The sequence below is a fragment of the Budorcas taxicolor genome, chromosome 9 (assembly GCF_023091745.1).
Source record: "Budorcas taxicolor isolate Tak-1 chromosome 9, Takin1.1, whole genome shotgun sequence".
Classification (NCBI taxonomy): Eukaryota; Metazoa; Chordata; class Mammalia; order Artiodactyla; family Bovidae; genus Budorcas; species Budorcas taxicolor.
Genome location: NC_068918.1, coordinates 54,118,838 through 54,263,016, shown reverse-complemented (window position 1 = coordinate 54,263,016; position 144,179 = coordinate 54,118,838). Strand labels below are relative to the sequence as shown.

General features: G+C 38.5%; 2 protein-coding genes across 2 annotated transcripts; one reads left to right on the top strand and one right to left on the bottom strand.

The window, feature by feature from the left end:
- Positions 1-23,588: 23,588 nt before the first annotated feature.
- On the bottom strand, positions 23,589-24,233 carry LOC128053401 (60S ribosomal protein L10-like). The gene has a single exon (XM_052645921.1). The coding sequence runs from the start codon at positions 24,231-24,233 to the stop codon at positions 23,589-23,591; it is 645 nt and encodes a 214-aa protein (XP_052501881.1).
- Positions 24,234-30,547: 6,314 nt separating this feature from the next.
- On the top strand, positions 30,548-122,674 carry ZNF292 (zinc finger protein 292). Its single transcript, XM_052645988.1, is given in 9 exon segments — positions 30,548-30,791; positions 30,794-31,236; positions 84,302-84,456; positions 84,644-84,722; positions 87,012-87,147; positions 102,935-103,137; positions 109,034-109,170; positions 110,992-111,133; positions 115,529-122,674. Coding segments are annotated over 9 exon segments (8,685 nt in total).
- The last annotated feature ends 21,505 nt before the right edge of the window (positions 122,675-144,179 follow it).

The following is a 144,179-nucleotide window of genomic DNA, read 5'->3' as shown; positions in this document are numbered from 1 at the left end:
TTTCTATTACATGACTTCCCTCAAAAAAACTAGAGACCAAGTATTCTTGAATCAAAGTCTTTATTTTTGTTCAATATCATCCAACCTTAAATGAGTTCATAATTTAAAACACTATAAATCCATTTATCAATATCTTACAACCAGTTTAACTTAATATTTCCATCAGAATATCATATTTCTTAAAGGTATACAATTTTCCAAGTCCTTTACTGAAATAGTTTTATGGCCAAGGTGAATGATTAATTATAGCTCCTCTAAAGTCTTTCCGGAATGAAATGATTGTGTATGTGGTCAGGTTAAAGAACTTTGACCTCTGAGAGCTCATTTGTCTGTGTTTTCGCCCTCAGCAAATATTGCTTCTTGAGAAGAATCTTGCCGTGCCTAAAGATGCTGCCATAGCCATCTCTGTGCCAAAGTGAGATGCCTACTTTATGAGACCCCTGCATTGTGATCCCAGCCAGTTTGGTGTGAAAAGCCAACGTTTGCGGCTCTGCACACTGAATACTCATTTGAGAACTTTGAGTGAAGCCCCTCTGGGAGATTCGCAGAAATGAGAGAACTCTAATGACAGTAACAAATACTTTGCCGGTTAGGAGGTTTCTAATTCTGTGCTTTCAACAAAATTGAAGCAGCACCTAATCAAGCTGTCAGTTGCCCTATTTTTAGCACAAAACTTGAAAGAAGTTTTAAAAATTGGGTAATATTGCCACAATAAAGCTTTTTCCATTCCCATTACTTACAGGAATAAAGATTTCTCACAGGTTACATCATTAAATTTTTTTTAATTGAATAGAATTGAGGCTGCAAATTCCATCTTCTTCTAATGATAAGTAATAGCTATCTATGAAAGTGAAACTGATGGTTGCTCAGTCATATCCAACTCTTTGAGACCCATGGACTGTAGCCTGCTGGGCTCCTCTGTCCATGGAATTCTCCAAGCAAGAATACTGATGTGGGTTGCCATTCCCCTCTCCAGGAGTCTTCCTGACTCAAGGATCAAGTCTAGGTCTCCTGCACTGCAGGCAGATTCTTTACCCTCTGAGCTACCAGGGAATTATCCATAGATGCATGTAAAATGTAAGTAGTAAGAGTCACATCATAGTACTGCTGTGAACAGTAAATAAACTAACACAAAAATGCCATAGACCATGAGTCACAAAAAATCAACACTAATACACATTAACTATTATTATTCTTATCATTATGACCCTTGTACTTGGCATAGAAGTAACAATCATATGAATTACAGCTGTTTCCCCATGCATTTCTAAAATGTTTAGAAATGCGTTAGTCTCTTCATCCATAAAATATGGGTAATAAGAGTACCCTCTTCATGAAGTTGCTGTGACAAGTAATTAACCCAGTTCACATAAAACAAACAATGCCAAGCACCTAAAGACTATTCTATCCATATTAGCTACTAATGTTTTTCTCCCTACACTTGGCATGCATGCTAAGTCACTTGAGTTGTGTCCCACTCTTTGTGACTACATGGACTATAAACCACCAGGCTCCTCTGTCCGTGGGATTCTCCAGGCAAGAATACTGAAGTGGGTTGTCATGCCCTCCTCCAGGGGATCTTCCCAAGCCAGGGATTGAACCCGTGTCTCCTACAGCTTCTGCATTGCAGGTTGATTCTTAACCACTGAGCCACTGGGGAAAATCAATAATGCAGACATCTTAGCACAAGCCTATCAGTTCCTGCCTTGTCCCATACTGCTTTTTCAGCTTTTTTTCTGTTAGGATCCAGCATGAAGTTATTCTGGGAGACTCTTACCTACATTTCCTCACATTCCCTGCATTTCCTATTTTCTGTTTCTCCGTTTTGTTCGGTTTATTATTTTCCTAAAACGCTCCTGCTTTGTATGTCTGGGCTTACCATGGTGCTGGCGTTTGTTTCTGTTGCTTTGTTATAGCTGCATGTTAAAATAATTGCAGACTGGTTTCCTGCAACCTCATTAAGACAAGGAAATTTGATAAAAATGGTGGAAAATTTGAACAGGTCCTACTGACTAGAGTCACAAGACAAGATTATGCCAATAGCTCTGTGCATGCCTGGTCACTATGAGAAAACCCTTCCTAGGCAACTTCCCTGGGAGATGTCCTAGGAACCCATGTACACCTTATGTTTTGTCTACCCCAAATTCTATGACCTCGGCTATTATGGAAAAAGTGTAATTTGGCACAACTCCATAGTTCTTGGCCAAAATTAAGTCTTAGGTTTTTTTAAAAGTAGTATAATTTTATAATCCCACAGCCCTACCTCCCAAATCTAAAAATCTCTTAAAACGGAAATTTTATTCATTACCCTGTTGGCAGTAAAACCTGCCCCAACTCAGACTCATTTGACAATAAATCCTGGCCCAAACTGAGAAGATCATTTTCAATCTTTATTCTACTTTGTGAGAATATGTATGTATTCCTGAGAAATATTAGAGTGCTAGATTACTTGATTATGAGTTGCTTTCCTAAACTTTATATATATGTGTATATATATATATAACTATAATATATATATAGAATATATATTATATGTAATTATTATATTCTTTTTATATCTATCTATCTGGCCTCTAGTGGAGTTTGGAAAAATAGCTTATAATAGAGTAATCAAGCACTTCAGTGTTTCTCAGCAAAACATGTATATGTGTATATATACATAGATATAATTTTTCTAAAATAATACTTCAAAAAAAATCTCTGAATTCTGAAAGAGATTTGTGTCCAAGGGTTGCAGATGTGGGTTTGTAAAGTTGAACAGATGTAAAAACACCTGTCATATATAGTCTTCCTTCCGCCATGCATTTGGCCAGGGTTGAAGCTGGGTGCAGAAACATTGTAAAATGAGTAATAATGGGCACTATACCGTTAATTTCCATGTACCATTTCCTGTTTACTAGCAACTTCTTAGAATCTCCTTCACTTACAGTCTCAAGGAAATTCTGGTAAGCTTGTTTAATTTTTCTGGAAATAATACACATTCTAAGTTGTGTATAATCACATGAAAAGCGTAACTTTTCATGTGTCTGCTTCTTCACCCAGATGTTAAAGCTGTACTCCTTTTATTATCCAAGACTTTTACTGGTGCCCCCATAATTGGACTTAAGCGGGTTTCTGAGTCACCCCTTTAAGGGCATCTCAGTGTCCTTTCTTCTAGCAGACATAACAGGCTGATTCCATTTTTTTTTCACCCTTGTTCCTCTAGTTCAAAATTTCTAGAACCCTGTTCTCATAATTTGCCATCAATGCTACTGTCATTTTCTTCTTTCTTATTTCCAGTTCTCTCCTTTCCTAAATTACTCCAAAAATAATCATTCACCTATTTTGGAAATAAACTTTTCATGATTACTAAAATGCATACAAAAATAAAAGTATATTACTATTTCATATAAAGAGAACTTGTGTTTAGGGAAAGACTTCTGGCTTTACAATCTTTGAATACAATTTCTAGCCATTACTTTCTGTGCGGACAACCCAGGATTCTCTACATACGCACCATGTGCATGTTTGTGCACGCGTCCTCAGTCGTGTCCAACTCTTTGCGGCCCTATGGACTATAATGTAGCCCGCTAGGCTCCTCTGTCCATGGGGTGTACCAGGCAAGAGTAATAGAGTGGATTGCCATTTTCTTCTCCAGGGGATCTTCCCCACCCAGGGATCGAACCCATGCCTCTTGCATCTCCTGCATTGCAGGCAGATACTTCATCACTAGAGCCACCTGGGAAACCCCCCAGACATGCATTATAGTCACAGTAATTTAAGGGATAATGTGACTTTTCCCAAAAGATGAGAGAGATCATTTGTGTTTCCAGCTAATAAATAGTTTAATAACTTAAGCAGTTTCTCTCCTGCACCTGCCCTCACACCCAGTTTAAACTGTTGACTGGGAATTCCCTGGCCTTCCAATGGTTAGGGCAGGGTGCTTTCACTGGTAGGGCCCAGGTTCGATCCCTGGTTAGGGAACTAAGATCTCGCAAGTCACGCTGCATGGTCAGGGTGAGGGGTGGGGAGGACAAAAAAACCTGGAATTAATTTAATCATTCAGTCTGATCATCCAGAAATTTCTTTCCATTGCACTTTTGAAGAAACCATTGCTGCAGATTCTGGTCTTTGCTGTGGTGAGTGAAGTCGCTCAGTCATGTCCGACTCTTTGCGACCCCATGGACTGTAGCCTACCAGGCTCCTCCCTCCATGGGATTCTCCAGGCAAGAGTACTGGAGTGGGTTGCCATTTCCTTCTCCAGGGGATCTTCCTGACCCAGGGATCGAACCCAGGTCTCCAGCATTCCAGGCAGATGCTTTAACCTCTGAGTCACCAGGGAAGCCCCTGGTGTGGTAGATGGTTCCAATCATAAGCATCAGAGTCTGCTTGTTGAAGTTTATACTTGTTCACCTAGACACACACCAAGTAAAAAATCTCTAGTTCTGTGCATGTGACAGTAATTAGGGATACAAGATGATTTTTGCACAAGACTTGCAGAGCAAGTTGGTGATCTGTACAAATTATAAAAGCATGGCCCAGCAGAGGAAGATGTGAGACCCTTAACCCCTGAGGTAACATCAAGGGCTTCTCTGTCATTTGTGAATAGTTCTGTTCTCTCAGCAATACTCTCTCAAGTAAGTAACAATTGGGGTCTCTTTGTCACTGGCATTTTATGATCAGACCCAGCTCCAGCCCTGACATCATGATGCATAAGAGGTAAGAAGCTGTAGTTTATGTTCATCATAATACATCCCTGTAGACTAAAAGTCAATATCCCTCTTGACATTCAGAAAATGTCCTCATGAGCCTGCCATGGACAAATACCATAGACTGTGGGGCTTACACAGCAGAAATTTATTTCCTCAGTTCGGAGGCTGGAAGTCTCAGATCAGGGTGCTATCATGGTCGGATCCTGGTGAGGATTCCATTCCTGGCTTGCAGATGGTCACCTTCTTGCTATATCCCAACATGGTGACAAGAAAGAGAGAGCAAACTCTGGCATCTCTTCCTAAAGGTCACTAACCCCTTCTTGAGGGTCCCATCCTGATGACCTCATCTAAACTATAAAGAAGACTGAGTACTGAAGAATTAATGCTATTGAACAGTGGTGCTGGAGAAGACTTTTGAAAGTTCCTTGGACTGCAAGGAGATCAAACCAGTCAATCCTAACAGAAACAGAAGATATTAAGAAAAGGTGGCAAGAATACACAGAAGAACTATACAAAAAAGATCTTCATAACCCAGATAACCACAATGGTGTGATCACTCACCTAGAGCCAGACATCCTGGAGTGCGAAGTCAAGTGGGGCTTAGGAAGCATCACTACAAACAAAGCTCATGGAGCTAGTGGAGGAATTCCAGTTGAGCTATTTCAAATCCTGAAAGATGATGCTGTGAAAATTCTGCCCTCAACATGCCAGCAAATTTGGAAAACTCAGCAGTGGCCACAGGACTGGAAAAAATCAGTTTTCATTCCAATCCCAAAGAAAGGCAATGCCAAAGAATGTTCAGACTACCATACAATTGTACTCATCTCACATGATAATAAAGTAGTGAAGCCAGGCTTCAATAGTACGTGAACTGTGAACTTCCAGATGCTCAAGCTGGATTTAGAAAAGGCAGAGGAACCAGAGATCAAATTGCCAACACCTGTTGTATCATCAAAAAAGCAAGAGAGTCCCAGAAAAATATCTATTTTTGCCTTATTGACTATGCCGAAGTTTTTGACTGTGGATCACAACAAACTGAGAAAAATTTTTCAAGAGATGGGAATACCAGACCACCTTACCTGCCTCCTGAGAAATCTGTATGCAGTTCGAGGAGCAACAATTAGAACTGGACATGGAACAATGGACTGGTTCCAAATCAGGAAAGGAGTACGTCAAGGCTGTATATTCTCACCCTGCTTATTTATCTATATGCAAAGTACATCATGTAAAATGCCACACTGGATGAAGCACAAGCTGGAACAAAAATTGCCAGGAGAAATATCAATAGCCTCAGATACGCAGATGACACCACCCTTCTGGCAGAAAGCGAAGAACTAAAAAAAAGAGCCTCTTGATAAAAGTGAAAGAGTGAAAAAGTTGGCTTAACACTCAATATTCGGAAAACTAAGATCATGGCATCCAGTTCCATCACTTCATCCCAAATAGATGGGGAAACAATGGAAATAGTGAGATACTTTATTTTGGGGGGCTCCAAAAATCACTGCAGATGGTGACTGCTGCTGCTGCTGCTGCTAAGTCGCTTCAGTCATGTCCGACTCTGCGTGACCCTATAGACGGCAGCCCACTAGGCTGCCCCGTCCCTGGGATTCTCCAGGCAAGAACACTGGAGTGGGTTGCCATTTCCTTTTCCAATGCAGCCATGAAATTAAAAGATGCTTGCTCCTTGGAAGGAAAGTTATGACCAACCTAGATAGCATATTAAAAAGCAAAGACATTACTTTACAACAAAGGTCTGTCTAGTCAAAGCTATGGTTTTTCCAGTAGTCATGTATGGATGTGAGAGTTGGACTATAAAGAAAGCTGAGGGCTAAAGAATTGATGCTTTTGAACTGTGGTGTTGGAGAAGACTCTTGAGAGTCCCTTGGACTACAAAGAGATCCAACCAGTCTATCCTAAAGGAAATCAGTCCTGAATATTCATTGAAAAGACTGATGCTGAAGCTGAAACTCCAATACTTTGGCTACCTGATGCGAAGAACTGACTCATGGGAAAAGACCCTGATGCTGGGAAAGATTGAAGGCGGGAGGAGAAAGGGATGACAGAGGATGAGATGGTTGGATGGTGTCACCGACGAGATGGACATGAGTTTAAGTAAACTCTGGGAGTAGGTGATGGACAGGGAAGCCTGGCATGCTGCAGTCCATGGGGTCACAAAGAGTCGGACAAGCCTAAACAACTGAACTAACTAATCCTAAAGGAAGTCAACCCTGAATATTCATTGGAAGGATTGATATTGAAACTGAAGCTCCATACTTGGACCACCTGATGAGAAGAGACCCTGATGATGGGAAAGATTGAGGGCAAGAGGAGAAGGGGATGACAGAGGATGAGATGGTTGGATGGCATCACTGATTCAACATGAGATTGAGCAAACTTTGGGAGATAGCAAAGGACTGGGAAGCCTGGCGTGCTGCCGTCCATGAGCTCACAGATTTAGAAAGATGGTAACGATAACCCTGTTTGCGAGACAGCAAAAGAGACACAGATGTACAGAACAGTCTTTTGGACTCTGTGGGAGAGGGAGAGGGTGGGATGATTTGGGAGAATGGCATTGTAACATGTATAATATCATATATGAAATAAGTCGCCAGTCCAGGTTCAATGCATGATACTGGATGCTTGGGGCTGGTGCACTGAGACGACCCAGAGGGATGGTGCGGGGAGGAAGGAGTTGAGGGGGGTTCAGGATGGGGAACACGTGTATACCTGTGGCAGATACATGTTGATGTATGGCAAAACCAATACAATATTGTAAACTAATTAACCTCCAATTAAAATAAATAAATTTATATTTTAAATAAATTAATTAATTAAAAAAAAAGAATCAGACTTGACTGAGTGACTGAACAAAAACAACAAAAGCTAATTACCTCCCAAGGATTCTATCTCCGAATACCATGACAATAGAAGTTAGGGCTTAAATGTATTAATTTCTGGTGGTGGGGGAGGGGACACAATTCAGTCCATGACAGTTTCATAATGTTTTTTTCTAAGCAAATAATAGAATAGTTATGCAGAAGTTAAGCTCCATGGGAAAAGCATGTGAAAGGGGTGATGTGGGAATAGAGATTTAAGTGCAAGATCTTTATCATGAATTTCATACACACACACACTAACACACACATACACATGATTTCACAAGATGGCATCTGGGAAATTTCCCCAAACAGTAGTGCATGGTCTTAACATAAGCAGCAATTTGCTCTCCTATTTGTTTCTAGAGGGGAAATTTATGGGCTTCCCTGGTAGCTCAGATGGTAAAGAATCCACCTGCAATGCAGGAAACCCTGGTTCAATTCCTGGGTTGGGATGTTCCCCTGGAGAAAGGATAGACCACCCACTCCAGTATTCTTGGGCTTCTCTGGTGGCTCAGATGATAAAGAATCCATCTGCAATGCAGGAGACCTGGGTTCAATTCTTGTGTTGGGAAGATCCCCTGAAGGAGGGCATGGAAACCCACTTCAGTATCCTTGCCTGGAGAATCACCATGGACTGAGGAGCCTGGTGGGCTACAGATCATGGGATCACAAAAAGTCAGACACAACTGAGTGACAAAGCACAGCACAGGGAAATTTATATTTCAGAGTAATTTTTGGTGGTTTTTTTTTTTGGAGAATTCCACCTGAAGACTGGCCAGAGAAAGAAAAGTAAAGAACAATCATTCTCCCCTGGCCATTTTGCCTGCTGAAGGCAAGTTTCTTCATATGTCTACATCCGCAACTGAACCTTCATAAAGAGCACTTCTTTGCCCATTATGGGATTGAACCAGTTAAGGGGAAAAGGAATTGTTGTCATTTATTATTAGTTCTTAATTCTTTTTCAGTTTTTGCATGTATCCAGGCTATAGTGATTCTTTACTTTAGAGGGAATTCCAGAAATAAAATATTATCCTTTTGAAGACTTGTTCTTTCCTTGCTTGGTTTGTTTAATTTTTCCTAATAACCAATATGTCTCTGGAGAAGGAAATGGCAACCCACTCCAGTATTTTTGCTGGGAAATCCTATGGACAGAAGAGCCTGGCGGGCTACAGTCCATGGGGTCACAAAAGAGTTGGAGATGACTTAGCGATAAAAGCAACCGCAATATGTCTTTGCCTTCCACCCAAGTGCTCTCTCCCCGATGAATCATATTTCATTCCATTCTGAATTTTTCCTTTTTCTGGTTCTTAAAACATGCATTGTATGGGCTGCACAATCACTTCCTCAGTAGTTCTTTAAGGTGATCACATATAACAGTCAGTAAATATTTGATATTCTATATAAATATTTCTAGTCTATTAATTGGGCTTCCCTGCTGGCTCAGGTGGTGGGGCTTCCCAGGTGGTGCTAGTGATAAAGAACCTGCCTGCCAATGCGGAAGACATAAGAAATGCAGGGTTCGATCCCTGGGTCAGGAAGATTCCCTGGAGGAGGGCACAGCAACCCATACCACTATTCTTGCCTAGACAAAGGACAGAGGAGCCTGGTGGGCTACAGTCCACAGGGTCACAAAGAGTTGGACACAATTGAGGCAACATCATGCACACATGGTGGCTCAGTGGTAAAGAATCCACCTGCTAATGCAGGAGATGTGGGTCCAAACCCTGGTGCAGGAAGATCCCGTAGAAAAGGAAATGGCAACCCACTCTAGAACTCTTGCCTGGAAAATCTCTTAGAGGAGCCTGGCAAAGGCTACAGTCCATGGAGTCACAAACAGCAGCACATGACTTAGTGACTGAGCACAAGCACACAAGAGTCTATTCATTATCTGTTTCCTTAAAGAGAGAGGACTAACAGGAGAGACAGCAAGCTGTGTGCCATTGAGCTTCTTCTGGAAACCTCTTCACGGTTTATGCCACCAGGCAATGGTTTTCATTCACAGCTCTCAGGCAGGAATGAAGGGAGTTCAGGAAGTATTCTTTCCAATTTCTCTGCCTTCTACTTGATCCTGGAGATTCAAATTTAAAAGCGAGGAAACAATTGATCAAAAACAAGAGGTTGCTGCCTTAAGAATTCCTCAATTCTGATTAGGACTCTGTACTTTCGCAGCTGAGGGCCTGAGTTCAATCCCTGATCAGAGAAATACGGTCTTACGTGGCACCAAAGAGAAAAAGGAAAAAGGAAATTGCTACCTTCTTTGGTTCCACTGTCCTTGGGACATTTGGGGGCACTGGCAGCCTGACATCCACCCCATAGTACAACTGGGAAAGGGTTAAGGAAACAGAAGAACAGAGAGGGGACCACATCCATAACTGTTTAGTATTTTAAAACCCCATTTGGGTGCAGATCATGGTGATTTGATTCAGTACCAAAGGCAGTTTAATAATTATTGAAGGACATGTTAAAAAGAATACATTTGAGAGGCATGATTTAGTGATCAATTTAAATAATTATTTTTAAATGAATCATAAAATTATGTCTGTCCTAGATTCCTACAGTTTTCTCCAATTCTTGGCTCACACAACAACTTACCCTATCAATGACATTTTTTTCCTACAGAAATCTATTAACAATTTATAACTGTAAAGCGCAATTTTGATCATTTGATTGCTGTGAAAAGCAGTGGTTTGCTTTCAGCAAAGGTGACATTTTGCCCCTGATCAAGTAAGAGAATAACTGTGTGTGGAGCTGTTATCTTGGTGCTAAACAATGGAGTCTGTGCATCCCGAACAAAGAATGTATTTGCAAGTTGTTGATTTCAGGAGAGATTTAGAGGAGAAAGTTAATACTTTCTTGCTAAATTCTATATCACCATAACACTTTGAATTAATTACAAATTAATGCAAAGGTTTGTATGAGTGAAAATTATATACAAAGAGCTACAGGAAAATAAATTTAGCTGCTGAAGATATATGCGTTATAAAGCTTTTTATTAAGAAATAGTTAATATTACATTCTTCTTCCAATATTTTCTACATTCTTAGTTCTGCTACTCAACTATGTTACAAGAGGAATTTATTACATTCATTGTATTCCCATTAATCTTTTAAAAAATAAATACTGTATTGCTTTTCATTTTATTTCTCTGCTATTGTTTTTCCACTAGGCAATGATTTTTACCAGGAGGCTGAAATCAATAAACATTTAACAAGTACTATACATAGGTTTTTCATCAATCAAAAACCCCAAGGACCTAACACAGCACTTATTAAAACTGAGTTGGATTTCATCCTTGCTATTGTATTTTGTGAAACCTCTTTTACAGCTTCTGGTGTATTTTACTTAGAAAATGATGGAATTCTCAATAATAGTTGACAAAAGATTTAAGGAAATGTAATTCAGAAAAAAATAATTTACTGCACATAGCTGGAACATGAAAATTTGGAACCCTTTTCTTCCACTCTCATTCTGCTTTGGTAATATAGTAGAGAAGGATATTTTGAGACTACTTTGGCTTTATGTAGTTTTTACATAGAAAACCTTTACTTAAAAGGAGATCGGACATAAGAGTGCTTTCCCGGAAGGCAAAAACAAACTCATATTTTTGAGGAAAAGCTGCTTAAAATAACATGAAGTTGTCTTTGTTTATTTGATTATACTGTCTACCCCTAAGCCAAGAAACTAAAATGGGACGAGCCAAAAACTTAAACATCAAATTATTAAAATGATGGCAGAACTTTAGAATTACAGTGTGGCACTGATTATTATTAGGAGTAGAAGGGGAAATACATAGTTAATACTAAGGAAATCTGAAAATATGGGTACAGATGGACCTACAGAAAAAAGAGTCTAGCTACCAATGAGAGGTTCTGGTATTGAAAACCAGACAACTCCAGATGTAACAACGCAGAGATGACAGAAATGAGCTGTCAGGCCAGGACCTCAGACTTTTCATGCATTTTTCTCCTTGTATAATCCTCCATCATTGGGTTACTTCTTCCTTTATTGCAGCCCATCACAGTCCAACCTGCAGTATTTCTTTGGGTTCTGGAACCCATTTGCTGGTTTTTCCCACCTACCAGGAAGAATTTATGGCTGAATGTTTACCAAAGAATAATTCTCACTTATATTAACACAGCACAGCATCAACCGTGCTAGGAGCACACTCTTCCACTTCAAGAAACTCACAGCCATTATTTTTACACATTATCCTCACCAAATGGAACTCAATATTGTTTGAAATGGCTGTGTTATCTGTACATGCATGTATATGGTTATAAAGGAAACTTCTTGGGGAATGTTTTGATAGTTAAGAAAAGGAAAAGAAAGGAAAGGTGCGAAGGTGTAAATACTTTGTGGAGAATAAAGTTTAGTAATTAGAAATAAGTCTCTGCAAGAAACTGGGAATTTTGTAAGGCTAACCATAAAATCTCTGGGCTTACAAACCCTTCTGTAATAAATCTATCCTCCAAAAAAAGTTCTCAGAGGGCTGTAAGTCCCTTTTCTCCCACCATTTGATTTATAAATTAAAGTCAGGGGTATTTTGTTGAAAATGTCCAACAAGTGAAAAGAGGATAAGGCCCATTTAAAATCTGTATACTACCAGGTGTAAAATAGATAGCAGGAGCCTGCTACAAAACACAAGAATCTCAGCTTTGTGCTCGGTGATGACCTAGATGGGTGGGATGAAGGGGATGTGGGAGGGAAGGGAAATATGTATACATAGCTGACTCACTTCACTGTACTGCAGAAAGTAACACAACATTGTAAAGCAACTATATTCCGATTAAAAAAGGAATATTTTCAGTTTATGAAAATGCAGGAACTCATTAGAAAAGACTCTGATGCTGGGAAAGATTGAAGGCAGAGGAGAAAGGGATGACAGAGGACAGATGGCATCACCAACTCAATGGACTTGAGTTTGAGCAGGCTCCAGTAGATGCTGAAGGACAGGGAAGCCTGGCATGCTGCAGTCCCCAGGGTTGCAAAGAGTTGGACATGACTGAGTGACTGAACAACTGGTCAGTTCAGAGACTTCTCAGCTTCTCAAAGGCTAATATTACTTTTGCAGAATATGTTACAACTTGAATGCATGGTAATCTATAAAATAGGAGAAGAAAAATCAGGGCAACAACCGTCACTCCAAGCTTTAGTTAATATTCCTTTAGAATTAGGTGATTTTTCAGAGCCTTAAATGCTTGCGACTGAAAACAGCTTTATGAATAAGAATAAGGTAAATTCTTAGCAGATCAATACCTTGTTTTCAAGGAGCCGGATTCTCATTCTATGTAACTATGGAAATCAGATTACACAGGAAGACAATCTTCCCCAGAGAGCTGGTTACAGGTGAACCTTCTCATACTGCTAGTGAAATTAAAATTCCAAATCCAGCTATGTTGATTGAATTCAACACACTCTACTGGGCATATGCCTCCTTTTATTAAGCTTTATTTTAGTAAACGGAAACAAAGTACAAATACTCTGATTGAAAGGCTTATTTGACTTCTGAGTGTAATGCTGCTGAACAATGTGAAAACATCCTCTGCATCAAGAATCTGGTATTAACATCTTTTACAACCAACAGTAACACTTAGCAATTGGTTTTGATAAATTGTTTTCTAAGCCAAATCACTGTTATATTTTCTGTCTCCAGGCTCCTCTCTCCATGGGGTTCTCCAGGCAAGAATACTGAAGTGGGTTGCCATTTCCTTCTCGGAGGGGATCTTCCAGACTCAAGTGTCGTACAGGGATCTCCTGCAACTCCTGCCTTGGTAGGTGAATTCTTTCACCATTGAGCCACATGGGAAGTCCATTTTGTCTTAGGTATCTCTGTTTTACAAATTTCAAGGTTTTGATGCTCTACTAAAATTAATCAGTTTAAAGACTATCTTCCATCATTTTAGGACATTAGCACTTGTTACATTTGCACTTGTGACTACTGTAATAAATGACCACAGACTAAGTAGCTTAGAACAATTCAGATTTGTTGTCTCACAATCTGGGAAGTCAGAAGTCCTAAAGAAGTCTCACTGCTAGAGTCAAGGTTTTGGCAGGGCTGCATTCCTTCTAGAGGCTCTAGAAGAGAATCCATTTTCTTGCCTTTTCCAGTTTCTAGAGGCTGTTGCTCCTTTTCATCTTCAAAGCCAGCAGTGGCTAATCAAGTCTTTCTCACAGTGAATCATTCTGACCTCCATATGTTATGACCAATCTAGACAGCATACTAAAAAGCAGAGACATTACTTTACCAACAAAGGTCCGTCTAGTCAAAGCTATAGTTTTTCCAGTAGCCAGGTATGGATAAGAGAGTTGGAAAGCTGAGCACCGAAGAATTGATGCTTTTGAACTGTGGTATTGAAGAAGACTCTAGAGTCCCTTGGACTACAAGGAGATCCAACCAGTCCATCCTAAAGGAAATCAGTCCTGAATATTCATTTGAAGAACTGATGCTGAAGCGGAAACTCCAATACTTTGGCCACCTGATTCGAAGAACTGACTCATTGGAAAAGACCCTGATGCTGGGAATGATTGAAGCGAGGAGGAGAAGGGGACAACAGAGAATGAGATGGTTGGATGGTATCACTGACTCGATGAACATGAGTTTGAGTAGGCTCTGGGAGTTGGTGATGGACAGGGAAGGCTGGCGTGCTGCAATCCATGGAGCTGCAAAGAGTCAGACATGACTGAGCGACTGAACTGAACTGAAATATCCATATTCATTTGTATAATTTTTTCAGATTCCACATTTATGTGATATCACATGATATTTGTTTCTGACACTTCACTTAGCATGTTAATCTCTAGGTCCATCCATGTTGCTGCAAATTCTTCTTTATGGCTGAGTACTGTTCCCTATACATGTATATGTATATATGGATAGATATAGCTATACACATATGATGTATGTATGAGAAGCGGAAGTTGCTCAGTGATGTCCGACCCTTTGCAACCCCATGGACTATAAAGTCCACGGAATATCTAGGCCAGAATACTGGAGTGTGTAGCCATTCCCTTCTCCACGGGATCTTCCCAACCCAGGGATCAAAGCCAGGTCTCCCACATTGCAGGCAGATTCTTTACCAGCTGAGCCACAAAGGAAGCTCAATATATATGTATGGAGTTTCCACACATATGTGAAAACTATGTTCTCCATAGTGGCTACACCAATTTACAGTCCTACCAACAGTGTAGGAGGGTCCCTTTTCTCCACACCCTCTCCAGCATTTATTGTTTACTATTATTATCTTCAAGTTTTTGGAATAGTTTGAGAAGTATAGTATAAGTTCTTCTTTATATATTTGGTAGAATTCCACAGTGAAGCCATCTACTCTTGGAGTTTTGTGTGTGACGATTTTTTAAAATTATAGATTCTGTTTCACTTCTAGCGATTGGTCTGTTCAATGTGTCTGTTTCTTCTTCTTTTTTAAAAAATTTGAGTAGAGTTGATTTATAATGTCATGTTAGTTTCAGCTATAAGCAGCATGATTCAGTTATATGTATAAATGTATTAATTCTGTTTCAGATTCTTTTCCCATTTAGGTTATTACAGAATATTGAGTAGAGTTTCCTGTGCTATACAGCAGGTCCTTGTTGATTATCTGTATTATATAGAGTAGTGTGAAGGTGAAGGTGAAGGTGAAGTCGCTCAGTTGTGTCCGACTCTTTGTGACCCCATGGACTGTAGCCTACCATCCTTCTCCGTCCATGGGATTCTCCAGACAAGAATACTGGAGTGGGTTACCATTTCCTTCTCCAGGGGATCTTCCTGACCCAGGGATCGAACTCAGGTCTCCAAGCATTGAAGGCAGACGCGTTAACCTCTGAGCCACCAGGTAAAGTGTAGTGCGCATATGTTAATTCCAAGCTCCTAATTTATCCTTCTCCCCCACTTCCCCTTTGGTAACTATAAGCTTGTTTTCAAAATCTATGAGTCTGTTTCTGTTTTTTAATGAGTTCATTTGTATCATTTTTTTAAAAAAATTAGATTCCACATGTAAGTGATATTATTGTGTGTTTCTTCTTGACTCAGTCTTAGCAAGCTGCATCTTTCTAGAAATTTGCCCATTTCTTATAGGCTGTCCAATTTATTGGCATATAACTGTTCCTCTTATGATTTTTTTATATTTTGTAGTATTGGTTTTTATTTCTCCTCTTTCATTTCTTATTTTGTTTATCCAATTAAATGAGACTCAGTTTTAAGCAACTATTATGCTGTGTAATATTAGTAAGAAATTCCATGAATATACCATGCTTGAAATTGTTTATTAACTTAGATGTTAAAATATCCCCTTAAGGGGAAAACTTATTCTCTAACATCAGTAAAGGGATATTAAGAGTGAGCTAATGTTTCTTTCTCATTTGATATTTCTGATAGCATGGCTTTCTGGTATATTATTTCTGTTTTGTATTAGTGACAGGTCGCAAATGGCTTGATTTCTAGTAAGAATTACTTATTTTATATAAAATACTCAGTGAACCAAGGAGGCAACTTCTTTTGACTTTGCTTCAGGAAGCCCAAGTCTTGCTGCTACTTTCATTCCACTATAGGATTTCCTTCTTTAGTGCTCTGCCCTATTTCAAGTATAGAAAGAAACAGAACACTTACACTCAACTGTCTACAGCTTTGGTGCATCATTTAGAAAGTAAGAATCGTTTTTTACTGAGTGCTGACTGGCACAACACAGCAGGGGAGTAAAGCCGAAAAGAGAAACCAGGAGAAACTTATGTGTTCTCTGTGCTTGAGTTTCCTGTCAAACGAGTAAGAGCAGGAATTAAAAAATGAATCGAATGTGCTTCAAATAAACTTTTGAAAGATTAAAGATTAAAGTCAAAACGTCAGGTTTTAACTTCCAAGTGATCGATATGTATCGCTCCTCACAGAGGAATTAGAAATTACTGTGTACATATTTATTTGAGGTTGTAGGTCTATAACTATCAAAACTAGTTTTATGACAAACAAGATGTTGCAGTATTTTGTATTTTTCATTTACTCAAGCCATATATATATATATATATACATATATATATATATATATGACTCAAAAGATTACTTTTAAAAGGGTAACCGATCACCATTACTATCCTGTATAAAGTTTTTGCACTGAGAATTTTCCATTACTCAAAATACTTTCCCTTTAAAACACAGTAACACCCAAAAGTCTCTAGTTGTGTTAAAGATGACTGCATACATGTGACTTGCAGTGTGTCATGCAGGGTGTCCAGAATATCTGTAGTGATGATCTTTGTGAATTGAAGCCTAAGCCCTCCATTTCCACCTCTGAATTCATAAAGCCATTTTTTGCTACAGTTATTTTGGAAAATAACTTCCTTTGACACACTTGCCACTGTTAATTTTTGGGGGGGGTGGGGGCCATATCTTCTCAGATCCTTAAAATTTGAACTTGTTTCTTAGTTGCTCTTGATGTTGAGTGATTACTATTTTTTTGTTTTGTTTTGTTTTGTTTTGCTTCCAGTGACATAACATGCTTATATTATATTGGATCTTTGATCCCTTTAGAAACCCCCTTCGGGCCACTAAATATTTTTCTAAGTTTTGCCATCAGCCTTCTCATTGTATCCTCTACTTTGGCCATCTCATCCATTCTCATGGCTTCAATTTTTATTTTAGTTATTATAAACCTGACTCCCAAGTAAATATCTCCAGACTGAACGTTTCCCTTCACTCCTCCACCTGCCTGAGAGACAGCATGACCTAGATGTTGTGCTGGCATGTCCATCCCAAAATGAACCCATCGAGATCCCCTTCCACCCTTGCTCTCACCCAGGTTAAGCTTTCTTGCTTTCTTATTTCTGTTCAGGGTATTACTGCTCCTCCAAGTTTTGGCTTCCAAACCTTGAGTTCAGCTTTGACCTTTTGCTTCCCCTCTCCTGTCTGTCCCACAGCTGTTCAAACTTGCCTATGAAATCTTTCCATCACTTCTCTTCTCCCTTCCCAATGTTGTATCCCAGCAGCTCTCATAAATGTCTCCCAGGAAGAAGTTTCTTAATCAGCCTTTTTGCCTTCTGTTTCTTCTATTTTGTCCTAAGGATTTCCAGCTAGAGCTGCTCTTGTAAAAGACAACTCCGATTTTAAGGCAACGCAAGGTGGCTCAGTGGTAAAGAATCTGATACAATGCAGGAGACACGTGGAAGATGTGGGTTCGATCCCTGGGTCAGGAAGATCTTCTAGATGTCAGTGGCAACCTGCTCCAGTATTCCTGACTGGGAAATTTCCATGGACAGAGAAGCTTGGCAGGCTAGAGTCCAAGGGGTTGCAAAAGGATCAGACAAGACTTAGCAACTAAACAACATCAGATTTGAGCCCCTAAATCTGGAGTAAGCTAAAGGTGGAGGATTAGTTAAGCCACTTCATCTTCAATTCACTAGTTCTTATTTGTATTGTGGATAATAGTAACTTCTATAAGCTATCATTATAGTTGCAATTACATGAAAATATGCACATAAGATGATTTTCCCTGGCATTTTTGGTCTTCTCAGGTGGTGCAGTGATAAAGAATCCACCTAACAATGCGAAAGATGTAGGAGACAGAGCTTTGATCCTTGGATTGGGAAGATCCCCTGGAGAAGAAAATGGCAACTCACTCCAGGAATTCTTGCCTGGCATTTTATTATTAATAGCACTCAGTAGATGGTAAGTTATTATTATCATGTCACTTTGCTGCTCAGAATTGTCAGTAGGCTGGCAGTCCAGTGGTTAGGACTCCATGCTGTCACTGCCAGTGGAGGTCGGATCCCTGGTCAGAGAAGTAAGATTCCTCGAGCCATGAGGTGTAGTCAAACAAAACATTGTCGGTGGTGCTGTAATAGTCACAGCTCTAATCTACCTTTCTAGTGCTGAATCCCACTTACTGGACCTTCACAAACTATTTTCAGTTGTATGTGCTGAACTGTTCTCTACATATTTCATTTACCTAATATGTTTCTGAGTTTCTCATTTGTCTCATGGTTGTTTATTTAATTTTCCCTATCTGAGTCAACATTCTGTTAATTACAACTGACATATACTTTTCACAATGAAGTTAAGTAAAATGGGATATTATTAACTCAACCATGGGAGTCAATCAGGAACTACAAGGATGTCAAGCCTCATGGAAAGCATTCCCTTGGTCACTGGCTTTTTGGGACCCTACGGGCTCCACTTCTTTCTACACATCAGCTTCATTTCCTGCCCAGCAAGTTGGCTTTCTCTGCCTCTTCTTCTACCTGCAACAACTCACTTCACAGATGTATGCTTCACTATTTCCATCCACTCAATTTCATACACAGATCAAGTGACTCCACAGTCCAGCTGCAAATTTCTGGGTCAAAGAGTCATTACAATCCAATCAGTTTCAGCATGAGGGCAGATTGCCTCAAACAATCTGAGTGTCCAGGGCCCACCCTGTGTATTCCAGGCAGTTCTCAGAGAAAATCCATTCAGGGTAATATGTTCCAAAGACAGTTAATATCTCAGAAAATAAGATCATTATGGTATGAGTCCCTTGGACTGCAAGGAGATCCAACCAGTCTATTCTAAAGGAGATCAGTCCTGGGTGTTCTTTGGAAGGAATGATGCTAAAGTTGAAACTCCAGTACTTTGGCCACCTCATGCAAAGAGTTGGCTCATTGGAAAAGACTCTGATGCTGGGAGGGATTGGGGGCAGGAAGAGAAGGGGACAACAGAGGATGAGATGGCTGGATGGCATCACCAACTCGACGGAAGTAAGTTTGAGTGAACCCTGGGAGTTGGTGATGGACAGGGAGGCCTGGCATGCTACAATTCATGGGGTCGCAAAGAGTCGGGCACAACTGAGCAACTGAACTGAACTGAACTGAGGGTATGAGTAGTGTCTTCTTATCTTTACATTTTCTCATCATTCTTACAAATTGTGACATCCATAGACCCTTTCAATAAATGTTTGTAGAAAGATCTGAAATTTTCTATTGTAAGTTTGCTAAAAGCAATACCAATATTAAAAGTGAAGTTAAATTTATAATTTACTTAGTCTGCAGAGAAAGATATAGACTTGAATGGGAGCTCCAAGACCTCATAATGCAATGGAAATTTTTGCCAAAAAGTGAAAGCTACATGGAAAGAGGCTCAGTGTCACCAATTCTTAGAGAAGGCAAATCAAAACCACGATGAAGTATCACATCACACTTGTCAGAATAGTCATGATCAAAAAGTCAACAAATAAGATACTGGAGAAGATGTTGGGAAAAGGGAACTCTCCTACACTTTGGTGGCGATGTAAATTGGTACAGCCACTGTGGAAAACAATGGAACTTCCTTCAAAAAATATAAAGTAGAAGTATCATATGACCCAACAATTCCATTCCTGAGTATATATCTTGACAAGGGAGAAAATTCTAATTTGAAAAGATACATGTATCCCTATGTTCATAGCAGCACTATTTACCATAGCCAAGACACAGAGCAACCCAAATGCTCATTAATAGATGACTGACTTAAGATGTGGTATGAATACACATACACAGGCACACGCACACAAAGGAATGTTACTCAACCATAAAAAAGAATGAAATATTGCCATTTGCAGCAACGTAGATGGACCTAGAGAATATTATATTTAGTGAAGTAAGTCAGACAGAGAAAGACAAATACTATATGATATCTCTAACACGTGGAATCTAAAAAATAATACAAATGAATGTATATACAAACCAGAAACAGATTCACAGACTTATGGTCACCAAAGGTGGGGAGAACAGCTGAGAGGCACAAAATTAACATATACAAACTACCATAAGTAGAACAAATAAGTAACAAGGGTTCATTGTATAACACAGGGAAGTATACCCCAAATCTTGTTACAACCTATAATGGAATATAATTTGAAAAATACTGAATGCCTGTGCTGTACAAGTGAAACTAGCACAATAATGTCAATCGACTACACTTCAGCTTAAAAAAAGATGCTCAATTAGACTCAAAATGTGAGAAATGCTCAGCAAAATATGGTACTATTTTTAAATGAGATTGTTTTAAAGACTTGACAAAACATAGTTCTACTAAGCAGTCCTTGAAAATGGGTTCTTTTCAACACCTTTCTAAAGTGTTGATGGGACTGTAGCTGGTCCAACATTTAGGAAACACAATTTAGCAACATCTGAGTAAATTAAAATCACAAATTAGTTTGATTTAACAATTCTTCATTGGGGAAATTATCCCACTCATATTTACCTATTCAAATAATCAAATATATGCACAAGGAAGGTCATTGCAGCATTTTTATATTTAAAAAAAAAGAAAAAATAACCTAATTGCCCATCAGATAAATGGTTAATTAAATTACCTTCATTTATACCATGGACTATCATATGCCCATTAAAAAGAATCCTGATATGGAAAACTTGTAAATAAATTACTGAGAGAAAAAAGCAAAATGGAAAACTGTCCAACTAAGTGGCATGAATAGATTTATTAAAAAATAAGAGTAGTAATAAGCATACATTGCTTATATATACAGAAGAAATGTGTTCTTTTTTTTTTTTTGGCCACTGCATGGCTTGCAGGATCTTAGTTCCCCAACCAGGGATTGAACCTCAGTTCCTGGCAGTGAGAGTGTGGAGTTCTAACCACTGGATCACCAGGGAAAATAAAATGTTATGACTAAGTAAACCATTGCTGAGCCAAGTAACACAGTGGAACTTGATCTTGGAGGTCAGAAATGGAGGAAGATGTTTATTTTTATTTTATATCTTTATTTTCTTTTTGAAAATTTTACACAAATGCAAATTATAATTTTAAAATTAATGGCACCTAATTAGCAATTATAGGAAGTCTCAGAACCATGGATATTTGGAATTTACAAATCAAATTTAAATATTTCTTCCCTGTCCACTTACCCTTATATGTATAAAAAGATGCATTTTAATAAGACTGATAAATATAGGGAAATTTTTGAACTCTCTTCTATCCCTTCACACCACTTCTCATAGGGCTGTTAAGAAGTAATCATGTTCTTCTCCTTAACAAGAAGCTTTTCTGGGGATGCATGAGGAAGAGGTTCACAAATTCTTATTTATTAAAAGCACACCTCCCACAAGCTTCACATTGAACTAGGAGCTTAAGAGTTAAATGATTCACAAAACAAAGGCTTTGAATAATAGGATGATTAGAGCAAATTTAGAGGAGTTGGCTACAACTTTTTTGAAAATACGATTTGTGCGCACTGGTGGGTGGGGCAAGAAAGAGGTTATTTAGGCTTTTTTTCTTCCTCTTTTAAAAAATAGGTACAATGGCCATGAGTAAGAGGGAAGGAGGGGAAAGTAGAAATTCGGTAACTCTACGTCTGGAACCATATTATTTGAAGGATCCTGAAGTGATGGTTAGAAATGCAGATTTCTAGAGCCCAACTTCAATCTACTTAATCAGACTTTCTAGAGGTGTGGCCTGAGAATTTGCATTTAAGTCAAAATTTTCAAGTGAATTTATGTGCACTAAAGTTTTAGAGTTTCTCCTGTAAGATAATTCAGATACTGAAGAATAAAGCCTATCTGGAGTCAGAGGTAATTTTCTTACATTGATTTTTCTCTTTAGAATTCTAGGAAGGTGGTGAGATCCCATATCAAGCATTGCACTAGATGACAGTGAGTAAACTCATGGTGAAGAAACTGAGAAAAGACTTGATTATGTTAAAAAACAATTGGACTGGAAATTTAGAATCTCTTGAGCAGATGATTAAAAAAAAACAATATTGTGACAAAATGTAAGCGCAAAGACAAAATTAAGTTAGATCTAAAGCACAGTTTGTTTGTGAACGAGAAAGCTAGAGCCTGCGTTTCTGCAGTTCATCTGATATAGTGTAACAACTGAACATCTATCTTGCCATCTTTTGATTCTACTTGCCATAACTTTTGATTATAGATAATTTGGTTGATAAAACACGGATTCCCCAAAATATTTGAAAGGCAGCTGCAAATAGGTTCTTGGAGGTATGCTGTGCTAAGTTGCTCAGTTGTGCCTGACTCTGCGACCCCATTGACTGTACCCTCCCAGGCTCCTCTGTCCATGGAGATTCTCCAGGCAAGTATACTGGAATGGGTTGCCATACCCTCTTTGAGGGGATCTTCCCAACCCAGTTTTCAAACCCAGGTCTTCCGCATTGCAGGCAGATTCTTTACCATCTGGAGAAGAGCATGGCAACCCATTCCAATATTCTTACTTCAGTTCAGTTTGGTCACTCAGTCGTGTCTGACTCTTTGCGACTCCATGGGCTGCAGCATGCCAGGACTCCCTGTCCTTCACTAACACCCAGAGCTTGCTCAAACTCATATCCATCGAGTCAGTGATGCCATCCAACCATCTCATCCTCTGTCATCCCCTTCTCCTCCCTGCTTCAATCATTCCCAGCATCAGGGTCTTTTCCAATGAGTCAGTCCTTCACATCAAGTGGCCAAAGTATTGGAGTTTCAGCTTCAGCATCAGTCCTTTCAATGAATATTCAGGACTGATTTCCTTTAGGATGGACTGGTTGGATCTCCTTGTAGTCCAAAGGACTCTCAAGAGTCTTCTCCAACACCACAGTTCAAAAGCATCAATTCTTCAGTGCTCAGCTTTCGTTATAGTCCAACTCTCTCATCCATACATGACCACTGGAAAAACCATAGCTTTGACTAGACGGACCTTTGTTGGTAAAGTAATGTCTCTGCTTTTTAATATGCTGTCTAGGTTGGTCATAACTTTTCTTCCAAGGAGTAAGTGTCTTTTAATTTCATGGCTTCAGTGACCATCTGCAGTGATTTTGGAGACCTCCAAAATAAAGTGTCTCACTGTTTCCCCATCTATTTGGCATGAAGTGATGGAACTGGATGCCATGATCTTAGTTTACTGAATATTGAGTTTTAAGCTAACTTTTTCACTCTTCTCTTTCACTTTCATCAGGAGGCTCTTTAGCTCTTCTTCACTTTCTTTTTTTTTGTTTTATTTTTTTGTGTTTTTTTGACAGGAAATAGCATTTATTGGTGAGCATGATTAAGGAAGGGACAGCGCTGATGCTCATGAGTGCAGGGCCCGCCATTTGTCCAGGGGACCACTATTAGAGATGTAATTGACCCCACAGCCATCCGGGATGAGTCGCTTTTCTGCCACAAGGTTTTCAAATTCATTCGTGTTGAACTTGGTAAATCCCCACTTCTTGGAGATGTGGATGTTCTGGCAGCCAGGGAACTTGAACTTTGCCCGGCAGAGGGCTTCAATCACATGGTCCTTGTTCTGCAGCTTGGTGTGGATGGACATTATGACCTGGCCAATGTGGACCCCGGCCACTGTACCCTGGGGCTTTCCAAAGGCACCACGCATGCCTGTTTGGAGTCTATGAGCTCCAGCGCAAGACAACATCTTGTTGATGTGGATGACATGAAAGGGGTCAAGCCACACTTGGATGTGAAAACCATCTTTGCCACAGCTTTTCACCATGTACTTGTTGGCACAAATATGGGCAGCCTCCAGAGCTTCAGAGGAGAGCTGCTCATACTCATATGACACCATGTGGCCAGAGAGTGGGAACTCATCCACTTTGGCCTTCTTATGCCCCAAGTCAAAGATGTGGATCCTAGCATCAGGGACACCTCGGCAGAAGCAGGACTTTGAGTACAGCTTGTTCTTACAATACCCATAACACCAGGCAGGGCAGCGGCCCATGGTGACACCAGGATCTTCAGTGGCATGCCGAAGTGAAAGCGCTCTTCACTTTCTGCCATAAGGGTGGTGTCATCTCCGTATCTGAGATTATTGATATTTCTCCTGGCAATCTTAATTCCAGCTAATACCTCATCCAGCCCAGCATTTCTCATAATGTATCCTGCATATAATTGAAATAAGCATGGGGACAATATACAGCCTTGACGTACTCCTTTCCCTATTTAGAACCAGTGTGTTGTTACATGTCCACTTCTATTTCTTCTTAATCTGCATAAACATTTCTCAGGAGGCAGGTTAGGTGGTCTGGTATTTCCATCTCTTTAAGAATTTCCACAGTTTGTTGTGATCCACACAGTCAAAGGCTTTGGCATAGTCAATAAAGCAGAAATACATGTTTTTCTGGAACTCTCGTGCTTTTTCAATGGTCCAACAGATGTTGGCAATTTGATTTCTGGCTCCTCTGCCTTTTCTAAAGCCAGCTCGAACATCTGGATATTCACGATTCATGTACTGTTGAAGCCTGGCTTGGAGAATTTTGAGCATTACTTTATTAGCATGTGAGATGAGTGCAATTGTGCAGTAGTTTGAATATTCTTTGGCATTGCCTTTCTTTGGGATTGGAATGAAAACTGACCTTTTCTAGTCCTGTGGCCACGGCTGAGTTTTCCAGTATGCCAGTTTGCTGGCATATTGAGTGCAGCATTTTCACAGCATCACCTTTTAGGATTTGAAACAGCTCAACTGGAATTTCATCACCTCCACTAGCTTTGTTCATAGTGATGCTTCCTAAGGTCCACTTGACTTTGCATTCCAGGATATCTGGCTCTAGGTAAGTGATCACACCATCACAATGTGGTTATCTGGGTCATGAAGATTTTTTTGGTATAGTTCTTCTGTGTATTCTTGCCACCTCTTCTTAACATCTTCTGCTTCGGTTAGGTCCATACCATTTCTGTCCTTTATCGAGCCCATCTTTGCATGAAATGTTCCCTTGGTATATCTAATTTTCTTGACGAGATCTCTAGTCTTTCCCATTCTATTATTTTCCTCTATTTTTTTGCATTGATCACTGAGGAAGGCTTTTCTCTCTCTCCTTGCTATTCTTTGGAACTCTGCATTAAAATGGGTATATCTTTCCTTTTCTCCTTTGCCTTTCACTTCTCTTCTCTCAGCTATTTGTAAGGCCTCCTCAGACAACCATTTTGCCTTTTTGCCTTTCTTTTTCTTGGGAATGGTCATGATCACTGCCTCTAGTACAATGCCATGAACCCCCATCCAAAGTTTTTCAGGGACTCAGTCTATCAGATCTAATCCCTTGAATATATTTGTCACTTCCACTGTATAATCATAAGGGATTTTGTTTAGGTCATATCTAAATGCCTAGATAATCCTATTCTTGCCTAGAGAATGGACATAGGAGCCTGGAGGGCTACAGTCCACAAGGTTGCAAAGAGCCGGACACAACTGAAGCAACTTAGCCATGTACACAGTGTTCAGAGAGGATCATTACTCACTCTGTAAAGTCTAGAATATTTTTGATAATATGAGGATAAGTATAAATCCATTATGTATGACTGCCCCAAATAAACTGAATTTAGTTCAATGGGCATTTATTGACTACTTATTTTTACCTTGAAATGTGTCAAGGAATATTAGAGAAGGGAGCCTGGATATAAGATGCAATCTCTACCCTCAAAGGGCTTACAGGCTCATGAGCATACACTGTAATAAAAAGCAAGATAAGGGATTTCAAATCAAAATGCAGTAAATAATAGATTGAAGCTATAGGAGTTTTGAAGGGTGGTTATTTCTGTATGGAAAGTGGGGAGGTGGGGCGCATGTGAGCTAAGAGAAAGCAGAACAAATCAGTAAAATCTACTTTGAAGTGAAGTGAAGTTGCTCAGTCGTGTCCTACTCTTTGCGATCCCATGGACTGTAGCCTGCCAGGCTTCTCTGTCTATGGGATCCTCCAGGCAAGAATACTGGAGTGGGTTGCCATTTCCTTCTCCAGGAGATCTTCCCGACCCAGGGATTGAACCCAGGTCTCCCACATTGTAGGCAGACGCTTTACCGTCTGAGCCACCTACTTTGGTGACAGATATATCCAGACTTTACTCCACTACCAAGATAAAGGAATACTTATCAAGGAGCCCCGATTACAGAGGGTGTGGTCAAGAGAGTGGGGATGTGGAGAGAGGAATCATGAGTAAATGAACATTTTTGTAAAGGTGTGATAGAGGGTAAGCACCTAGTGGGACTGATCTGGTCCAGTGTATGAACAGAATATTAAACACTCAAACTGACATTATTATTATTGTTTTTGTTGTTATATTGAAGAATATACCTGTACGAATCACAGAAATCAGCAAAACTCCTAAGAAGTCGATGTCCTAAAATAGTAAAAGAAACCTGTGCATTTCCAAGTTCATCACACTTTGACAGATCTGTTTTTAAAAATCCAGATACCACAAAAGTGATATTCTTTGATGGATTTCGAAAGAGGTAAAGGAAATGCAATGATTAATACTTAGAAATAAGAAAAAGGCACTTTTTTATGTTGCCTTTCTAAAGGCAATTTCTATATTTCTTCTCCGGACAGATGCTGTGAATCAACACAAGCATTCCCTGAGACAGCACAGACCACACTTATGATTTCAAGATTTTATTTTGCTTTATCTTGCAATTTTTTTCACCTAGGTTAATATGTTTGAATAATTGAGGCTCTTATTAAAAGTATTTTTCCTTAGAACGCTATTACTCTTTCTCACCTGCACTGTGCTTTTCCTCGTGGAAAGAAAGACAAATCCAAATAGGCAATACAAATATCCCTCTTCATTAACTACTTTTTCATTAAAATATATATCCCCTGGAGAGGGAATGGCTATCCACTCCAGTATTCTCGCCCGGAGAATCCCATGGACAGAGGAGCCTGGTGGGATATAGTTCAGGGGGTGGCAAAGAATCTGACAGGACTGAGCACTAACACTTTCACTTTCATTTAAATATACATGCTTTCTTCTTTCTGGGAAGAATTCAAGGACTCGAAGTCCTCCTTTTAAATGCGGGCCCAGCGTTCCCAGTGCCTTTGGCATCATTTCAGTGTGTGGCACAGCACCTGCCTCTTGTTTTCAACTTTGGACTCCATTCTCTGCTCGTCTCATGAAAAATGTTTTCCTCGGCCAAGTGTGGTGTGTTTTTAACCGATGCCAATAGATCTTCAACCCATGCTCTTTCTTTGTGTCTGCACACAATGAGTGATTCCCAGACTCCGGGCGGCGTGGGGTGGGGAGCGGGGGGGATACTTTCTACCGGACCGATCCCCAGACAGACTCCGGCCCTCACCTCAGATTCAGAGGGCGGCCTGTCTGCGGCCTGGCGGCCCAGCCCCTCGGAGAAGAGCAGGTAGAGCCCGCCGGAGACCCAGCAGCCGTGCCCGCGTCCGGGCCTCCGCACGACAGACACTAGCATCCCCGCCGCTCCCTTGTGAGGCTCCAGCATCCCTCGGCCTGGAAGTTCCGGGCGGCCTCGACTCCTGAGCCAGGATCCACACTGGTTCCGCAGCCTCGATCCGCAGGGCTGGGTCGAAGAGCCGCGCCGCCAGATGTCAGGGCTGCGGCTGCTAAGCGCCGGCCTCCGGGCAGCGAGCTCCCGGCCGCGCCCGGGGAGCCCAGCCCCGCCCGAATGGGGACCGGAGGACACGGCTAGCCGAGCGGATCTGAGGCAACCTCTGCCCGGCTCCAGCCCCATGCACCTTCCCGGTCGCCCCAGGAGAAAGCCGGGGATGGGAGAAAGGGCGGCGGGAGGGCGGCGTGCCCTCCGCCCTCTGCTGCCCGCGGGCTCTCCCTGCGTGCAGGGGTTGTTCTGCGCCCTGGGGGCCTCAGCCCTAAGCCATCCGCCGCGCCCGCCGCAGCCCGGGTGCGGCCTTCTGGCTCTGTTAGCAGGCACAGCCCCGCGCCCTTCCGGCTCCCAGGCTCTGCTATTTCAAGAATTTTAGGGGGGAAAATGTGCACTGGCGAGGTGGGGGCCCACGCAGCCTGGGAAACTCGTGAAGCAGGCTGGCAGGCGCGGCCTGGATGCAGTGACCTCTGTCCCCTAACGGTCTCCCCAGCTTTGCTGATCGCAGAGGGGGAGTGGGGGGCTTTTTCTGTCTCCCAAATTTACTCTGAAATCGAGCCTCTGGTGAGTGAAGGTCCACATGATTATATCGCGTCCATAGCAGTCGCGCTGTGTCCTATATGGGTACGGGGTACCCGCGACGCAGACACTGAGGTCCCCAGAGACGGAGAGTCTCTTGGCCCCAGGGCTTATGCTTGTTTTCTGTATGGAACAGGCCTCCGAATTCCTCCAGGAACGTCTCAGTAAGTAGGGGTGTGTGTGCGTGTGTGTGCAATGATTCCCATGACCGGACAGATGTGTTATAAGACCAAATAGACTTAAGTGCAATAATAGATCGTGTACTTGTAGATACCTTTTAAAATAGATAATGAAATTTCTGCAATCTTGAAGATCAACTTGTCAAAGCATAGTATTTCCAGTCCTCGTTTAATTAAAAAACTTGCACTTCTGTAGAGATTCGATGGACATTTCTAGCTAGCACCTTTGGAGTTCCAAATTGAATCTCCATTCATTTTCACAATGGAACACTTGTCAGAGGAACTGCCATTGCAGGTCACTCTTCCTCAAAACTGTAAGCTGCCTCCAGGCAGGGAGAGTAAGTACTCAATAAATGATTGTTAAATGATTACACCACCCCCTCCAATACTTACATTTTCTATAAATTCTAAAGGAGGAATGTAGGAAGGGGGCGGTGGGGATGAAAGATACCAAATAAAAGTGAACGACTTAGTAGTCCAAGCTGGGGCATATTTGCAAGACAGTGATAATGCTTAGAATCAATTTGTTAATCAAATCTTTTTGGTTTTAGGACTATCATGGGCAGGAAGTGGAACTGATCCACATTCTCTGGCTTTTTTTTTTAGCCAATAAGTGGATACAATTATTTCTTTGGGATATATTTTGCATTCTTCTCTTTCTTTTTTTTCTTTCTATATATTAGGTGTGGTGTAAGCCATTATACTTGAAAATATACCTTTGCTGGCCTTTGAAACCTTAGATGTTTTGGATTTACTGATAGCTAATCTCATATTTCTCTTTTTATATTTTCACTGGCATCCTACAATAACATACATTGGAGAAATCTGGTTTAGATACCTAAAATACTTCACTTGGGCACATGACCTACAAATACTAAAATCTATTAGCTGACTTAATTGTTGCCTTTTAGCTCTCAATGATACTTTTGTATCTTTGTTCCTTAGCCTTTGAGTGTACTTCACAGACTCTTCTGTTCCTAAATATTTGAAGAACCTGTGTTGTTAATAGGTAATATCAGCACACACATGCTGTATTTAGCTGTTAATCGTTTTCATAAAGGGTTCATTTTGTGCCCACTCATATAATGGCAGTTAAACATTGCCATCACTGATGCATTAGAAAACATTCATTCTGGACAACATACTGTCTAGAATGTTTTCTACTAATACTAGAAATCTCTAAACACCTCATCACTATCATTGTTTCTGAAGCCTTTTGTCTAATTTTAGACTACTAAAAAATATTTGTTTTAGTCTGAACTTTAGGCTTACGCACTTGAATTTTTGTACTGCTTTTACTGTTTTGTTCAAGTGCCAAGTATCCATTCTTTTCAGGTTGTAAATAAAATATGGTTCAGAATACCATCTCTATTTACAGCTCCAGGAAAAAAATGCTGTTAAACTTATAACTCTAGATAACCTTATTCTTTTATTTTAGCAATTTTACCTCCGTTGTGATTTTTAATGAAGTCTTTATTGCTTTTTTTTTCTTGACCTACTTTCAAGAGCTTTCATAGACAACGTGTTTTCAGTGGTGGTGATTTCTGTAGTGTGTAGGAGTCTTAAATCGCGGTGGAACAGATTAGTTGGCTATCATTTATTCCAGAAATGTCTTCGTGGTTTCAAATCACCTGGTTCCAACGTCCACAATTTCACGGTCTGAAATCTTTTAAGCTCTGCTTTTCATGGGTTTGCTCCGTTCTCTAGACTGAGGACTGACTGGACCTCATTCTGCTGTGATCCAATTGTTATTTTTCTTTGTTGCCTCCACCCCCTAGAGATTGTGTTTCCAAGGGAGAGGCGTTCTTGGGGCTGCAGAAGAGAGTGGGACGAGATCGGGTACCTCAGGCAATAGGAGGAGATCCCTCCTCCGCATCCCGGTGAGAAGTTGGGGACAATTTTGACAGTTCAGCCTCGCTTAGGCTCTCGGGCTTGTGGTCCATGGGTCGGTTTTACCTGCTCCCACTTCCCCTGCCTCTGGCCTGCCTTCGGGCCAATCGCAAATGCAGCCCTCACCCCACCCCACCCAGAGCGCTCCCTCACCCGTTCTCTTGGGGAACTGGGGCATGTGTCCATAGAAGACTTCGGGGACTGGGGAAAGCCACGCCGGGATCCGGACGCTCGAAAGGGCAGCCCCTCCCTAGGCTTTTCCCCGCGTCGCGGCGCCCACGTGACCGAGAACAGGCCTTACCGGCCCGCCCCTTTCGTCCGCTGCTGCCCACTTCCCGCTCGCGGTAAGTAAACCGCGGTTTTCCGCACCGCCCAACCCCGCCCTCCTCCTTTCCCCTTCCCTTCACCTCCCTCCGGCTCCCTCGCACCACTCTACCCGCCCCCCATCTTCCCCACCGGGCCCTTTGTACGTGCTCGGCGGCGTGCGAGCGCGCCCGGCACGTGACCCCGCCGAACGTGGCATTGTGTTATCACGTGACCCAGGTGCGTACGCGACGGAGCGGGGTGTGAAGATGGCGGACGAAGAGGCCGAGCAGGAGAGGTTGAGTCGCGGCGGAGGCGGCTGCGCCGCGGAGCTGCAGCACCTAGGCGAGCGGCTCCAGGAGCTGGAGCGGCAGCTGCGGGAGAGCCGGGTGCCGGCCGTGGAGGCGGCTACGGAGTACTGTCAGCAGCTGTGCCAGGTGAGGGCGCCTGGGGTCCCCTCCCCCTTTCCCCCTGCTAGAGGGGGAAGAGGGCGAGCGAGCGCCTGGCGGCCGAGCGGTGGTCGGCGCTGCCTTGGCATCGTCGGCGCCGCCGCCCGGGCGGGAGCGGCGAGTACCAGGAAGGCGCCTTTGTGTGGCTGCCGTTGTGGCGGTTGTTGTCGGCTGGGGGAAGGGAGTTGTGGTCAGGATGGAAAATCCCCCCTCCTCTTTCCTTCCCCGAACTCGGGACTGCGCGGTCCCCGAGACCAAGAGATGCGGACGGGGAGGTCTGGAGCCCTCCCCGCTGTGGGAGAGGGTAAGCGGGGAATGGAGGCCAGGTTCGCTTCCTCCTCTTATTGTGCACTGGGGATTACCGCGCCCCGCGCCTCTGCGCCCCTGCTTCCCACTCCGACGGGCCTGCGCCCCCACTGGTTTGATTCCTTTGCCTCCGCTAGCTTGCTTTCATCCGTCCCGCCCCCCGGTCCCGTTCTTGCTGTCTCCCGGCCTTTGTTGTTCGAGTTTCGCTTTAGGACTGAAGGGGCCTTTGTTGATGTTCGGAGGAGCAGTCCCCGCCGACCCCTTCTAGCCGGCGAGACGTTCGAGGGTAGGGGGGCGGAGGTTGTCCCCTCCTGCCTTTACTTGCTAGGAGCCCCGCTTCCATGGTAAAGGTTGCTCTCCTCGGCGGAGAGAAGCTGTGTGTGTATCCTAGGGTCGAATGTCCCTATGGGGTGGCTTCTCCAGAGTCCGCTTCTCTTTTGCTTTCACCCTTGGAGGAGTGTGCTTTCCTCTCTGCCCTTCCTTCCCCCGTCTACCCACCTCCCTATCACTTGGAGCCTTCTCTGTTTAGTCTCCCGGTGGAACGGAGACGGTTATGTGGACCCGTGCTCAGGTCAGTTTCAGGCCTTACCCTCCTTTATTTTGCAACAAGGACACTGCTTTCCAGTAACTGCGTTCTAACCAGGATTTGGAATGTTAATAGCACTGTTTGCTTGATAGAAATCGAGGAGTTTGTGTCTACATTTGGACTTGATTACATACCCTCCAGTTAAGTTTGAAATTTCAAGGTGCTGCTGCTGGCTATGGTGAAGATGTTGGTTAGATTATTTTCTTGAGGAAGCAAAGGAATTTATACGGGTCGCATTTCGAGTTAGTTTGTGAACACATTATAGAGAAGTTGTTTCGGAAAGATACTGAACTTAAGGTGGAACAATGGTGGGCCGTTTTAGCATATCAGAGCCGATCACATTTTCACTTAATTTTTAGCCTCCACGTTCTGAAATCTTTACAAGATCAGGGATACTTGATCCCATACTCAAAATTCTTCATTGTTGTTTGCACCTTATTGTCACAGATTATTTGATAGTGGTTCATTTTCTTGAAACAAGCAAACTAAAAACGAATTTGTGAGACCGCAAGGTGACTTTCTGGGAATAAATGCAAGGTGAAAGCCACCCACTTAAGGTAATATAGGTCTGGTGAATACCTATGGCATAATCAGAGATTATGTCATTCCTTTAAATCCTAGGTTTAAAGAGCTGTTGAAATTTACTAATCTCACTATCCTGACTGTAACCACTTATTCCTAATTGGCCTTGTAGATATTAAAGTTTATCTTAGATTTTTTGTTTTAAAAAGCCACAAAACTTTAGTAAGATATGCATAAAAGGAGCTCTTTCATTTGTAAGTGAAGTTAGCTTTTTAGTCCGTGAAAAGTGTATCTTTGCTGAAAGACATTTTTCAGGTAACAGTTTCCACTGATGGATTTAAGGCTGATTACTGTAAATACTCTCGACCAGCTGTAATTATAAGCAGAGTTAATATTTCTGGGAAAGTGAAGTCTCATGCAAGTTGTGTTCATCTGGAGGATGTGCAACATAGATAGTTGTCACTTTAAAATGATTTTTATTGTATGAAGCAGTCTTCCTTTTTTGTCAACATGAAAGTAATTTCTTGTAGCAGTTTTAAGTGTTCAGTCTTAGAACATGTACATTGTTTTTACTGACCAGTGCTACTTGAAATAGTAATAAAACAAATGCTGGGTTGGTGAATTTCAAAAATAATGAAGTATTGCAAGCACTAAAATCCCACAATAATGTAACTGCATTTAAAAGTGATCTCCATTATTTGAATATGAGGGTGTATCTGATGTTTCAGATCCGCTATAGAACGTTTTCTATATGTATGTGTGTGTATATATTTGGTTACCTATTTGGTCTTGCCAGATGGGAGGTAACTGGAAACAATTGTTTCTTTAAAATTGTATCATAGCCATTGTTACTTAACATTTCAGAGAGGAATTGCCAGCAATGGTTAACAAACAATTACAGAATTTATTAGAGCGGTCTAAAAACAGTGCTAGAAATACTAAGAGCTAGAAATTGCATCTACCTTTATTATTTAGCTCTTTCTATCTGAGGTTTCCTTGTAAAACTGGGATATTCACATGCTTCAGGAAGGCAGAGATGAATAAATATTTCTCAGAGTTAGGGTACTTCAGAGTTAACATTCTGTAAGTGTGGATGCTTAGTGCTTGTGTAATCCTCATTGTTGAATTTATTTTAAAATATGACTTAGTTTATATCCCGGATTTTTTTTTACCTCAACAAAAGGTGAATTCTGGAGAATGAAATGAAACCAACAGAAATAAAGTTGCTTACTCTTTTCTGTTATAGATTTTTCTTTCTTTTTGAATGAGGTATAGGAGAGTAACAGATTTCTTGAGTTCTGAGAAGAACTCTTTCATTTCTAAAATAGAAATGAAAAAATGTTTACATTTTTCTTATTGTTAACAGTATTGTTTGCTCTTTATATTGGTTTGCTTCCTGGAAGCACTCACTTTTTCATGAGCATTTGCTTTAAGCTTAAAAGGAAAAGGAGGGGAAGGTGGTAGAGGATGGGCACATGGGAGTGTCTGTAAAGAAAAATCTTAGATTTCTTTATATCTATATAAGCTAGTTGTAATCTGGATAATGCTTACTTTATAAAAAACCAAATTAGAATAAAAATATCTGTATCATTATTATATATAAAAACTGATTGTAGTTGGGACTTGGGACTCTCTATTGTATTAGACTAGACCAGCATTCACTCACACATTCAGCATTCTTATTGAATACCTGCACCGTGGACCAGGCAACCATGAGTGTGGTCCTTGGTCACAAGGATTCTCCAGTCTCTGGAGAAAGACAGACAAATGATTGCAGCAAAGTGTGATTTATATCTTTTATACGGAACACTGTTTATTTGGAAGTTTCAGCAGAAGCATTCCAGTAGAAGAATTGTTCTGAAAGGATTTTAAAATGACTGTTTATTTAAAAAGTTATACCCTTGTAATAGTTGAAGAATGAGTTGTTGGAGCATGGTGTTTGTTGACAGCATTATATGCTGGACTGGATGACTGCTTGATGAATAATGACTTTTTTGGTTATTATCAAAACTGATTACCGTTTTTAAAATTTTTTTAAAAAATTTTTATTTATTTGGCTGTGCCGGGTTCAGTTGTGATACGAGATCTTCAATCTTCATTGCTACATGTGGGATACTTAGTTGTGGCATGCAAGATCTAGTTCTTGAATTGGGAGAGTGGAATCTTAGCCAGCGGACCACCAGGGAAGTCCCTAATAATTATTTTAAAAGGTGGAATTGCTGTTGTGGAAATTCAGTTGCATATCATACACACACACACACACACACATATCTCATACCTTTGTTCATACCATAATTCATATAAGCAGTGCTTCTCAACTAGGCATTGTGCTTTTTCCCACTACATTTCTCTCTCCAAGGACATTTGGAAATACGTGGGGTCAGTTGTTTGGTTGCTCCAGTGACTGGGGTTGTGATAACTGGCATTTAGTGCTCATGGGCCATGGATGCTATGTTTTCTGAAGTCACCAGGACAGCTGCACACCATTGAAATGTACCGCTTTGCCTAAAGACCCACAGTGCCCTTCTGAGAAACAGTGGCAAGAAAGAAAAGGAATATATTAATGTTTTTGGTTGTTATGTTCTTTTTACATTAATATATAGGTATATTGGGCTTCCCTCCTGGCTCAGACAATAAAGAAACCACTTGCAATGCTGGAGACCTGGGTTTGATCCCTGGATTGGGACGATCTCCTGAAGGAGGGCATGGCAACCCACTCCAGTATTCTTGCCTGGACAGTCCCCCATGGACAGAGGAGCCTGGCAGGCTACAGTCCACAGGGTTGCAGAGTCAGATATGATGGAGCAACTAGGCACATAGGTATATTAAGAGATGTAGTTAATCTGGAACAGATCCAGGCCAGTGCTTTTTGACCATTGTGTAAATGCACACTGAGCTTCAGTGCACGTTGAACGTGAGCATTTCTACTTTCTTAGCAGAAATTACAAGCAATTACTTAATTACTCAAACAATTCACTTTTACTAGGTTAAAAAGGGTGGCAAATTCAGCATACTTAGTTGACCTGATTAAAACAGAGATTTGACCTTTTGATATCACTGAAATTCTGTGCTTATAAGAAGATACAAGAGACTAATAAGACGAAGACAAATAAGAAGATTTAAATATCACTTTAGGTACATCCTTGGCGGTCCAGTGCTTAGATTTCTGCTTCTACTGCAGGGGGCATGAGAGTCAATCCTTGGTCTCACAGGTGAGCTAGGATCTCACATGCCAAGTGGCAAAGCATTGTTCCCTCCTCACCCCAGCCCCCTGGAAAAGAAAAGATTTAAATGTCACTTCAAGATGACAGTTGAAAAGAGTCAAAAGGCTGTGTATCACTAACATACCTGCTTTATTTTTTATTCTCTTTTTAAATTGAAAATGTGGTATGTTAAAATGATTTTTTTAAAAGACAAACGCTGAAAACTTGATCTCCTTCCCACCCTAGGTGTCCAGTCACCTTCCACAAAGACAGTCCCTTAATAGTATTTTAAAGATCTTTCCAGAAATGCCGTTTACTCTTTTAAGAAAAAATTTAAAAATGAGGGCATAGTGTACAGAGCCTCTTTGTTTCACCCGCCCCCCCCCCCCCCAAAAAAACCAAAGATATCTGAGAGCATTTTGTAGCTGCACGTGTAAACCTGTGGCTTTCTGTTTTAAAGTGTATGTTGATTCTAGTCTGTGTCTTATTCAGTTAATTGTTGGTGATTATTTAAAAGAATAATTCAATTTCATGTGCAGTAGTTTCAGTAGAATTCAAAATAGGTAGTAAGCACATCAGCCTGGGGTATCAGAAGGCTTTATTGAAGAGATGGGATTTGACTAGACCTTAATGCCTTTATTAACTATGTTTAGTGCCTTATTGGTGTAAGAAACAAAAATGAAATTAAAACCATTGAGAGCTACTAAGTTAAAATTGTGCAGTTACAGTATATCTTTGTATATGTCTCTTTCATCTATTTGATACAAGTTGATTCTTTTGTCTGCATGTTATGCTTCTTTTTAATTGTAGTGGCAAGAATTTTGAAAATTCTTAAACTTCTTGAGAAACCAGACTTGACTGTTAGAGACTATCTTAAGTTAATTTGTAGGTCACTTCAAATCAGAAGAAAAGATGGCTTGCTTGTTAATTAGTGATAATTACTTTAGGTATTGAGGGAGTAATAAGTCATTTAAACTTCAAAAGTTTAGGTAATGCTCAGGGGAAATAATTTAAGTGTTCATAATTAGAATGATTGCATGCTAGAGACATTAAATTCCGCTTTCCAGAATATACTTTTACCAGGTTTAGCAAAGGAAAGCTTTACCAAATTTTGCTTGTCTCCTTCTTAACACTTCTTGGTCCTAACTTAAAATGGGGGAAGGGAAGATGTATTCTGCAATTGCCATTCATAATATTTTATATTACTAACCTGCAAAACCAAGGATTTTTGAAAATATATGGTCTTAACTATGAAACTGCTGCTGTACTTATTTTCCTTGAGATTCTGTCAAAGTTGAGAAATTACCTTATTTTTCTCAACTCCAACACAAATTCAGTTCATAAAATTAACCAACCAATATGTGAGTAGCCTTGCTTCTAAAATGGAAAGTTACTTATTATTAATGTGTTTGTCAGATACCCTGTGTAACTTTTATCTATGTATTTTCCAGGAGAATCTCTTGATTCATTGTTTCTCTTTTAGCATTTAGAGTTGCACAGTGTACCTCATTAGAAAAAATGTTACCTTTCCCACCTTACCTATATTTAGCCAAGATTTTTTAAAATTCAATCAAATACGTATATATTTTAAAATTTATTTTAAACAAATATTTAAATTCCTCTTATATAGGAGCACTAAGAGAGCTATGGAGACTTGTAACATAGAGTTTATAAAATCTGGCACATATATTCATAGTTAAGCAAGTAATACTATTAGTAAAGTACCTGGTGATAAAGTAAATAGAGTGTGAATTAAGAAAAACTAGAGCATTTTGAAATTACTTAAATTAGCTAAAAATTGAACAGGAAAGGAAAGCACTGTTTACATTGGGGCTTAAATGTGGGTAACTAATGTTAGAAGGATGAGAATAAACCTCAGAAAACTGGAACAACTTTGGCATCTTGGAGAAAACGTCAGGGGCTGAGATGAAAAATAGGATAGAAAAGGTAGATTAGAACCAGCTTAAGGGTGTAAGATCCAAACCAAGGAATTTTAACTGATCTTGTAAGTGTAGATGATATATGGTTACCATTTCCTGAAGACTTGTGCTTCCAAGTTTGTGGTCCTGGCGTATTTAGAAGTTCAGAATCTTATAGCCTTTGTTTTTTCTTGAAATACCCTGTATCAGTTAATGCCAGGTAACTACTCAAATACAGTGGCTCTAAAAGAGTAGCCTTTTTTTTTATTACTGTTATCAAGTTTATGGGTCTGATGGATAGTTCTGCAGTCAGCTGGTTGGTTGTCTGAACTGAATGATCCCAGATGATCCCACTCATGTCTTGTGGTTGGTGGTTTGGTTGAGGAGTCCCAGTTAAGTTGGCTCGTCTCTGCTTCACTCTTACCCTCTGCCCTCTAGTGAGGTAGCCTGAATTTCTTCACTTTGCAGCAGGAATGCCAGTTCCCTCGAACAGCTGTTTTCCAAGCTTCTGATTGTATCATGACCCACTGGTTCAACAAGTAGTCAAAATCAGCCTCTTTGTGGGTATAGGGAGATGTGGTTTTTCAGGGACCAGTTTTATAACAATCTGTGACATATCCTGATGGTGTAATCACTCACCTAGAGCCAGACATCCTGGAATGTGAAGTCAAGTGGGCCTTAGGAAGCATCACTACAAACAAAGCTAGTGAGGTGATGGAATTCCAGTTGAGCTATTTCACATCCTAAAAGATGACGCTGTGAAAGTGCTGCACTCAATGTGCCGGCAGATTTGGCAAGCTCAGCAGTGGCCATAGGACTGGAAAAGGTCAGTTTTCTTTCTAATCCCAAAGAAAGACAGTGCCAAAGAATGTTCAAACTACCACACAGTTGCACTCATCTCACATGCTAGCAAAATGATGCTCAAAATTCTCCAAGCCAGACTTCAACAGTACATGAACTGTGAACTTCCAGATGTTCAAGCTGGTTTTAGAAGAGGCAGAGGAACCAGAGATCAAATTGCCAACATCTGTTGGATCATCGAAAAAGCAAGAAAGTTCCAGGAAAAAAAAATCTCTTTCTGCTTTATTGACTATACCAAAGCCTTTGACTGTGTGGATCACAACAAACTGTGGAAAACTCTTCAAGAGATGGGAATACCAGATCACCTGACCTGCCTCCTGAGAAATCCTTATGCAGGTCAAGAAGCAACAGAGCTAGACTTGGAACAACAGACTGGTTCCAAATCGGGAAAGGAGTACATCAAGGCTGTATATTGTCACCCTGCTTATTTAACATATATGCAGAGCACATCATGAGAAACACTGGACTGGATAAAGCACAAGCTGGAATCAAGACTGTCAGGGTCAATAATCTCAGATATGCAGATGACATCACGCTTATAGCAGAAAGCAAAGAAAAACTAAAGAGCCTCCTGATGAAAGTGAAAGAGAGAGTGAAAAAGTTGGCTTAAAATTCAACATTCAGAAAACTAAGATCATGGCATCTGGTCCTATCACTTCATGGCAAGTAGATGGGGAAACAGTGGAAACAGTGACAGATTTTATTTTGTGGGGCTCCCAAATCACTGCAGCTAGTGACTGCAGCCGTAAAATTAAAAGATGCTTGCTCCTTGGAATAAAAGTTATGACCAACCTAGACAGCTTATTAAAAAACAGAAACATTACTTCGCCAACAAAGGTCCATCTAGTCAAAGCTATGGTTTTTCCAGTAGTCATCTATGTATGTGAGAGTTGGACCCTAAAGAAAGCTGATTGCCAAAGAATTGATGCTTTTGAACTGTGGTGTTGGAGATGACTCTTGAGAGTCCCTTGGACAGCAAGGAGATCAGGCAGTCCATCCAACAGGAAATCAGTCTTGAATATTCATTGGAAGGACTGATGCTGAAGCTGAAACTCCAATACTTTGGCCATTTGATGCGAAGGACTGACTAATTAGAGAAGACCCTGATGCTAGGAAAGATTGAAGGCAGGAGGAGAAGGGGATGATAGAGGATGAGATGGTTGGATGGCATTGCTGACACAATGGACATGAGTTTTAGTAAGCTCTGGGAGTTGGTGATGGACAGGGAGGCCTGGCACTCTGCAGTCCATGGGGTCGCAAAGAGTTGGACATGACTGAGCAACTGAATTGAACTGAACGACATATCCCACTTGCGTTTATTCTTCTTTGCAATTCCGGGCACTTTTATGGGTCAGAATTTTATTCTGTATAGCTTCACCTCTGCTTTCTTCTCACATATATTCTGTGATATTCAAAGATATTCAAAGATTATTAGATTTTCAAATCATATCTAATTGCCCCTTTTCTCTCTGGTTGGCAAAAAGCATTTCATTCCTGCTTTCTAATCTCAGTCTCCAAATACAAAGGCGTCCCACCCCATCATTGTACCTTTGGAAAATTTATGGAACAACCTCTCATTTCCCATGGTTCTTTACCCTAACGTTAAACCTAGTCTGTATTTGGTGTCTTGTGTTGTCTCTCTGCCTTACACAATTTAATAATAGCAGTATAGTTCTTGTCCTAATGTTTGAACTTATTTTTTCTTAACTGATAAACTTCTTTTAACCTGTCATTCAGTTTGTGAAATTCTCCCAACATCCTGCTTTTAACCTTCTACCTCAGTGACAGTCCAGTACTCGTGACAGTTTTTTTCAAGTTGGTGTTTGCAGGAACTCAAGAGTGTAGATTTTAGAGTTACTCAGCTCAGAGTAAGATGTAACTTTTTTTTACTTCACCACTTAGTTGTCCACTGAAACAAGATTGGCAGACAGAAATACTTACCTTTATTATGTGTGATGCATTCTGTATTCATTTATTATTTTTTTAAAGCTGCTGTTGATTTTGTTATCCACTAATTCATCATAACCAACAAATTGGAAAACACTACTTTCAGGAAATTACTGGGCACAATTCACTAATAAGCACAAACCCAGGTAGCCCTTTGTTGTAAGGTGGCCTTCTAGTCTAGTTGATTCAGAACATGCATATATTTTTATTTTTGAGGAGCATCAAAAGTAAAGTATAATTTAGAATTTCTTGTAATGAATGCTAAAAACCCAGCATATGTCCAGGGAATCAATTTGAGAAATGTTGGTACATAGGCTCAAATCCACATTGAAGCTTGAGCCCAGTGATCTCCATGCTTTGTTACTACTTTTTTTTCACACTTTCACTATTCACCAGGAATTTTCTGCTCCATCTAAATTGTTCATTCTTCATTTTACTGCTTTTGTGACTTTGTTCAAAGGAGCAGTGTTATGCAGTGAAAAGTCAGATGTCTTTGAGTTCAGATAGGAGGTCTACAACAATCCACACAAGGTTTTAGCTCATACTTTGGGGTGAGGATGAAGCTTGGCATTAGAGACTAGACTGAACAGATTGAAGAGGAAAAAAATTAATGTTCAAAGCAGGCACTATTAGATGCTTTACTAACAGTGAATTGTTTAATCTGAAGACCTATGAGGTCATAGGATTAAGAACTGTTTACTTTGTTTAAATGTTTGTTTACCCAAATTGCCTCTTAAGATCTCATCTTTGCCATATAATGCTTGTTTATTATGACATTGATTTATCAGAAAATGTTCAGTGTTGTCAGGCATTTATTTAGGAAGACTGAACTATGTGGATAAATGGTCAAAATGAAGCAGTTCTTTACAACACGATTTTCAAATATATGGATAATGTATTCGTGTGGAAGATTTGGCATCCTTATTGATGCCTGACATATAGGCAGTGTTACAGTGTGTGTTCAGTTACCTAGTCATGTCCAACTGTTTGCAACCCCATGGACTGCAGCATACCAGGCCTCCCTGTCCCCTCACCACCTCCAGAGGTTTGGTAGGCAATGTTATTTATGTTCTAAGTTTATCACTGCTAGATACAAGCTTTATTTACTTTTTTTTTTTAACTATTATTTATTTATTTGGCCGGATCGGGTCTTAGTTTTAGCATGTGGGATCTTAGGGCATTGGGGCCCAGTAGCTGTCATGTGGCCTTCGTTGCTCTGCGGTATGTAGGCTCCTAGATCAAATCTGAGTCCCCTGCATTGGAAGCGAAGAGTCTTAACCACGGGGCTGCTAGGGAAGTCCCAGATTTTACATTTAGAGAGAGGTAATCTAAATTAAAAAATAATAATCAATTAATTTGGTTGTCATTCCGATTAGTTTGGGGGTGTTTGTTTGGCGTCTTAGCTGCTGACCAGGGATTGAACCCACATGCCCCAGTCAGTATCCCCCCCACCCCTGCTATGAAAGTGCTGAACCCTAACCACTGGACTGCCAGGGAACTCCCCTAATCAGTTCTGTAGAGATACTGGAAAGCTAGCATAACAAATATTTAAATTAAGTCCTGTAGTAATTTTGACTTACCAAAGTTAATGAAGCAGATATTTGTGATTTTGAGAGAAATTTATTTCCAGTAAATCAGGATGGTTGTGTTTGCTTCTTCTTTTAGATTAGCCATTATTGTCACAAGCAGGCATTTAGCATTTTTACTTGTATAAAATAAATAGCTTACATTTTGTGTTTTCTAGATAAACATTTGTACATATTCTTGATCATTTCCTAATTTCTGTAAATATAAGAAGTCCCATTTAACATAAACTTGAAAACATCATTATACACTTAATTGAAAAGCATGAGTATTTTTGTCAGTTTATAGTCTGAAAAGTGTAGATTTTTATTTTCTGAACAAAACTTGCACTAGATTATATTTCAAAAGAATAAAACATGAAGCTTAATAGAACACCTATTAAAAATTAATGGGCTTTCCAGGTGGCTCAGTGGTAAAGAATCCACTGGTCAGTGCTGGAGACGCAGGTTCAGTCCCTGGGTTGGGAAGATCCCCTGAGTTGTTGTTCAGTTGGTCATTCATGTCTGACTCTTTGCAACCCCATGAACTGCAGCATGGCAGGCTTCCCTGTTCTTCACCGGCTCCCAGAGGTTGCTGAAACTAATGTCCATTGAGTCACTGATGCCATTCAACCATCTCATCCTCTGTTGTTCCCTTCTCCTCCTGCCTTCAATCTTTCCCAGCATCAGGGTCTTTTCCAGTGAATTGAGTCTTCGCATCAGGTGCCCAAAGTATTGGAGGTTCAGCCTCAGCATCCCTCCCTCCAATGGATGGATATTCAGGGTTGATTTTCTTTAGGATTGACTGGTTTGATCCCTTACAGTCTAAGGGACTCTAAAGTGTTTTCTCCAACACCACAGTTCAAAAGTACCAATTCTTCGGCACTGAGCCTTCTTTATGGTCCAACTCTAACCATCCATACATGACTACTGGAAAAACCATATCTTTGAGTAGACAGACCTTTGTCAGTTCCCTGAGTAGGAGGTGACAATTCATTACAGTTGCCTGGAGAATCCCTATGGACAGAGGAGCCTGGCAGGCTACAATCCATGGGATTGCAAAGCGTTGGACACAAGTGAGCACAAGCATGACTTAAAATTGATGCTTAAGTAGTTTGTATCTGTAACTTGCCGTGACTTATCCACTGCATAGTTATATAACTGTATTTTGAATCTTTTTAGGGAAAATTTTTTTAAAAACTGCCGGACTAAAATGGGATATTGCAGATAGCATAACAGATAGTGTGAGTAAAATTTATATCCTCAAACAAATTGATCATGAAGTTCATCATCACCATGAAGATATTTTATAGGGAGAATATCTGAGTGCCTGTAGGAAGAGTATCTGAATGCTTGTCATAAACTACTGCTTCTTAGTAATTCAGGATTAACCGTAGTAGTATGTAAAGTTGAATATGTTGGCAAGAAATGAGTCAGACTTAGTATATTTAGTATTGTGACCTATTTAGTATTTCTGAAAAGGCAACCTGATGTTGTACATGCTACCTAAAGAGAAATTACTAACACCCAAAAAGACCTTTGAGGATTTACCTGTCTTGAATGAAAACATTTATAGTGTTTGGTACCCCCCTCTCCTTAGAATCATCTTTTGTTTTACTTGATAGGAAAACCTACCCTCTAGATTCTTTCACATATACTTTGCTTGACAGCCCATTAGATACTGTGAATTAAAGTATTGGAATTCTAAGGATGTTGATTTTCACTTTCATAAAAATTGTTTATTGTGACCCTTGAGATGCTACCTATGACTTTCCTGTTTCTTTATCCTTGAAATTGAAATGCTACAGACTTTTGTTGGTTGTTACAAGAATTGATCAAAGGCATGATTATGTAAGGTGATTGTTGTCATATAAAGTAACATTTTAATTTACACTTTGGAAACACCTTTGATGTTTTATATATGATAATGATCTAGCATAATTTTTTGCATTAATACTATCATTTTTCAAGTCATCTATTATCACTCTGAAAATAGCATTAGATTACTGATTTACCAACTTGGTTGAAGCCTACGTTTTAGAGAACGCAGGATTAGATTTTATAATAACTCATGAAAGATCTTTTTGTCTTTGGAGAAGGGATACGTATTACTCAATGTGTGTGAATATGCCAGGAGAAGATTATTGACTTTGCAATTAATATCTTTCCTTTGTCCAAAATTGTAAAACTGGGGTTTGAGAGGCTGGGATGAGAGAATCTAGTATTACCTAATAACCAAAAGTATAGATTTTAAACTGTGATTTGAATTCCAGCTCTCTTACTTCTGTGGGACTTCAAGCTTGGTTTTGTGCCTGTGTCCTCATCTCTAGACTAGAAGTAAGAATAACATCTACCTTAAAGATGCGGTGATTAAGATACAATATATGTTGGGCTTTGCATATCATGATGCTAGAAGCACACAGCAAACGTTAGCTGTTATTAACAATACATTTACAAGGATGAGATCTGAAACTTTCCCTCATAAAAGAATATTTTTCTGTCGCCAAGTCAGGTCTGACTCTTTGTGACCCCATAAGAGAATATTAATCTTAGTAAAATACTCATTAGCTTCTTCTCTAGTGGTTTTCAAACTTAAGAAATGAGGGAACTCCCTTTTCCTTCTAAAGTCTGACTTGAAATCTAGATGAGTAAAACAGAAAAGCTACAGCTGCAGAACAGTTTGGTAAGTGTAAGAATAATGTAGAAAATTAATAACACTGTTGCCAGAGATTGTAAAGGGAGTTCAAGCATTGTTCTCTTCAGATGTTAGTTTCTTCTCCGATGGTTCTTTTTTCTTTTCCTTTATTCTACTGCTGCTCTACACTCTCCCAAAAGAGAATGAATGATCTTGTCTTAGAGGTATTAACAAAGCCATCAATGAAGTAATATGTTGTATTTAATTTTTCCACACTAAATAAACTCATTTTTTGGCACTTCAGATTATTTACTTCTCTGGAAGCAGGGCACTGATGTAAATATGTCTAAGTAGAGAAACTGTATTTTATCAGAGAAACAGTAAATGTTAAATAATTGTGAAACTTACACATGGAACAGTCCCACAGGTATACTCAGTGTTTATGTTTAATTCTTTCTGAAAATTTATATTTATATTCCCTCAAATTTCATATTTTTCTCTAAATCATTTATTTTCTTCCTTGGATTTGTGAAGAAGTGACTGTTACCTGGCAAGTGGATCTTTTTTATCTGTGGCCTTCTCAGATAACCTTTCTACTAACCCTAATCCTTGCTCCAGACTGTTTGGTCTTTTCACCTGTGCATCTTCTCAGAGAACCTTTCCACTTTCCTATTTCTTTACATTTTTCTTTCCATCATTTCTCTCCTTTAGCTTATAGAGGTGTGTGTGTGTCTTTCTTGTCTTGTTGCTTTGTTGATCATGTCTTCGGATTGTCTTCCTTTTTTCTAACCCCTTCTCTCCACATATGAGGTGTCTCCTATTCTAAAATTTATTTTCTTTTTAATTTTTAACTGGAGGGTAATTGCTTTATAATGTTGCATTGGTTTCTGCCATACAACAGTACCTATTAGCCGAAAGTATCCATGAAATTAAAAGACACTTAATCCTTGGAAGGAAAGTTACAACCAACCTAGATAACATTAAAAAGCTGAGACATTACTTTGCCAACAAAGGTCCGTCTAGTCAAGGCTATGGTTTTTCCAGTGGTCATGTACGAATGTGAGAGTTGGACTGTGAAGAAGGCTGAGCGCCAAAGAATTGATGGTTTTGAACTGTGGTGTTGGAGAAGACTCTTGAGAGTCCCTTGAACTGCAAGGAGATCCAACCAGTCCATTCTAAAGGAGATCAGCCCTGGGTGTTCATTGGAAGGACTGATGCTGAAGCTGAAACTCCAATACTTTGGCCACCTTATGCGAAGAGTTGACTCATTGGAAAAGACCCTGATGCTGGGAGGGATTGGGGGCAGGAGGAGAAGGGGACGACAGAGGATGAGAAGACTGGATGGCATCACCGACTCGATGGACATGAGTTTGAGTGAACTCTGGGAGTTGTTGATGGACAGGGAGGCCTGGCGTGCTGAGATTCATGGAGTTGCAAAGAGTCGGACATGACTGAGCGACTGAACTGAACTGATAAATATATAAAACCTGTCCCTCTTGAGCCTCCCCCTGCACCTACCACCAACCCATCCCTCTAGGCCATCACAGAGTGGCCGGGCGGGGCTCCCTCTGTTAAGATCCCCACTAGCTATCTGTTTTGCACATTGTAATGTGTTTATGTCAATGCCACTTGATTCGTCTCACCCTCTCATTCCCCTGCTGTGTCCACAAGTCCATTCTCCTTGTTTGTGTCACTATTCCTGCCCTGCAAATAGGTTCATCAGTACCATTTTTAAATGTATTTAACTCTTGTTTTCTAGTCTTTCTTGCCAGGCTTCTTGGGAAAAGTACCCCATATGTTGTCTTTTGAAAATTCTCTTTTGAAGGTCATTTGCTTGGCATATTTGTAATACTTTATTAATTTTAGACCCAAGTAGCAATCCAGCAACTTAGACTATTTCATATGCCTGCACGTTGTGTTTAATAAAATTTAATTGTCAACATTTTAAAAATCATAAGCTTTCATGTTGACATGAGAGTGTTTGATTTCTCCTGGAAAATCAGAAAATTGGGTAATATTGGACCCATTCGTGGCTACAAGCTGAAGTGATGCTTGCTCAGCCTCTGTTAACATTTTAAAATGTTTGACCCCATCTTGAGTTGCTCTCCCTTCAATTTATTTACACTGTTCTTCCTTTCATCTGCTAGAAATGCATGGTCATTGTTAGCTAATATTAATATATTAGTATTTAAGAGGACTAGACCCAGCATTTCTGAACATTTTTGTGGCATTTCTTCAGTGTTCTTTTCTTCCTTTCACTCTTCATTGGTGACCCTCAACCATTTTTCCCACCTCATCATCATGCCTAAGACAGGACACTAGTCAGAAGGTGGCTTATGTGCCCTAGTTGATAATCCATGCTTTACATACTCATCTTCAGCAGGTATCCACTCTGACAGCATCCCCTGTTGTTCTGGATGCGATTTTCTCTTAGGCCTTGCCACTCTTCTTAGCTCTTGCTTTCTGTTCCCAGCCCCCTGTGGACCCCTTCCTCACGGGAGTTCAGTAGGTACTCTTTTTGTGTTTTTTTCCTTTTTATTTGTTTACTTATTTATTTCTGGCAGTGCTCTGTCTTTGCTGCTGCACTGGCTTTTCTCTAGTTTGCACAGATCGGGGGCTACTCTCTGGGTGCGGTGCTTGGGCTTCTCATTGTGGTGGCTTCTCGTTGCAGAGCACAGTCTCTAGGGTGCCTGAGCTTCAGCAGTTCTGGCTCCCACCCTTTGGAGCACAGGCTCAGTAATTGTGGCGCATGGGCTTAGTTGCTCCTTGGCATGTGGGATCCTTCCTGATCAGGGATTGACCCATGTCTCCCGTATTGGCAGGTGGATTCTTTACCACCAAGCCATCAGGGTGGTCCCAAGTTGGTATTTCTAGTTAAACAAGTCTGAAATTGAACCCATTCATGCTCCTCTCCACTCCCCCACCCCCTACCAAAAGAAAGACTGATGGTATTGGTGTCACTACTCCCCTCCCCCTCAAACTTAGGTTTTGAAACCTTGAGTCATTTTGAGCTCCTCCTTTCACCTCGGCAGCCCAGTCACTGAGTTCTGTTAATTTTATACACACACTGTTTCTTGTATCCTTTTCTGGTTATGTCTGATATACTATTAGTAACCACTTAGTTTCTTATAACAGAAAAAACCCAACAGAGGTTTTTTCCATGAAGGTACTTTTCTGTCCATTCACTTCGCTAATCTGTTTTCTACATTGTCATTATGTTACCCTTTCAAAACATGGATATCATATTTTTAAAGACTTTTAGAAGGGTAACACAGCGTGGAAGAGTTCAGACACCATGAATTGAAATCCCAGCTCTGCTGTTCACTGGCTATGGGCTCAGTTGCTTAACCTGTTAAATGAGGATAGTTGGATTGTGAGGCATCAGCACAGGACCCATCTCATTAACAAGCATCACATAAACTGCTCTTCCATGAAAAATAAAATTCAAGCTCATTAGCCTTGCATTCAAGGACTGTCATGACCTGGCATCTAGCATGCCAGCCTGACTGGCAGCCATATCTTATTTCTTTTTTAGGTAAAGCCTTAAGAGTTTATAGTCTGTTCTTTTACTACAGTTTACATAACTTCCCTCACCTCTGTGCTTTGGCTTTAGCTTTCCCCTTTAGTGTTTCCTTCTTTTATCAGCTCCATTTCTCCGTATTTTTTCTCTTCAATCTTACCAGACTGTTAGTTATTATTATAGTTTTCACGGGGCTTTCCTGTACTTATAAATGGATTTAATGATATATTCCCTATCCTTTTTTAATGAACTGTGTGTGCTTTTCTGACTTTTTATCATAGGTTTTCCATATTAACATTGTGGTTGTTGCTTCATCCTCTCCCCAAATTGGAGCTCCTTAAAAGCAGGGGCTATGCCTTATTTTACTGAAGCAGAAGTGGTTAAATCTGTTGAATGATTGTCTCCTCTTTTGTTTTCTTGAATAGGTTGGTTTAAATTGTGGGTTGAATTTTGTGCTCCATTACCTACTGAAATTAGGTTTCTTCTGACCACTCTTATTTCATCTCAATTCCGACGTTAGTTTTCTGTGTTCAAGCCAAGGGTTCAAATTGATCAAACGTTTTTATAAAGCAAACTTGAGTGTATGTTGAGTAGTAGCTGTCTTAATATCTTGCATTTATTAAGTGCTGGAAGGAAAGTTAAAACCAACCTAGACAGCATATTAAAAAGCAGAGACATTACTTTGCTGACAAAGGTCCGTCTAGTCAAGGCTGTGGTTTTTCCAGTGGTAATGTATGGATGTGAGAATTGGACTATAAAGAAAGCTGAGCACTGAAGAATTGATGCTTTTGAAATATGGTGTTGGAGAAACTCGAGAGTCTCTTGGACTGCAAGGAGACCCAACCCGTCCATCCTAAAGGAAATCAGTCCTGAGTGTTCATTGGAAGGACTGATGTTGAAGCTGAAACTCCAATACTTTGGCCACCTGATGCGAAGAGCTGACTCATTTGAAAAGACCCTGATGCTGGGAGACAATGAAGACAGGAAGAGAAGGGGACAACAGAGGATGAGATGGTTGGGTGGCATCGCCAACTGGATGGACATGAGTTTGAGTAATCTCTGGGAGTTGGTGATGGACAGGGAAGCCTGGCATACTGCAGTCCATGGGGTCACAAAGAGTCGGACACGACTGAACAACTGAACTGAACTGATTGTATGCAAGCCACTGGTGTATGTGTGTGTGTGTATGTGTCTGTGTGTGTGAGAGAGAGAGACAAAGATGGCATGAAGGACTGAGAGATGAGCTCATTGTAATCTTCAGTCATCCTCTTAGGTGGGTGGCTACTATCCCTATTTATATATGAGACTGCTGAGGCACAGATAAGTAACTTGCCCAAGTCAATAAACTCGTTTAATTGAAAAGCAAAACCCAAACTAAGTTAAACATTTTTTTTTTCTTTTTGGGTATTAAAATTTGTTATATATACAAAGAGAACTTAAAATAATAATCTTGAAGCAGAGCAATGAATATAGGCAGTTATTGTGATCACACTTGAGTAATAGTCTTATTTAAGAATGACTTGGTTTCTTTGTTTAGCAGTTGTGGGAATTTCATTAATTTTGAATTGCTTTGAGTAATGTTGCAAATTGGGAAAGAAGTACGTCAAGGCTGTATATCGTCACCCTGCTTATTTAACTTATATGCAGAGTACATCATACGAAATGCTGGGCTGGATGAAGCACGAGCTGGAGTCAAGATTGACGGGAGAAATATCAGTAACCTCAGATATACAGATGACACCACCTTAATGGCAGAAATTGAAGAGGAACTAAAGAGCCTCTTGTTGAAGGTGAAAGAGGAGAGTGAAAAAGCTGGCTTAAAACTCAGCATTCAAAAAATGAAGATCATGGCATCCGGTCCCACTACTTCGTGGCAAATAGATGGGGAAACAATGGAAACAGTAAGAGACTTTATTTTCTTGGGCTCCAAAATCACTGCAGATGGTGACTGCAGCCATGAAATTAAAAGACGCTTGCTCCTTGAAAGAAAAGCTGTGACCAACCTAGACAGCATATTAAAAAGCAGAGACATTATGTTGCCAACAAAGGTCTGTCTACTCAAAGCTGTGGTTTTTCCAGTAGTCCTGTATGGATGTGAGAGTTGGACCATACAGAAGGCTGAGTGCCAAAGAATTGGTCCTTTTGAACTGTGGTGTTGGAGGAGACTTGAGAATCCTTTGGACTGCAAGGAGATCAAACCAGTCAGTCCTAAAGGAAATCAATCCTGAGTATTCATTGGAAGGACTGTCGCTGAAGCTGAGGTTCCAATACTTCGGGTACCTGCATGAAGAGCTGACTCATTGGAAAAGACCCTCATGCTGGGAAAGATTGAAGGCAGGAAGAGAAGGGGATGACAGAGCACAAGATGGTTGAATGGCATCACCGACTCAGTGGACACAAGTTTGAGCAACCTCTGGAAGACTGAAGGACAGGGAAGCCTGGTATGCTGCAGTCCTTGGGGTCTCTCAACAACAATTTATAGGTCTTTTAAGGTTATAATCAATAGATATTTATAAATTACAATGAGAGCAACTTGTTGAAGAAATGTTTCTAATGTCCTAATATAACTAAGATCAATTCTTTATCAGATTAGAAAAAAAAAACTGTATTTGTGTTTGGCCTTTTTATATGGTGCAAAAAGTACCTGAAGTCCATGGGGAAAAGTAGGCCATCAGTGGTCTTTAAGGCTGCTTTTAGTTGGGTATCCTGTAAACATTTGAGTATGACCTCAGTATTGGGATGTCTCATTATAAACTTCACACGTGTGCATGCATATTGCTTGAGCTTATATTGCTATTTGAATGTTTATTAAGTAATAAAGTCTGTGTTTTAGATAGATTTCATAGGAAAAGTTTTTTCCCTCTTCCTGTACTGTATTTTATACCCTGTTTGGAAACCGCTGGTTTATAGGACTACAAATAGCTGATGTTTCTGAGATATGTTGTTAAATAACTGCTGGGTTCATTTTCCCCATTTTCATAGTGTACTGGAGAAGTGACAGTAGTGACCCAATCAGATTTTGTTTTTCATCTTGCCTTTTAGTCACATTTAATATAATGTGTATTTCCAGTTTACTGTTTCTGTCATGTTTTACCCCTTTATGAAGATCCCTGAGCACTGAGTGCCTGTTACATCAGATTCCCTCTCAGCTCTGAATCAACTTGCTGTGATATTGGAGCTTGGTCCTTTAAGCACTTCTCCATTGATTGATATTAAGTTTGTCAGTAGAGGATCTGAAGGGACTTTACCCAAAGAGGGGTTTCTTGTTTCTTGCTGCTACTGCATGACCATGAGTGGCACAGATACAGGGACATCCAGTGGTTCTTTGCCCCAGGTGAGGGCCCAGAGTGGACAGAGTCTTGTTGAGCTCACAGCCCCAGCCCCTAATTTGTGGCCACCTCTCCATGTCCTGACACGGACGTTGCAGTCCCCAGCTCCAGCACCCCACCTTTCCCTGTGCGGCTGCTTGCTCCATAGGTTGTTTCCCGTGGCCCTCTCCGTGCAGATGCTGCTGGCAAGCAGCTTCTCAGCTCCTTTTGTGGGCTCACCTCCCAGCCACTTAGGCCCAGGGAGCCCAACCTGACAGACTTCTTTACTATCCAGTAGGCTGCAACCTAGTATCTTCAACAAAGTTCAAGCCCTAGCTTTGGGGAAGGGCTCTCTACCTGGTTTGTTTTTTTGCTTCTGGTACTGTCTCAGCTCTTGAGTATTTTTTTAGAGTGCTCTTTACTTGTTTGTGTTTCTCCCTGTTATGATCATTCTTTATGTGAAACTTTCCCTGTTCAAATCCACAGTTTCTTGGTTTGACCCTGATGCAGTGGGCTAAAATGAGATAAATTACATACTAAACATAAAAACTGTATGCAGATTAGTTATCATACTTTCAGCCTCATACACTTTGCATATTTGGCTCATCAACTAGTTCATGGAAACTGGCTTTGTTATTAAAGGAATATATATGTACACCATGGTTGTAAATTCAGTTTATTGCTCCCCAAAGTTGTTTAGATGAGGGAATGGAGCAATTGTGTGTGTTTTCATAGTTTAATATCTCTCATACTTGAAACAGTCAGGAAGTGTCAAATGAGAACTTTCCAGTCTTATAAAGTTATTAGCATACTTATTGCTCAAAAAATTTCCACCTGGTCAGTTTTTGGAATAAATTAGCAAATGACAGGCAGGAGTTATCTTTTAAAAAATTCCCCAGGTAGGAGTTTGGGTTAAGAAAAAAAAACACCCACACTCCCAGAGGATGTGGGGCTGGTGAGGCAAGGAGACAGAAATGTTATCTTGAGTAACGTAGTAGTAGTAATAACTTCTTAAATGGTTTATTTGTAGACCTCTAAATTTGATTCTGTTTAACATTTTCATATTTGAGGTTTCTTGTGGACGTTTAAAATCACCTTTGCTAATGTTAAGATTCATATCTTTAGTAACACCACATACCTGCAGTTATTGCTATACAGTAGACTAAAATACCCTATTAATACTACATTCATTCCCAGGAATTTTTCTCAATTCACTGGTTACTGGATTTCTGACTTCCACTATGGTTTGTGTTCCAGCTAGTTCCTAGTTCCAGCTTTTTCTTTGAAGCTTAAAATGGATGAAGATAATGTTTCCAGAAGTTAAAGAAAATAATAAAAATAATCAGATTATTGATTCTGTAGCCAATAATTTTGCGGTATCCAATAGCCTTTACACTGGCATGAAAGTAATGAATCTACATAGTGTATTAAATAAATAGTGTATTTTAAATTAATAAAAGGACACCAAAGTCTGACTTGTGTTTAACTTTACTATTTGTGACAACTTTGGTAGAAAGATTATTGAAGATAAAACTGATAATCCTGACTTTGTAGATTATTATTTTCCCAGTGGAACGTTTATCCAGTTAGTATTTTAAGTAAAATTTTAAAAGCAAATGACATTTCTTGTGAAGGAGCCCATTAAAAAAAATAAACCTAGCTTATAATTACTGTGTACACCATGAGTGCTTTTGAAAAGGAAAAATGTATTTTTTAATAAAGTTACAAGTAGAAATTTTTCTCCCTGCAGTGGAGAGAATGGTATCTTACATTTCTTTAAGTCTTTGACATATGAGATTGATTCAGTAAGGGTGTGATGTACTTGAGAAAGACTGTAATTACAAAGAGATGAACCTAATCATCTTAAAGAAACACAGAATTCTTTGCAATAGTAAAAGTAGTTGGGAAGAAAATAATTTGTTGTGTGTGTGTGTGTGTATATTAGTCACTCAGTCGTGTCCAACTCTTTGAGACCCCCTGAGAAGGAGCCCGCCAGGCTTCTCTATCCATGGATTTTTCCAGGCAAGACTACTGGAGTGGGTTGCCATTTCCTTCTCCAGGGGATCTTCCAACCCAGGGATCGAACCCAGGTCTCCTGCATTGCAGGCGGATTGTTTACTGTCTGAGCCACCAGGGAAACCCAATTTATAGTGTGTATTACTATCAAATACCTTTTTTTCCTGCTGGTTGTCTTCTGCAAGAAAATATAACATGAAATTGATGTGGCATATGTTGTATCTTACTAAAATAAAACTCAAGTATATTATACAGTGTTGTAACTTAAGAGTTACATTTTTTAAAAGCCTCCTTTGGTTGACAGTATGGCAGTTAACACAGTAATTTTAATTTTCTTGGTGTACGGTTTGTATTCTTTTTAAGCATACTTTTCTGTGTTATTAACGGAGGTGAATTCCCAGGCTAATCACAAGTCTTTTTATTCACACAGTAAGCCTTAAATATTGTATTCTAGTAACATGATGCCATGGAGGAAAGAAGGGTTTCCTACTATTTTTTTTTTAATATTAGGCAAGCTTACTCTGCAGTTTAGAAATAATAGTTGTGGGTGGTGGTTGTTTGTTTGTTGTTGTTGTTTTTTGAGGAGGTGCAGAGGTTCCTTAAAACTTCATTTCATTCCTTCTCTTTTCCCCTGCACTTTTTCCCAAATAGTCACTGTTTTCTTATTTCTGAGTCCCACTTTGCATCCTCACTCACATCCCCTATTGCAGGTGCTGGAGAATTCAGCTATGTGTTAAGGAAGATCTAAACTAATTTGTGATGTCTTAATTAGATGAAATACTGAATAGATAATTTAAAAAATGGATAATTTGGGGAAGGGTAAGTTAGAATAGAAGAGTCTTCAAAGAGAAAAACCACTCTATTGCTGTTACCTGAGTGCAACCTTTTATTATTTTTTTAAATTGTTTCTGTACTCAAGTCATAGTTTCTCTGAAAACTTGAACTCAAAACATTTCCCTAACTACTCTTGTTACATTACAGCAAGTGTTCACGGGGTAGATGAATAGGAAGATGGGAGCCTTAGGTATAGTATGGATCTGTATGCTCAGGATTCCAGTAATGTCATCATCACTCTAATCTTTTCCAGTTATGTGGGCAAATTACCTTTTTTTCCCCTTTTTTACTTAAGTGACTTTGTGTTGAATTTCTAATCCTAATAAGAATCCTGATTTTAAGGGGAAATTAAGTACAAAAATGTAACAAGTTGTCAGTCCTCTCTGACATAAAACATACAGATAATCATGGGTTCAGATAAATTATGATATGTGTCAGTGAACTTTAAAGAAAAAATCATCTTGTCCAATAACTCACTTGACTACACCTCTGGATTCCAAGGTCTTGTCACTTAATACTGGAAAATATACATGTCCTCAGCCAAATCTTTAGTTGATGGCCTGTTGAATGAACCTATTTTGTGGACAAATGTTTGATATTTACTGATGACCTAATGTAGTTTAGTGCTTCTGTGTTAAAACTGCTTTTACTACTTAACTGTGCTGGCAGTGAGAACACTGAATGCCTGTAAATACCAGGAATGTGAAATAAATCGCTTGGGTAGGGAAAGAGCAGCGAAGAGCCAGAAAGCTCCTCCATGATTCCTTAGGTGCTCCCTTCTTGCTTGTTACTGCCATGGGGAGTTCTGGATCCATTATTGCTAGATCTTCTGGTTTTTCCAAGAACTAGAAATCATATGTGCATTGTCCCAATTTTTAAATATTGGCACTTAACTCGGAATGTCTGGGAGGATCCCCAAAACACATTGTGTCAGCCAAACAAAACATGTCTGGGAAATTTAAATTTATTCCTGGATATTTTGAGCAGTCTACAGTTTGCCAGAAACAGTACATGGAAAAACTCCTCCCCCAGAGTGAGATTTGGTTATGATTCCATCACTGTTAATGTGGTTCCCTTCTTCATTTGCATCTCTGAAAATAGTACCCTCCTGAAGGCATCTGGAAAGAGGTGAGTACAAATGGCTAATATGGTGGGAGGAGGGAAACAAGTCAGTCAGCTTTGGCACCTTCTTTAGAATAGAGAGCTCCCTGAGGTAACAAGTCCTGTTGGCAGATACCTAAGAAATCTCTTACCATCCTCCAGGTCTTGTATTTCTGCTATAGGACTCTATGCATTGTTTAATTTATCCTGAGGCCTGACAGATTTTTAACCAGTATTCTAAGTTTCAGGAACTGTTTCAACGTTATATATATCCAAGGGTGATTGTATATCAATGGAAAGACAGAGGAGAGCACATCAGATAATATTAGCTTGCAACCCTGTTAATTTGGTTTGGGTGATTATTTGAAAGAGTTAAAAATATACTTCTGTTAAAATTAGGTTTAAGAATGTCAGTATTCTTATTTAATTTTGTTGCATTATCTAAGAAGAATTCTTAAGTTTAGAATTAATTAGCTGTATTAGGTTTTGTAACAAATAGCAAATACTAAGTTTAAAAATTAATGAAAGATTTTAACAAGTAAATAACCTTTTAAAAATAAGTTTTTTAAAAAATATTTATTTGTTTGGCTGCATTGTGCTCATGCTCAGTAGTTGCAGTGTGGGTTTAGTTGCTCCAAGGCGTGTGGGAACTTAGTTCCTCAACCAGGGATTGAACTTGCATTCCCTGCACTGCAATGCAGATTCCTAACCACAGGACCACCAGGGAAGGCCCTAAAAATAAATTTCTTGTTAGGATAGTTTTAGATTTACAGAAGTATTGTGAAGACAGGACAGTGAATTCCCATTTACCCTATGATCAGTTTGTCATAGTTAATGAACCTATATTGATACAGTATCGCTAACTGAAGTCATACTTTATTTGCATTTTTTTAGTTTTTTATCTTAATGTTTTTTCTTCTTTCAGAATCCCATCTAGAACACTTTACACTTAGTTGTCATATCTCCTTAGGTTTCTTTGTGCTGTAATGAACTTCTCAGACTTTTTGTATTTGATGACCTTAAGTTTTGAGCAGTTCAGTTCAGTTCAGTTACTCAGTCGTGTCAAGACTCTCTGTGACCCCATGGACTGCAGCACACCAGGACTCCCTGTCCATCACCAACTCCCAGGGTTTACCCAGACTCATGTCCATTGAGTCACTGATGCCATCCAACCATCCATCACATCCTCCGTTGTCCCCTTCTTCCACCTTCAATCTGTCCCAGCATCAGGGTCTTTTCCAGTGAGTCAGTTCATTGCATCAGGTGGCCACAGTATTGGAGTTTCCAGTGAACACTCAGGACTGATCTCCTTTGGGATGGACTGGTTGGATCTGCTTGCAGTCCAAGGGACTCTCAAGAGTCTTCTCCAGCACCACAGTTCAGAAGCATCAGTTCTTCAGCGCTGAGCTTTCTTTATAGTCCAACTCATATCCATACATGACTACTGGGAAAACCATAGCTTTGACTAGACGGACCTTTGTTGGCAAAGTAATGTCTCTCCTTTTTAATATGCTGTCAAGGTTGGTCATAATTTTCCTTCCAAGGAGTAAGCATCTTTTAATTTCATGGCTGCAGTCACCATCTGCAGTGATTTTAGAGTCCCCCAAAATAAAGTCTGTCACTGTTCCATTGTTCCCCATCTATGTGCCATGAAGTGATGGGACTGGATGTCATGATCTTCGTTTTCTGAATGTTGAGTTTTAAGCCAACTTCTTCACTCTCCTCTTTCACTTTCATCAAGAGGCTCTTTAGTTCTTCTTCACTTTCTGCCATAAGGGTGGTGTCATTTGCATATCTGAAGTTATTGATATTTCTCCTGGCAATCTTGATTCCAGCTTGTTCTTCATCTAGCCTGGTATTTCTCATGATGTACTCTGCATATAAGTTAAATAAGCAGGGTGACAATATACAGCCTTGACATAGTCCTTTCCCAATTTGGAACCTGTCTGATGTTGCACGTCCAGTTCTAACTGTTGATTCCTGACCTGCATACAGATTTCTCAAGAGGCAAGGTTAGGTGGTCTGGTATTCCCATCTCTTTCATAAATTTTCCACCGTTTGTTGTGATCCACACAGTCAAAGGCTTTGGCATAGTCAGTAAAGCAGAAATAAATGTTTTTCTGGAACTCTCTTGCTCTTTTGATGATCCAGCACATGTTGGCAATTTGACCTCTGGTTCCTCTGCCTTTTCTAAAACCAGCTTGAACATGTGGAAGTTCACGGCTCACGTACTGTTGAAGCCTGGCTTGGAGAATTTTGAGCATTACTTTACTAGTGTGTGAGATGAGTGCAATTGTGCAATGGTTTGAGCATTCTTTGGCATTGCCTTTCTTTGGGGCTGGAATGAAAACTGACCTTTTCCAGTCCTGTGGCCACTGCTGAGTTTTCCAAATTTGTTGGCATATTGAGTGCAACACTTTCACAGCATCATCTTTTAGGATTTGAAATAGCTCAACTGGAATTCCATCACTTCCACTAGCTTTGTAGTGATGCTTTCTAAGGCCCACTTGACTTCACATTCCAGGATGTCTGGCTCTAGGTGAATGTGAGTGATCCCACCATCGTGATTATCTGAGTTGTGAAGATCTTTTTTGTACAGTTCTTCTGTGTATTCTTGCCACCTCTTCTTAATATCTCCTGCTTCTGTTTTGAGAAGTACTGGTGAGGTATTGTAAAAATCTCTCAATTGAAATTTGTCTGATGATTTTTTTTCTTGATTAGACTGAAGTTATAGTTTTTTGGCAGGAAGACCAAGCATGTAAAGTGCTGTTGTCATAACAGTCATGTTACAGGTACATATTAACGATGTGATCTAACACTGTTGATGTTGACCTTGCTTACCTGGCTCAGTAGTGTTTGTAGGTTGCTCCAATGTAATGTCACTCTTTTTTTCACCCTTCCCATGATGTACTCTTTGGAAGGAAATCACTACACTTAAGATGTGGGAAGGTAGGTTCTGCCTGCTTGATTATGGTGTCTGGATAAATTAATTGTAATTCTCTTTATTTTTGGTTACTCTGGATCTTTGTTGCTGTGTGCAGGCTTTCTCTAGTTGCAGCAGGCAGGGCCTGCTCTTGGTTGCGATGCTTGGGCTTCTCACTGCAGTAGCTTCTCTAATTGCAGAGCATGGGCTCTTAAGTCCATGGGCTGCCGTAGTTGTGGCTTGAGGACTCTAGAGGGAGGGCTTAGTAGTTGTGGCACATGGGGTTAGTTGCTTCACAGCATCTGGGATCTTCCCTGACCAGGGATTGAATCTGTGTTCCCTGCATTGGCAGGCAGATTCTTACCCACTGTACCACCAGGGAAGTCCTTGTAATTTTTTTATAATGGGAAGTTTGTCTCTTTTGCCACATTTATTTACATCAATATGGATTCATGCCTATGTTTTATGCCTTGGGTTATAATTTAATACTATTGTACTTTGTTGCTCAAATTGTTCCAGTTTGGGGCATTGGCAGCTCTTTGATTTGACTCATGTGTCCTTTTGGATTACTTCCTCTGCCTACCATTTCTCTGTGTGTGTGTGTGTGTGTGTTAGCACAATAAGTCTTTCTATCTAGGAATAAAAAATTGTTTTTAATAGAGGTTAAGTTTTAAACACAAGTAATCTTTCTATTTTTATTCTCTTGCTAACCCTAAAACTCCATAATAACTAGCAAAATTCCACTATTATGGTTATGCCCTATTCTTGGCTTTCTTTATTCTCTGGTACTTTCACAGGCATTGGTGAATATTACCTTGGAAGTGAATATTGTCAAGACAGAAAATCCCAGAAGATTTTGAAGTTCTTGAAGCAGTGAAAAATGCCTATGCTTGCTACGGGAAAAGTTAGCAGAAAAAGGAGTTCTTAGGCTCATGGATATATTTTTTAAGAATACTGCAGAAAAATTCCTTCAAAGGAATATTTAAGTATTTTAAAAAAATCTTTGAAACATACATTTATTTTACTTTTGATCAACTTTAATACTTTTTGGTTATATAAAACTTATTTCCAGGGATTGGACCCTAATATATAATCTGTCTGTAGAGTTTGATTTATTAGGAGCCAATGAAGTCATTGTTTGGAGTGAGGTTACTCACTGATGGTAATTATTCATAGAAATGTAATAGTCGTTAGCATCCTCTGAAAGTCAGTTCTAACAGGGTTATCTGTGTAGTTGAAACATTCTTTGAGTCAGATAAGATGCTTCTGTGTTACTAGTTTTTCTTAACTCTCTAGTACATAATATTAATAGTCTCTTTCCATTTTGTAACTATTCCCTTTAAGTTAAAAATTACATTCTTGTTATTTAAAAATCCGAGCAATACAAAAGTGTCATCCTCCCTATCCTGTTCTACTCTTCACTCCAGAGATAACTAGTTGCAAAATTGTATCTTTGTAGACATTTTCCATGCATTCACTTAAATGTAATTCTTTATATGTTTGTATTTAAATAGTGAGATAATACAAATATTGTTCTGTGCTGTACTTTTTTTCATCTAATAATATATACTGATCATTTTATGTCAGTAAATTCAAAACTACTTCATTCTTTTTAAATAAAACATTTAATAATGAGCACATACCATAATTTAGGGCTTCCCTGGTGATTCAGGTGGTAAAGTGTCTGGCTGCAATGCAGGAAGACCTGGGTCGATCCCTGAGTCGGGAAGATCCCCTGGAAAAGGAAACGGCAACCCACTCCAGTTTTCTTGCCTGGAGAATCCCATGGACAGAGGAGCCTGGTGGGCTACAGTCCATGGGGTCACAAAGAGTTGGACATGACTGAGTGACTTTACTATACCTATACCATAATTTATTAAACAATCTATTACTGACATTTAAGTTTTATAATTTTTGTCATTTTGCAGAGCGAAATGGTAGCTCCTTGCTGCTCTTAGTCTTACATTCCTGACAGCTGGGGCGGTATGAAAATTTCTTTTTCATAGACTATGCTTTGCGATGGAGAAGCCTTTCAGAAGGTTTTATTTTCCATCTCTGATTCAAGGTTGTAAAGGAGCTACAGCTGAAATGGTTTTCAGATAGTTTCTGTTTTAGGAGTATTTTGTTAAATCTTTATATCAGGTGCCTCTGAATTGATAGTTAATATTTTCTGGAAAAAATATGATTTCAAACCATTAATGTTTTAAGCAGTGTTAAATATATTGATCAGTATTTTCCATTAGTTTCAAATTGATTCTATGAATATGATGCGTTAAAATCAGGAAATTCAGACAGCTACAGATCTGTGTGTTATATGACGCTGATCTGTTTAAAATTTAAATTCTAAAATAATTGAGTCATATTACATAATACACATTGTCTTTGTGCTTCATGTTCAGTCATTAAAAAATACTAAAATAAGGACTAATTTGTAGTTGGGAAATGGATGATGCTTAATATAGGTTATTATACGATACAGAATACTTGAACGTGTTAGAAAGGCTTGAGAAAGTTATTAATTCTCTCTGAATTCAGCAATCCTTATTTGAAATCATTGAAGCCAGATGTGATTCAGAATTCAAAATTTTATGACTTTTCAAAAAGTTATATGGTGCATGTCCTATGTTGTACACAATACCTTCAGAGAGGGGCTTTGGGTTGCCCATAGACACATAGCAGGATATATGAATATTCTCAGTAAGTGGGTAAAAGCTGTGAAGTATTTCTTTTTTTTTTTTATTGGATAATATTCAACTATATGGATATAATACATTCTATTTGCCCATCTACTCCATCTAATGGACATTTGACTTGTTGCCAGTTAGTGTTGCTGTGAACATTCATATACGTTTCTTTTTATCAACATGTTTATATTTGTTGGGGTGCTTTGCCAGTAGAATTGCTGGTTTAGATAGTGAATTTATGTTTACCGTTTTATGAAACTGCCAGATTATTTGTCACAAGTGGTTGTTGGTACCATTTTACATTCTTCCCAGCACTGCATGAGGGTTCTAGTATCTCTAGATTCTCATCAAAACTAGGTATTATCTGTCTTTAATTACAGCTATTCTAGTGGATTTGTAGTGCTATCTTGTGGTTTAATTTGCATTTCCCTAGTAACTAATGCGGAGAAGGCGATGGCAACCCACTCTAGTACTCTCGCCTGGCAAATCCCATGGATGGAGGAACCTGATAGGCTGCAGTCCATGGGGTCGCTAGGAGTTGGACACGACTGAGCGACTTCACTTTCACTCTTCACTTTCATGCATTGGAGAAGAACATGGCAACCCACTCCAGTGTGCTTGCCTGGAGAATCCTAGGGACGGGGGAGCCTGGTGGGCTGCCGTCTATGGGGTCGCACAGAGTCGGACATGACTGAAGCGACTTGGCAGCAGCAGCAGCAGCGACTAATGATATTAAATATCTTTTCATGTGCTTTCTAAGTCATTTGTTAATCTTTGGTGGACTGTCCATGTAAAACTTTTGCCCATTTATTTTAGGAGAGGGTGGTCATTTTTTTTTATTATAGCATTATAATAGTTCTTTATGTATTCTGGATACAAGTCCTGTATCAGGTATGTTATTTGCAAAAATTTTCTCCCAGCCTAAGCCTTTCTCCAGGTCTCTTGAGGTGCAGTTAATAAATAAAAGTGTATTTATTTGGGGTGTGCATGATGATGATTTGATATACATACACATTATAGAATTATTACAGTGGAAGTAATTTAGCCTATCCGTCACCTCTCATAGTTATCATATTTATGTGTGTGTGTGTGTGGTGAGAACACTAGGATTTACTGTCACAGCAAATTTGAAACTAATTCTAGTCACTGCACTGTACATTAGCTTCCTAAAGCCTGTTTACCTTATAACTGAATGTACCCTTGGGCCAGCATTTCTACATTCCTCCCATACCCCAGTCTCTGGCAGTCACCATTCTACTCTCTGCTTCTATGATTTTGACTTAATTTCTTTTTTTTTTTAATTCTATGTATGAGTGAGAGCATATAGTGTCTGGTTTTCTGTCTGGCTTATTTCACTTTGCATAACGTCCTCTAGGTTCATCCAAGATGTAGCAAATAACAGGATTTTTTTTTTTCTTTTTTTGTGACTGAATTTATATATATAACATTTTCCTTGTTTGTCAGTAGACAGTTCAGCTGTTTCCATATTTTGGCAATTGTGAAAAATGCTGCATGAACATGGGGTTCCAAATATCTTTTCAAGATACTAATTTGGTTTCTTTGGGTATATATTCAAGAAGTAGAATTGCTGGATCATACAGTAGTTCCATTTTTCATTTTTTGAGGATCCTCCATGCTATTTTCCATAATGGTTGTACACTTGACACTCCCACCAGCAGTTCACAAGGGTTTCCTTTCCTCCACATCTTCTCCAGCACTAATTTGGTCTTTCTGATGACAGATATCCTAAGAGATCTGAGTTGATACCTTGTCATGGTTTTGATCTGCCTTTCCGTGATGATTAGCAAAAATAGATAAGAAGGACCACATCAAACTAAAAGGCTTCTGTACAGCAAAGGAGGTTTTTTTCCTACGTTTTATTCTAGAAGATCTACAGTCTCCAGTCTTCCTTACTTTTACCTCTGCAATCTATTTTGAGTTAATTTTTCTGAGTGGTTTAAGATAGAGGTTTAGATTTGAAGAATTGATCACTTTTTAAGCTGGGCTTTCTGCTGTAATATTTCATGTTCTAAAGTAGGTGTATTAGTTCATTTGAGATGCTGTAACCTAAATAACATAAACTTGAATGGCTTAAAAGCAATAAAAGTTCATTTCTCACAGGTCTGGGGATTGGGGAATCCAAGATAAGGCATGAACAGAATCTGGTCTGGTGACAGCCAACTTTCTAGTTCATAGACAACACCTTTTCACTTTGTCCCACATAATAGAAGAGGCAAGGGAGCTTTCTAGGACCTCTTCTATAACAGCACTAACCAGATGTATTTTGTGTTCTTAGAATATAATTCTAAAAGTTAGAAATACTGTGGAGACGAAACTGCAGTCCCAGTTGTCATTTTTAGGGTATATTTCCTGTATGCAGAAAGAGTTATACAGTGTTGTAAGAGTTAATTGGATGGAATCTTAAAAACACTTCCTTTCTAGGTTATGTGCTAGACATTGTTACTTTTTAATCTCTGTTACATCAAGTTTCTTAAGAAATTAAAGAGTCAATTATGGGCATTGTGGTTCAGCTGGTAAAGAATCCACCTGCAATGCGGGAGACCTGGGTTCAGTCCCTGGGTTGGGAAGATCCCCTGGAGAAGGGAAAGGCTACTCCAGTACCCACTCCAGTATTCTGGCTTGGAGAATTCCAAGGACTGTATAGTCCATGGGGTTGCAAAGAGTGAGACATGTCTGGGCCACTTTTCACTTTCATGGGCATTGTGAACAGGTTAGTGTCAAACACGTTTATATTAGTCTAAAAGTGAGCCCCTCTACACCAAGGAACTCATTTGACTGCTTTTGTAAACCTTGCTTATGTTATTTGTTCATTTGCTAAGTCTTGTGGCCAACTTGGCAACCCTGTGAACTTTAGCAAGGCAGGCTTCTCTGTCCTCTGCCATCTCTGAGTTTGCTCCAGTTCATGTCCATTGAGTTGGTGATGCTATCTAATCATCTCATCCTCTGCCACCCCCTTCTCCTTTTGCCTTCAGTCATTCCCACCAACAGGGTCTTTTCCAGTGAGTCAGCTCTTTACATCAGGTGGCCGAAGTATTGGAGCTTCAGCTTTGGCATCAGTCCTTCCAGTGAATATTCAGGATTGATTTCCTTTAGGATTGACTGGTTTGATCTCTTGCAGTCCAAGGGACTCTCAAGAGTCTTCTCCAGCCCCATGATTCAAAAGCATGAATTCTTATCAAGCTTCATTATGGTCCCTCTCTTACATCCCTGCATGACTACTGGAAAAACCATAGCTTTGGCTGTATGGATCTTTATTGGCAAAGTGATGTCTCTGCTTTTTGATCTGCTGTCTAGGTTTGTCATAGCTTTCCTCCCAAGGAGCCAAGTGTCTTTTAATGTCATGGCTGCTTTCACTGTCCACAGTGGTTTTGGAGCCCAAGAAAATAAAGTCTGTCACTGCTTCCACTTTCTCCACTTCTATTTGCCATGAAGTGATGGGACCAGATGCTGTGATCTTTGGCTTTTGAATGTTGAGTTTCAATTCAGCTTTTACACACTCCTCTTTGACCATCAAGAGGCTCTTTTATTCCTCTTTGCTTTTTGTCATTAGAGTGGTATCTGCGTGTCTGTTGTTGTTCAGTCCCTCAGTTGTGTGCAACTCTGTGACCCCAGGGACTGAAGCACACCAGGCTTCCCTGTCCTTCACCATTTCCCAGAGCTTGCTCAAACTCCTATCAGTTGAGTCAGTGATGCCATCCAACCATCTCGTCCTATGTCATCCCCTTCTCCTTCTGCCTTCAGTCTTTCCCAGCATCAGGATCTTTTCCAGTGAGTCAGCTCTTCCCATCAGGTGGCCAAAGTATTTGTGGAGTTTCAGCTTCAGCATCAATCCTTGCAGTGAATATTCAGGGTTGATTTCCTTTAGGGTGGACTGGTTTGATCTCCTTGCAGTCCAAGGGACTCTCAAGAGTCTTCCCCAACACCACAGTTGAAAAGCATCAATTCTTCGATGCTCAGTGCTCTTTATGATCCAACTCTCATATCTGTACATGACTACTGGAGAAACCATAGCTTTGACTGGATGGATCTTTGTTGGTAAAGTGATGTCTCTGCATTTTGATAATGCTATCTCAGTTGGTCATAGCTTTTCTTCCAAGGAGCATCTTTTAATTTTGTGGCTGCAGTCACCATCTGCAGTGATTTTGGAGCCCAAAAAACTAAACCTGCATATCTGAGGTTGATATTTCTCCTGGCAATCTTGATTCCAGCGTGTGATTGATCCAGCCTGGCATTTTGTATGATGTACTCTGCATATAAGTTAAATAAGCAGGGTGACAATATACAGCCTTGTCATACTCCTTTCCCACTTTTGATCAGTGATTTGTTCCATGTCTGGTTCTAACTGTTGATTCTTGACCTGCATGCTGGTTTCTCAGGAGACAGGTAAGGTGGTCTGGTATTCTCATCTCTTTGATTTTTCACAGTTTGTGTGATCCACACAGTCAGTTTAGTGTAGTCAGTGAAACAGGAGTAGTGTTTTTCTAGAATTCTCTTGCTTTTTCTATGTTCTAGCAATTGTTGGCAATTTGATCCCTGCCTCTTCAAAACCCAGCTTGTACATCTGGAAGTTCCCTGTTCACATATTTCTTTAAGCCTTGCTTGAAGGATTTTGAGCATTATCTTGCCAGCATGTGAAGTGAGTGCATTTATTTGGTAGTTTGAACATTCTCTGGCATTGCCTTTCTTTAGGATTGGAAGGATATATTGGGTTGGCTAAAAAGTTCATTTGAGTTTTCCATAAGATGGTATGGTAAAACCAAACTTTTTGGTCAAGCCAGTATTATTAGAACTAGGGGAATTAATGGGCCACACCATGGCAAGGTAGGGAATAGAAAATTTGGGGGTTGTGATGTTCATGCCACCAAAATGCTGCAAGGAATTAGGCCTTGGATTCTTGGAAATTCTGAAAGTGAGTGTTTATAGCATCCATATTAGAAATTATTTAGGATTTAAAGCTGTCAGAAGCTCAGGTTCTGAATGGTCACTTCACATCCTAGAATGAGTGTATGGGCATGTGAATTATGTCAAGTTCATAATTGATTTTCTTTGAAAATGGTGAAGTGCTACTGAAATAGCTACAAGAGTGAGCCATTTGTCAAGGACAGTAGACTGTGGTATTGGGAAACAAGTATCTGCACCAGAATAATATGGAAGTAAGATTATGAAATAATCTTGGATTTCATCACAAGTAAGAGTGACTCATTCAGTTCTCACTGTTTAGGAGAAAGATGATACAAAAATAGCACCAGCACTAAGGGACAAGCTCCAACCTGAGATGCTGAGGAAGACTTGGGAGTTGCCAAGTGATACAGATAAGTGTCCGTTGATTCTTTGAAGTCAGACTTCTGGCTAGCTTGGTAGTTGGGAATAACTTCCTTTACCAGTTCTATTCAGAGGAACTTTTTATTATGGATCTGTTAATATGTTTTCCTGGGAATATGGGTTTCAAATACTTCTTGCCAGTTCTAGCTTTTCATTTTATGTGGGGTTTTGGTGACCAAACACTAAGTTCTAGTGGAACCATAGCTGTCAGCATCTTCCTTTATGGTTGTGTGTTTTGGCGTCCTGTGTAAGAAATCCTTCATTGTCCTTTGAAATACTCTCAAGATCTTGAGATCTTCTCCTTCTGTATTCTTAAAGTATTGCTTTTCACATTTAGATTTTTTGATATATAATCCATTTGGAATATAATTCTGTTATGTACTGGGAACTGTAATTTTTTTCTCCTGAGGAGCTGGTTGCTTCAGCATTATCTATGGAATGGTCTGTATATTTCTCACTGATCACTAATGGCACATCTGTTGTATACCCAAATTTCCATATATACTTAACTCTGTTAAAGCCCTCTAGTTCTCCTTTGTCATCTGTACCTCTACAGATACCATGCACTCTCAATTTCCATCTCTTTAAGATGTCTTTCTATCTGATTAGGGTATATAAGCCCACCTGGCTTTTTCAGAATTGGTTTGGCGTTTTGTGTGAATTTTAGGCTGAACTTGTCAGGTTATATGAAAAATCCTTATGGGGAATTTTTTCAACATTCCTTTCACTTTTTATGTTAAATTTGGGACATATTGCCATTTAACAATTTTGTCTTCAAATATTCATGAATGCAGTATCTCCATTTATGCAGGCCTTCTTTTATGTCTTTAAATGAAGTTTCATAATTTTTCCTGGAAAGATCTTATATATATATTTTGTTAGATTTATTCTTAAGTACCTCATGGGTTTAGTTACTGTGAATGGTGTCTTTTAAACTGATATTTCTACTTGCTTGCTTGTGAATAGAGTTGATATTTTTTTATCAGTTTTATATCCTCCAACTAATCTGAATGCTCCTGGACTTCTCATGTATGCATTTTCTGCAGTAATGACATTGTTATTTTTCCTTTTCAGTCTTTATTGTGTTTGTTTCTTTTTCTCATTGCTCTGATGAGGCCTACAGCATTGAGTAGAAGCAGTGATAGCAGGCACTTGTTTTGTTTTCTGACTTTAAAGAGAAATGCTGTTAACATTTCACCGTTAAGTATGAGGTTTGCCCTGGCTTTTACTAAATACATTTTATCGAGTTAAAGAGCTCTCCTTTCTATTCTTCGTTTCAGAAAGGTTTTGTATTATTCTTTATCTTGAATGGGTTGTATTTTTATCCTGTCCTTTTTTGGTAGTTACTGAGATAATCATATAGCTTCCCTTTAAATCTGTTACTATGATAAATTAGTTTATTGGTAAGATAAATCCTCCTGAGTCCAAAATACATTTAAAGAATACATTGCAGTCCTTCTCGTTTCCTTTCTTGAACAATTCAGTTCTTGATTCCTTATGGAGAGGAGAGCAAAGTGGGTGTCTGTGGTGGGAGCAGGGTGTTGCATTGCCCCAGGGTGAGCGTCACAGCCCAGGTTGGGTGAGTAACAGCTCTGTGGGGCAGGAGTCACAGCCCAATTAGTGTGAGGAGGACTCCACAGGGAGTTTGCAGGGGTGGCTGCATTTGGGGGTTTAGAGCTCAAGTAAGGTTCCAGATAGGAAAAGGAGTACGTCAAGGCTGTATATTGTCACCCTGCTTATTTAACTTAATATGCAGAGTACATCATGAGAAACACTGGACTGGAAGAAACACAAGCTGGAATCAAGATTGCCGGGAAAAATGTCAATAACCTCAGATATGCAGATGACACCACCCTGATGGCAGAAAGTGAAGAGGAACTAAAAAAACCTCTTGATGAAAGTGAAAGAGGAGAGTGAAAAAGTTGGCTTAAAGCTCAACATTCAGAAAACGAAGATCATGGCATCCAGTCCCATTACTTCATGGGAAATAGATGGGGAAACAGTAGAAACAGTGTCAGACTTTATTTTCTTGGGCTCCAAAATCACTGCAGATGGTGACTGCAGCCATGAAATTAAAAGACACTTACTCCTTGGAAGGAAAGTTATGACCAACCTAGATAGCATGTTCAAAAGCAGAGACACTACTTTGCCGACTAAGGTCCATCTAGTCAAGGCTATGTTTTTTCCAGTAGTCATGTATGGATGTGAGAGTTGGACTGTGACGAAGGCTGAGCGCCGAAGAATTGATGTGTTTGAACTGTGGTGTTGGAGAAGACTCTTGAGAGTCCCTTGGACTGCAAGGAGATCCAACCAGTCCATTCTGAAGGAGATCAACCCTGGGATTTCCTTGGAAGGAATGATGCTAAAGCTGAAGCTCCAGTACTTTGGCCACCTCATGCGAAGAGTTGACTCACTAGAAAAGACTCTGATGCTGGGAGGGATTGGGGGCAGGAGGAGAAGGGGATGACAGAGGATGAGATGGCTGGATGGCATCACTGATTGGATGGATGTGAATCTGAGTGAGCTCCAGGAGTTGGTGATGGACAGGGAGGCCTGGTGTGCTGCGATTCATGGGGTCGCAAAGAGTTGGACACGACTGAGCAACTGAACTGAACTGAATTGAAGATGAGTATAGGTGGGGAAGGGCAGAGCAGCCTGGTTTGGGGCTTCACAAGGGGCGCATTTCCACATAGGGGCAACCTGGCAGGGGATATCAGTGTCTAAGCAGAGGGAGAAGGAAGAACTACCTGGACACACAGCCCATTGCAGCATGCTGAGCCCAAGCATTGATGAGGGCTGCTGCTGCTGCTAAGTCGCTTCAGTCGTGTCTGACTCTGTGCAACCCCATAGACGGCAGCCCACCAGGCTCCTCCGTCCCTGGGATTCTCCAGGCAAGAGCGCTGGAGTGGGTTGCCATTTCCTTCTCCAGTGCATGAAAGTGAAAAGTGAAAGTGAAGTCTCTCAGTCGTGTCCGACTCTTAGCAACCCCATAGACTGCAGCCCACCAGGCTCCTCCATTCATGGGATTTTCTAGGCAAGAGTACTGGAGTGGGGTGCCATTGCCTTCTCCGATTGATGAGGGCAGGCCCTAACTTAATCAGGTGACCAACATAAACATCATCCATAATGGGACAAATTGTAATCATGTGTTGCTTGATAGGATCCAGGGGGCAGAAATGATCATGCTTCTGTGATATTTCTGCCAGAATGCATAACATGGGTAAAATTGTGAGAAAACACCAAATCCAATTTGACAGCTTTCTACAAGAATAACTGGCATCTAATCTTTGATAGTGTAAGAGTCCTAAATGAGTCTTTAAGGTTCCACTTAGAACTTAAGAGATTGAAGGGACCAGCCAGCTAAATGCAGAACATGGTTCTGAACTATATCCTTTTCCATCCAAGATGACACTGGAACAATTAGGAGACTTGAGTGGTGTCTGAGAGTTACATGCTAGCAGTGTACTACTGTTTATTCCTGATTCTCATGGTCTTACTCTGATCATGTTGGAAATACACATTAAATACTTGAACGCCATGGAGCACCAGGTTGGCAACTTACTCCCAAATAGTTCTGGAAAAAAAACTTTGTACTGTGTTTTCAACTTTCTATAAGTTTGTGATTGTTTCAATTTTTTTTTTTTTTTTTCAATTTTGAGAGTTTATTGCAGGATTTGGTTGGGTAATATTTGGGATTTTAAAATCTGTTTACTAAGTGAGATTGGTTTGTGATTTTCCTTTCTCATATTATGTTTATTCAGTTTTTACATTTGTAGCCTTTTGGGGAACTTTTATTCCCTCCCTTTATCCCTTCCTTTCTTCCAAAGGTTTCTTTAATAGACCGTCTGTTTCCTACAGGATCAGTTCCTGGATTTTCCTATAGAAAACTAACTTGATTTTTTTTTTTTTAATGGATTCAGTTTCTTTAGAGAGTAAAGGACTTTATTCTTGAGATAGTTTTAGTAACTTTTTCTAAAACATTTCCCATTTCATTCATATCTTTAAGCTGTTTCATTAAAAAAGAAACAGTTAAAAAAAGGTTTTTAAAGCTGTTTCAAATAAGGAATAACAATGTATTAAGATTAAAAAAAAAAGAAAACCTGTATTCTGTAGTTTTGGTCCCTTTCTCATTCCTAAGTCTATTTGTACCTTCTCTTTTTTCTTGATTATTTTTGCCTGAGGACTTTTTTTAAAGTCTTTGCAGATGACTAGTATTTGGTTTTGTTGTTCCTCTGTTGTATTTTTATTTTCTATTTCTTATATATCTGCTCTTATTTTTTATTACTTTAAAATTTTTATGCTTTCTTTGAATTTATTCTCTTTGTCTAACTTAACTACTTAGTTGTTTTGACAAAATTCTGTGTAATAACCACAAAACCCTAGTGACATCTGATAGTATATATTGGTCATTTATCTGAAGTCAGGACAGCGTTGGCAAGGCAATCTGCTGGCCTTGGCTGGAGTCATACACAGGTTTAAGGTTGACTGGATGTCAACTGATAGAGGGTGGTCTCAACAGATAGAGGGTGGTTGCTCCCTAGAGCTACAGGGATGACATCTTCTCATCTTCCTGGAACAGCAGGCTAATTTGGACACACCTCCTTTTGATGGTAGAAGCATACAAAGGAGCAAGATTCTTAAACTCATAGATAACCTACTATCACTTCTGCCACATTCTGTCAAAACAAGTCACATGGGGGTAGGAAAATATTCTCTGCCATTCTGAGAGAAGTATTCCCAAGTCATGTGAAAAAGCTTGGATACAAAGAGTGAGGAATTCAGTCTGCCACTTGCCATCCCCAGTCTTTTGCTTTTCCAAGCTTTTTATTATAGAAGAAATACAAGGATAGTACACTGAATGCCCAGTGTTAGCATTTTGGTATATGTATTCTGTCTCATGCTTTAATTCTCTTTTTTTCCCTTGAATTCTTTAGAGTTAGGTATCATGACATTGCCCTCTTGTGTTTATCTCTTAAGTCCAAAAAATGCAGTCATCACACTCAGGAAATTTAATACTGACAAAATAATATTGTCTGATTAAAATATATCTTCAGATTTCTTTGTCTCAATATTCTCTGACTTTTCATTTGGTCTTTTTTTAATAAAAGAAAAAGATTTTAAAAAATCTATCAGATGTAGCCAGTTTAGCTTTATCACAACGTAAGTATTACTGCCAATCACTTTGCTGTGCAAAATTGCACAACAAAAATCACAAGGCTTATGGGGGAAATGGGGTTAAAGGTACAACACTCAAAACTTCATCATTGTCACCCACAGAGTCTTGTAAGAACTGCAGTACAATTTTATATCTGTTTAGTGGTTAAGATGTACATAACTAAGATAAACGTGGTGCTTTACCTTGAAAAAGACCTATACTTTGTAGGAGTGGTGTCAGAGGGGTTGCAGTTTGTGAGTGAGGTGGTGGGAAGAGAATTCTCTGAAATTACCATGTGTGGATAGATACAGCTCATCACACACCTGGTGAGCTGACACAGCTGGTACATATCTGAGTGGTGTGCATTTTCTGTTTCCTACACAGCTTAGTTCAGCCGGGTGTAGTTTTCTAGTTTCACCTAATGTTTCTCACTAAAAAAATCACACATAGGCAAATAGAAGATTAATGTTTTGCTCATACTGTGTTGGAACAAATTTGCATTTTTTTTTTAAGCTATAGCGTAACTTAAAATACAAACATATGCATTTATAAATTTCCCTCTTAAGATTGCTTTAGCTGTGCCCTGCAGATTTTTATATATTTTGGCTATAATTCAAATCTGAGTATTCTCTGATTTCTATTACGATTTCTTCCACCCATGATTTAGAAATACACAAAAAGAAGGGAGTTATAAATTTGGAATTTGGATGAACATGTACACACTCCTATATTTAAAATAGATAACCAACAAGGACATAGCACGAGGAACTCTTCTCAATATTCTATTATGACCTAAATGGGAAAAGAATTTGAAAAAAGAGTAGATAACATGTATAACTGAATCACTTTACTGTACACCTGAAACCTAACACAGCTTTGTTACTCAACTGTACTCTAATATAAAAATTCTTTTAAAAAAAGAAATGCGCTTAAAAATTTTCAAATTTGTAGTTTTCATTGTAGGTGTATCTTGTTAATATTTTCTAACTTTATTGCTTTGTGTCCAAAGAATGTGAAATGTATAATATTCTGTTTGTTTTGTGACTGTGGCCTAGTGTGGAGTCAGTTTTTGTAAATGTTTTGCAGTTTTAAAGAATGTGCATTCTCTAATTGCTGAGTAAAGGTTAATATACTTAAATTACCTTATTTTTTTAGCTGAATATTCTATGTTTATCTCACTAATTCAATCCAGACTCTCCCTCAGTTGTATAAGTCTCCTCTCAGCTTATTCGGGCACGTTAGGTAGTCTGTTAAGTTCATCTTGAGGAAATTTGTCCTAGAGTCATCTGATATGTGATAGTTATTTTTCAGGCCCATTGTCTTCTTGGGATGTTTCTTCTTTACCTCTCTCCTGTTTCTCTTTTTCCTAGATACCATTTTCATTCCTTCCTTGGTTTATCTCCCCTCATTTTGATGAAATTCTTCAGTAGCATTGTGAAAAAAAAATATGCCTACAAGTTGAACTTTTTGAGAACTTGCATGTCTGAAAATGACTTTTCTGTCTTAATACCTGTGGTAGTTGGGCAGAAATGATTCCCCTTCAGTTTTTAATGGAGTACCTCATTTTCCTTTGGCTCCAGTGTTGCTGTTGAGAAGTCTGCTCTGCCCCCAGTCTTGTCTGAAGCTTGTTTTGATCTTCTCTGTCCTTGAGTGCCAGAATTTATGAAGTAGTGCTTTGATACAGGTCTAATTTAAGTGATTGTGCTGCGCACTCAGTGGGTCTTTCATTTCTTAGAATTTGTGTCCTTAGATTCTAGGAAATTAACTTGAATTAGTCCTTTGATTTCTTCCCCTCCGTTTTTCTGTTCTAATTTCTGGAATTCCTGTTGTTGATTTTGAGATCTCTAATGCTCTTCTCCAGATCTTCTTATCTTTTCTTTCCTATGCCTTTTAATTTTGGGGTAAATCTCCTGAATTTACCTTCCAACTCTTTGGTTGAGGTTTTCATTTCTGCTATTATATTTTTAATTTGAATCTTTTTTCTATAAATATTCCTTAATGATATGGTATCTTTATTCATAGGTCTCATACATTCTCTGACCCCTAAATATTAATGATAGTTTCTTGAAATTTTGTCTTCGTGTATACTCCAAGTTTCCTTTTAAACTAATCTGTTTTAACCCCTTGAGTGGTGCTTGGTTTCCATTCTTTAAAGGGGTGTGTGCCCGTGAGTGCTCAGTCTTGTTCAGCTCTGCAACACCATGGTCTGTAGCCCACTAGGCTCCTCTGTCCATGGGATTTTCTAGGCTGGAATACTGGAGTAGGTTGCCACATCCTTCGCCAGGAATCTTCCTGACCAGGGGAAACTGCATTGGCATGTGTATTCTTTGCACTGAGTCACCTGGGAAGCCCCATTTAAAGGTATACTACCAATATACCGACAGAGAACTCCAAGCCCATGAGTGGGATTTGTTGTGACCTTCACCATAAGGGGATTCAGCTGTTTTCTTTTCATGGTGGAAGACTTTGTTTCAGAAGCTTTGAGTCTTTTCTCTTGAATTTCCTGAGAATGACTCAGCTAAGGAGATTTTGGCAATTTTGAGGAGAAAGGAACTTAAGAAGGGAAGTTGTCTCTATAGTCAGTATTTGGAAAACTCAGCAGTGGCCACAGGACTGGAAAATGTCAGTTTTCATTCCAATCCCAAAGAATAGCTTTGCCAAAGAATGCTTAAACTACCACACAATTGGACTCATCTCACGCACTAATAAAGTAATGCTCAAAATTCTCCAAGCCAGGCTTCAACAGTATGTGAACCATGAACTTCCACATCTTCAAGCTGGATTTAGAAAAGGCAGAGGAACCAGAGATCAAATTGCCAACATCCATTAGATTATTGAAAAAGCAAAACAGTCACAGAAAAACATCTATTTCTGCTTTATTGACTATGCCAAGGCCTTTGACTGTGTGGATCACAGTAAACTGTGGGAAATTCTGAAAGAAATGGGAATCCCAGACCACCTGACCTGCCTCTTGAGAAACCTGTATGCAGGTCAGGAAGCAACAGTTAGAACTGGACGTGGAACAACAGACTGGTTCCAAATTGGGAAAGGACTACGTCAAGGCTGTATATTGTCACCCTGCTTATTTAACTTATATGCAGAGCACATCATGAGAAATGCTGGGCTGGGTGAAGCACAAGCTGGAATCAAGATTGCCAGGAGAAATATCAATAACTTCAGATATGCAAATGACACCACCCTTATGGCAGAAAGTGAAGAAGAACTAAAGAGCCTCCTGATGAAAGTGAAAGAGGAGAGTGAAGAAGTTGGCTTAAAACTCAACATTCAGAAAACTAAAATCGTGGCATCTGGTCCCATCACTTCATGGCAAATAGATGGGGAAACGATGGAAACAGTGACAGACTTTATTTTGGGGGGCTCTAAAATCACTGCAGTTGGTGACTGCAGCCATGAAATTAAAGGATGCTTGCTCCTTGGAAGAAAAGTTATGACCAACCTAGACAGTATATTAAAAAGCAGAGACATCACTTTGCCAACAAAGGTCCGTCTAGTCAAAGCTATGGTTTTTCCGATAGTCACGTATGGATGTGAGAGTTGGACTATAGAGAAAGCTGAGTGCTGAAGAATCGATGCTTTTGAACTGTGGTGTTGGAGAAGACTCTTGAGAGTCCCTTGGACTGCAAGGAGATCCAACCAGTCCATCCTAAAGGAAATCAGTCCTGAATATTCATTGGCAGGACTGATGCTGAAGCTGAAACTCCAAATACTTTGGCCACCTGATGCGAAGAACTAACTCATTTGAAAAGACCCTGATGCTTGGAAAGATTGAAGGCAGGATAGAAGGGGATGACAGAGGATGAGATGGTTGGATGGCATCACTGACTCAATGGACATGAGTTTGAGCAAGCTCCGGGAGTTGATGATGGACAGGGAAGCCTGGCATGCGGCCATCCATGAGGTTGCAAAGAGTCGGACACGACTGAAGGACTGAGAAATTGAACTGAACTGAATGCTCCCCTCATCTCATGCAGATATCTTTTTTCCCCTCTACTTCTCTCCAGAATAAACTACTGGGGATTGTGGTGGTGCCCAGCTTGGGCCACCTAACTATAGAGAGGGATGCAGAAATCAGAGAGGCCACCTGCCTACACAGTTCTGTCATTCTCGGTCTTACCTTTGCCTCCTTGCCAGAGGCACCAAATGCTCTGGTTCTTGAGCCCTTTGGTGATTCCAAAGAATTAGGTCTTTACCTAAACCCTACTTAGGAGTCATTTTTCTCAGAGTGCCAATCTTCCATATGCTTTCCAGTGTTTAAAATTTTGGCTATCTTTCCCCTACTCCTGTTTTCTTAGTCCTTGTAAGTTTATGTCACTTAAAAAAAATTACTCTTGGTTTAGTGAGGTTTAAAGGGAGCAAAGTACAAATTGTATGTGTCTAGATCCACCATTTTCACACAAAATCTTAAAGTAATGTTTAGCAAGTTTGAAATTCTGAAAGAGTATCACCCACACTCATGCTTAGTGGGTACAAAAAATTTAAAACCCTGTTATTTCTTTCACTCCTGTCCAGTGGAGTTTTCTGGAGGTTACATGATGTGTGATATTGTAGCAGATTAAATGCAGAGATAGATACGAGAATCCTCCTATTTTCTATTAAGTCAAACATTGAAGAGATTTGAAAAATGTAAAAAAGGCCACTCTTCTAATTTTTTGAAAAAATTTTTTCATTAAAAATACTGTGTTGATAGTAATATAGGATGAGTTTCTTGTTATTTTAAATCCGTTTATAAGTATATAATTAAACATCTCAGTTTTCATTTCTAATTCTCACGTGGTGAAAATCAGTAGTTACAGCCTTCATAAACACACACTTTGGATTTCTCAGTAATTTTTAAGAAAGTAAAGGGTTATGAGGTCAAAATTTTGAAAACATGTGCTCTAGAGAATCATAGATGTAAACTGAAATTGGACATGCATGTAACAATATAAACATATCCAACACTCCAGTTTTATCTTTACATAGCACAATAGTGTAATTTAATCCTCATGCTTATTAGATTGGGCACTCCTGTGGATTTGTTCTTCTTTTGTTTTTTCTGCTAATAATAATGAGAGGAACTAAATGAAACTTGTGGAAGTTACAGTCTATACTGTCTTTATCCCTGTAGGTATTCCAGTCTCTGCTGATTTAGATAAGAATAAATCAGCTTGGACAGAATATTAAATGTGCATTTTTGTTCCCTAGGGAACAAAATTGGTTCTCAGGGAGTAAAAAGAATTTTAGATATTATAATAGTTTGTGGTCCATAAACAGATATATAATACATTTGTGGTATTACAGTTTCATTGGTGGTGGGGGCGAGTTAGGGAAAAAAGTCTCCATTGGAGCAGATGAGAATGAAAAAGAGGTTGAGAAACACTGTTTTAGAGATCCTGCTGGAATATGACCCTTTAACCTTTCTTTGGCTTGTATTTCTTTCTGAGATCCCAGGCTTGCTACCTAATACACGCTATAGAATTGGGGTGATGACAACAGTTAACTTGTGGGAATCCAGTAGGTCCTTCAAGAGGGAGACAGCTAGGTGAGGATTCCAGCAACCAGAGAACTAGTGCCTCAGCTTCAACCAGTTGTTGCAGTGCTGGAATATGAACCCAAGGATTCCAAATTTTCCAAATTGAAAAGTTAGAAATCCAAATTCTCTGTAAACTTATGATTTCTAAATGTTAGAAACTAAAATAATTTTTAAATAATATGCCCATCAGTCAAAACGTCTGTGAGTCACCAGTTTACGGACTCCCCCCTTATCCCCACTAGTATAGTCTCTCTTGGCATGATGGAATGTGTCTCCTAAGTATGACTCCTTTATTTATTGCATTCTAAACTCAGAGCCATTTTGCTCCTGCTTGGGTAACTTCAGTGATAGATCCACCTGTCCCAGGAGGCCAACCTGCTCGATTTTTGGTTAACTCTGTTGCATGGTCAGTCTGATAGGAGGCAGAGATTTATCTTAAAACTTTAAGCTAGTGGTCTTGATTTATCCTGTGAGACCAGAAAAAATAAGAGTAAAACTTGTTTTGTGTGACAAGTCTTCAGATTTGTTACTTTGGCTCTGAATCAGCGCTTTATTTTTCTAGAAATGTAGAGCATAGTATTTGAGAATTTGGGCTCTGAAGTCGGACTACTAAGGTTTGAATCTCCTCTCTATGTCTAGTTCTGTGATCTTAGGACTTATTTATTTTATACCTTTGTCCATTTTAATACCAGCATATGACTGTAATTTATCTAATTGGTAATAGGTATTACATATAAAACTTGAAGAACAAAACTGGTATATAGTAAATATTCAGTAAATGCTGTTTGTTCTCCACATTAAGCATCTGATCCTTAGTTCCATCAGTCATTCTTCAAGGTGGGCTGTGCTTAGTTGCTCAGTTGTGTCTGACTCTTTGCAACCCTATGGACTGTAGCCACCCAGGCTCCTCTGTCCATGGGGATTCTTCAGGCAAGAATACTGGAGTAGATCGCCATGCCCTCCTCCAGGGGATCTTCCCAACCCAGGGATCAAACCCAGGTCTCCCACTTTTCAGGTGAACTCTTTACTGTCTGAGGCACCAAGGAAGCCATTCGTCATAGACCACAGGTTTAAATTTGCTTACTAAACTTATAGTTTACTCATTGATGGAAGCAGTCTATGCCTTGTAGGAAGACTTACAGATTTCTTTTCCTATCTCTTCTATACGATTTCCTCCCATATGCCTTTCCAAACCAGTTCACGATGACTTTTATCTTTGTTCATTTCTGTATATATATATAAATATAAAAGCACCACACAGACACACAAACTTACTCATTCTTGAACACAAGATCATTGGAGGGACAACGAAAGTGTGAGGCTTAGGCCCTCCCCACTTCTAATAGAACCCTGATTTTGCTCACACATTTTTATTTTAAAATAGGAACCTTGGAGAGTGCCGTTTGATTGGTTTAAAAGTCAACCATGGAGTTCCTTTATACTGTGTGATTTTTTTTTTTTTAACTTTTTATTTTGTTTTGGAGTATAGCAGATTAACAATGTTGTGATAGTTTCAGGTGGACAGCAAAGGGACTCAGTCATACATCTACATGTATCCATTTTCTCTCAATGGCTGTGTGATTTTTTGCATAGCCATGTGATGAAATCCTGGTCATTGAGACCTGAGGAAAATTTTACTGATAGAATTGGGCTTGTGGTTTCTGGAAAAGGTTTCTTTGTTCCTTAAAAAGATGAACATGAAGTGGTGGTCTCATCTTCTGGTTATTGCTGAGACCTGGGGATTGGGTGGGAGTACCACCTGAGGATGGCAGAGTGAAGGCAGAGATGGGTCCTTGGAGACATTGTTGAGCTGCTGCACTAACCAGTCCCACAACCTGTCCTTCCTCTTAATTTCTTATTATGTGGGAAACTTTTCTTACTGATTCTGCTGCTTTGAGTTGGATTTTCTTACTTTCACCTGAAATATGGCTGGCAAATTGGATAAATAGTCCATAACCTCATAAAGTTAGGAGGAATAATTGAAATAATAAAGTAATCTACAGATTTATAGTTCTGTGACATTGCCACCAACAGTATGTGAGTGGACAGAATGTTTCATAGAGAATGAGGCTACCTGGCTTTGCTAATTACTGATTCAGTTAATATTTGAATTGCAAGTAACTCAACTTCATAAAACAAAATTAAGTGATCTTTAAGATCTGTTCTGATTATGCGTAAAGAATATGATTATTCTGGAATTCCTGCCTGAAATGGAAGGTTTTGTATACATTAAGGCAGTAAATATAAATAACTTTTTTAGTTGAAGAAAGCGTAATTTATTAGCCAGTCATGTTGGGAATGCTTCCAGTTCCACAGTGGTTCTACTAATTTTAGTGTCTTGGGAAACAAGGGAAGCTCTACTATCTGTACACTAACCAGTTTGAATATCAAACTCATAGCTTTGTAAAAATAGATATTTGTTTTTTAACCCAACTTTGAAACTTATTCCCCTGTAAGTCATCAGTATGAGCGTGTCATTAGTTTTCTTTTTCATACCATCTCATCATCTGCTGTGATCCTTTTCTTCTACCCTTTCCCCAGTTATTAATACATTTAGTCCCAGACCATTAAGCAACCACATAAGAGCTTTCCTTTTCACCAGACTGCTTTCTCTTCCTCTTTCTTTATCTATAAATGAAGTGAAAATATATAAGTTTTAAGGTGCTTTACGGTTCTAACATTCTGTGACTTGTCAGTTATTTTTCTCATCATTTCAGACCCTGTTATACCTAAAATAACTCATCTTTAGTTATAACTAAAGTTAAGAAATTTTTCACCTCAGGACAGTAGAATTCACTTATGTAAAGGAAAAAAGGTAATACATTAAATATCCTGTGCAGAGCTAGATATATCAAGAAATGTAGAGCCTGGGCAAAATGTAGATATATATATACACACATGCAGATATATGTAGTTTTTTAAGGGTTTTTTTGGAAGGGGATTGATTGGGAGACAAGAAAAGGAAGATAGTTTATAACTATCTTATAATTTCAAAACTTTTGGAAACTCAGTGCATTATTTTCTTTTCCAGGAAAAGTTAAAACTATTACAAGATTGATTCATTACTGCAAGAGAACTAATAGGGGAAATCTAAGTGTTTGATCAAACCCATATTAACATTTGCCAGGCATGAAATTCCCTAGACATATAAACTTCTTTTTCCAGAAAAAAGGAAATAATATTTAATGATCTTCAGTAGAGAGACAGGTGCTAGGTGAAGTAAGAATTTTATACATCACTTCAGTTCAGCCACTCAGTCGTGTCCAACTCTTTGCAACCCCATGGACTGCAGCATCCCCAGCCTCCCTGTCCATCACCAACTCTCGGAGTTTACTGAAACTCATGTCCATTGAGTCAGTGATGCCATCCAGCCATCTCATCCTTTGTCATCCCCCTTCTCCTCCCGCCTTCAATCTTTCCCAGCATCAGGGACTTTTCCACTGAGTCAGTTCTTCACATCAGGTGGCCAGAGTATTGGAGTTTCAGCCTCAGTCTTCCAATGAATCTGTCCTTCTAGTTATATTCAGGGTTGATTTCCTTTAGGATGGACTGGTTGGATCTCCTTGCAGTCCAAGGGACTCTCAAGAGTCTTCTCCAACACCACAGTTCAAAAGCATCAATTCTTCAGCACTCAGCTTTCTCTATAGTCCAACTCTCACATCCATACGTGACTACCAGAAAAACCATAGCTTTGACTAGATGGACCTTTGTTGGCAAAGTGATGTCTCTGCTTTTTAATATACTGTCTAGGTTGGTCATAACTTTTCTTCCAAGGAGCAAGCATCCTTTAATTTCATGGCTGCAGTCACCATCTGCAATGATTTTGGAGCCTCAAAAAATAAAATCTGTCACTGTTTCCATTGTTTCCCCATCTATTTGCCATGAAGTGATGGGACCGGGTGCCATGATCTTCGTTTTCTGAATGTTGAATTTTAAACCAACTTTTTCACTCTCCTCTTTCACTTTCATCAAGAGGCTCTTTAGTTCCTCTTCACTTTCTGCCGTAAGGGTGGTGTCATCTGCATATCTGAGGTTATTGATATTTCTCCCGGCAGTCTTGATTCCAGCTTGTGCTTCACCCAACCCAGCATTTCTCATGATGTACTCTGAATAAGCAGGGTGACAACGTACAGCCTTGACGTACTCCTTTTCCTATTTGGAACCAGTCTGTTGTTCCACGACCAGTTCTAACTGTTGCTTCTTGACCTGCATACAGGTTTCTCAAGAGGCAGGTTAGGTAGTCTGGTATTCCCATCTCTTTAAGAATTTTCCACAGACTCTGTTTACTTCTACTGTATAATCGTAAGGGATTTGATTTAGGTCATATCTGAATGGTCTTAGCGGTTTTCCCTATTTTCTTCAATTTAAGTATGAATTTTGCAATGAGGAGTTCATGATATGAGCCACTGTCAGCGCCCCGTCTTGTTTTTACTGACTAGAGAGAGCTTCTCCATCTTTGGCTGCAAAGAATATAATCAGTGTGATTTTATTATTGACCACCTGGTGATGTCCACGTGTAGCGTCGTCACTTGTGTTGTTGGAAGAGTGTTTGCTATGACCCGTGCGTTCTCTTGGCAAAACTCTGTTAGCCTTTACCCTGCTTAGTTTTGTACTCCCAAGGCCAAATTTGCCTGTTACTCCAGGTATCTCTTGACTTCCTACTTTTGCATTCCAGTCCCCTGTAATGAAAAGGACATATTTTGGGGGTGTTAGTTCTAGAAGGTCTTGTAGGTCTTCATAGAACTGTTCAACTTCAGCATTACTGGTCAGGGCATAGACTTGAATTACTGCGATATTGAACATTCTGCATTTCAGACTCTTCCGTTGACTGTGATTGCTACTCCATTTCTTCTAAGGTATTCTTGCCCACAGTAGTAGATATAATGGTCATCTGAGTTAAGCTCACGCATTCCAGTCCATTTTAGTTCGCTGATTCCTAAAATGTTGATGTTCACTCTTGGCATCTCCTGTTTGACCACTTCCAGTTTGCCTTGATTCATGGACCTACCATTCCAGGTCCCTATGCAATATTGCTTTTTACAGCATCGGACTTTGCTTCCATCACCAGTCACATCCACAGCTGGATGTTGTTTTTGCTTTGGCTCCATCTCTTCATTCTTTCTGGAGTTATTTCTCCACTGATCTCCAGTAGCATATTGGGCACCTACTGACTTGGGAAGTTCATCTTTCCAGTGTCTATCTTTTTGCCTTTTCATACTGTTCATGGTTGGTGTTAATTTCAAAAACCTTGAAGGTGTGAGTGAAGTCATCCTGCAGCATATCATCCTATCATAAAATAACCAAAATGAAGTGTTAGACACTCATTTGTGTCTGACTCTTTGTGACCCTGGAGACTGTAGCCTAGCAGGCTCCTCTGTCCATGGAATTTCCCAGGCAAGAATCCTGGAGTGGGTAGCCATTCCCTTCTCCAGGGGATCTTTCTGACCCAGGGATCGAACTTGAGTCTCTTATGTCTCCTGCATAACCAAGGAAAACACTAAAACCAACCGTGAAAACATTTGCACATTTAACGTTTTTTAGACACAGAACGTCTGCTGAGTTTTCTTCCCAGAAGTAGAGGGATAATCAGAAGACAATTCCAGAATGCAGATTTTTCCATTCAATTGGTAGGTTTTGTTTTGATTTTTCCAAGTCCTATTGAGAGAGATTTGTTCTGACAACTCTATAAACACGTGGTATTTTTTCCAGTACCACTTCTCAAACTCTCTTAACATCAAATAGGTGTCCTACAATTCAGTTCAATTAGGTCACACTGCACAGGTAAAAGGCTCAATCCCACAAGACTGCTCTTGTTTCACGTGCCAGTTCCAAGTACTAGGCCTTCAGGTAATTTGTACTTCTGTCCAAATTGGAGAGGGTCTGGGTTTAGGAATATATGTTGCTCTTCAGTTCACCAGATTACCTTTTCTATTCTTCCTCATTCTCTCTGATGGCTTACTACTTCTAGTAGTTATAGGGTTGTAGAGAGGACAAGGTAATAAGTGTTTTCTTTTGAGTGTTTGATAGTAAAATATAATTCTGTCCTTCCTACTTTCCTCCTTGCACATTTTTAAAAAGCTTCCTCTGTATGCCAGAGGATACAAGCAAGACCTCATGGAGTATTCCTTCAAGATGCCCTCTTTTCTAAGAAATAGCACCTAAATTTGCCATGTGTTGATGAGTCTTAAACCTTGAAGTGTGAGAAAGACTAATTGTGGCATCTTCTATATTAGAAAAACATTTAATTAGAGTTCTACTTCATTTAGCATAATTGTAGAACCTTTTAGATAGTTTTTAGTAAGTTAACTATTTTAATAGCTGTAGAACAAGTGTGTGTCTAATTCCTGCTGCCAGTTTCTTCCATTTCTTACTTCTGTAGGATAAACAGCATTTTGATTTACCTTTTAATAATTTTGATGAGGTGAAATATTTGAACTCTTTACTTCATTAAGGAATGAAAAGTGTTCTTTATTTTAAAAAATAAGCACTTTATTATAAAAATTTCTTGAACTTATAATCATTCTTTAAGTCCTTAATAATGATTTTATGTATGTTGAACATCTTTAGATTGATTTTTTTAATGATAAAACTTGTCATAAAACATAATATGCAAATAATATTACTTTTTATAACTGAAAATACTTCGTGTCTTTTCTGGCCATAATGTGATTCATTTATTGTTAGATGTTTCTTGCATGAAAAATAGAAAACATAAATATTTGAAATTCTTCACTGCATCTCTGCTCAAATATAACTTGCCCACACATCTTTTTAAAATAACTTAAATCTCTGAAATTTGGGGGTGAAAGATGACATTTTGACTCACAAAGATAGAAAAGAAGGCTTACACTATTTAAAACCAGACTTCATGAAATGATGCTATTTTTGGATGAATTAACACTATTATTTTCTCCTACAAAGAGCTGCTGGATTATGGCTTTATTACTTTTAATATTTTAATCAGTATAAACTGCTTTCTGTTTTTATAAAATAAAGTTGTTTTTCAAAATTTCCTAGGGAGGAAAGAAAAACAGTTGATTTGTCAATCTGTATTTTGATTTACATTGAATACTTTTTATTATTCCTTCCAAACAGACACTCCTTGAATATGCAGAGAAATGGAAAACTTCAGAAGATCCTTTACCTTTATTGGAGGTATACACAGTGGCTATCCAAAGTTACGTTAAAGCCCGACCTTACCTTACCTCTGAATGTGAAAATGTAGCTTTGGTTCTGGAACGCTTGGCATTGTGAGTAAACTTTTGAGTAAATAAAAAGATTAAGCTTTTTGTTTTAACTCTGCATCTCAGGTCTTATGATAGTTTAATTTTAAATAGATTCGTTTTAGAGAGTCTACTGATAAGATTAGAATTATTTATCTTATTTTACTTTAAATTTTAATAATTATTTGTATCCTTACAACTTCTTGTTTTTTAGAAGCTGTGTTGAACTTTTGCTGTGTCTGCCTGTTGAATTATCTGATAAGCAGTGGGAGCAATTTCAGACACTGGTGCAGGTGAGAATATTTACCTACTAGATTTAACATAGGTATATTTTATGGTGATTTTCTTTATTCTGAATAAATTATTTAGTTAAAATTTAAAAGATTTAAGTGATGACAAACATTAATTGCTGTTCTTATTAACAGTGGTGACTTGCACATAGTCAGTACTCAAGATGTTTATTAAATGAATATATACATTTAAGTAGATTGATTGAATATTGCACAGTTCTTTAAGATCAAATAATTAGAACTTTGCCACAGCAGTAAAAGAACACAAAAGAAAATGCCCTCATTTGTGTTTAGAAACAGTTTAATTGCTGAGAATTGTGGTGTGCTTTATAAGAATTTAACATACCTCATTTAATCCTTATGAAAACTTTGTGGGGATAGGTATATTTCTCCCATTTTAAAGGTGAGGAAACTGAGGCTCAATTCTGCAGTATTTATTGGCCCATACTTATACAGCTAATGTCAGAGAAGTAATTTGAACCAAGATTCTTTATTGCATAGCCCATACTTTTTCTCCTGTATCTGAAAACACATGCTTTATCTCTTTTACTTAGTGCTGTTATTCTACTTTTAAAAGTACTGCATAGTTTAGCACTTAGTTGTTTCGGAGTATTTCAAGAATATTAAATTTTGCTTAAGCACGAGATTGTGCTGGATATGTTATAGCTTCAAGTAAATTTTGATTAATTGGTTAGTTTAAAAGAATGTTCCTGCCAGCTAATCTCAGAAAGTATAGTTGTCTCTCTATTCCTCTAGCCAGAGTTCTTAAAATACCTTTTGGCCTTATGTTTTTCCATAGAAGCAATATAAAAGTAGATTAGTCTCAGATTTTAGAAGCATGTGAAATAAACTATACTTAGGCAGAAAAGTCAACTTTTCTATTTTAATATTAAACATTAAAATCTATGTCTAGTACAGAATTCTTGAGGATAGGATTCATGTCTTTATACCATAGGATTTCACATAGTATTTTACACATATAGATACTTAATAACTGTTGAAAGTGTCTTATTCTACGTATAGTAGATACTTAATAACTGTTGAAAGTGTCTTGTCCTGTTTGTCACATTGCAACTAACTTTTTGATCATGCAATTTCTACTTCAGCATATCAATAACTTGTGTCTCAGGTTTTTTTCCCCAGCAAGTGGTTATTTTTAGGTAAATGATTGTTTCAGAACTATATTTGTAGTTTGGTACTCACATATACTCTACCACAGAATTAATTAAGTAGATAGTTTATATGCAAATATTCTACTGAATTCCTCATACTAATTTTGTTTGTCAACATAAGGTAAACTTTGAAACTTTCCTTTTTGAAACAGTAGCACTACTTGATACTTTTCCATGTGGATTAATGAGAAGGAAATAACTAAATTCCAGTATGGTAGCTCTCAGCAGTTGCTCAAAAAAAAAAAAATCTTAAGGCACTTGAACTTGTTTCAGTGAGATTTTTATGGTTTTGAGGAATAAATTTTTAATACAAATACAGCATGAGCTTTAAGAGTTTCCATGACACTTTGCTTTCATTTCAGAGCTTCTTATTTTATGCTGGCTTAACTGCATTTATTTTATTTCGCCTGTGTTTTAACTCAACATTTCTCTGCCCTCCTAGAGGATAAGCCCCAGAAACGCAGGGACTAGTTGCTCTCTTCCCTGGTACTTTGCCCACAGAAATTCTCAGTAAACATTTTCTGAATTGAACTAAAATTGTTGGTCTTTTGTGGCCTGAAAAACATGCCAGTTGCATGAACACTTGGAAACGAGTAAGCAAGGCTCAGTGTCAGCTTTAATAGGATATTGCTAAGACTATGCAGTCTTACAGATGTATGAAAAGTCATACATTTAGTTGTTTCCATAAGTCCCTTTTATTGAAATACGTGTATATAAGTTGTCATTTAGGCTTTGATGTAAATTTGTCATCTGTTAATGGTAGAAGTTTTTTGGAAAATTTTTTCACTAACAGAAGATATAAAATGTATAAGGTCTTTCATGGTATGGATATTCTGATAGCTTCCTCGAGAAATAACTTTGCTGTTGGTTTAGATCTTGGGGGAAAAATAATATGAACTTATTTCTAGAAATATATTTTATTTATTTAAAATTTATAATTAGTATAATTCTTATTGAGATTCATCTTAAAAACGAGAAGGATGCAGCACTTTGTAATGTGACATGAAAATTTTAAGATTAAAGTCTTATTTTTCAAAAGTTTAGTATTATATTTAAAGGCTGATAAGCTTGCTTTTGAAAATCTGTTGTAATTCTTTGGATGTTTATTTAATATTTATAGGTAGCTCATGAAAAGCTGATGGAGAATGGCAGCTGTGAATTGCATTTTTTAGCTACTCTAGCTCAAGAGACTGGGGTGTGGAAAAACCCGGTACTGTGCACTATTCTTTCCCAGGAACCATTGGATAAGGATAAAGGTAAATTTTCTAGAGAGAAGAGAGAAAGAAAAAAGAATCATTAGATTAGAGAAAATAAGTACTTAAAATTGTTCTGATATAATCCCAGAATATTCCAAGAAGGACCATTTTGTTTAAGTTTTATATGAGGTGCTTGAAGCCCTTCACCTTTTTTTTTAATTGGGGGAAGATGTATTTATAGGATTATGTAACCTTAGGGTAACAGAGGAACTCAAGTTTTTTTCTCAACATTATTTTATCAGAGGAATTCCCTCTGTAACATCTGACAGGTGGCAATCTAGCTTATATTTGATAATTTACTTGACAGATGGAGAAGCAAAAGTAGGGTAGTGAAACGATTTTTCTCAAAATAGATAAGAAATTAATGCTAGTAACTCTAAAGTCTTCTGCCTCTAAGATTAGTACTCTTTCTTAAAGTTTTTTCTCAGACCTATTTTATCCTGCTTTGTTATTATTATATGAGCTTAGGCAATAAAGATCCCAGTTAAACTCAAACTGACAGGTATCCTACTAGATAGATGGCTAAATCACTAATATGTATAACACTTAATGTTCAGAGTTCAAAAACTGTTATGTGCTGTGAAGAAGAGCACATATCATTATCTTTGGTATTTTCTTGAGATTATTTAGGAAAGTGCTCAGATTTCACCCTAAGTTTTCCCAAGGTATTTAACTAGAGAAATAAATAAGCTTCTTCCATTGTTTATTGTCGCTTTTCATGTTGGTTGATGGCAAAGCTTAGGCGTTTTGCTATGTGATAGCAATTTCTGAAGAAAGGAGTAAATTCATCATTTGTTCACTCTTCGGTACTTCAGTATTTACCAAAAGACTTCTCAGCTAATCTTCAAACTTCTCATCAAGCTGATTGTTCCTACCTGACTCCTCTCTTAACATTTCCCCAGCTTTCTGGATAGTTTTAGCAGTGTTATCTGTTTCTTGGCTTTCACTGCAAGTTTATTTGTATTACTGCCCTTGGTGTATTTCCACAGATTAGTTACATTATTCTTAGACCTTAGAGAAATAGATCCTCATTATTTAAAATAAGAGCAACATTTAAGGTTGAGAGTCTTAGGGGCTTTTTGCCTTTGGTGTATTATTTTTTATCCCCAGTATATTACCACCACTGTGTTTTTATTTCTATAATTAAATTCTGCATTTCGCTCTTCTCAGCTTTAGAAGTATTGGATAGAATATATTAATAATAATACCAGGTTCCATTGTATGGTTATTGCAGTTTGAAATGTGCTTCTATATGCATGGTTTCTTTTAATCTTCACGATGATCCTGTGGAAAAGTGGCATCTTTTTTGTCCCTGTTTTACAGGTGAGAAAGTACAGGCTCAGAAAGATTAGTTGTCTTTTCTGTATCACATTGCCAGTGATGTGAAGTAGAGCTGGGAATCGAAGTGAGGTCCCCAGCTCTGTCCTTTTTATATTATGCCATGTTGCACCCAGCCTAATAAAATAAAATCACATCTAGCTTAAATAAAGATTTAACTCCTTTTTTCTGTTGTCAGTTTCTGAAGAACATCTTTGCCAAACTCACACATTGTGCTAATGCAGAAAAATAGAACGTTTACCTTAGCAGAGATTTAAAATTTACCTTTAAAGAAATGTGCTCAGTGTCTTTACTTGTTTCAGTGTGCCTAACATTGTCTCTGTAACAAATGTCTTTGCCCATCTCTGTGCTACTTTATTTCATGATCCTCACCTGGCATAGCTACTGGAATAATTTGGGCTATAAAGCAAAAGGAGTTTCTACAGTAGCAGATAGACTGTAGGTAGCCAGATTTTAATATGACTCGTGAGGTAACCAGAGAGATGTTATATGACTGAGAGACTGTGCAGCTATAATCTTTATTTGGCCCTGTTATTAGACTACTTGTTATTTAGACTACTTCTTTGACGGGAGTTACTCTGTGGGTAGTCACACAGACTTGAACTATATGTTGAAGTAATTAACATTTTACACATATACACTACTAATTTATTTACATTTTCAAATTGGGCAGTTGTACAGCATGTGGAACTTTCAGCTTTTTATATGATACATCCAAACCCTTGGTTTAACCTACACTGGTCTGTGGCAGGTTTGATAAGAAGAGCTAGAGCTCTGCCAGCAGTAGGTACACTGTAATAGGCTATATTCATTAGTTTGTTTATAGCAAAGCGTTTGAAGTTTTGATGTAGTATTTGAACAATGGATAATCGACTTAATTCTGATTTATTTTAAATAACTAATTTTTATTGACTAATTTTAGAACTGCTAAAGCCAGGTGGCTCAGTGGTGAAGAACCCACCTGCAGTGCAGGAGATCTGGGTTTGATTTCTGGTTCAGGAAGAGCCCCTAGAAGGGAACGGCAGCCCACTCCAGTATTCTTGCCTGGAGAATCCCCATGGACAGAGGAGCCTGGCAGTCTGTAGTTCATGGGATTGCAAAGCATTGGTCATGACAACACACATGCAAAGCCCAGCTAAAACCAACAAATGTTCTTTGATTTAGGGATTGAGGGTGTATGGGACTCAATTAAAAATGCTGGTTTCCCTTTAAGGTTTTAGCATCCTAGAATAATGTAACTCTGATATTTAAACCAGTATAATTCAAGTTGATGCCCTTTGAATATCACAGGAACTTTAGGCTTACATGTTACTTGTGCCTTTCTTTAGTTAGCATCTCAGAATTGGAAAGGCACTGAATAATCACTTATTTTTTACTCAGTTTTAACTCCCTTCTAAAACATCACTCACTGGTAAAATGAATGGGCCATTTTTTGAATACTTACAGAGAATGGTAACTATGTAATTCACTCCATTTATAGCTGCTATTAGATAGTCTTTATTGTGTAAATTGTGAAAAACTATGTGCTTAGAGTTGCTCTCTTTTGCATCTAGTGCTACCCATAAGGCCATGCATACGTAAGAGTACAAATCCCTCTAAAGGGGCTAAAAGCTGTCCTGGTGTGGCATGATTTTTAGTCTACAGGCATGATTTCTGACTTCAGTGTATTTTGTTTGTTGTTCATGTGTAATTCTCGAAACTTAAAGTGAACCCCAAATATGATCTGGCCAGCTCTGAAGTCATAGGCACTTCCATCCTCTTCATCTTAGTGTGATTTATGATGACATCACCTTTTTGGATGACCTTATCATTCTTGAAACTCAGTGAGGTTACTAAAATCACCAAAAAATTTAAAAAAAAAAAGCTGCTCAAATTATTTGCGTTTTTATACATAGTATTTTGGCATACAAAGTATTCCTTTTTTTCTTTTTTTAAATTTCACTGTGTTAAATCCATTCTGCCTCTGCAGCTTGTCCATATTATGTTAAATCTTGGTTTTGTTAGTTCAAGGGTTTTGTCTTTCCAAGTTTAAGCAGATATTATTAGCATACAGTATGTTGGCATCCAGGTTCTTGATAATGACCATTAAAAAGGTCATACCCAAACACCTAGCCCCTGGGATACTTATAGAAATTTTCTTGTTTCCTTCTAGTCTTTTAGCCAGTGCCCTTTTGATTATGGTTGTTTCATCACATATGCCTGTTTCCTTGTGTCTGGTCCATGGCTTTCCTTTTTGTCTGTAGTGACACTATGATGAGAGACCACAAGAGGTATTTGGCTAGAGTTTTATTAAGTAAGATTGTTTACTATTGAGGTTAGTCTGGCATTAATGTTTTTAAAAAATATTTTTGTTTATTAATTTGACTGCGTCTGGTCCTGGTTGCAGTGCACGGAATCTTCATCGCATCATGCGAGGTCTTTCACTGCTGCTCACGGGCTCCAGTTGTGGTGCAAGGGCTCCAGAGTGCGTGGGCTCAGCAGTTGTGGTGCAAGAGCTCCAGAGCACGTGGGCTCAGCAGTTGTGGTGCAGGGCCTTACTTGCTCCATGGCATGTGTATCTTAGTTCCCCCAGAGGAAGACTGAACCCATGTCCTCTGCATTGCAAGGTGGATTCTCAAACACTGGGCCCCCGAGGAAGTCCCTGACCTAATCATATTTTAAATGAACTATTTTAGAATAGTTTCCTAAATAACTGCACACCAGTTTTCCCAACTATTAGTATTGTACATTAGTATGATCTGTTTGTCACAATTAATAACCCAATATCAATACTTTGCTATTAACTAAAGTCTATACCTTATTCACATTTCCCTGGTTTTTACCTATTGTCCTTTTGTTCCAGGATCCCATCCAGGATATCACATTACGTTTAGTCATCATGTCTCCTTACTATGATAGTATTTTCAGACTTTCTTTGTTTTTGATGACCTTGGCAGCTTTGAAGAGTATTGTAGAACTGCTCAGTTGGGATCTGTCTGGTGTTGCTCACGTGATTAGTCCTTGGCTTATGGGTTTAGGGGAGGGAGATCACTGAGGTTCAGTGCCATGGTCATCATACCAAAGCTGCCTATAACCAACGTGACCTCTTCACTGTTGGCATTAACCTTGGTCACCTGGCTGAGATAGTGCATTTTTCAGGTCTTTCCACTGTGAGATTGCTCTTTTTCCACCTTTCCATGCTGTACTCTTTGGAAAGAAGTTACCATATGCAGCCCACACTTATGAGTTGGCGGGTTAAGCTCTACCTCCTTGAGGAGGCAGTATCTACACAGATTGTTTGGAGTTCTCCACAGGCAATTTGTCTTTGGTCTTCGTTGTATGTGGTGCCAAAGCAATCACTGCTTTGGGTCTGCATTACTGCCCTCGGGCTTTCTCTTAGTTACAGTGAGTGGGGGCCACTGTTTGTTGTGGTGTGTGGGCTTCTCATTCCTGTGGCTTCTCTTGTTGCAGACCATTGGCTCTAGGCTTGCCAGCTTCAGTAGTTGCAGTGCCTGGGCTCACTAGTTGTGGCACCTGCACTTAATTGTGGGATCTTCCCAGACCAGGATCGAACTGGAATTGCTTGCGTTGCAAGGCAGATTCTTAACCACTGTACCACCAAGGAAGCCCGAGATTTGTCTTTTCTTCCTTATCTATCTGTTTAATTAGTATGGACTCACTGATATTTACTTAATGCTTTAGTGATAATCCAACACTATTTGTTTATCAAATTGTTCAGCTTTGGCCACTGGAAACTCTTCAAGTTAACTTCTCTGTCCCTTTGACATAGCCCCATGGTTGTGGGTTATGTTTTTGTTTAAGTACTTCCTTGTTTTCTGTTTCTACAAGATGCTCCAGGTTTATTCTGTGTATCTCTTGCCCCAATCCTAGAATCAGCTGTTTCTCCAAGGAACCTTAGTTCCTTTCAGTGGAGAATAGTGTTAGGAACCAAGCCCTGGTAACTGGTTGTGCTCATTGCTACTGAGGTGTCATTGCCTCCAGGAACTCTCAGCAGACAGAGTAAAAAAATATATGTAGGTATAATTAATCTATGTGTGTACATGTATTTATAAATGTTTGTATATGTAACCAGTTGTGTCTATATTAAACTAAATGTGAGAGTTTATACAGATGTCTCCAACTCTAATCTATAGCACCTGGATCATTCTGACCTTCTCTTAAAAGAATGTCATATAATTGGAATTATACAGTATGTAGCGTTTTCAGACTTGCTTCTTTTACCATAGGCCATCCATATATTACTTAAACATCCATATATTACTCCTTACTTACTCCTAGTGTATGTATAGTGATTTCAGAATCGATAACCTGTACCCCTGTGGAAAACAACTTTTATCAGTGTACACAGTTCCTCTTTCCATATTCGTACTGACTCCTCTTATCCCAAGTTAGGTGAGCAGCCCGTTCTCCCATCTCTTTCAGTGAAGTTCTTTCATTACATTCATAAGACAGAATCTTTTGCCATATTTACAGTCTATCCTGGCTTTGCAACCTCCTAAATCATATTTTCAAATTTGCCTACCTTTGGAGTCCTTCTTCATGCTGTAAAGTTGTTTGGGTTTTGACCAATGCGTATTATCATGTGTCCTCCATTATAGTATCATACAGGATAGTGTCATTGCCCTAAAAAAGATTAACTGTGCTTCACCTGTTCAACCCTCTCCTGAACAGATGAAAATTACTTACCCAGTAATTTATAGACTTTTCAGTCTACCTTCGTTCATTTAAAAATATGCATGTAACATTTATTTATGTATTAGAGTGACTTACTAGCTCATTCAAAAAAAGTTGCTGAATATCCACCACAGTTTGTTTATCCATTCACCTATTAAAAGACATCTTGTTTTTTACCAGTTTTTGGCATTAATGAGTATAACTGCTATAAATATTTGCATACAAGTTTTTGTGGATAAATTTTCAGAGCAGTTGGGTAAATACCTAGGAGAAAGATTGCTAGGTTATGTGGTAAGAGTATATTTTGCTTTGTGAGAAGCTGCCAAGCTATACCACTCTGCATGCTGTTCTTGATTCTCACTGGTAGTTGCTTTTATCTATTTTGGGAATTTTAGCCATTCTAATATGTGTGTCATGATATTCCATTGCTTTAATTTGTGTTTCTGTACAGACAGATGATACTGAACATCTTTTCACGTGAATATTTGCCATCTGTATATCTTCTTGGGAGAAGGATCTGTTTATATCTTTTGCTTTTTAGTTGAGTTTTTTTTCTTTTTTTTAAATTTTTTACTGGCGTATAGTTGATTTACAATGTTGTGTTAGTTTCTGCTGTACAGGAAAGGGAATCATTCATATATATACATATAGCCACTGTTTTTAGCTTCTGTTCCCATGTAGGTCATTACAGAGTATTGAGTAGAGTTCCCTGTGCTATACAGTAGGTTCTTTTTAACTTATCTATTTTATGTATAGTAGAGTGTATATGTCTATCCCAGTCTCCCAGTTTATCTCCCCATCTTTCCCCCTTGGTAACTGTAAGTTTGTCTTCTATATCTGTGACTGTTCTAGTTTCGTAAATAGGTTTATTTGTACTGTATTTTTTTAGATTCCACATATAAGCGGTATCATGATATTTGTTTTTCTCTGACTTACTCAGTATGATAATCTCTAGGTCATCCACTGTTCCTTTTTGTTGTTATAGTTTGATACAGGTCCTTTAGCAGATAGGAGTTTGGCAAATATTTTCATTTACTTTGTGACTTGTTTTTCTTTACAGTGCCTTGCAGAGGGCAGAAGTTTTAAATTTTAATAAAGCCCAACTTATTTTTTTTTCTTTCATGGATTGTGCTTTTGTTGTTTTATCTAAAAATAATCACCAAACCCAAGATCATATAGATTTTTCTCCTCTTATCGCCTGGACCCTGGAGAAGGAAATGGCAACCCACTCCAGTGTTCCTGCCTGGAAACCCCTATGGGCAGAGGAGCCTGGCAGGCTACAGTCCATAGGGTTGCAAAGAGTTGGACACGACTGAGCAACTTCGCTTTACTTTATCTCCTGGATGTATCATATTAATAGTTTTGCGTTATATATTTTGGTCTGTGATACATTTTGAGATAAGTTTTGTAGAAGTGTAACCTAATTTATATTTGGTGAATCTTTCTTGGTTCTTAAGAGTCATATTTCTAATGTATTAATTTTAAGACTCTTAGGAATATATTTATTCCTCCAGTCTACAGTTTGCAAAATGTACCTCAAGTCCCATTTTGAAAATTATATTTTCTCACCTGTTTCCATTTGCTCCATTGTTCTATCTTTTTCAGTCTAAAGGTTATTATCAGACCCACCATTCTCTCTGTCATCATAAATAATGAATAATCAAACCCAAGGAGCAGAGACTCTTCTCAAGAAGTTAACCACCTCCACCAATTTGATTATATTCAGCTTATTTGGCACGCTTGTTTAGTTGCTATGTTGTGTCCAACACTTTTCCGACCCCATGGACTATACCCTTCCAGGTGCCTCTGTCCATGGGATTTCCCTGGCAAGAATACTAAAGTGAGTTGCCATTTACTCTTCTAGGAGATTGCGTCGCAAGCAGATTCTTTACCACTGAGCCACCAGGGCAATCCGGTTGGTAAGCTAGGGGTCATCTTTTTAATAACAGTTTGCATAGGTTAGTACCAGGTGCTGACAGTCCCGGTGTATGCATCCTTGGTCCTGAGCCTGCTGTTTTTTCTTTTTTTGTATATGCCATTATTGTAAAATCTAAACTTTGAAAGAGCTCCCTACTAACAGTTACACTGAATTCTTTCAGCCCTTTCCCTTCTATTTTGGAATAATTTGCAGTTGCATAAATTGTGTTTTTATTCAGCTTGCCAGTTCTTTCTTGAATCCTAAGCCCTGGGGTTCATTTTTTGTTTTTTGAACTCCTTGGTTTTCAAAGGAAATTTCTAAAGCTTAAGATTTTCCACAGTTCTTATAAATCCTTCAGAGCTTTGTGAGAACGTAAGTCTTTATTTCAGTAATAAACTTTGCCTTTTAAAATAAACAGGAAAAACATGCTGCTTGGTTTGCCAGATATTAGCATATCTATGATGTAATAATATTTTAAAGGAAGAGATGGGAGGAGAGAACAGATGAAATGAGGCCAGATCTGATTACATGCAGCTGAATTTGTTTTCAGATAGAAATCTCTAGTTCTTTGACTTGTTGAAACTTTTCGTGTATTTTTTATGGGCCTGTGTGTATCTTCTTCACCTGTATATTCTATGTATAGAATACCAAAATGGGTGATTCTGAAACCTACACTTAAATATGTTGACGGTTCTTTTGAGTGTTAAAACATTTCGTATACAAAATCACTAAAAAGAACATCTTGTTTTTTTTTTAAGTTAAAAAATTTTTTTTGCTTTCTCTCTCTTTTGCTCTTACTGACCTTGTCTTGTTATAAAAAATAAATAAATGGAATATTTTGGATTTTATTTTTAAAAATGACTGCTAAATTAGATTGCCCTCTGTTTACGTTTTACTTAGATCATTGAGGATCAATGACTGGATAGAATTAAGCTGATGGAATTTAACAGCAGTAAAATTGTAGAAGTGTTCACTTTCCCATTTCAGACTGATGTTTTATTTTGCATTTTGTTAACCGTAATTATATTTTACTGTTACATAACTAGATATATGGTGACCACCAATATTTTATTTTTAGTAGTAATGATTTAAAACATAAACTTACTGGATTTTCTAAACATCCTAGAAAAATTCATTGTTTCTGTTCTGATGAGTCTGGTTTCATTATCATGTTACATGGATAAAGACGTGAGAATTTAATTAAATGTAATAGTAATAATTAAATCTTATTCCACAAGAAAATTTTATGGTTACATACTACTTTTGTTGTTGTTGTTCAGTTGCTAAGTTGTGTCTGACTCTTTGCAGCCCCATGGACTGTAGCACACAAGACTCCTCTGTCTTCCACTATCGCCCAGAGACTTACTAGATTCATCTATAACATGGAATTTTAAAAATTTATATAAATTATGTTTTGCATCAATCATGCCAAAAATCAGTTACGATCGTAAAGTTTCAGGCTTAATGACAAAGCAGGCAGTTTAAGCACTTCTGAAATCTTCAGTGAAAATGCTGTTTCTTGAAATTTAGCTTATTCTCTCAGGAAAGGGTGAGAGGTTGGGTGAAGGAAGTGCTAAGCTTTTATTAAATTTCTGAATTTGAATTTTTTGAACTAATGCTGAATTGATTTTTTATTGCAATTTTTTCTATTGCAATTATTTTGTAAAAACAAAATAAAATGTATCATTTAGTCATTTTTAAGTGTACGGTTCAGTAAGAGTTCAGTAGTGTTTTATATGTTCAAACTGTTTTGAAACGTATCTGCAGAACTTTTTTAATCTTGCAGAAAGATTTTATCACTTGCAAAAATGATTTTAAACAATAGCTCCCTCCTTTTCCCATACTCCACTCCCAGTCCCTGCTTAGTCAACGTTCTGCTTTTTGTTTCTATGACTTTGACTACTTTAGATACCTCATACAAGTGAAATCATACTACATATTTATCTTTTTTTGACTGGCTTATTTCATTTAACATAATGTTCTCCAAATACAACTGTTGTTAGCATGTGACAGAATTTCCTTCTGTTTTAAAGGTGGATAATACTACATTATATGTATATGCCACATTTATCTATCAGTTCACCTGTTGATGGACATCTGGATTACTTCTACCTCTTGGCCCTTGTGAGTAGTGCTGCTGTGAACTCGGGAGTGCAGATGTCTCCTTGAGACCCTCCTTTGACTTCTTTTGTGGCATCCAGAAGTGGGATAGCTGCACCACATGGTAGTTCTGTTTCTTATTTTTTGAGGAACTTCTAGACTGTTTTCCTTAGAGGTTGTATCATTTTATAGTGCTATCAATAGGGCACAAAGGTTACAGTTCCTCTATATCTTCAACCAACATTTATTTTCTCTTTTTGTTTTGTTATTGTGTTTTTGAAAGCCATTCTGAGACAGGTGTGAACTGATATCTCATTGTAGTTTTGATTTGTATATCATTTTTGGAAAAGTGTCTCTTCAAGTCCTTTGCCTATTTTCAGTTGGATTATTTGATTTTTGTTGTTGAGTTATAGGAGTTCTTTATATATTCTGAACATTAACCTCTTATCACATATGTAATTTGCAAATATTCTCTCCCATTGTTTAAGTTGCCTTTTTACTCTGTTGATTCTGTCCTTTGATGTAGGAAGTTAACTTTGACGTGGTCTTATTTTTTTGTTGTTGTTCTTGGCTAACCTTTGGTATCATATCTAATAAATCATTGCCAAGTCCAGTTCTTGAAGCTTCTCCCGATTGTTTTCTTCTAGAAATTTTATAGTTTTGGGTATTATATTTAGGTCTTTAATTAATTTCAGATTTATTTTTTATATGGTATAAGGGTTTAATTTTATTCTTTTGCATGTGGATATCCAGTTTACCCAGCACCATTTGTTGAAGAGACTGTCATTTCCTGTTGTGAGTGGTCTTGCCACCTGGTTGAAGGTTATTTGATCATTTAGTGATGGTTTATTTCTGAGCTTTTGCTATTCTCTTGCATTGCCTATATTCCTGTTACGCCACTTTAGATTGTTTTGTAGTCCATTTGAAGTGAGGAAGTGTGAGACCTCCAGCTTTGTTCTTTTTCAAAATTGTTTTAGCTGTTTGGGATTCCTTGAGATTGCATATGAGTTTTAGGGTCAATTTTTCTATCTCTTCAAAATAGCCATTCCAGTTTTGTTGGGATTACATTGAATCCATAGCTGGCTTTGGGTTATTGGACATCTTAACCACATTAAGTCTTCAAACCCATGAACATGGGGTTCCTTTGCATTTCCCTGTGTCTTCTTTAATTTCTTTCAGTAATGTTTAATTTCTTTCAGAGCTCCCCTGGTGGCTCAGACAGTAAAGAATCTGCCTGCAGTGTGGAAGACCTGGGTTCAGTTCCTGGGTCAGTAAGATCCCTGGAGAAGGTAATGGCTACCCACTCCAGTATTCTTACCTGGAGAATTCCATGGACATAGGAGTCTGGTGAGCTGTAGTCCATGGGGTCGCAGAGTCGAACATGACTGAGCGACATAAATTCAAATTCATTCAAATTAGCTGTTTGCTTCCCAGGTGGCACTAGTGGTAAAGGACCCACCTGCCAGTGCAGGAGACAAAAGAGACTCGGGTTCAGTCCCTGAGTTGGGAAGATTCCCTGTAGGAGGGCATGGCAACCTGTTGCAATATTCTTGCCTGGAGAAGGCCATGGACAGAGAAGCCTGACAGGCTACACTCCATGGAGTTGCAAAGAGTTGGAAATGCCTGAAGCGACTTTTAGCACACACCCAGTGTTTATAGGTTTCACTGTTCAAGTATTTCACTCTCTTGATCAGGTCTACTAAGTACTTTATTCTTTTTGTTGCTGTTATAAATGGAATTGTTTTCTGAATTACCTTTTCAGTTTGTTCATCGTTAGCATGTAGAAATGCGTCTTGTTTTTGTGTTCTGATTTTGATATCCTGCAACTTCGCTAAATTTATTTAGTGCATGTGTGTGTGTAATCTTTAGGATTTTCTACCTATAAGATGATGCCATCTGCATTCAGATGATGATATTTCTTCCTTTTTATTTTGGATGCCTTTTACTTCTTGCCCAAATGCTGAATTGCTTCTAAGAGAAAATAAATTATTTTAATGGAATAGGTGATGCAGATTCATGAAAGTTATGATGGGAATTTTGGAATTTACTGTTTGAACACAAGGGGAAACCACTTGGAGATTTTAACTGGGAAAGGAGAGTTGAGTATGTTCTTCAGGGGTGGGTGGGGGGGAAGCATCCTGAGTCCTAGTGGAGATGTGTTAGAAAAACTAGCAGAATGCAACAGAGTGGTCTGGGAGATTAACAGTTTGATCTGAGAGAAGGGGGTGAATGGTAGGTGTAGAGGTGGAGAAAAATGAATGGGATTAAGTAGTTAGGAGTTTGGAAGTGACAGGATCGTATGGTGGATCATATGACAGGGTTGTAGGTTAGGATAAGGAGGAACAAGGCAGAAAAGGAAAATTTTTATACCACCTTTTAGTTCTCTTTAGTTTTATAACACATATTGTGGCATAGATATTTTTGTATGCAGAGTTTGAAATGATTGTGAAACAGCTAGCTGGAGATGCTGCAAGGGAAATTATGTGCAAATCTGAATGTGGAGATAGACACTCAGTAAATAGATTTGACTCCACTTTGGGGGGAATCCAGGACCTAGTCCTAAATTTTGGTGTATGGTACATGATCAGCTAATATTTATATAAAGATTTATCACAAATATTCAACTTACATATTGTAATAGTTTAAAAATTATCTTTCATGTTTTTCTTTTTACTATTATGTAAATGGCATTTTATGGAAAGAAGGCCATTATTACTTTAATTGAACTGACAATCACTCATTTACATTGCCATTGTAGGTCATCCAGATCTCTTGATAGGGTGGAATGTAGTAAAACCTGCTTTTTCCTCCCAAGTACATAAATACACAGAAAATAAATAAAAAGGCTACCCAAGTAAAATTCCATGTATTTTATTGTTTTCTAGGATGGAGGTGGGTTAAAGCAGGGTAGTGAGTGAAATTTGATGTGACTGGCTACTTAAGGATAAAGATAAAGCTTTTTTTCAAGAGTCTGATAATCTTTGATGTGCTGTTATAACTTTGTAAGGAAAACATGTCCTGGAGTGGAGAGAAATAGAGAAACATATAGAGGAATGAGGGAAGGAAAGCAGGTAAAAGGAAAATGGAGAAGAAGAAGAGGGATTATGGGGAGTGAGTTTCCCTCCCCTAAGGGGGAGGTTCTGAATAGAGCGTTAAATGTAATCTACTTTGGTCCATTTGAACCATGAGCTTCAGAATACATAATTACTTTCCTCTGAAAACAAATGCTACTTCACAGCTCTTTTACTTAAAGTGCTATTCTAACAAGTAGTAGGCACACTAGCTAAAGAAGAATTTTCTTTTTCTCTTTGCATCACTGTGTTAAGGTGAAGTTTGCAAGACTGGTCTGCTTCTGGTCCCGGTTGTATTGTTAACTGGTTTTATGACCCTGGGAGGTCATTTGCCTTCTGTGAGCCTCAGTTTACTCATCTGCCAAATGATGGAGCTGGATAAAATGATCTATAAAGCTCCTTCTGCTCTAATATTCTGTATTTCTTTGAAATCTGTTTTGCGCTAAGTGTGGCAATGGTTTCCCATTGTTTAAAAACACACACACAAGTATGTTTTTGAAATGTATAGTAACATATTCTACTCTACTTGAGTTAGTACAGAAATTATTTTGTATAATTTCATTCTAACTACATGCTGCTCTTTGAGATTTTAGGGACTGTTTGAAATTCTATTAAGATTATCATTAGTTTCATTTAAAAGTTGCCACCTTTAAATAATTTCTTCGCTATGATCTTCAGAGTTCTGCTGAGTATGAGTTATTGTGGGAGTATGTGAAATAATTCCCAGGCTTTTTACCACTAGTGTTTCCTGGAACCTCAGGCTGTTTCTTAAAGTCCATAACTTATAGCCAGAATAACTTTTTTTAAAAATTCTTATTTCCTTAATGTTTTCATTGAAAATCTTTACAGATTTTGCTTTGGCTATTGAGCTAAACTATGAAAAGGTATTTGCAGTGTAATTGTCCTAACAGAATCATGTGATATTAAAAAGAAAAGTAATGCCGTATGTATGTCAGACATACCGTCAGAGGTACCAGAGGGTTATACAGATAGTGTCATTTATCTGTGTTTAGTCTTTATACTTTTTTTTTTTTTGGTGTAGTTTAATGTGTAAAGAATAGAGAGTAGCAGGAATAAGGTCTAGACTTCAAGAAAAGGATGAAATTTGGGATCCTGTATTAAATTGCTTATGTGCTCATGGTTTTAATACTGAGGAGCTTTGATCATACTATTTTACAGAAGAATATTTTCATAGTGAGTATGGTTAGAGCTAAAGTTACTAAATGGTAGCAAAGTTTATTTACAGAGAGTAGGAACATCTTTTATTTTCCATGTTCTAACCCACAAATTACTTCCTAGACATGTTTTCCAGTCCTTTCACAAGTTGAGAAATCTTGTGTTTTATTTATAGGGCATATAAAATTTTATCACTTGAAAGCCTTCCAAAGGTTGTCGGCTAGCCATCACTAAGTAAATTTTTAAGCACCATTTTCATCCTGGTAAAGAAAACTTAGGGAAAAGTTTAAATTTGTGTTTGTTAAATTTTAAAATCTCCTTCACAAATTAGGAAAAAAGTTAAATTCTTCCTTGTAGTTGATCAGACAAGCACTCAGAAATTCGAAGTTTGAACAGAATGAATATTTATTATACATTAGCGGGTCTTAAGCAAGTGTTGAGGTTTATTGGTTGATACTTTTAAAACCTAGAGAACTTCCAGCAGACTACCCTCCAACCCCTTATTTATTTTTCCGTAGATAATTTAAATTTGTCCTAAGATACCTAGTAAGGCTTTAAATTTGTCCTAAGACACCTAGTAAGGCAAGATAGGGCTTTCCTGATGGCTCAGTGGTATAGCATCCACTTGCAGTGCAGGAGCCACAGAAGATGCGAGTTCCACCCCTGGGTCAGGAAGATCCCCTGGAGGAGGAAATGGCAACCTGCTCCAGTATTTTTGCCTGGAAAATCTCATGGATAGAGTAGCCTGGCAGGTTAAAATCCATGGGGTCACACAGAGTCAGACATAACTGAGCATGCATGCTCAGACTTCACCTTTTAAAATGAAAAATACATCAACAGAATTGAACACAGTATTAGTTGAATTTCATCTTCTAGAATATCCAAACATCCTTTTGTGGTTACCATATAAGTAATCCTCCTGCCATCGCAGGAAATGCCAAGAGAGACAGCTTCAATCCCTGGGTTGTTAAGATGCCCTGGAGTAGGAAATGGCAACCCACTTCAGTATTGGCTGGAATAGTTCATGGGCAGAGAAAACTGGCGGGCTGTATAGTCCATGGGATTGCAAAAAATCAGGCACAACTGAGGGACTGCACATATACACATATGAGTGTGTAATGCCCTCGCCCTGCAAATTTCTAGAAATGCTAACCCCTGATATTCAAGAATAAAAGCTGTGGGAGAAAGAATTTAGTATAATTTTAATAACACTGACTCAGAATTCAATGCAAAATTATTTTTATAATCAGGAATTCAACTCACCTCTTGTAAGTCACTATAAATGGTACTTTAAGGGCCTAAAGTATTAATGCAACTCTAAAAAATTAACTACATGATCATCTGCTGATAAGATCAAATATTTTGTGACAGTCTGAGAATAACAGAAAATTGCAACAACAACAAAAAAGTTTAATTTCTCTGCTTTAAACAAATATTCCTTGTAAGTATTTGTATTGCAAATGAACTATTTACCAAATGTTAATAATCTATTATGTCTTGTTTTTTAAAGTGAATGAATTTTTAGCTTTTGAGGGTCCCATCTTGTTGGATATGAGAATTAAACATCTAATCAAAACAAATCAGTTAAGTCAAGCAACTGCTCTAGCAAAGCTGTGTTCTGACCATCCAGAGATTGGTACAAAAGGTAGTTTTAAGCAAACTTACCTTGTCTGTCTTTGTACATCATCACCAAATGAAAAGTTAATCGAAGAGGTGAGTATGTATTCTTTTGTCAGTAACTATTTTTTAAAGTAAAACTAATAATTTTTAATTATATTAGAATGTCTTTGACTTCCTTTTCTCTTAAATAGTGAAGAGCCATTTATCAGTGTTAAGTTTTTGATGTGCTCTTAGATAGTGATTGTAAGCAGCTTTCAGGATTATATGTAAACATTTCACCGGGCTTCTACTTTAAATAAATTGGTTCTTTTTTATCAGAAAGGTGGTGGTAGCTTAATTTAGCTAGCATTTTTTTATTAGTGTTCGGGCTTTAATTTCAGTTTTACCTGACTTCACAATACTTGCAGATTTTAACTAAGTAACTTTAAAAAATGTGTATGTCTTCCCCCTAAGTATACTCTTTCTCTCTCCCTCTGTATACATATCTATCTCTGTATCTATCTATATTCATTTTTATTTGCATTAGTTTAATTTAAATTTGCATGTTTAGTTTTTCTTTGTAAGACAAGTGATTGTGTTTTTTTCACTTCTAGTTGGCATAAAGCATAGTATTCATGTATTTATGTATTTTATACTACAGATTTCTAAAAGTAGAATCGTAATCCAAATGGGATTTTGCATCTTAGAGGACTCATAATTCCAAAATGAAGTTGAAGACAGGGTAGGAGAATTGAAAGTTGTTGATCAAAAAAGCAGAATATATATATAAAGAGAATAGATAAAGAAAACTATAATACATTGGACAGTGATGTGTATATATGTCTTTTATCTCTAATATAAGTATCCTTTGATTCCAAAGCAGTAGTGAATGGAGAACAAAGGGATTGTGGGACAGATTTTAGGATATGCAAAGGGAGAAGCTGAAATAAAAGAGAGGACAATTAACAGGGTGCATGATCCCCTGACTAGATGGAGATTGTAATCAGAATCCAGAGGAAAGATAACCTCTAACAGAAAGCTAAATGCCCACATGAGGTTAAGGGTTGGAATTATAATGGTGATTGTGTGATTTTTCTTGAGAATAGAAAATAAAGAGGAAGATGATAGCCTTGGACCAAGATGAGAAGCCTGTTGTGTATGTTTTGGATAATGAGGATCCTAGGAAGAGTGATGGCATGCAGTTTGTAGACCGGATGAAGTAGAGCCAAGGGCTCTGGCTTAGGAGATCATTAGTTTGGATATTAGCTATTTTTCTCTTTAGTGTTTCTCTTTTATCTCAGGTAATGCTTTTTTCATCGCTGTTTAATAGGAGCTAAATAGAGGATTGAAATTTTCTTATTAGTCAAGAATAACTTTGTAGACAATTCATTGGCAGATGTATAAAGTTTCTTGAGATTAGCCTTTGAAATGTGTGTGACATTTTTTAGTCCTTAAATAGTTATTATATTGCATCCTGTGTATTTTTCAGCTTCATTTACGTTTTCATTATCAGTTCTGTCCCAGCCCTTAATTAAGTCTGTCCGTCTGCTCATCCTTCCTTCAGCAGATTTTTATTAGTAAATGAAAGATGTCATCTAAACACTGAGGGAGTTGTGAGTGAGTAAAGCCTGGGTCCTTAGAAGCATACCTTCTAGCAGGAAACTATCTAAAGATAGGGTTGTTGCATCAACTTTTAAAGTCCTGTTGGAAGTTGAAGACTATGAATTTGTTATCTCCAGGAAAGTCTCTATTTCTGGCTATCCTGAATAGTCAAAAAAATCTTGCAGAGCTGAACCTAAATTCCCTCTTGGTTTAATTATCCGGAGTTAAGTAACAACAGCCCACCCTGCTGTGAGAGATCCTCAGGAAAATTCTCTCTGAGGACCCTGGGTATCTCTGATGTCATATGAAGTTGTTTTTTCCTTCTCGTTTTAAGCAGGTGGAATTAAGATATATCATGTTCTTTAAGCAGAGTACACAGAATCAGTTTCCCCACCCAGAAACAAAACTAGATCACATACTGTAGAACAGAACAGAATATGTGTAAGTCTAACAACATTCCTTGTTAGAAATCCCTTTTCACTTAGAGATTGTTTGATTATTCATTTATTTTTCTATTACAAACATGTTGAAACTGAGTCTTCATTGTTCTAAATGAAGTAAATTCTGTCATCACTTCTGCCCCAAGGAAAGTATCACTTTGGAGCAATTGCCCAAACATTGCCCCCTTCGGAAGAGGTAGGCTCTCTCCCTCACATGACCCACTTCAAACATTTCCTTTACCTATCTGGTTCTTGTAAACATTTGAGGTTTTTACCCATTCCTTAGAGTAGGTGGGAATAGATACTGGAAAGAGTCGACCATGACCTGGACCTATAGTCTTTGTCCAAATGAGCCAGTAAGCAAGGAATTGACTGTTTCTCAGGACCCTTCCACTGTGATAGAAATAACAGCTAGCCCTGGTGAACGGCCGAGGAATGAGGCTGAGAGAGACCAGTGTTTATCTGGCTTCTCTTTAAGGACTGGGCTTTGGCCTGGGTTCTTGGTGTCAGTATAAAAATGAAGTTAGCAGTGTTTATGTTATATTCAGTATTTCTATTGGTTTTGTTGTCAAAATAAACATAAAAGTAAAATCTACTTTGTCTCTCTTATTTCCCATTTGACCCAAGTAATTATTAACTGAAAATTTTTTATTTCTAATATTTTTACATAGAAACATACTTTAAACATGCACACATCCTGGCTGCTAGGCACTTTTCCTGCTCTTAGTATGGACATCTTTCCATGTCATTTCTTTACAAATCAACCTCATTCCTTCTCCTGGCTACATAATTCCATAGTATAGATTTGTAATTAATATTTTAGTTAGACTAGAGGACATTTAAATTGTTGCCTGGTACTTGTTGATACATCCTTTCATTCTTCTTGAGGGTACACTGGTGGGATAAATTTCTATAAGTAGAATTGCTGAATCAGAGAACCTACACATCTTAAATAGGGCCATGTCATCCCCCCACCCCCCAAAAAAAGATTATATGAGTTATGCTCCCATAAACAGTATATGAAATTTTTTTTTCCGTAACACTTTTAGATTATTTGTCTTTTAAATCTCGTGTAAGCTTTTGCTACTCTGAGAGTTTTTTAAAAAATAGTAGCTAATTATTTTAGAGTAACAGGTTTACCGTTTAAGTCCTTTTCTGGATGGAGGAAAGCAGTTATACTTTGACAAGCAAAAAGCTTCTCCTGAAATGTGTTCAAGCCCATATATTTTAAAAGTGCACTTGGTGAATGTATGTGAAATATGAAGTGTTCTGTATTTTTTGAATATCTAGCAGAAAGCCATATTAAAACATAAAAGTCATTATTTGCACTTTTGAAATAATTTTTACACTTTACAAAGGGATTTAGCAAAGTATATCTTTAACAAACAGTATAACTTTAGCAAAGTATGTCTTTAAAGTTAATGCTAATTGACTTTAAGTGTTTTATTCATATTTTTAAATTTTCTAGTGTTAAATTTTTGGTCATTTTTTCAAAGCAATACAGAATAGATATTTGTAACATATAAATAGTCCCTATATTGATAATATATTGATAGTGCTTACTTTATGCTGCCTTGGATTTTGAAAAATAATTCTTGCTCATTGATGGCTAAAGTTGACCTATGTTTCACTTGCCCAGTTTTAATTCAGCCATTGATTAGGTTTCATTTTCTCTGTAGTGTCCTATCTTTTTTTTCAAGTGGGGTATCTATATTAGGGAAGTAAAGGCTATTAAATAGTGTATAGTAAAAATTGCTTCCATAGCATACCATACCATAGCATACAATAAAAAGTTAAGTTTTCTGTATAATTAAATATAGCAGATGTTTCAGTTAGTATATTGTGTATTTGTGGATTTATAGTTGTTTGTTGTTAGTTGTTTGTTTATAGTACGTTTGTTGTTTTTATATTTTACATAGATATATGTTTTATTATTAACTGTAAGGTAATATAGATAATATCCGTGGAAAAACTATTATATATAATGTACACATTTTTCATTCTTTAACCATTCAGTAAGAACACCTTAGGTTTTTAAAAAACATGAAAATTTGATTCAAAATAAATTAGACTTTCATGATGTAAGAATTTTTTTAAATTGAACTTGTAAAATCAGCATTGGTCAATGAAGACCCTCAATGTGCTTATGCAGTATGCTTATGTAGAAGTCTAGAAAAAGCACAGACTTCGAAGCTAGATCTGGGTTGAAATCTTGACTCTGCTAATTAAGCATGCAGCTTTGAACAAGTAACTTAATTCTCTGAGCCTTGTCTCTAAAAAGAAATAGTATTAGTATTAATATAAATTAAATAGTAATATAAATATAAATAGTATTAGTATAAAAAATAGTAGTTTATATCAGGCAAGCCATTGTGTTGGTTTATCAATGCTGTTCCTAAAGAAACTGATGCAAATAAATAGAGTAGCTGCTATTTGTTATTATTACTGACATCTTAATGTATAAAATGTTACTAATACCTATCTTGTATAAAAATTGTGATTAATGATTATATACATGTATAAAATGTCTAACAATACACATTTAACTTACTGTAGGTATTTGAAAATAATAATTGTATAAATATATATTGTTCAGCCCTTTTTGTGTTTGTTTACATAAGGTTCCTTATAGATAAAGATCTATACAAAAGAGGCAGACACAGGAATAATGGGAAAAGTGCTGTGCCAGGGAGTTCCAGGATTTGGGTTTTAGTCATAACTCTTACACTAACTTCATATTTACTTTAAGAAGTGATTGTTGTTAAACACATAGATTCCAAGTTGGGTCTTAGTGTTTTCTAGCTTGATTTAATGTGTAAAATGGAACTTGTGACTCTTACACTAACTTCATATTTACTTTAAGAAGTGATTGTTGTTAAACACATAGATTCCAAGTTGGGTCTTAGTGTTTTCTAGCTTGATTTAATGTGTAAAATGGAACTTGTGAATCTGTCCCCTTGCAGTCTTTATCCTTGTTGTCAAAGATCAAACCTCAGGATTACCCCATTTCCATTCAGACACTTGTTTAATTCTAAACACCTTACATTTTACACACACACACACACAAACATTTCCTGTATTCAAAAATTAATGAGGAGACACAGAGATTAACAGGGAGATGTATAGTTAACTCTGTGGTACATGGGTGCTAATGGTTTGTGTTGATCTTCAATTCTTTTTGTCATTTGACAGTTGTACCATGTTAATTCTGTGGAACACCAGTGATTTGTGATTGTATGCTCTTTGTCACATCTTTATCTTAAAGCCAATACTTATAGAGATCATAGGTAAATTCTGATTGTTTTATGTAGTAAATCATTGTAGAGATAATTTTTAATTTTTAAAAAATAAGCAATAGATGTAAGTGCATAATTAAATGAAGCAAGTTGCCTTCATCTAGGTTATACTTATGCATGCATGACTTGACAAGCTTTGAGATGGAATGAATATATATGAAAAGAAAAATAATGGAGATTTATAGAAAACTGAGGTGAGCTTCATTTAAAAGTGGTATAGCTACATAAAATGTTTCATGTTTTATTTTATTCCCTGTGATTAATAGACACTTTGTTTTTTAGTCTGTATCCAGTAAATGTTTGTCTTTTTGTTCGTTCTAATGCTTCTTAAATTACTGGATAAAGGGAAAAAAATACAAGTAGCAGCTTTTCTTCTTAAGTATTATAGACCTGATTTAATGGGTAGAGGTTGCTTATAATTAGCATTAGTTATTTACATATAAATGAATAGTTGTAAAGGTCTTGAAAATCATTGGTTCTCTGACTTGAAGAAAGATTATTTCTTTAAACAGTAGCCCAGTCATGACAAATTATGAATTGATAATGTATGAGTTAATGAGGTTTTGCCAAAGAAAATGATCTGTACATATCTAATAAAAATTGTAAAGTATATTATTGTATATTCTAACATAAAACCATTTTATGGTATATTTCTGTATCCTTTCTCTGTAGATTTCAGAAGTTGATTGCAAAGATGCCCTAGAAATGATCTGTAACTTAGAATCTGAGGGTGATGAAAAAAGTGCTCTTGTCTTATGTACTGCATTTTTATCACGTCAGCTTCAACAGGGAGATATGTACTGTGCTTGGTGAGTTGATTTTCTTTTGAAAAGAGAAGGTTGTTAAATAAGATTACAGATAGGTTGTGCAGATAGCTTAAGAACATATTTTTAAAAGTCTTTTTAGTGTTACCAAGACAAAAAAGCTTATTTTCAGATACTATATGCTGTGTAAACTGATTATCAAGTAGTTCATATTATAACTTAAAAATCTCTTTATATTAAGAGACTACACAATTCCTTAGTATACCAGTAATGATCATATAATGATCAGTTATAATTAGGAAAATTTTAAATGTTGGAAGATGAAAGAAGGACTTATTTTATTTAATGCTACAATAAAAATGTTTTCAGATATGTAAGCCACCTTTAATTTAATGTATGTATTGTTCCTTTGCATCTTGCACACTTTTTGCTATTAACGCATAACTATGTGCTAGTCATTTATGTGTAGAAATATAGTTCATTTACCCACTTACAAGGTGTCATTCTATTAATGCTTCATTAAATTCTTCAATACAGATTTCTTCATATGGTACATTCCCTAGTCCTGTTACATATATCATCCTTTGGGAGGATACAGATAGCAGGGATAATTACTTCAGTTAGATCAAAAAACTTAAGATCAGCTGTCTTAAGTTGGTGTTAGCTCAAACTGACAATTTATCAGGTCAGTCGACTGTATTATTAGTCTTCAGTGTTGTGCTTGTATTGTGGAAACACAAAAGAAAATTTAGTGTACAGCATTCTGAAATTTAAGAATATTTACCTGAACTGGGAGGGTGAGCTTGTGGTAGGAAGTGGCAGTACAGGGAATTGAGTTGAGATAGAAAAATCAAATCAACTAGAAAGCCTGTAAGTAGTTCAGCTGGGAAGTTACGAAAGTTTCCTGTGGATATGGAATGAGGTGAGAGAAATGTTTGAAGAGGCTGATAGATAGGGTCAATAATAATGATGCATTAAATTAGAAGGGCAGTGAACCAAAAAGAATGTTAATTATCCTTTTCATGTATTGACTTTCAGGTTTCAGGAGAGATCAAAGTGGGAAAGTCTTAGAAAAAACTAAAGAGGTGAAAGTGGTCAAAACTCGAGAGACAGATTTTGAAGTCCTCAATATGCAGGTTAAAATCCAGTAGATGAGCGGGTTATTCAAGTGGATGGTGAAAAGGGCAAAGTTTCTAGGACTGGAAACTGAGGAGCTAATTGGAAAGGCCTGTATGGAGGAGAATACTTGAAGTAGCAAAGATTTGTGTGGAAGTTAACTATGGAGGACAGAGAGAAATAGGATGATAGGTAAAAAGGAAAATTTCTCAGTTCAGTAGGGTTATTTTCTATGAAAAATACAGTGTGATTGCATTTGGAACAAATTTCAAAGTTTAGTTTTCAAAGTCTTATTTTCACTGCGGTAGCACAGAGCAGTTATTTTCTTCTGGGTTCTATGTCATCATTGATTCTTAACATTATCTAATAAATTATTAGAAGATAAAAATTAAATGCTGTTTAAAAATCATTTTGCCGTTGATGCATTTTATATATATACACGTATTTTGCATTTCTTACTACTTTTAAAGTTCAGATGTGGTGTGTATCTTGTTTAAATGTCAGGTGCTTTCCTAGTAAAAGGTAATGAGTGCTTCTTTAAGATTGAAAAATCTTAATAAACTGATAAATCATATCTTGATTTTATTTAATAAGTCTCTAGAAAATTGAGAGTCTTTTCTTTTAAACCGCGTTCCACATAAAGCATTAGAATCTGAAACTAGTTTTAGTTTCAGATGTAATTACTAGACAAAGTTCATGATTTTACATTGCACCTCCAACTTACTTTTTCACTTTTTTTTTTCTTTTTAGGGAACTCACTCTCTTTTGGAGTAAATTACAGCAGAGAGTAGAACCATCTATTCAAGTGTACCTAGAAAGGTGTCGTCAACTTTCTTTGTTAACCAAGACAGTATATCACATTTTCTTCCTGATTAAAGTTATTAATTCAGAGGTAAGAATGATCAAGGTATCTTAATTTCAGATGTGTAAATTATACATATAATATGTGGATTTCCAGTGACTTTTATTTCATTTTATGCTTTGAACATTGATTTTCTTATTAGTCCTTAATTACTTGATACAGAGAAACTTAAAAATGCAAATAAGATCCAGGGGCTTACTCTTAGCCTGAAGACAAGCAGTGTATACATAATACTTATATTTATCATTCCACAGCGTTTCTTCTAGGTGTTACACTGTTTTGATAATTTGGTTCTATATAAATTTAGAAAGTGTAAAAAGAAATATAGGTTCCTTTGCTTGCCGTCTGGCAGATGACAGTATCTAAAATTCCTTCTTCTACAAAAGACCGAGAAATACTTGATGAAATAAAACATTGTTCTCAGTGCTTAGCAGCTTCATTACAAGAATAGTGGAGAATTCCCTAGGCTCAAAAAGAAGAACCACCTAAAAACTGGAGTAGAAACTTTGAGCTGAGGCTAGGGTTCTCTTAACCTGCTGGGGAGTGGGGTGTGTTAGAACTTGGAACAGCTAAGGGGTTTGAAGTTTTATATCTACAGGGATAAGAGAGGGGGTCTTGGGCCCTTTTAAGTTGGAGATTTAGAACTGAGTTCGGTGTCCCCTACCTCCTCTCCACTAACTTGTAAAGTACTATAATTTTATTGCAAAATGAACTAGAAAAGTATTACTTGAACACAGATGATGGTCAGGAACCTTGTACATGTCCAACTGGACTATGAGTCAGAGAAGGAAAATATTTTCCTTAATAAATTGTAACCATAGGTCTTGCCCTCACACAGATTTAGGGTCCACATTTACCCTACACTATAACCAGGAATCCCCACATCAAGTGAGTGTCAGGGAAGAAGACCTTTTCCTCTCCGTTTCCTTCTTAGTTATGTTGGTTGTTCTAAGAATTAAATAGACATGGGGCAGATTAACAAGAGAACACCAAGCAAAAGTTTAATAACAGATAGGCATGGGAGAGGGCCAGGAAAATTAAGTAGCTCACCAAAATGGCCAAAATCCTCACCTTAAATACCGCTTTCAGTTAAAGACAAAGAGGATGTTGGGAGTAGCGGTTTGGGCCTTCAGAGCAAAAGGAGGCAGTTCACATAGAAATAGAAAAGCAAGTGCTTGTTGGGTCCTACAGAGACAAGGGGACACAGTGGACTCTAATCTCCAGGCCCTGCAGAGTCTCCTTCACCATGCCCAACCCATGTTCTTTGCAGATATATCTGGGAATAGCTACAGGAACAGGCCCTGTTTCTAAATTATTTTAGTCAATAAAGAGGAGTTTTGGGGGATAACAAGAAAAACCTCCTTAGTCTTCTGTTTCTTAAACATAATCAGCCTAAAATAATCCTCCTTTCAAAGAGACACATTTTGGGGTGGTGGAGTTTGCTCCCCTACATAAGTAATATTTGAAAAGGTAAGGGTGAAGTCCTGGGCTGGTAAAAATGCCTGGGATCCCTGGCAGAAGCAAATGAACTACTTTGGAGGGACATACCTTCAATACATGATTCTCTGATAAAGCTCTTCTCAAGATAGGTTAACCATCAAGATTTACAATGAAAATGTCAGCCATGGATGGTTTTTGCAGAGAGAACTAACAGTAGGATTAAACTTTTTAAAAGAAAAAAGTATATAAATTACATATATTTAAAGACAAATAATTTAATCATCAATATCTATTAAGCATACAAAACAACGTGAATGAATTTCAATAAACAGAATGATGGAATCATTTGCTTAATTCTTTAAATGCAGTCTGATAAATCTATAAAATACATATATTTAAAGATATAAAATAAGGAATGAAAGTATGAAAACGAGAGGTCCTATGAAATGACCAGGCAGATTTTTTTAAAAGTCAAAAGAACTTTTAGAAATACAAAAACATAATCATAGACATGAAAACAATAGATGGATTAAACAGTACTTTAGACAAAATTCTAAAGGGAAGTGATAACAGAGATTGCATACGTGTTTCCATTCATTTACTAGCAAAAATCAAAATCCAGATTTTACAAAACTAATTTCTTTTGTTATAGTAATCCTTATAGGAATGCATTTGGTTTCCACTTTAAAAGTACACAAAACACAGTGTCCAAAGGTGCTACCACTGCGTGGGATGGGATGCCAGGCAGGTCTTAGGGATCCTGGAAAGCTAGAATGTAGCATGACATGAAGTATTTGTATGTATAATTTTGTTTTTTGAAAGTAGGGACCAACAGACATTCTTACTGTCTTTGACCTTTTAAGATCTATATTGGTCAGTAAATCTTACATGTATCTTGTGCTTTTTTTTTTTTTCCTCCTGAAATAATTTATCTTCATTTTCAGGAGTAAAGAACAGGAATGAACAGTAAAGGAAAGAACAGTAAAGAACAGGAATGTTTATCTGGTGTACCCCTTTCCCCTTTGTACCTCAAAACTCCAGTTGTTGTTGAGAATTGTTGCCCAGCTACTCACATAATGACTTAAAATAATTATTTCCTTCTTAAACTATAATTGAGATCTGTAAAGGAAATGGAGCACATAACTTGGTTCATCATTTTATTTGTTTTTTCCTAGACCCCTGCAGTCAAAAAGTTGATAAAGTAAAGCCCTGCCCTTAAGGATCTCATATTTGCTGAGACACATTACCAGTTGCTTTGTAGTATGTCTTTTTTTAATAGTGGAACATCGAGACTCCTGAGAGGGAAAGAGCACTTGGCTTCGCACAGTCCCTGGTGTAGAGTAGATGCTGAGTGAAGAAGAGGGCCCTCTAACCCATTTACCTGTTAGACTCTCAAGTAGTGTTGGCCAGACAAAGTTCCTAGTAACCAAAAAAGCGTGAAAAGTAGTATAAAGAAAAAATCTGTTTTCTCCTCTGTTCGCTACACACTTAAGTGCTTCTGAGCACCACGTGTGTGATTTTTTTCTACACTAAGCACTCCTCTGATTTTCCAGACGCCAGTTCAGTGTTCTGTAATTTAACTCAGTTCTAACACTGTTCACCTAATTCTGTCTCTACTCAATTCTAAAGATAGTTGTCATATAACCAGTTTATGAACTGAATATTACTGTAAACTTAATCGTCAGTCACACATACACAGAACGATAAAAAACTCACAAGAACAAAAATTTTGATATTGTTTTGTTGGCCTTATTTATTGAGGTTTCAAATTGATTTACAACATTAAGATGGCCAGTTCAGTTTCTCAGCCTGTTTCACTCACTCTCCTTTTGGCCCACAAATCTAAGCTTCAGTTTCAGTAAAATATTTTGTTTCCTCCTTAACCTGTGAAAATACAAATCCTTTCAGCTCTTTTGAACTTCTTTTGACTTCCTTGCCCTTTGGTCTAAAGCACACATATTTAATTACCCTGAATGTGGCCACATCTTGTGACTGGCTTATATCTCATTTGTTTGTTCTCTTTTAGCCTTTTAAAACCCATTTTTATCTCTTCATGTATTTTTCAAATGACTCTTAGCTTTGTTACTGCTATATTATCATAATAGTTCAAGATGCTAATTCAAAAGGATAAAAGGTTTGTTGTGTCTTCTGCTATTCCTTATTCTTAGGATGTTCCAGTCATGAGGTAGGTGATTTGGCATTCAATTTTTGGCTTCCCTCGTGGCTCAGCTGGTAAAGAATCCTCCTGCAATGCAGGAGACCTGAGGTCAGTCCCTGGGTTGGGAAGCTCCCCTGGAGAAGGGAAAGGCTACCCACTCCAGTACCCTGGCCTGTAGAATTCCATGGACTGTATAGTCCATGGGGTCGCAAAGAGTTGGACATGACTGAGCAACTTTCACTTCACTTCACTTTATGATCGAGTTAGGATTCCCAGTATTAAAAAATTAAACTTTATTCTCAAATGTGAGAATCTCTTTCATTGCTAATGAGTTAGGAATTATGGGGATATTCTCAGTTTAATAACTGAACTAAGAGGGTTGTTGTTTCAGAAGGATTGTAAATACACACTTAGGAAATGAAATTTGCGATAAAGTTAATGACATTTCTTAATCATTTACTGTGTGCCAGACATGATACTTTAGATCCATGATGTCTATTAATGTTCACAGTAGTTTCATTAAGTGCTGTTTTGATCTCTTATTTTATATTGTGATATGAAAGATCAGAGAAGTTAAATTACCTCCAAGTTTGCCTGGGCATTACATGATTTTATACTCATGTCTTAGCTACCAATGTTTGTTTTTTGCTATTCTCTACAGCTCATTTCACACACATACACAGCCACAATCCCTGGGAGGGATTATCTCCATAGATGGGCTATTGGAAAATTTGAGAAAACAAACCTCAGTTTTAAAATTACTAAATTCACAAATCTGCATTGATGAGTGTAAATTAAGGTAACATTTCTTGCTTGCTTCTTCACAGACCGAAGGAGCTGGACTTGCCACTTGTATAGAGCTGTGTGTAAAAGCTCTTCGCCTGGAATCTACAGAAAATACTGAAGTGAAAATATCTATCTGCAAGACCATTTCATGCTTGTTGCCTGATGATCTGGAAGTTAAACGTGCTTGTCAACTGAGTGAATTTCTTATTGAGCCTACAGTAGATGCATATTATGCTGTGGAAATGTTGTACAACCAGCCAGACCAGAAATATGATGAAGAGAATCTTCCAATACCAAATTCCCTACGCTGTGAGCTCTTACTTGTGTTGAAAACTCAGTGGCCCTTTGATCCAGAATTCTGGGATTGGAAAACTTTAAAACGACAGTGTCTTGCATTAATGGGAGAAGAAGCATCCATTGTGTCTTCAATAGATGAATTAAATGACAGTGAGGTTTATGAGAAAGTAGCAGACTACCAGGAAGATAGTAAAGACACTTCTGTGAATGGTGGAATTGGTGCTAATTCTGGCCTTCTTAGAGACATTTGTGACGAAAAGCAGAAAAAGAGAGAGATAAAACAGTTAAGAGAGAGGGGATTTATATCGGCTCGGTTCAGGAATTGGCAAGCCTACATGCAGTATTGTGTGCTGTGTGATAAAGAGTTCCTTGGTCATCGAATAGTACGACATGCTCAAAAACATTACAAAGATGGGATTTACAGTTGCCCCATATGTGCAAAGAACTTTAATTCTAAAGAAACTTTTGTCCCTCACGTCACGTTGCATGTTAAACAATCAAGTAAAGAGAGACTGGCAGCTATGAAACCATTAAGAAGGTTGGGAAGGCCTCCTAAGATCACAGCTACCAACGAGAATCAGAAGACAAATGCTGTGGCCAAGCAGGAGCAGCGGCCGATCAAGAAGAACAGTCTCTATTCCACAGACTTCATAGTGTTTAACGACAATGACGGCTCAGACGATGAAACTGATGACAAAGACAAATCTTACGAGCCGGAGGTGATCCCAGTCCAGAAACCAGTACCTGTTAATGAGTTCAATTGCCCTGTCACTTTTTGTAAAAAGGGCTTTAAGTACTTTAAAAATTTAATTGCTCATGTAAAAGGACATAAGGATAATGAAGATGCCAAGCGCTTTCTTGAAATGCAAAGCAAAAAAGTTATTTGCCAGTACTGTAGGCGGCATTTTGTAAGTGTAACTCATCTCAATGATCACTTACAAATGCACTGTGGCAGTAAACCATACATCTGTATACAAATGAAGTGTAAGGCTGGTTTTAACAGCTACGCAGAGCTCTTAACCCACCGAAAGGAACATCAAGTCTTTAGAGCAAAGTGCATGTTTCCTAAATGTGGCAGAATTTTTTCAGAAGCTTATTTACTGTATGACCATGAAGCACAGCATTATAATACCTACACGTGTAAGTTCACAGGTTGTGGTAAAGTTTACCGTTCTCAGAGTGAGCTTGAAAAGCATCTGGAAGATCACAATACTCCTGAAAAAGTGCTGCCTCCTGAAGACCAACTTAATTCAGCCAGAGATTCTGTTCAGCCTTCCAGAGTGAATCAGAGTGCAGAAGGGAACGCCGAGAAAGAAAGATCCATGCTTCCTTCAGAAAACAGTGTTGAAAACACCATCCCAGCTGATAAAAGTGGTGCTTGGGATAAAAGCAAGGCAGAATCACCTGTGACCAAACAAGACCAGATTTCTGCTTCGGAGCTCGGGCAGGCTGATGGACCACTGCCAAATGGTTTGGGAAACGCTGCTCCCACTCCTCTGCTTCAGGCCAGTGAAGTAGCCGTGTCCATTAAGGTGTCCCTCAATCAGGGGATCGAGGAGAACTTTGGAAAGCAAGAAAACTCAACTGTGGAAAGCAGTGGTGAATCACTGGTCACAAACTTACATATACCAGTTGAAAATGCTTGTAGTGATTTGTGTCACACAGATTTCCAAGAGAGAAAGGAACAGGATTGTTTTAATGAAATCCAGATTACTCAGAATTCTTTAGTGGCCTCAGAAGCCCTCAAGGTAGACGGCATGACCACACAAAACTTAGAAAGACAAGTGAGCAACCTGATGACCTTTTCTGTGCAAAACCAAGCAGGGTTTCAAAACAGTTTACCAACTCCCAAGTTTGAATGTGGAGGTAATGTTAAAACGTCATCCAGTCTTTATAATTTACCTCTGAAGACGCTGGAAAGTATCACATTTGTTCCACCACAGCCCAACCTCAGTAATTCTTTAGGAACTCCATCAGTGCCTCCAAAAGCGCCAGTTCAGAAATTCAGTTGCCAGGTTGAGGGATGTACTCGAACCTACAACTCTTCCCAGAGTATTGGGAAACACATGAAGACGGCACACCCCGACCAATATGCAGCATTCAAAATGCAACGCAAAAGCAAAAGGGGTCAGAAGGCTAACAATTTAAATACACCAAATAGTGGAAAGTTTGTTTATTTTTTGCCATCACAGGTGAGCAGCTCTAATAATGCATTTTTTACACCACAGACCAAAGCCAACGGGAATCCTACCTGTTCTAATCAGTTGCAGCATGTCTCGTCATCCATTTTCCCAGCTCATTTAGCAAGTGTGTCAGCTCCACTGTTGCCCTCGGTGGAAAGTGTCATAAATCCAAGTATACCTTCTCAGGATAAAAATGAACAAGGTGGTGGTCTCTTATGTTCCCAGATGGAGAATTTATCTAGCACCACCTTGCCAGCACAAATGGAAGACCTAACCAAAACGGTTTTGCCTTTGAATATCGACAGCGGCTCAGATCCTTTCCTTCCGTTACCTGCAGAAAGCACCTCAGTGTCTCTCTTCCCTTCACCAGCAGACAGTGGGACTAACTCTGTTTTCTCCCAACTGGAAAATAATACAAATCATTTTTCTTCACAGATCGAAGGAAATACCAATTCCTCCTTTCTAAAGGGAGGAAATGGTGAGAATGCAGTTTTTCCTTCACAAGTCACTGTTGCAAATGACTTCAGTGGCACTGGTACCCAACAGCCTGGACCGGAAAAAGTGAAAAAAGACCGCGGCCGGGGCCCAAATGGGAAGGAAAGAAAACCTAAGCACAACAAAAGGGCTAAATGGCCAGCAATCATCAGAGATGGGAAATTTATCTGTAGCAGGTGTTACAGGGCTTTCACTAACCCCAGATCTCTGGGTGGACACTTGTCTAAGCGATCTTACTGTAAACCACTGGATGGAGCAGAAATTGCTCAAGAACTTCTACAGAATAATGGGCAGCCTTCTCTTCTTGCCAGCATGATTCTCTCCACAAATACCGTAAACTTGCAGCAGCCACAACAGTCTACATTCAGTGCAGAAGCATGTTTTAAAGATCCATCATTCCTGCAATTTCTTGCTGCTGAGAACCGCTCCTCAACATTTTTACCAAATACATTTCCTCGGACTGGTGTGACTAGCTTTAATACAAGTGTTAGTCAAGAGGGAAGCGAAATCATCAAACAGGCTTTGGAAACTGCTGGCATTCCCAGTACATTTGAGGGTGCCGATGTGCTCTCTCACGTCCCCACAGGTTGTGTCTCTGATGCAACACAAGTAAACACAACAGTGATGCCAAATCCACCTGTGCCAACCCTGCTGCAGACAGTGTGCCACCCAAGCCCCCTGCTGACAGACCAGAATGGGACACCAAACCCCAAAACTTCCTCCATTGAGGAATGCAGCAGTTTGCCTGTTTTTCCAACAAACGACTTACTACTAAAGACTGTTGAAAATGGTTTGTGTTCTAGTTCATTCCCTAATTCTAGCGGGCCATCACAAAATTTTACCAGTAGCAGTTCACGTGTTTCAGTCATAAGTGGTCCTCAGAACACAAGGTCTAGTCATTTAAATAAGAAGGGAAACAGTGCTTCTAAGAGAAGAAAGAAAGTTACTCCTCCACTAATTGCCCCTAACACTCCCCAAAACTTGGTAACGAGTGACTTAACAGCAATGGGACTTATAGCAAAGAGTATTGAGATACCAACTACTAACATTCATTCCACTGTAATTCCCAATTGTGAACCTCAGGGTTTGGTGGAAAATCTAACACAGAAAGTAAATAATGTTGACAATCAGTTGTTTATGACTGATGTGAAAGAAAACTTCAAAACCAGTCTTGAGTCCCATACAGTGTTAGCTCCTTTAACATTAAAAACTGAAAATGGTGATTCCCAAATGATGGCTTTGAATTCATGCACACCTTCAATAAATTCTGATTTGCAGATCTCTGAAGACAATGTCATACAAAACTTTGAAAAGACTCTTGAAATTATTAAAAGTGCTATGAATTCTCAAATACTTGAGGTAAAAAATGGATCTCAGGGTATTGGTGAAACATCACAGAATGCTCAAATAAATTATAACATTCAGCTTCCTTCAGTAAACACTGTTCAAAATAACAAGTTATCTGAGTCGTCTCAGTTTTCCTCCTTCATAGGTGTCATGCCAACAAAAAGTAACATTCCTCAGTCTGAAGTATTACATAAGGAGGATCAAATACAGGAGATTTTAGAAGGCTTACAGAAATTAAAATTAGAAAATGACCTGTCCACTCCAGCACCCCAATGTGTACTGATAAATACATCAGTGACACTGACTCCCACTCCTGTGAAATCAATTCCAAATATCACAGTTGTTCAGCCAGTTTCTGAAATTATAAGCAACATTCAGTTTAATGACAGAGTTAATAAACCCTTTGTGTGTCAAAACCAAGGCTGTAATTACAGCGCTATGACAAAAGATGCACTGTTTAAGCACTACGGTAAAATTCATCAGTACACTCCAGAGATGATTCTTGAAATTAAGAAGAATCAGTTGAAATTTGCTCCATTTAAATGTGTAGTACCTACATGTACGAAGACATTTACAAGAAATTCTAATCTTCGGGCACACTGTCAGTTGGTGCATCATTTTACAACAGAAGAAATGGTCAAATTAAAAATAAAAAGACCTTATGGAAGAAAGTCTCAGAGTGAAAATTCATCAGCCCCACGAATTACACAAGTAAAAAGACAGCTAGCTCTGACAGAGGAAAATAAAAGGGAATTCCAGCCTGCTTTAGAATTGGGAGCAATGAAAGAAAATACCCTCAGTAATATAGCAGTGATCCCAGAAAAACAACTTCTAGAAAAAAAAAGTCCTGAAAAAACGGAAAGTAGTTCTCAAGTGATTGCAATTACTTCAGAACAATGTAATGCAAATCCTCTCACAAATGTCCAAACCAAAGGACGGAAAGTTAGGAGACATAGAAAAGAAAAGGAGGAGAGGAAACGCAAGAAGCCAGTTTCTCAGTCTCCAGAGTTTCCCACAAGATACAGTCCCTACAGACCTTATCGCTGTGTTCATCAGGGTTGCTTTGCCGCTTTCACGATACAGCAGAACTTAATTCTGCATTACCAGGCTGTGCACAAATCAGATCTACCTGCATTTTCTGCAGAGGTTGAAGAGGAGAGTGAAGCTGGTAAAGAGAGTGAAGAAATTGAAACGAAACAGACTGTGAAAGAATTTCGATGTCAGGTGAGTGACTGTTCTCGAATTTTCCAAGCAATTACTGGCCTAATACAACACTACATGAAGCTTCACGAGATGTCGCCTGAAGAAATTGAAAGTATGACTGCTTCTGTGGATGTTGGGAAATTTCCATGTGATCAATCAGAGTGTAAATCTTCATTTACCACATATTTGAACTATGTTGTTCATCTTGAGGCAGACCATGGAATCGGGGCCAGGGCAAGTAAAACTGAAGAAGATGGCATATACAAGTGTGACTGTGAAGGCTGTGACCGAATATATGCAACCCGGTCTAATCTCCTCCGACACATTTTTAATAAGCATAATGACAAACATAAAGCTCATCTCATTCGGCCACGAAGATTAACACCTGGTCAGGAAAATATATCAAGCAAAGCAAACCAAGAAAAGACTAAGTCTAAACACCGGGGGACAAAATACAGATCTGGAAGGGAAGGAGTCAAAATGCCTAAGACCAAACGAAAGAAAAAAAATAATTTGGAAAACAAGACTGCAAAGATTGTGCAGATTGAAGAAAATAAGCCTTACTCTCTGAAACGTGGAAAGCATGTATATTCTATAAAGGCTAGAAATGACGCCTTGTCTGAGTGTACGAGCAGATTTGTCACCCAGTATCCATGTATGATAAAGGGGTGTACATCGGTTGTTACAAGTGAAAGCAATATAGTCAGACATTATAAATGCCATAAATTATCTAAGGCATTTACATCACAACACCGCAATCTCCTCATTGTCTTCAAACGGTGTTGCAGCTCACAATTAAAGGAAGCTTCTGAGCAAGAGGTTGAAAAGAGTGGTGTGAAGGATTCTGACACGAGTGTATCAGAGAGCAATGATAATGCAAGAACAGCTGTAGTTCCACAAAAGGACGTTGTAAAAAATGAAAAAGATGAAGTGGATGAACTAACAGAATTATTTATTACCAAATTAATAAATGAAGACAACACAACTGTGGAGACCCAGCCTCAGACCTCTTCAGATGTAAGTAATGATTTTAAGGAAAATAACCCCTGCCAGTCAGAAAAACAAAAAGCAAGTAATTTGAAGAGAGTTAATAAAGAAAAAAATGTCTCCCAAAATAAAAAGAGAAAAGTTGAAAAAGCTGAACCAGCACCAGCAGTTGAATTAAGTAGTATACATAAGGAAGAAGAAACTGCTGTTGCAATTCAAACCACTGAGGATCACCCTGCATCTTTTGACTGGAGCTCATTTAAACCAATGGGATTTGAGGTATCATTTCTCAAATTCCTGGAGGAGTCTGCAGTGAAACAGAAGAAAAATACCGACAAAGATCATCCCAATAGTGGGAGTAAAAAAGGATCCCATTCAAATTCAAGAAAAAATGTCGACAAGACTGCTGTGACTAGTGGAAATCATATATGTTCTTGTAAAGAAAGTGAAACTTTTGTACAGTTTGCCAATCCAACACAGCTCCAGTGCAGTGATAATGTAAAAATCGTTTTAGACAAGACTCTGAAAGATTGCACTGAGCTTGTCTTAAAGCAGCTTCAGGAAATGAAACCTACCGTCAGTCTGAAAAAACTTGAAGTACGTTCAAATGATCCAGATGTGTCTGTTATGAAAGACATCAGTATGGGCAAAGCCACAGGGAGAGGGCAGTACTGATAACTGATGTCCTATAAATACATTATTTACAATTTTATTTTAAATAGGAAGCCATCAAGCATGCTAAAATTGGGAAACCTTTTTGTTATTTTTTGTCGTTGCTGACGTGAATTAACCTGGCCAAAAAAGAAAAAAAAAAAAAACATGACATTTTGTCATGTAAAACTTTTTTTTATCCCTATGGGACTTGAGGAACAGAATCCATACTTCAGTTACTGTAAATAGTTGAGCTAAACCTCAAATTTCTATCAGCCAGTTGCCCTTTTCATGGACTAAACTGAGTTATCTGTGTGATTGATTTGTCTCACCAGGTCACTGCTCATGTGTAACAGTACTCTTTGTAGATACCTTTTTTTGTATATATTTATTATTGTAAATCATTTGCTGCCACCAGCAGTGTGTAAGTCTAAACTATTAAATGACACGTTTATATTTGGAGTTTTAATTTTTAACCAAGTGATCAAGTTTTTAAAACTGTTCTTTTATTGTTTTAAATTCAGAATTTTTTGAACTAAAAACTAGAAACTCTGCCATAGTTCATTGATTTTTTTTACATAAAACATTTATTTACAAGATGATCTCCAAAAAAAGATTTACTTTTCACAAAGTAGACACATTATTTATATCAACAACTTGCTCTGCTTTGTAAATTTACCTTCCAGGATTTTTTTTTGGGTGGTATACATGTGAAATTAAAGCAGATTCTTTAGCAATTTCCTATAGCTACAATTTTTTTTCAAAGCTTTCAATTGGATATAGTTACTATGATTCCATGAAATATAATGGAAATGTGAATAAAGGATTTCCTACATCAAAGATTTTAAACATTTGGTATTTAAAAAATCCTTTGTGAATGTGATAGAAACTAGTAGTGTGGAGCAGTGTAAATATTTGAGGTGGTGATTTGTGAAGTAGCCCAGTATTGCCTTAAATAAAATCACATTTCATTTCTTGTTTTATACATGTGATCTTATAAAGGTTTTGTTTCCCCCCTCACCCCCATTTTCTGAGATTTATAGATTGGTGTATAGCTTTAAACTGTATAAACTTTTGTGGAAAGATTTTTTTAAACATTTTTATAAATCTTAAAATTGGTATCATCAAAGTGAGCCCATCTTGTGTTTATAAAATGCAAGAGTTCCTTAAACATTTATAATTACATAGATAAAACACTTTCTATAAGGAAGTTGGATGTTTTGATTTTACTGTTTATAGATGTTAGATTGTACAGATTTGTCTGTATTTTCCTGCCATATCTAATGATACTTTTTTCATTAGATTGGTCTTCCAGAGCAGTATTAGTTGTTATAATTGATTATTTTGATTATTCAGTATATAGTTAGCTCTTATAGTTTAGCTTTATTCACCATATTTATACTGTGGATTTACGGCCAGAGATAGAGGTTATTTCAGGAGAGTTTATGAACCTTCCTTTGAAGTCCCAACTAAAATCAGTACTGGAAACAAAAGAAAACATTCTCTCAAATTTACTTTTGTTTCTGTTTGCCATGAATAGTAGCATTGATTTTTGACTTTGTTTGTTATAAACCAGTTACATTCACAATATTATTTGCCTGAGATATTGATATTGTGATATAAAAATGTGTATATTCCCTGTGCAACATCAGACTTGCAGGAAAAATGAAGCACTTAATATTAACTGAAATTGCTGGTACTCTGAATAAATAAGCATGGTCAAGGAGTGAATTATTTTCTTTTGGGAAATATTTTTTTAAGTTTTATTATTAAAGTATTATAGTTTTATTTTTAGGGCCGAATGGGGTATATGGAATAGTTGGTTTCACCTCCTTAAGGTTTATTACCAATATGCATAAAACTTGGCACATTAAAATCTCTACCCTTTGGTAAGCCCACTGTTATTTATTAAAATAAAAATTGTTCTTATGGGTGATTAATATACATGTTTTTTTCCTAAATTAATAACTTTGAGTAATTTTAATATTAAATTTTTGTCAACAACTGAATGTTTCCGTACAGTTTTCTTAGAAGTTGACCTAACTCTTATTAAAGGTAGGCATTTGGCAAACTGCTCTATAATACAGCAGCAAATAGGTTTATTTCTGATGAATGTAGTGATGAGCCTGTTAAGGAAAAATGCCAATGTATTGGGGCTTTTCTTTTGCTCATTAGCCTAAGAAAATTAACCACTAGACGTTTCTGTAATTGTTCTCCTACGTGTCGGGGGGGGAGATTTGCCAACATTGAATTAATTTTTTTTATATTCCAGGTACTGTATGCTAAAACGAATTATGGAATAGTGGGCTTTTTAGCATGGAACAGAAAAATCAAATTATGGTATAAAATAAATAATGGATTTATAGAACAACAGCATGTTGGTAAAATTTGATACGGAATGTAATGCCTAAGTATTAAAAAAGAATCAAAAAGTATATATTTTTCATGGTATACTTTTCCTCAATGCCTTGTCTTTGAGATATTTTCTTCCCACAGTGTAAATTTGCCTAAGGTTTCATCGTTTGAAAAATTGATATTTTTTTCCCTCTTCTAAATCCAGAGAATTTGAATCTTACCAGTCAGAACATGTTGTTCAAAATACATCAAGTTAAGTGAAATGTAACATTTTGAGAATTTTTTCAGCAATATGAAATTCAGTCAGCTTAAGTAAATTATTTTTTTAAACTGCTGGACAGAGAGTTTAACAAGGCAAATTTTGATCAGGTAAGCAAACACAGTTGCTATAGCTATTAAAACTACGAAAAACTAGAGATATTAAGGAGGAAATACTCTATTTTCAGGGAGAAAGATAAGTGGTTATGAGTGTTTATAGAAAGATGAGTCTTAAAAGATGAATGAGAAGTCAGCAACTGCTCAGAGGGGAAAAGGAAATTCTAGGCTGTAGGTAGGGAGTAGCATAGTGCATTTGCAGTATTAAGGTGGTCACTGTGGAAAGATAGGGAGTTGGAGAAGCTGAACCAAAGAGGCAGATGGGCCGGATCATGAAGGTTCTCGTATGCCGTGTTATCTTCACCATGCTTTGATTTTAAGTGCTTACTGAATGCATTTATGTTGAACAATCTAATCAGGTACCAATTTTAGAAAGGCAGTTGGCACAGTATAGAAGATAGGTCAGATAAGTTGGAAGTTAAAAGTTGGGAAATTTGAAATAGTTCAGGCAAAAATTAGTGGGTAGTGTGTGTGATGTCAGTGGGTGGGAAGGTGATGGCAGTGATCAGAGAAGTTTTCTAAGCTGTATTAGATCTGTTAAAGAACCCAGTGTGTCTTAGCATGTGGAACTTCTTTTGTACAGAAAAGATGTTAAATGTTAAAGTGAAATATAAGATTGACTATAGTTCCCTATGCTATACAGTAAATCTTTGTTGCATATCTATTTTTTAATTAGAAATCTAACATTCTATTCATAGTCTAGTAGAATCAAAATGTCATAGTTTTTTAGGCAAAAATTCATTATTTTCCTAATATATATATAATGCATTTATATGTATACAAAAGTTTTCCTACTACACTTGATAAAGACTTGAGAAAGATCATAAAAAACAGGAGATGGAAACATTGGAAAACAAGCTAAATGAAATGGGAGCACTGAATATGAAATAGAAAAAGTAAAATATACTAGATAAAAGATCATTGTGTAGTCCAGTTGTTTTTAAACATGACTGCTCATTAAAACCATCTGGAGCTCTGGAGAAAAAAGCAATGCCTGAGCATTTGTATTTTTCAAAAATTTTCAAGATGATTCTGATATGCATCTGGATTTTAAAAGGTGATTACAGGTTTTTCTGTTGTATCCTAGTTTTGGTGAAAATGTGGTTAGTTGCTCAGTTGTGTTTGACTTTTTGCAACCCCATCAACTGTAGCCCGCCAGGCTCCTCTGTCCGTGGGATTCTCCAGGCAAGAACCCTGGAGTGGGTTACCATGCCCTCCTCCAGGGGATCTTCCCAACCCAGGGATTGAACCCAGGTCTCCTGCATTGTAGGCAAGTTTGTTACCATTTGAGCCACCACAGAAGCATTTCAGTGAAAATAGAGTTTTATTCTTTTTCTGTTGACCAATCATACAGTGGTATTAAGTGAGTAATAGTTACATAGTTCACTAGAGTAAAAGACGTTTATCAGTTTCACAATCAATAGACAAAAAATAATTGTAAGCCATATGGGAACATGATTAACTTAATAATATAAAATATTACATATAATTTGGGGAGTCTCAAACAGAGTCATGTGGTAAGTGGAAGTGCATACATGCACATGTTTTCATCCACCCTGCCAGTCTGTCTTGGTTGATGCATTTAATCCGTTTACATTTAAGGTAATTATCCATATGTATGATCCTACTACCATTTTCTTAATTTTTAATTGTTTTGGGTTTACTATCTGTAGCTCTTTTCCTTCTCTTGTGTTTCTTGCCTGCCTAGAGAAGTTCCTTTAGCATTTGTTGTAAAGCTGGTTCGGTGGTGCTGAACTCTCTTAACATTTGCTTGTCTGGAAGGCTTTTGATTTCTCTGTCAAACCTGAAGGAGAGTCTTGCTGGGTGGAATATTCTTGACTGTAGGTTCTTCCCTTTCATCACTTTTAATATATCATGCCATTCCCTCTGGCTTGTAGAGTTTCTGTTGAAAAATCAGCTGATAGCCTGATGGGAGTTCCCTTGTATGTCATTTGTCATTTTCCCTTTGTTTACTATGTGTTGCATTTAATATTTTATCTGTGTCTTTAATTTTTGTCAGTTTGGTGACTATATGTCTCTATGTGTTCCTCCTTGGGTCTGTCCTGCCTGGGACTCTGTGCTTCCTGAACTTGGTTGATTATTTCCTTTTCTGTGTTGGGAAAGTTTTCAGCTATTCGTTCAGTTCAGTTGCTCTGACTCTCTGTGACCCCATCAACTGCAGCAACCAGGCTTCCCTGTCCATCACTAACTCCCGGAGCTTGCTCAAATTCATGTTCACCAAGTCGGTGATGCCATCCAACCATCTCATCCTCTGTCAGCCCCTTTTGTTACCTTCAGTCTTCTGCAGCATCAGGGTCTTTTCAAACGAATCAGCTCTTCACATCAGGGGGCCAAAGTATTGGAGTTTCAGCATCAGTCCTTCCAATGAATATTCAGGACTGATTTCCTTTAGGACTGACTGATTTGATCTCCTTGCAGCCCAAGGGACTCTCGAGTCTTCTCCAACACCACGGTTCAAAAGCATCAACTCTTTGGCGCTTAGCTTTTTTTATAGTCCAACTCTCACATCCATACATGACTACTGGAAAAACCATAGCCTTGACTATGGACCTTTGTTGGCAAAGTAATGTCTCTGATTTTTAGTAAGCTGTCTAGGTTGGTCATAACTTTTCTTCTAAGGAGCAAGTGTCTTAATTTCATGGCTGCAGTCACCATCTGCAGTGATTTTGGATCCCAAAGAAATAAAGTCTACCACTGTTTCCACTATTCACCATGCAGTGATGGGACCAGATGCCATAATCTTAGTTTTCTCAGTGTTGAGTTTTAAGCCAGCTTTTTCGCTCTCCTCTCACTTTCATCAAGAGCAGCCCACTCCAGTACTCTAAATCCCATGGATGGAGAAGCCTGGTAGACTACAGTCCGTGGGTTTGCAGAGTCCGGCTCGACTGAGTGACTTCACCTTCACTTTCAGTGGTGTTGAGGTCTTCATTTCTTTTCATTCTTTGTTCTGTATTCTGTTCTACAGCAGTGATTTCCACTATCTGTCCTCCAGGTCGTTTATCTGTTCTGCTTCGGTTATTCTGCTTTTCATTCCTTCTAGTGTATTACTCATCTCTTGTTTGTTTGTTCTTTAGCTCTTCTAGGTCTTTGGTAAACATTGTTTGCATCTTCTCAAGTCTTTGCCTCCATTCTTTTCCCAAGATCCTAGATTGTCTTCACTGTCATGATTCTGAATTCTTTTGGAAGGTTGCACCTCTCTACTTACTTAGTTTTTCTCAGGTTTTATCTTGTCCCTTCATCTGGGACATAACTTACTGCTTTTATCATGATTAATTTTATCTAATTTGGTTTTTGTTTTAGCCACTGTGAGACTGTGCTCCATCTTCTTCTGACTGCCTTCTGATGGGTGAGACTAAGAATCTTGTGTAAGCTTCCTGATGAGAGGGACTGTTGATGGGGAAAACTGGGTCTTGCTCTGTTGGGCAGGACCTTGCTCAGTAAAGCTTTAATACAATTATCCGCTGATTTGAGGTTGCACTCCCTGCTTTGTAGTAGTTTGGCCTGAGGCAACCCAGCCCTGGGGCCTACGGACTCTATGGTAGGGTTAACAGCGAGCTCCAAGATGGTTTACACCAAGGGTGACCATCCAGTGTTTCTGTCCCTGTGGTGAGCCCTTGCCAACCCACATCTCCACAGGAGGCCCTCCAACACTAGCAGGCAGTTTTGGTTCAGTTTCCAGTGGGGTCTTCTCTGTATCTTGTTGTGCATAACATTTTTTTGTGCCCTCCAAGACTGGAGTCTGTTTCCCCTAGTCCTCTGGAAGTCCTATAATCAAATCCCACTGGCCTTTAAGGCAAGATTCCCTGTGGATTCCCAGTTCTTTTGTCAGATCCCCAGGCTGGGAAGCCTGGGGTTAAGAACTTTCACAACAGTGCAGGAATGACTTTGGTATTCTTGTTCTCCAGTCTGTGGGTCACTCACCCACCTGGCGGGTATGGGACTTGATTTTATTGTGATTGTGTCCCTCCTGCCATCTCCTTGTGACCTTTGTCTTTGGATGTGGGCTGTCATTTGTTGGGTTCTAGCATCCTCCTCTCAATGGTGGTTCAGCAGCTAGTTGCAGTTTTGGTCTTCTCACAGGAGATGAGTGCACCTCCTTCTGCTCTACCATCTTGAACCAGAATCTTTCCAGACACTCACCCAATTTCCCATTTTCCTGATGCTTCCACATCCTCGAGCACATTCTAAGCTTACCCACCTCCACCACCTCAAGCCTTTACACATTTTCTTTGGAATGCTTATTCCTCAGTTTTTATAAGCTCAGCTTAAATGGCAGCTCCTCAGAGAGCCATCCAGATCACTTTGTAGTGAGGTTTCATGTGTTTGTTTTCTATACGTTTAATTTTTGTGAGTGAACTCGCTCAGTCGTGTCCGACTCTTTGCGACCCCATGGACTGTAGTCTATCAGGCTCCTCCATCCATGGGATTTTCTAGGCAATAGTACTGGAGTGGGTTGCCATTTCCTTCTCCAGGCTATCTTCCTGATCAAACCTGGATCTCCCTCATCGTAGACAGACGCTTTACTGTCTAAGCCACCAGAGAAGTCCTTAATTTTTGTTATTTGTTGCTTATTATCTGCCTCCCAATCTACCACTCAGTGAACAAATTATATCTCCTTTTATTTCCTAATGACCTTGCTCATTAAAGGTACCTCTCATTGCAGTGATCTTCCCATAAATGGGAGCAGTGTGCTTTGACATAATCAAAATCTGTATCACTTCCAAGTCTGGAATTAAAATTCCATTTCTCCAACCACAAATTTTCCAGCTCATCTGCTTGAGCTCCTCCACTGAAAAGTATTTCTGCATCATCACAACTAACAGTTAATCCCACCACTTGATCACTCTTTACCAGTTCACTCCTGTCTTCATTTGGTCTGGCTAGAGGCTAGATTCCACTTTACAGATATCTTCAGACCATACCCCTGCACCTCCCTTTACATCATGATCTGGAAAACCCTCATTGTTTTCTGTCTACTCTTGAGCAGTTGAATGGGAGAAAATTATTACAAAAAGGCAGGTTAACAATCTCAAATAAGCTCAAAACTACTTGGCAGTTTTTCAATTTTCTGAGAAAGATGCAAAAATTTGATAGAAACTTTCTCAGCTTTTCATCCCTAAATTTACAAACCCATCAATATCTGCACTCTCTTCTACTTAGGAAAAGTCAATCCCTCCTCACCTTCTCAAAACTTTGAATTAGTTTCATCAGTCTTTTGCTAGGTTCTTCCCAACAGCTCATAATATGCCCCTAATGGCTACTGTTCTTTAAAGAAAGGGGTGAAGGAGCGGGGTCTTTTGATCCCACCCAACTGTAACCTCTTTTATTTAGTTCCCATCATAACTAATTTGAGTTACCTCCATTTTTCATGTACTAGCACCTTGTATATCCCTGCAGGTTTTCTGAAATTACTTTCATTAGGATCAGCAGTCTTTCCATGCTGTCATAGCTGTTGGTTCTTTTTTCTTCTCTCATTTATTACCTCAGGAGCATTCAGTAGGGTTGATGACTTCCTCTTTAAAGTATTCTCTTGGTGGTTTTTGGTTTTTGGTTTTTGCTTTTTTTTTGCATTCTCTCTTGGTTTTCCCCTTATCTTCAGCTTTTCTGGCTGTTTCATCACTGGATCCAATCCTAGTTCTCCCAGGACCTGACCTTTGGCTCCATGTGAGTCTCTGCACTCTTTGGATGATGCAGTCCATTCTGCGGAGTTCAGTGTTACCAGTGTACCTGTCACACCTAAATTCATAACCTAAAAATCAAACTTTTTGTACCTTCAGGCTTTCATGTTCAGCTGTCTACATCACAGTTAAGCATGTCACATCCAAAATCATTGTCTTCCCCGCTTTACCTTCAACCTGTTCCTCTCCCAATTCTCACTATCCAAAGACACTACCTAGGTTTCTCAAGTTAGGCTTTGTAGCCCCAGATGTGATGTGGCCAGTTAACAGTGTTACAGCACTCAATTTCCTTGATACCACTCATCTTCAGTTGTAATTGCTTTTTTTCTACCTTGCTTAAATCTCACCACCCATGCCACAAAAGCAACTTATAGGTTGCACAAGGGCAGAAATCTTTCTAATTAGATCACCTACCACTTTATGCCAAGTACGTAGTCCAGTACCTTGAACATAATAACAGAACACACTTAATACTTAACAGAAGTAAAATTTTATTGAATTCTTAAATGGAAGATTATTCAAACTCTCATGGAGCTCAGAATTACACAATTACTATAATTTCCTAGTTCTAGGGATACCATAAGATTAATAAGGTGAGAATATGATACTGTATGGTCTGTAGTGAGGGGAAGCAGTTTAAGGTTTAACTGAAGAGGGAGATATTGAGAGAGAAAGCTCCAGGCTATGGGGAAATACGAAAGGCTGTGGTAAGAATAACTTTTGAGGAGATGGTAAAAAGCTGATAAGAGTTTAAAGTGAACAAGGAAAGATAAGCAAAGGACCACATCACACAGTGTCTTAGACCTAATTGTATTTGACTTTATCCTTGGTTCACATTTGGGTTTCAAAACGAAACAGTGAAATTCTTACAAGTTTAATTAAAATTCACTCTAATGAGGGCATTTCACTGGGGAATTCAAGTAGACCAGCCAAGAAGGCTTTCCAAGTCATCTGGGGGGGAGAGGATACTGTTGGTGTGGAATGGTGATGGCCGAAGGAGAAAAGTGAATGGACTTGAGAGATGTAGAGTATTGGACAGGACTTAATCGTCACGAGTTATGGAAGAGGAAGAGGAGGGGAGAAGTAGAGAAGATTTCCAGGGTTTTGGCTTAAATGGTTGAAGAAATACCATTTATTCAGGTAGATGAGACTGGAAGAGGAGCGGTTTTGTGAATGGATGATTGGCTAGAGAAGTGTATACAAAAGGGCCTAGGGCTGAACTCTGAGGTGAGTTAACTGAGTATTTTTAAGTAGATTAAGTAGGAAAAATCATGAGACTAAAAGGAGGCAAAGTATCCTCTGGATTTAGTAGTAAGAAAGTAATTGGTGACCTTGGCAGTTGCATAGCTTGACTCTATAAAAACCTATTTGGTTGTGAAGGAGAAGATAGAATGGTAGCTGGGATCCCATGGACAGAGGAGCCAGGCTGGCTACAGTGCATGGGGTCACAAAGTCAGACATGACTGAGTGACTGAGCATGCACGCACTGGGGAGGTACCCATTAAAGAGGCAAGTTGACAGATTAGTAGATGGAACCTCGCCTCAAGAATAGGTGGCCAAGGTCAGCGTTACCAAATAGAAAAGACATCTAGACCAAGTCTGTTAAGTAGGAATGATCTAGGAAACCGCATTCCTGCCCCACAGCAAGCCTTGAAAAAGTAGGAAATCAACTTAAAGTTTGAGATGAAGAATAGAAGAGGCTATATATACACAAGGATTGCTGATGGAGCATTCAAAACCCAGCTAAGTTAGAACATAATCTTGTAGTATTTCCAGTAGTGCTGCTCACTTGAATAGAGGAAGAGGGAAGAGGTTGCATAGTCCTAGGATGGGTATTTCATCAGTGAATCGAGCCTGGTTAGAGTAGGAAACAGCTAAGAGGACAGAAGAAAATTGAACAGTCAAGGGACTGGAGGTCTTTTGGGGGGAGAGTGGGAGGGTTAGAAGACTCAATGTTTTTTATTTTTATACACTTCCGTTCAGTCGCTCAGTCGTGTCCAACTCTGCGACCCCATGAATTGCAGCACACCAGGCCTCCCTGTCCATCAATTCCCGGAGTTCACTCAGATTCAACGTCCATCGAGTCAGTGATGCCATCCAGCCATCTCATCCTCTGTCGTCCCCTTCTCCTGCCCCCAATCCCTCCCAGCATCAGTCTTTTCCAGTGAGTCAACTCTTCGCATGAGGTGTCCAAAGTACTGGAGTTTCAGCATCATTCCTTCCAAAGAAATCCCAGGGCTGATCTTCAGAATGGACTGGTTGGATCTCCTTGCAGTCCAAGGGACTCTCAAGAGTCTTCTCCAACACCACAGTTCGAAAGCATCAATTTTTCGGCCCTCAGCTTTCTTCACAGTCCAACTCTCACATCCATACATGACCACAGGAAAAACCCTAGCCTTGACTAGACGGACCTTTGTTGGCAAAGTAATGTCTCTGCTTTTGAATATGCTATCTAGGTTGGTCATAACTTTTCTTCCGAGGAGTAAGCGTCTTTTAATTTCGTAGCTGCACTCACCATCTGCAGTGATTTTGGAGCCCCAAAAATAAAGTCACACTGTTTCCACTGTTTCCCCATCTATTTCCCATGAAGTGACGGGACCAGATGCCATGATCTTCGTTTTCCCAATGTTGAGCTTTAAACCAACTTTTTCCACTCTTTCGCGTTCATCAACAGGCTTTTTAGTTCCTCTTCCCTTTCTGCCATAAGGGTGGTGTCATCTGCATATCTGAGGTTATTGATAGTTCTCCCAGCAATCTTGATTCCAGCTTTTGCTTCTTCCAGCCCAGCATTTCTCATGATGTACTCTGCATATAAGTTAAATAAGCAGGGTAACAGTATACAGCCTTGCCGTACTCCTTTTCCTATTTGGAACCAGTCTGTTGTTCCATGTCCAGTTCTCACTGTTGCTTCCTGACCTGCATATAGGTTTCTCAAGAGGCAGGCCAGGTGGTCTGGTATTCGCATCTCTTTCAGAATTTTCCACAGTTTATTATTATCCACACAGTCAAAGGCTTTGACATAGTCAGTAAAGCAGAAATAGATGTTTTTCTGGAACTCTTGCTTTTTCCATGATCCAGCGGATGTTGGCAGTTTGATCTCTGGTTCCTCTGCCTTTTCTAAAACCAACTTGAACATCTGGAAGTGCACGGATCATGTATTGCTGAAGACTGGCTTGGAGAATTTTGAGCATTACTTTATTAGCATGTGAGATGAGTATAATTGTGCTGTAGTTTGAGCATTCTTTGGCATTGCCTTTCTTTGGGATTGGAATGAGAACTGACCTTTTCCAGTCCTGTGGCCACTGCTGAGTTTTCCAAATTTGCTGGCATATTGAGTGCAGCACTTTCACAGCATCATCTTTCAGGGTTTGAAATAGCTCAACTGGAATTCCATCACCTCCACTAGCTTTGTTTGTAGTGATGCTTTCTAAGGCCCACTTGACTTCACATTCCAGGATGTTGGGCTCTAGGTGAGTGATCACATACAGTTTAAATTTTTTTCAATTTTGGAGTATAGTTGATTAACTGTTTGAACTGTACAGTAAGGTGATTGAGTTTTACATATTCCCATACGCTTTTTCAGATTTTTTTCCCATTTAGGTTTTTGCAGAGTTCCCTGTGCTATACAGTAGGTCCTTGTTGGTCATCTATTTTAAATATAGCAGTGTGTGCATGTCAATCCCAAATTGCCGATCTGTCCTTCCCCCTCATCTTTCCCCCACCCTGCTAACCATAAGTTCTTTCTCTAAGTCTCTGAGTCTGTTTTGTTAATAAATTCATTTGTTTTATTGTTTTAAGATTCCACAGATAATCAGTATGGGACTGGAGGTCTTAATGGTGCTGAAGAGAAGGTATTATGGGAATAAGGCTGAGAATTAGGTATGAAAGATTAGAGTGTTGGAACTTAAGATTGTAGGAGTAATTCAGTGTCTGGAAATGACCGTAGAAGTATATTACTGAATTAGAACGTCGATGAAGGCTAAATTAGAATGTTGATGAGTTGAGAAATTGAAACAGATTTTGGTCTGATTATTAGATGGACTGTACACAGAAGATGCTGTTAGTAGGAAGTGACGTAAGAGCCTGAGTCCAGTGCTGAAGTCCTGCTTTTAGCGATTTGGTGGGGAGCTTGTTTCCTTCCAAACTATGTGGTACATGTAGGAGTTTTGGAAAATTCCTTCTTCATGGTATCATCTTGGCCCCAAATCCTTGGGAGATCCAGGTTCAGAGAAGATAAAGTTCCAGAATATAAAGATGAGCTTTGAATTCTTTCTTCAAGACCAAGGGTACAGGCTAACAGGAATCTGCTGTATCTGGCTTTCCTAGGCCTAGGCTCCATGTTCAGATCTGCCATTGATGATAGTAAAACAGTTATATTGTGTGTGCTTAGTCACTTAATTGTGTCCCACTCCTTGCGACTCCCCAGGCTGTAGCCAGGCTCCTCTGTCCATGGGGATTCTCTCCAGGCAAGAATACTGGTGTGTGTAGCTTCCAGGAGATCTTCCCAACCCAAGTCTCCCATATTGCAGGCAGATTCTTTACCAGTTGAGCCCCCAGGGAAGCCCAAGAATACTAGCATGGGTAGCCTATCCCTTCTCCAGAGGATCTTTCCAAGCCAGGCGTCAAACTGGTGTCTCCTGCATTACAGGTGGTTTCTTTACCAGCTGAGCTACCAGGGGAGCCCAAAACAGTTGTATTATTTGACTATTACCGTGCGCCAGGCACTGTGCTAAGAATTTTCCTTGTATTTTCATTTATTCTTTTACCAACTCAAAGAGTTTGGTGCTCTCATGCTCATTTTAAGATGAAGTCTAGGTGTCTTGCCTAATGATTTCACGGCTAGTATGTGGCAGAGCTTAGAGCTGAAAACAGGCAGACTGACTCCAGATTTTGCATATCCCTTGATTTGGAGAACATAGGCAGCAAAGGAGCTGACAGCTTGCTCAGTGTCTTTAGCTGAAATGATGCTGTGGAAATTGTCCTGGTAGCTGGAGGGAACTTTCCCCTTAGGAATCAGTATTAGAAGGTGATTTGTGAATGATAACTCTTTCTTTCAGGGCTTCCCTGGTGGCTCAGCCGATAAAGAATCTGCCTGCAGTGTGGGAGACCTGGGTTTGATCCCTGGATTGGGAAGATCCCCTGGAGAAGGGAACGGTAACCCACTGTGGTATTCTGACGTGGAGCATTCCCAGGACCATATAGTTCCTTGGTGTCACAAAGAGTTGGACATGACTGAGCAACTTTCACTCTTTTAAGACCCACATCTACTAAATTTTTTGGTCTATAGTTTAACAGTGATTCCAAAGGAGGGGAAATCCTTTCTGGAACCCAGTCTAGAGTCGTGACAGAGGTGGCAGCGATCATGAAAGTAGGGAACCTGGAGGAGCAGAGGTCCCCCCATTAGAGGTCTGCACTTGGAAACCAAAGAAGCTAAGAGAGAGAAGGAAGTGAGAAGCCGCTCTGGAGGACTGGAGTGGACTCTGCCGCACTCTCTCCTCTAGTTAGCGTATGTTGGAAGCCCTATACTTGACACTGTAGTCGGGGGTTTCGTTCACTGCCTCCTTGGCTCCCAGGCTCTTGTGTGTTCCGCAGAATAGCTGTGGGCACAGCAAAAGAACGTTCATCCTGCATGCCCTGAAAGCTTTAGCGCTACCAGTCTTGGGCCCCCCAAATGTCCCTGTTCCACACAAGAGGTTGGAGAAGAGGAACCAGAAATAAGGGTGGTAACAGTAACTCTCATGTGCCAAGGTCCCTGTGAAGCAATGAGGTGTTAAAGTCGCAGGGGGTTTAAGGACGCAGGGTGGGTTTCAAACTGTTCAGGAACAGATCACACCAGGAATAATTCTTAGGAATCAGGTACGTAGGAGTCATTCTGACCAGGAATTGACCCCTCTTTCTTACCAAATCAAACGTCCTTTTATACAGAGACTTCACAATGTTCATCAACACCTAGACACTTAGAGATGGAAAGGGGGTTGCGGTTGTATAGAGAGTCTTGCACGTTTCCAGAACACTTCTGTAATCAATACAACCCAGATGTTCAAACAACTGAGTCATTTTGGCAATTCTTGCTTGTTTTCTCCAACCCTCCAGAAAACCACTCAGCTGGTGAACTCATTGCCTTTCCTTACTTGAAAATTTCAAAAGCATCGATAATGTATTTATTAAACCTGTTAATACTTACAGCTACTTTAAACTGGAGCTTATCAAAGTTTTTTTTCTCAAGTATATCTGCCCTCAAAGGGAAATTTTCTAATCCATGATGGTGGTTGTGTGGTATTCTAGCCTGAGTTATACAATTTAAAATGTAATTCTCAACCACAGGAAAGTTAGCAGCCTTGTTTTATGGAAAGTTCTTGTTGATATGGGAGGCAGTGCAATATACTTATTTTAGTAATACAGATTTTCCAAGTCACATGCCATGGTATACATTGGTGTCTTACACTTCAAAAATAGTTTTTGAAAAAAGTGTAGTCTGCATGTTACCTGTATAAAACGAGAAACTAAAGCAATTCTTGTTTCTTCCAACAAAACCTTGATCCCACACCAGTCCTCCAGCCAAAGTAGATGAGCCAGAAGTATGAAAGGCAACAGTTGCTCTGCTAGAAGTGAGACAATCAGAAACATCCAGAATGTTCTGTGTGATAATAGTGTGTGCCTTTCCAACACAATAATGGTTGTGTTGTCATTGAGCTTTTAGCTTGTGTTATTGCTTTTGTGCTCTTCTCTCTCAGCTTATGTCCCTGACGACAAGAGAAAATCTAAATTTCTATTTTAAAACTACAGCCTGGCTATGTGTTTTCCTTTACACTGACCAAGCTATGACATGTAGGCAGCTTTTCTCAGAAGTACAACAGGGACAGAAAGGGCAGACATGCTCCAGCAGAGCTTTCAAGTCTGATGATGCTTTCAAGGACTCAGTGGAGCAATAGTTAGAAGCACTGAGCTCAGAGATCCTGGGGGGCAGGCTTGGGAACCCAGGACTGAAGTCTGGCTCTAAGTGAACGGCGGATAATAATAAACAGTCATGTCAGACACTGTTCTGAGTTCTCATGTGCTCCGTTGCTCAGTAGTGTCTGACCTTGCAATCCAATGGACTGTATCCCACCAGGCTCCTCCACCCATAGGATTTCCCAGGCGAGAATACTGGAGTGGGGTGCCATTTCCTACTCCAGGGAATCTTCCCAACCCAGGGATCAAACCCCTATCTCTTGCATCTCCTACATTCGCAGGCATTCTTTACCACTAGCGCCACCGGAGCCCAAAGCTCCTGACAATGTCCACTCATTTAATCACAACCGCAGGAAAAAGCTGGCATTGGACGTAATTGTCACAGTTTTCATTTGTGTCACCACCATACTCCTCTATTCCAGGAGACCTGTGTTCTTACTGAGGTTACCAATCCTAGAATACTGCTTGAAGGGAACTTATATAGTAGTTAACAATAGTATATATGTGCGTGTACACACATGTGTTTGTATGTATACCTTCAACAGAGAAAGCAGACATCGCAGTAGATTTTATAATCCTGTCAGAATGGGAAGAGAGACCTTGCCACCATTTGGATTTGGTAAGAATCTGTATTTAAACCCTGTCATCACCTTGCTTTCCCATGTTTATGTGAGGCGATGTTCATATTGTCTTCCCAGGATACGTCACATACACACCTTTTCAGCAGTTGTGTATGCATGTTGTAGTTCATCAGTACTTAGATGGCTTATATGCCCTTGTCTCAGTGCAGGTTTAGCTGCCAGCACCTGTCTTTCTGACTTAAAGTTTCTAAGCCTTTGCTGAAATGAAGTTGGTCTGGAGGTGAAATTTGCGGTGCAGCTCGTTTACATGCATATAAATGCATTTAAAGTGGATGTGCCTGTGTAAATGGATACCAGAGGCCTTAGCATGTGTGCTAGTCAGACACAGCTGCACAAGAGTGAGAGGCCACAAGATGGCAAGCTAACACTGGAAAGCATGTGTGTAGTTAGGGTCCAAAAATTGAACAAGAAATTACATTTTCATTGTTTTTATTTCTTTTTATTTATACTTCGTAAAGGCCATGGGCTGATATGAGGTGGTCATTTATGTTTTTGAATACTTACGATTAGAGTAACTATTGAAACAGTTTTAAAAATTGGGAGATGACTATAATAGATTAGCTGTTGATTCATTTTAGGAAAAGTAGGCCACGGTTTACAATAGAAACAGACTAGAGTCACCTTGCATGGATTATGTGTATTTTTAACTTTTCCCAAAGCACCCTTAAAACTCGTTTTGATAAAAAGATAGTGCTTCCTGTATATGCAGGGGAGACTTGGAAATGTGACTTTTAATCAGAATCAGCAAAATCAGAATTCGTTGCCCAACAAAGTAGAAAAACGAAAATAACTGGCTGTAGCGCAGTTGGTTGTTAATGGAATACCAATATTCCAAAGATCTTTGAAACTTTGTACAGGAAGATTCCGGAAGGCTAGGTTTGGACTTTTAAAAAATCGAATTCTTGCTCCGTCATTTCATTTGACACTATGGATTAAGCCCTTAAGGTATGATGATGAAGGCCTTGACTTTTGCCTGCATTCAGTATACTTATAATTTAGAGTGCGGTTAAGAAAACAAGCAAATAATATAGGAAGAAGTGATACAATAAAGCCATGTGCTAATTACAATATCATTTTTAAAAAGTAACGTCTATATGCTGATGCTTCACGTGGATCATCATTTAATGTGTTCAACAACCCTATGAGATAGGTATTATCTAGCCCCATTTTATAGTAAAAATTTGCTCTCTAGTAGAAATACTTGATCTAAGCTTTGAAATGAAATTAGAATTTCTCAAGCTGGAGAAAAGAAGAATGGAATAATACAAAATATTGATTACCTTACATGTCACTATAATGTACCCATGACTTTAAAGAAGATAAATCTTATAATTATTTCTGTGGAACTTCCTAAATTGTTTGTTATACAAGGAGGTCTTATTATTGTACATGCCATTTCTTTTTAAGGTGATTCTCTTAATTATCAGAGATCTTTCTACAATATCAGGTTTATATAGTAATATAATCAGTATAATGTCTCACTTTGCATCCACACAATATATGTTCTAGGTACAAGAACCACAGTCTGGACCTTGGGGAATTCAAAGGAAATATTGAACTCATCTAGCTATACCTCCCATTCAGTCCAGCATTATTCTTGATCATCTCTTTCAGTGTTCTTTAGGAATCTCACTGCTTTATCAGGCAATCATTTAAATATCAGGCAGTTCAAATCAATAGAATGTTTATATATTAGGTAAAAATCTTTATGATGTTCACCCATTGGTCCTGGTTGTCAAATCTTAGAACACGAAATAACCAATTTGTCTTCCAGGCATTGGGAAAGTCAATCCCTATCATGTTTCATTTCTGTCATTCCGTATATTGGTCATTTCTTCTGTCTTCAGTAGATGGAAGCATGCCTTCTCTGTCTTCATCCTAATCACTAACGTGAATGTAGTCAGGAACTGTTTTTGTCTGTAAATAAAAGAGGCTAACAAGTCAATGACTTCCATAAGGTGGAAGTTAAGTTCTCTCTCACATAACAAAAATAAAAGCATGGAGGGACTTCTCTGGCGGTCCAGTGGTTAAGAATCTGCCCTCCAATGCAAGGTTGATTGGGTTGATCCCAGTTTGACCAATTTGATTGGTTGGGTTTGATCTGTGCTCGCGAAAAGAAGACCCCACATGCCACAGAGCAGCTAAACCCACACACTTTGGAGCCCATGTGCTGCAGCAAAGACCTCCCATGCTGTAACTAAGACCCCAAGCAGCCAGAATAAATAATAAAATATTATAATAATAAAAAAAAGCATAGAGACAGGCGGTGCAGACCTGATCGCAATTCCATATTGCATCACCAGCGTCCCAGGAGCTTTCTTTCTACTCCTTTATCCATAAGGTCCATAAGCAGCTCCAACTATGATGTCTCAGGCAGAAAGAGGATGGGGAACAAAAAACATGCAAGATAGTTCAGCCCCATTTTTTAACTCTTCCCCAAAGCATCAGTCACAATATCTTGTTTTGACAAGAAGGTTCTCGACCTGCTAACTCTGTGTGCAAAGGAGACTTGGAGATGTGCTTTTCCTTTTTTAAGCAGGGGACATTGGCATCCCCAGCAAAATCAGAATTCTTTTAGGTGGAGAGGAATAAATAGATAAAAGAAGAGGCAAGAAGAACACATTTTTTTCCCCAGAAACACTGTGCTTCTAAGTATTATGGACCTAAAAAGCTGTGCCAATACAAAGATGTGAAGAGATGAATAAGATAAGATTCTCAGCCTTGGTCACAGTAGTTTTAATGTCATCAAATTAATGTGATTAGGAGCAATCTTCTCTAGGAAGATTGGCTTATCAGGTTTGCTAATCTTCTACAGAAAGTCAAGTCTCAAGTTACTGTACTTAACTCTCCTTTGAGATAAATACTTTTTAATTGAAGTCACTTGGCTAATCTAATGACTCATACTTTTAGTAACGAGATTGATGATCATCAATTTAGTTAATGACATTTTTATAGCAAGAATGTGAAAATTGTGTTGCTTATTATTTATCACTAAAAATTAATTTAAAAATTTGTCTCCTCTGCCTCACTCTACTGCAGTTTTAACAGTGACGTTTTCCTAAGGGTCAGGACCCTGCAGTCCACTTCTTCAACTTCCTGTTATTCTGCACAAACGAGCAGAGTCTGCCTCAATTCTATACCATAGTCATCCTATCAATCTCTACTCTGATAGGCATTAATGTCTGAAAAAATTTTAAGATAAAAATAACAGAAATTACATATATAACTTTGATCTGAACATGTTTTCTTTTTCCTTTTAATAGAACATTAGACGTCCATAGCTGGGGAAGGATCTAATACTTCACCCGTAAGTAGAGGGACTGTTGACTTACATACTCATTTCCCTTTGCTTTCAGACACAATATGTGGGTACATTATAGAATTTTGAAAGCTCATCTTTGTTTTCTCAGAGTCAGAAAGTTGTTTACTAGACCCTCTGGCACAAGGAGGACTTCCCTGGTGGCTCAGAAGGTAAAGAATCTGTCTGCAATGCAGGAGACCTGGGTTAGATCCCTGGGTCAGGAAGATCCCCTGGAGAAGGCAATGGCTACCCACACCAGTATTCTTGCCTGGAGAATTCCATGGACAGAGGAGCTTGGCAGGCAGGATAGCTCTGTGGAAAATTCTCAGAACTCACCACAATCACCAGTGCCTTTTATAGCTGAAGGAAGATTTGCTTTGGAGAGAAGACCCAAATTTATACTGAAGAAAGAGCTGCTGGCAGGTCTCTTCCAGAACACCTCCCTTGGGCTTTTGTCATTAAAATTCAATTGAAAGCTGACGCTTTTTGTCTCCACAGGCTCCACCTCTGCTTTCTTTCCTCACCAGATTTTCAGAGCTGTGAAATGGCCTCTCATTTATGCTGTCATACTAAATATACAAATAAAATGTAAACTAGGGATGAATTCAATCAATGTTTATGGAAAGTGTTACATACCTGTGATGAGATATGAGCTAGAAATATTTTGAGATGGGGCTCTTTGGGGTTTTCAATTGCTTTGTTTATTAAAAACTTAAAAGCAAAAGTACATGCAAAACAAAAAGATTTATAAAGAAAAAGTTCATCTCTCCTCTTATTGTAACCAGTGTTGACATCCTTCCCATTCTTTCTTCCTATTGACACAAAAATTCTATACATACACATGTGTCAAAGTTAGAATGCTTAAAGCCTGAAAAGGAAAGGCTGATACGAATCATACCTCTTTTTTCTAGTATACAGGGAAGAGATTTTTGAAGAACATGAATTTTATTAGGACTCTCTTAGTTGCAAGATCCAGAAACTTAATTTAAACCAATTTAAACAAAATTGGGGACTTACCTTCCATGTAAGTAAACTGTAGAAAGGGTAAGGTGGAGCCAGTGTTAGGGACAGCAGGATTGAAGAATCGAACATCCTCAGGTCTTTGCCTTTCCCCCACCTCCTCTCTAGTCTCTGCAGTCTGTCTGAAGAAAGCTGGCTTAATTTCCTTGGGAAGACGGGAACCATAACCACTTGCATGCCTAGGCAGTCTTTCATCCAAGAACTTGAAAAAAAATTTTTTTTTTCCCTCCAGCTCCAATTAGAAGAAACCCTGTGGCCAGGGGCAAAAATCTGTAACCAGAAAGATTTTTGCGGTAAAGTACAAGAAAGAAAATCGTTGCAAATCAAGAATGAAAGTGAAAAGTGTTAGTTGCTCAGTTGCATCCAGCTCTTTTGGACCCCATGGATTGTAGCCTGCCAGGCTCCTCTGTCCATGGAATTATCCCAGGCAAGAATAATGGAGTGGGTAGCCATTCCCTTCTCCAGAGGATCTTTGCAATTCAGGGATTGAACCCACATCTCTTGCATCGTAGGCAGATCCTTTACCATCTGAGCCACCAGGGAATGGCTTGAGTTAAATCTGTTTACTGATCTGGAAGCCTGGTGTGGTGAGCAGGTGGTTTAAGGGAGACCTATGGTGATTTTTAACTCTGCTTTTACTAGATGAGTATCTGAAAAAGGCAACTGCGTTCTGGGATCTCACTTTCTTCTCTGTCTGCTTCCTGGGCACCAGAAGCATGCAGGGGGTTAAGTGAGGTGGTACATTAATAAATACAGGACACAGGTGTGAAATACTCCATGGCACTTTTGCCTCCACCCTCCTTAATAGAAGCAGAAATTTTCTTGAGATGGGAATTATGTATCTCTGAAGATGAACAACACAGTGTCTTGCTTCTATTAATTGTTGCTCAATAAATATCAAAGTATCCATAAGAGAAAGAATAAAGAAGGCAAAATTTAACTGCCAGTTTTTCTCAAATGCTTTGAGTCTTCACTGACACCCAGACAGCTTCCAGAATGTTTGTATAGGAAACTCATTTTGTAAATTAAGCTTTAAAGAAAAAAATTATCCCCCTTTCTATCCAAACAACTTCATGCATGGCCTTTGCTTCCATTAGCTTTAACTCTTCTCTGTATGCAAAATGGAAAAGCACAAATGTAAATATGTTTTCAGTCCTTAGCTTGAGCAGAGCTTGTTGTCATAGGTA

What these genes read in the sequence shown, in the direction of transcription:
- LOC128053401 (XM_052645921.1), bottom strand. Translation starts at nt 24,233, where the DNA reads ATGGGCCGCTGCCCTGCCTGGTGTTATGGGTATTGTAAGAACAAGCTG.